This window comes from Neofelis nebulosa, chromosome 4 (assembly GCF_028018385.1).
Source record: "Neofelis nebulosa isolate mNeoNeb1 chromosome 4, mNeoNeb1.pri, whole genome shotgun sequence".
NCBI classification, from domain to species: domain Eukaryota; kingdom Metazoa; phylum Chordata; class Mammalia; order Carnivora; family Felidae; genus Neofelis; species Neofelis nebulosa.
In genome coordinates, this window is record NC_080785.1 from 27646524 (window position 1) to 27786649 (window position 140126).

General features: G+C 36.2%; 1 protein-coding gene and 1 long non-coding RNA gene across 5 annotated transcripts; both read left to right on the forward strand.

Annotated features, from left to right (window-relative positions):
• Positions 1 to 11215: 11215 nt before the first annotated feature.
• Positions 11216 to 94616, forward strand: POT1 (protection of telomeres 1). Of its 3 annotated transcripts, none has more exons than XM_058724424.1 (20): positions 11216 to 11428; positions 12230 to 12414; positions 20499 to 20571; positions 24430 to 24521; positions 34776 to 34889; positions 35659 to 35706; positions 38540 to 38654; positions 52670 to 52800; positions 55972 to 56262; positions 61191 to 61346; positions 66776 to 66945; positions 68072 to 68160; positions 73005 to 73061; positions 75187 to 75343; positions 76696 to 76901; positions 80210 to 80345; positions 85187 to 85275; positions 87136 to 87227; positions 89125 to 89230; positions 91257 to 94616. In XM_058724424.1, the coding sequence occupies exons 2-20, from the start codon at positions 12292 to 12294 to the stop codon at positions 91367 to 91369; spliced, it is 2358 nt and encodes a 785-aa protein (XP_058580407.1). In that variant the 5' UTR covers positions 11216 to 11428; positions 12230 to 12291; the 3' UTR covers positions 91370 to 94616. The 3 variants fall into 3 exon arrangements, with proteins under 3 accessions (XP_058580407.1, XP_058580405.1, XP_058580406.1); XM_058724422.1 differs by lacking the exon at positions 11216 to 11428 and adding an exon at positions 11437 to 11733; XM_058724423.1 differs by lacking the exon at positions 11216 to 11428 and adding an exon at positions 11437 to 11677.
• Positions 94617 to 95249: 633 nt separating this feature from the next.
• Positions 95250 to 112424, forward strand: LOC131509045 (uncharacterized). 2 transcript variants are annotated; one of them, XR_009260276.1, is made up of 4 exons: positions 95250 to 95655; positions 98920 to 99141; positions 107247 to 107388; positions 111066 to 112424. It is a non-coding gene; the product is annotated as an uncharacterized LOC131509045 (long non-coding RNA). The 2 variants fall into 2 exon arrangements; XR_009260275.1 differs by having other exon boundaries at positions 95250 to 99141.
• Positions 112425 to 140126: the final 27702 nt, after the last annotated feature.

Consider the following 140126-nt stretch of genomic DNA (forward strand, 5'->3'; position numbering starts at 1 on the left):
AGGTTTTGGAATATTGTGACTTTTTCTTTTGCTTTGAGACATACCTTTTTTTTTTTTTTGAGACATATTTTGATTTGCCATTTGATTTCTTATTTGGTCCATTGCTTGTGTAGCAACGTGTTGTTTAATATTTACATATTAAATATTTCATATTTATAAGTAATTTTTACACCAAGTGTTTTATACTCATTTAATATTCTACATCTATAATAGGTCCCTTTTTTTCTGATATATTTATAACATCTAGACTTACTTTGAAGATGTTAATTACATTCCTTTTAAAGTCTACTGTTTGTTCTCTAAAATCTTGAGATTAATTTCTTGTCAAATTGGGTTTGATGACTTATGTTAAAACATGTTTTCCTCAAAATGTTGGTGTTTTTTTTCACTGGCTCCTCATATTTTTGTTTGATGATTTGTTTTTGCCTGGCTGTGGATGTACATTCTGACATAAGAGCTGGCCTCAGGAGATCGTGGGAGCAAAGTGCTGGTAGACTATGCCAGAAATTTCTGTCTGATTGTGTCTGGCTTCAATGATGCAGGCGCTCACCCTTGACACTTTGCTCCAAGGGCAAATGTAGCTGATGCCCAGGGAAGGAGAAGACTCTGTCCAGCTATTCCACATTCACTCACCCAAATAATCCCTTCTCTGGGGGCCTCCCCAACTGTTTGAATGTGTTGCTCTGGGCTTGAAGCAACCTTTGGTACCATTTCACATCTGCTGCTCAATCCCCTTCTGTAAGCCTTTTGGGTTGTGGTTTACATGAGCCTCTTTTCTCTGCTTTCTCTATTTAATGGATTCCTCAAATGACAAGACTAATTGATAAAAGATATTCTAGTTTTCCATCACCATTTTAGATTTATTATTTTGTAATATCTTTGGGCACTTAAAGGTGATCTGGGGGCATCTGGGTGGCTCAGTAGGTTAAGTATCCTACTCTTGGTTTTGATTCAGGTCATGATCTCACAGTTTTGTGAGTTCAAGGCCCACATCGAGCTCTGCACTGGCATCACAGAGGCTGCTTGGGGTTGTCTGTCTCTCCTCTCTCTGCCTCTACCCCACTCATACAATCTCTGTTTCTCTCAAAATAAATAAATAAATAAACTTAAAAAAAATTAAGGTGATTTGGCTTGGAGAGAGTTCTTAGGTTTTGTCAGCCGTCTTCATCCAATGTCCTTGTTCAGCACTTCTGTGACTACTGATTTGAACCTGTTTTATTTTTCTGTGGCCTGGATTAAACGTTTCTAAGAAGGTAATGTAGTGTCTGTATAGATTTATCTTTTCTAGGAATCTGGAGGTTTGTTTTAGTGGCATTTTTTTGGAAGGGAATTTGTCCCTGGCAGAATGTTTTTCCATGTCTGTTTAAAGACAAGGCAGCTTATAAAGGCCATAATGGTAGAAGACTGACCTGATTTTACCTTATGTGTAATTCATGGTGCAAAGATCTGACAAATGTTGTTAGATATTTTATTATCTAACAGTCTTAATTGAAAGGGCCTTTTGTAAATTTTTTAAAAATTATTTGTTTTTTAAAACTTAATTTTTTTTTAAATTTTTTAACTTTATTTATTTATTTTTGAGGTGGGGGTGGGGGGAGCTCAAGCAGGAGAGAGACAGAGAGTGAGAGGGAGACACAGCATCGAAAGTAGGCTCCAGGCTCTGAGCTATCAGCACAGAACCCGACACGGGGCTTGAACCCACAAACAGCAAGATCATGATCTGAGCTGAAGTCATATGCTTAACCGACTGAGCCACCCAGGGGCCCTGAAAGGAGCCTTTTTAAACTTTTGATTTAGGTTACTTGGGGGCTTTTGCACATTTAGTGGTGTCCATGTTTTTCATCTCTGTGGTAGTCATCACCACAGAATGCAAATATTAGGGTTCCGACATAGTACAGAAGATGCTATGAAAAATGTGGCTGTTTGCACTCCAACTTAAATGGCTGTTGTTTTTGTTTGTGTTGAGAAGGAAAAACTTTCTTCTACCATTGAAGATTCTTTTGTCTAATCTAAGAATCAAATTGACAAGAGACAGATTAACAGGAGAAAATAAAATTTAATTGTACATATACAGGGAATCCACATAAACATGAGAGACTCTAAAGACGGCAAGGCAAAGAGAAGTATATATATATATATTTTTTTCTAAACTAAGGACAAGGGGGTAAGGGGTCCGGGACTTCAAAGGGAAGGAAAGCAATTCACAGGAAAATAAACAAGAATGATCAAATGTTTGCGGATTTGGTAATCCAATTGTTGCTGGGCCATTCTGAAACAAATGACATACAGAGAAATTTTAATAGATTTTGCTGAATGCCTTTCTGTCTATCATACTCAGCTCATATTATACTGTAGTTATTTATGGTAATAGCTCACTTTCTGGAATATGTCCTCTATCTGAATTCTTTTAGGCAGTTGGGGAGAAGGTGAAAAGTTCATCCTGAGCCTTCTGTTTCTTAAAAATAATCGGCCTAAAATAATCCACACGCCAAAGAGACATATTTTGGGGTGGCAAATTTTGCTCCCACACATTTTCTTGCATTAAAAAATGGGGGATATGGGGCGCCTGGGTGGCGCAGTCGGTTAAGCGTCCGACTTCAGCCAGGTCACGATCTCGCGGTCCGTGAGTTCGAGCCCCGCGTCAGGCTCTGGGCTGATGGCTCGGAGCCTGGAGCCTGTTTCCGATTCTGTGTCTCCCTCTCTCTCTGCCCCTCCCCCGTTCATGCTCTGTCTCTCTCTGTCCCAAAAAAAAAAAAAAAAAAAAAAAAAAAACGTTGAAGAAAAAAAAAAAAATGGGGGATATGCCAAAGATAACTTGGAAAATCATATTAAATCTTGGAGCTATCTGAATATAATCAAACTATGCAATTATAATTAGAATATACTTAAACTATCAATCTACAAATGTGACTCTAGCCGTACTGTGTATTTTACTATTTGGTTCTGAAGAAAGCTAGAAAATTGTAAAGTTTACATAGGCTTATAGAAATTATCCCATGTAAAATTTCTGGGAAGTCTTAGAATTTTAATATTTCATCCTTACATTAATTTTTAAACAGGCTTTCCAGGATTTATAATTGTACTAAAATACTATGATAAATAATTGTATTTACTAAAGGGTCCTATGAAACTGGAATTAGATTAACAACTCATCACAAATCCCAGTTATGTCCTGAAAAGTGTCTTTGTTCCTGTTTTCTCCCAGATTGCTTATTTACCCTCAAAAACAACCAGTTTGAATTAGGTTTGCTTTGCCTTGAGGTACTCACTGTCTGGACTTGTTCTTTTTTATTCAGTAATCCCTAAAGGGTAAATACTTTACCTCCTAATTCATATCCTAAAAATAGTTTTAAAGTAGTCTTCAAAAAGTGGAAGAAAGATTCCTCGAAAGACATGCCATATATTCTCCATGTGTCTTTCCACACCTTCTTGCCATTCTGTTTTGACCTGCTGTCAGGTTCCTGAGAAGGCTGACAGGTACAGACCACATTACGGCTATCCCATATCCTCTGGCTTCTGGATGGCTTCAGCCAATGGTAGCCCTGGCAGTAGATCTTAGGGACTATGGATCTGTGGGGTGGCCTGAAGTCAGCCGCCTTACTACATTCAAGTCCTATCTGTGCTCTAGGCAGCCTCCATTTAGCAGAGAGATTGAGGGGGTTATTTGAATACAAAGGTGAAGAGGTGGTGGGAGGCTAGATTCATTCTTTCTGGGTTGATACATTTTTTAAAAAAAATATTGCATAGAGGAGTGTCATTTTCGAATTATATTATAATTCATTTATTTAATGTTTATTTATCTTGAGAGAGAGAGAGCGAGAGAGCGCGCACGCACAAGTGGGGTAGGGGCAGGGAGAGAGAGGCCCTTCACTGTCAGCACAGACTGCAATAAGGGCTGGATCCCACCAACTATGAGATCATGACCTGAGCCAAAATCAAGAGTCTGATGCTAAACTGACTGAGCCACCCAGGTACCCCTAATTACTTTTTAAAAGACTCACTCTGGGTCCTATGTGGAGCATCAAATGTAAGAGAATAAGAATAGAAGTTTGGAAAGCATCCTGGATCCAGGATGGGTATGTTCTGAAGATAGAGACAACTGGACTTGCTTACAGATTGCTTATGGGCTTTTATAAGAATTAAGTGTATCTTCAAGGCAGCTTGGACTAAAGTGATTAGTTGCATGAAGGTGGTGTAGTTTGTTGAGTTAGGGAAGCACAGTATTAAAGAGGAGCAATTTATTTATTTATAAAATAGAATCGAGTGTTCTTTTTTAGGCTTGGTATGGTTTGAAAGTTGGAAATATCTTCTAGACATCTGAGTGGAGATCTCTAGTATGCAGTTGAAAATATAAGTCTGGAATTCATAGCAAATATGAATTTTGGAAATATGTCTAGCATAGAGGACATATATTGGGAAGTCATGAGCATGTACCTGCTTTGAGTGGGAAGGGAGGGATTCAAAAATAGAATGTCAAGGTGTTGTAGGATGGTGGATGGACAAGAAGTTAAAATCAGAATTCTCAGAGGCTATTTTTTTTTTATTCTCTCATTTAGTATTGGATTTTGCTAAGGGAAGATTTCTAGTGATGTTAGATGTCTTGTATCTATGAATTCAGGTGCTCACCTGATTTGACAGCCAACAACAAAAACCTGAAAACTCAAAATGATTTAAACAGTAAGGAAATTTCCTAGCTCATAGACCTAGGAATTCAGAGAAATGTCAGTTTCAGAGTTAGTTGATTCAAGGGCTTAATACTATCATCAAGTTCGCATAATTAAAAAACAAAATCCGACATTCTGCAGAGTCACCATAGACTGGCTTCATCTTAAATTTGGTTCCTTTTTAGTCATGGAATGGGTGTCAGGGGTCACTGGTCTATGGGTTTCCTCACTTAGTACCAGGAAGAAGGGAGGTTGATATGTCATGTTATCTCTACAGAGAGACCAAAAAAAAAAAAAAAAAAAAAAGCCTCAGCCAGTAGTATCTCTTCATCTCTTTTTGGATTGCATTGGGTCACATGCTCCTTCCTGAATCTGTAACTGTAGCAAAAGAGATAGGATTTTTTAAATGGAGGAATAGGTAATTTAATATAAAGAAAATCATGCAGAAATGGGAGGTGGGGAAGAGGCACTTCTAATATAAGGGAAAATTAGGGAGGAGGTTGATCAAGCTTAGTATCATTAGCACTTGGAAGTATAAAAAGAATAGAATTAGCAGATTACTTGGAGTACATAAAAAACTCTTAATGGTCAGATATAAATGACAAAACAAAAAAGAATATATTCATTTTTATCTTTTTTTTGAAACTCTAATACATTTACAAGACTGTTAAACAAACATGCCTCTAGACCTTGGACCTGTTTACACCATCTTAATATGAAAATAAGTAGGAATGGCAGAGTATTTGTTTTTATCCATCTGTTCTATTTCTTTGGCTGTGCCAGACTCTGACACTGCACTCTGGGTTGAATGTACCCTAATTAAACAGAAGTTTTTCAAATGTGATTATATAGTAATCATTTCTATTCTGCTCTAATTATAGGAAAGATGTCTTGGACTAATTTTTTACTATTGAGAACTAGATAAAAGTAGGGCCAACACAAATGATATTTTATCCTCTAATTAATACAGTAGCTACAACTTTATCATCCTAACAACATATAATCTTTGATGGGCAAGTTGTGGGAAGAAAAGATACCCTGTCACTTAGCCATAAAAAAGTCTCACTGTTATTGTACACAAGTGAAAAATGAATAAAATACCCTCAATGCTCATCAAGGGAACTCTGTGATGTTAACTTTTCCATTTCCTGAAAAAAGGTGTGAATATAATGAATAAATGCAGATTCTATTTAAACTAATAGAAGATCTGACAGAGTTACAAAATGTCTTTCTGTGTTAAAAATGCATTTTGAACCTAAAGCAAATGGTTCTCAATTATTCCAAATAACTGTGATGAGTTTAAAAAATATGCAACTTCCTAATCAATTTTCCATTACTTACAACCTTTCGTTATAAAGGGTTTTCAAAGTGCCTATTTTGGGTCACCCAAAAAAGAAGGGAAAAAAGAGAAAAATATCAGGCTAACAAATAGCTACCTGCTATGGTGCTCTTCAACTTCTAGACCATTGACTTTCCAAAACAAACATCAATGCAATTATTTATCCTAAGATTGCCTAGAAATAAGGTTCTAAATGTGAGTGTTATTGTACGATTTTTCAGGACACACCCTCATGGTATAAAATATGGGGCATGTAGAAAAGAGGTACTCCAAACGCTAGACATAAACCTTTACTTTTACAGTGTTAAGGAGTTGAAAGATCCTCTAATCTATCCTACATGTCTGTTAATTTCCAGCAGGTCTTTTCCTCTTATTTTTCTTCATCTGCCTTTTGTGTATGCTGCCTCAATTATGACTGGATCAATCGGAACATAAACCAAGTTCTTCACTTCCTTACTATGAGCTGGATAACTTTAGTAAAGATTATTTTTTCTTTTCAGAATGGGTGAATGGAGGACAAGACAAGCATCAGAGGGTATACACCTTCTAGTTTTCTTATGGTTCCTCCTCAATTTCTCTCTTCCCCACCTCCACAGAGAAACCTGAAGAATCAACCATATTCTTAGGCAACATGGTTCTTCTCACACATAGACACCTGTGAGTCTCATTTTTTTTTCTATAAGCCAGCTTGTCAGAGAATCTTTTTCTGAATTAATACTCATGTTAATGTTTGTGAATGCAGGTTTTTTTTTTTTTTCATCTCAACATGTATCATTGGTGTAACTCAACAGAAGGCTCTCTTTGTTGAATCAGCCTACCTCAAACTTCTTATATACTATGAGCCACTAAGTGCCACATGGCATGGTCCAAAACAGGAGAATGACCCCTTCCTCTTCATGTGAAAATTTTGGCCCTTCTTGGTCGGTCCGGGCCTTGATTTACACACTCGGATTCCATATTATGCTACGTTGGTGTTTAGTCATTTATTTTCTGTTTTCACTGATTCACTTTTCCCTTAGTATATGGCTTGTCCCTTAGCATTCCTCTCAGACAGGGCTTTTTGCCAAATTTGATTGGGAGGAAAATGGAAGTTATGCATGTAAAATTTCAAAACTTTGGCGCTAAAATACATAAGTTTTGGGGTGATCTCTTCAATAGACAGTGATGTTTTTCTCAGTTTATGGTACTCAATATTATGATTTTAAAAAATCTTTATCTTCTTAATACACCCTGATTACAGACTTCATTTAATTATAAATTAAACTTATAACTTACACATAAATTTGCTATAAATTTGTTTGAATTATCTTGTTTCAAACATAGAACAATATACAAAGCTGATACTTCAAATAGGATTTTATACATTGATCTAAATGTTCAATAGGATTGGACAAGAACACCATTAGGTCACCAGGAAATGAACTCCAACTGATGTAGACTAGCTGGGAAATCTGCTAGGAAATCTCAGAAAACAGTAGCAAGTGATATTGTCATGTTGTAGGGATGCAACATGACAACAATGGCTTGCAGAGAGATAGTAAATCACAATGGGAATGGGTAATAATGCAGCAATTATTGCAAAGAAAATAAATATAAAGTGTTGGGTGATTAGAACATGTAATTCCAAGTCTCAGGTTACAAAGTAAATAGTAAAGAGCATTTTGAAAATGCTAAAGAGGGAAGAAGTATATCAGGGAGACACTTGGCATGTCTGACTCCAAATCGCTTCTATTTCTTTTGCTGCTGTGACCTATGGCTTAGAAACTTCTGCTTAACTCTGCACATAGGCATGTTACAGCTAAGATTTGTAAAAACTGCTTTTTACCCAAAATCTACCTCATCCAAGGAGATAAGGAAATACATACAGAAGTGATTATGCTATGTTTAAGATTTACAGAAATGGCATGAGCAGATTTCTGTATGCAAAGATCAACTGACAAAGGACAAAGAAGTTACACAACCTTTACTTGGATGTCTACAGATGTCAGTCACCTTTTGACTTGAACTTCCTCCTACTTTCCTCTTTTGCTAACATCAAAGATGCTGGAATTTCATGCCAGGGGAGATTATAGTTTGGGACAATACTCCACCATCTCCTCAGTTTGCTGGCTTTCCAAATAAAGTTGCTTTCCTTACCCCAACATCTTGCCTCTTGACTTGCTTCTTGTGTGGTGAAAGAAGGAGCTTGGACTCAGTTACAGAAGTACCAGATATTTGCAGATTAATTCCTTTAATCTCTGCTCAATTACTTATAAACAGCACCGTATCTTTATATTTATGCTTTTATTAATAAAAATTCCCACCCACTTTTAATGCTTATTATTTATTCGTGAGAATCTCATTTTAACTTTTTAAAAATTAAACATTTCACATTGTAGTTTGAAAACTTGACATGACCGCAGCCATTTTGAAATAGAGCTCGAGTGGCCACAGCAGAGAAAGTGTTTATGCTGTCTTTGTTTGAACTGGGCCATAACTTTTGCACTGAGCAAAACAGAAATTGTTCTAAACAATTGCTTGAGAACAGACATCCTGATTACCAACTGATTGTTTGAACTTTCTGAAGATACAATTAGTAGCCAATGTAAAACCTAGAATTACTTGTTAACACCCACTGATAACTTTTTTTCCCTCTTCAACTCATGTAATTGGCTCCCTTTCTTTCCCTCATAAAAATTCTTATAATCCACAAAACTAAAAGTCAACTGACAGAATGGGAGAAGATATTTGCAAATGACATATGGGATAAAGGGTTAGTATAAAAAATCTATAAAGAACTTATCAAACTCAACATCCAAAAAACAAATAATGCAGTGAGGAAATAGGCAAAAGACAAGAACAGATACTTTGCCAAAGAAGACATCCAAATGATTAATAGGCACATGAAAAGCTGCTCAACATCACTCATCATCAGGGAAATACAAATAAAAACCACAGTGATATACCACCTCACACCTGGCAGAATGTCTAAAATGAACAACTCAGGCAACAACAGATGTTGGTGAGGATACGGAGAGAGGGGAACCATTCTGCACTGTTGGTGGGAATACAAACTGGTGCAGCCACTCTGGAAAACAGTATGGAGGTTTTCAAAAAATTAAAAATAGAACTACCCTATGACTCAGCAATTACACTTCTAGGTATTTATCCAAAGAATACAGGAGTGCTGATTCGAAGGGGCACATGCACCCCAATGTTTATAGCAGCACTATTGACAATAGCCAAAGTATGGAAAAAACCCAAATGTCTATCGACTGATGAATGGATAAAAAAGATGTGGTATATATATATATATATGTGTGTGTGTGTGTGTGTGTGTATACAAGGGAATATTACTCGGAATAAAATTCCACATATGAGTAAAATCACATGATATTTGTCTCTCTGACTGACTTATTTTGCTTAGCATAATGGATTGCTTTAACATTTGATCTCAGTGCCTTATCTAGTTGGTCCACTCTTGTGTTTCTCTCACTATCTTAAGTTGTATTGTATACCCATATTTAATGTTCAATTTTCTTCACTTGTAGAACAAACTAATTGCTAATGTGAGGGAAAGCCGTATAGGCTCTGGAGTCATATGTATACCCCAGCTCTACCACTAACTGGGAGATAGTAAAGAAGAAACAAGACTGAAGTTACTTGGATGTGTAGGAAGTGTTTAGGTCCTAGAGAAAGAGAGAGCAACCACAACCAAAAAACCAGTTATAGATATTGTCATCAGGGAAGAATATGGACATTTATAGGCTAACTGGAGGAAGAGAGAAAAACTTTAAAAGATTCAGTTGATACAGGATGAGGTAAACTAAACATGTCAACAAAATGAAAATGTTTAGAAAGATAAAGACTAAAGCATGTAAAGAGTGCCCTTTGGCTTAGCAACAAGGTCTTCAGTGAACTTGGCAAAGGCAGATTCAGTGTAATGGGTGTGGAGGTAGGGCCAAGATGGAGAGGAGGAAGCCAAAGGTGAGGAAAGAGAACACTTTTTTCTGAGCATTTGTTCATTCAACAAATATTCAGCCCCTACAGTGTGCGAAATACTGAATAGGCTCTAAGCATATAATAGTAAACAATTCTCCCTGCCGGTAATAAGCTTAGGCCGTGGAAGAATATGTTTAAATGCCAATGGGAAAGAATAAGACGTTGAAAATATGTTGAGAGAAGATACATAACTGATGGTAGGAGGTGAAACAAAAGCGGCCAGAATCCAGAGCCAAGGTGGAGGCCTTCACTTAGGGAGAAAAAACAGTATTTCTAAGCTGGGTGAGGCTAGGGTACGAACAAGGAGAGGATCTTGGCCTCACTTAGTCTAGTTTTCTACAAATGGACAGCTCAGCTTGCGAGTTCAGACTCCTGTCACCGCGGGTTTATGCATGGTATGTGAATACAGGGGGGTGAGGGGAAGGTGCGCTAACGGAATTCTTCCTCCTAAGAAAATAGTTACTTTAAGCAGCTATTTCCTCCTGCAAATAAGTATCTGCAGCAGATATTTTAGTCCAAATTAGCCTTGGAAATATTTATGTAATTATTACATCAGGTCTGCTTGCACTGAGGTGGTTTCACTTTCATCAAATGATCGGGAAATACAAATCAGAAATTAGCAAAGAGGGGCGCCTGGGTGGCGCAGTCGGTTAAGCGTCCGACTTCAGCCAGGTCACGATCTCGCGGTCGTGGGTTCGAGCCCCGCGTCAGGCTCTGGGCTGATGGCTCGGAGCCTGGAGCCTGTTTCCGATTCTGTGTCTCCCTCTCTCTCTGCCCCTCCCCCGTTCATGCTCTGTCTCTCTGTCCCAAAAATAAATAAAAAACGTTGAAAAAAAATTAAAAAAAAAAAAAAGAAATTAGCAAAGAAATCACATTTAATAATACGTCTTATTAATTATACTCCCAAACCATAGCCCTATAGATCAATGAAGAAGTTAATCCAATCTACCTAAAAATAGCATTACTCACTGATGGAATTATTTCTTTGCAAAACCTGCCTTTGGTTAATTGCTTCTGAGGTAGAAAACCTGCAGTTAAAGGAAGTGCCCAGCCCAAGGGGGCTTCTAATTTCAAATCCCGCCCGGGTTTTGGGAAGACTTTTTATTGGTTGCGGGATTTATGAATCGCGCTGCGGACCGCCCCCGCTTCCCTGGCCGGCGCCTACAGCCCGACCCCAGGCGGAGCTAAAAGGGAACCGGACAATTCCGAAAGGATACTGTGCCAGCCCCCCACGCTACCCCGGGCGCGGCGCCGTCTACTTATTCCGTGAAACTTCCAGAACACTTTATGCCTGGGAACCATCATGCAGCTTGCCCTCCGCAGGCGTAGGAGCAGTAAGCGTAGCCCTGCAGACGGTGTACGCATGCGTGAGACCTGGGCCGTCGGCGTGCGTGTGGCGTCACGCGCGCGCCCTTCTAAACTTCCTTGTTTTTCTCTAGAGTGGGTGAGTGAAATTCTAAGTCGGTTTGCAGCTCGTTGTCTGAGTGCAGGGTGGTTCGGGTTGTGAACGGGTATTCCCAAAGAGGCTGATTTAGTTTAGATCAAAAGGTGGTGTAGTTATTGCAGAAAGACCCTTCATACTTATCTATAGCGTGAGCCTGCTGTGGTTAGTAACTTGCTTGGCATTTTGTGAGCAGCTGACTGGAGTTAATCCAAGTCCCCGCCCTCACGGAACTCAACTGGCTTGGGGAAGGTTGGTGCGCACACATTAAAATTAATATTGACACTGGTGGGTGTCCCAGTCAAGAGGTATGACAAATAAGATTGAACCTAGGAAGCACGATTTAATATCAGTTCAGTAGTTCTTTCGATTATGTATAGGAGCTGGAGAGAGGAGGCAACCGGTATGTTTTGGAGAAATAAGCTTTCGGTGCCCAGTTTGCCTACACAATATTACCATGGCCAAGGGGATTAAAAAACAAAAATTCAATTCCCCTCCCTTTCCCAATAGTTTGTACATTTTAAAGCACAATTTTGGTAAGAGACATTGTTAGTGTGGTTTTCGCAGATCCTAAAACTGGCTTTTAGAGGTAAGTCTTTAAATAGAAAACTAAATAGAAAAGGTTGGAGTCTCAGTGTCCTAGGGGAATGGGTGTATTGATCTTTGTAATAAAATTATAGACTAATCCACCCCATCGCCAACAGTGATTACTAATTTAGAGGAAAGGAAAAGCAAAACTAAGTCAAAGAAGCTTAAAGCAATTTTTGACTGCTTTTTGGATAAAACGTTGGTCTTTGTTTTCAGCCGCAAGCTGTCAAATTCCCTAGTTGAATTTGCTCTGGACAGCATTTTGAAGCAGATCTGATATGCCCCTTGAATTAATAAAAGAAGTGAATGGAGTGCCCGAAGTTGAGCTGCTAAGTGAATTAAACAAAGTAGATTTCAGATCTCTACAGCCAGGTTGTGATTATAGCAAGAAATACATCCAGGTAAGAATTTTCATAACTCAGAATGCTTTTTGTCTTCAAAAAGGGAATGCTAATTTTTATGTTGAGCTTATAATAGTTGTTTTAGAAATGGTTTTGTGTGTGTCATAATGTGACTATTTTGATGCTGTTATTCTTACTTAGCAAACATTTATTGAATTGTTTTGTGATACACTGGAATACATTTTGAGGGTACAGAGATGGGTGAATATGGTCCTTGAACTAAAGGGGACTGGATTTTTGTGGGTTTGGACAGGTAACCTAGTCTCTAATTATAATAAGTTGGTATTAGAACTATGGTATGTGAACATTTAGGAGGGAACTTTTGGTTCTGACAAGTTAGGTCTGGAAACTAGAGCTGGAACTTAAAGGGTGACTGAGACTATACCTTTTATTTTGGGTGTAATAGTCCTAATGTGCATTTTGAAGAATTTAGATGTTACCCTAAAAACTATGGGAGACCCTTAATAGATTTTAAGCAGGACAGGGACATGATTCATGTTGAGTTTAAATTACTCTGCCGTCTGGGTGAAGAATATATCAGAGAGGGCAAGATTAGAGGAAGGATAATTAGTTAAGAGGTAGTTGCCATAATCTAGTTTAGAGTTGATGCTGGTCTGAAGCAGGAACAGAGGAGATGATAGGAAGGAGACAGACAATATCATAATAAAATTATAATAACAAAAATTAACATTGAGCTCTTTCTAGGAGTTAGGTGGTATTTTAAGTGTTTTGCATATATCAATTCATTTAATCATCACAAAACCCTGTGAGTTAGGTCCTGTTATTCTTCATCTGTAAGTGAGGATACTGCATTTCCAAAAGGTTAAGGTTAATGATTGGCCTGACATACAGCTCGTAAGTAGTGGAGTTGGAGTTACAATCTAGACCTGCTTTGGAACTGCCAGAATAAAGAGGTAGAATCAACAGATCTTGGAGAGCAATTAGATGAGAGAGGTCAAGAGTTCAGGAAATTTCCATGTATTTAAGTCCTGTCAGCCTTGGGAAGATAATAGGAGTCACACGTTTAGGAAGAAAGAGGAGTTAGTTCAGTTTTGGATGTCTTCATAGGTTTTTGGAGGTATCCAAGTGGTGATGTCCTATCGGCAAATGGATTTGGGATTCTGGAGCTTAAAGGGTTTCCTTCTCTGGGAGATTTGGTCCAAAGAATAGAATGAGGAGAGTGTTGAAGGATTTCAGGGAAAGAAGGTAGCATGAATAAGAGTCTGAGTTGATCCAGAGGTGTAGGAGAAAAACTAGGAAAGAATGGTGTCTTGGATATTTAGTAAGTTTCAAGGAATGAGTAATATTAGTAACTTTTACATAAATTGCCATATTGTAAGCACTCTTCTAAGTGCTTTACATGTATTCCCACTTTTAATCCTTGAAAGAATCCTATAAATAGATGTTATTATTCCCATTTTATAGTTGGGAAAATGGATACAGTTTAAGTAATTCATTCAAGGTTAGATCCAAGGTTAGCTAGTAAGTGGCTGAGTGTGATTTGAATTTTCATTGTCTTTGCTAGTAACCAAAGCATTATGTTGCTGCTAGATACTCAGTCTAGTCTGAAAAGAATGTTTGATTTAATAACCAAGAAAGTATAGATCATTTGGAAAGACTAGTGTTGCTGGGTTGGCTTTTTAGTGGTTTGAGAATTGAATGTGGGGTGAGAAAGTGACAGCAGGAAATGTCTTTTGAGGAATATGTACTGGTATTTTGATATTTTAATTATGGTAAATCATAGTCCTGAAATGGGAGTGGAAGACTTTAATTTTAGCCAAGTCAATTTTGCAGTTGGTTAACAGTGACTGGCTTTTGCGCCACCTAAAATCAACTTCATAACTAACTACTGCACTAAAGTGAAATAAATTCAATTTTTAAAAATTTATCCGCATTTCCTTTTCTCTTCTGTTCTCCCCTCGTCCCATCCCTCTTCCACCAACACACTTCCAAACTCAAACTCACAGGCTCTGGTCACAAACTTACTCCTATAATAGTTGAGTATTCTAAAAAGGAATGGAGGTCCTGAAGATATGCTGACTGGATTTAAGCACAGATCCACCATTTACTAGCTATGTAATTGGAAGTGATTTTACCTGTTGATATCTTATTTTTTTCATTTGTAAACTAGGAATTATAATAGAACCTACTTCATAGAAATGCATTGAAGATTAAATGTAACTTGCTTACTTAGTAAATTCAAAGCATTTGGTAAATGCTGGTAAAGATAATGATATCATCAACAACATGCCTTCGGGCAAGGAATTTACCTGGTATCGGTTTTCAGTGAAAATAATGTACCATAATCCCATTGACCAGTGACAAAATTATTTTGCAGTTAGTGAAGTTGAAGCTTCAAAGACTCTACTTGAACAAGCCCTTCTAAGCCCATGTTAGGTGTCTTAGAAATGAATTTACATTTTCACATATTTGTAAAATTTACACAAATGGGATGTTTTAACCTAGAGTGGTTAAGATTGGTGTCTCTTTCCATTTTGACTTCCCCTCCATCACATTTTCTGTCTTATCGAGTGGCCTTTGGAGTGGCTGAGAACATTTTTGGAAGGTAGTTAAGGGGAAGTTGACTTATGGAATAATTTTAGTGAGATATATTTGTGTGGTTTGCAGTTACTTCTGCTTATAGGTAGCATATGCCAGCTCTTCTGGTGTAGGAATGTTTTCCAGGAACATTCCAACTCACTGGGTAGTGTAGGAGAAAAGTATGGGGACCAAAGTTGTACCAGGGTATGAATATATACTGTCACACCTAGCATCGGGTGTGTGTAGTTGGTGGACAAAAATAAGTACTGAAACTATGGAATCTGAAGCTACTTTGAGGACAATTGTTACAAATCTTACAGCTTATATAGGAAAGAAACTCAATAGAAATTTTTTTTCAAACTTGACAACAGTCCTAAAAATTTACACGAGGTTACTAATAATGAGTGGTGAAATTAAATACAATTGTTGTAAACTGTCAATAACAAAAATAAAATTTTAATCAACTATGCTATAGGAAAAACGGAATTTCGTTATATTTTATGTAGAAACCATATAGGGCTTAATCACACGAACTGTGAGATCATGACCTGAACTGAAATCAAAAGTCAGATGCTCAACTGACTGAGCCACCCAGAGGTCCCCTATTTTTCAATGTTAGCCCTTTATTACAATAATTCCTTTTAGACATAAGTGAACATGTTAGTATTCAGTAGGGTTAAACCAAGGAAACACCTTTTACTCATTTCTCATGATTATCACATTTTCATGAACAATGCTCATTTTTAAAAGTTAAGTCAAAGTATATAATCTCTTCTTTCATCTGTCAGAATGAATCTCTTATTTTTCATATCTCAGTTTGAATCCTTAACCCTTTTTTAAATTTAAAAATACTTTATAAAAAAGTTTATTCTTGAGAGAGAGAGAGCACTCCTGCGAGCATGGGGGAGGGACAGAGAGAGAGGGAAAGAGAGACTACCAAGCAGGCTCTATGTCAGCACAGAGCCCGACACGGGACTCCATCCCATGACTGAGATTATGAGCTGAGCCAAAATCAAGAGTCCGATGTTAAACCTACTGAGCCACCCAGGCGTCCCACATAACCTTTTTTAGCCTGCAAATATCTCTTACTTATGTTTCTTGAGTTTTATTAAATGCATTTTACTGCTAAATTCACTTTTCAGTATACAGTTCTGCAAGTTTTGACAGATGTATAAAAACATGTAACCACAAACATAATTAAGCTGCATAACAGTCCATCACCCCCCAAAATTTTATAGTCAGGTGCTACTCCCAATTCCAACCCCTGGCAACCACTTTTTACCAATTTTCTGACAGTATACTTTTACCTTTCAAGAATGCCATGTAGATGGAATCCTGCACTAAGTAGCCTTTTGAGGCTGGCTTCTTTCACTTAGCATGATGCATTCAAGATTCTTCCAGGTTGCTGTTTATTAGTACTTTTCCTTTTTATTGGTGACTAGAATTCCATCACAGTCCATTTCTTCGTTCCTTAGTGTAGCAGTATTTGGATTCTTTCCAGTTTTTTATAATAATGAATGAAGCAGCTATAAATGCTCATACAAATTTTTACATAAACGTAGGTATTCATTTCATTTGGGGTAAATGTCAAGTGGTCAAATAGTTCTTAAGCAACAGTGTATAATCCACCTTTTGAGTTGATGTGCAGATTTGGTTGGTCAGGAGACAGGGAGCCAAATAGATCAGGTTCCTACTGTGCACAAAAGCATTTGTATCCCTTTTGAGAGGCACTGACCTTAGGAAAACCCCACTCTTACAATGATGGGATGATACATTTTTAATATCTAATACTAATTGACTTTTATCCTGGAAGCTAGCAGATTTCTGGAGTATAAGCCAGCTATTATTTTTACTCTCAGCAGTGACTGCATCAGTTTTCTATCCCGACCTTCCTCATTCAAGACAGTACAGTGAGGATCAAAAGTCTTCCTGTGTGTATAAAGGGGATTTCTTGTGCTGTAGAAAAGGAACCTTGAAATTATGAATCTGGGTTACCTTCCCCTCCTGAGAGACAGAGAGAAACCTAATCTCCCTAATGTACATACATCGTTTGCAACGTAGAGAAATGCCTCTAGGTTTCAACCACCCCTTATTGAAATGAAATGTAAACAACTGGGGACATAAATCCCCCCTGCAAGTCTCTCATTATACAGTCCTCCTTAAACTTCAAAGCTTAATCTTTAGTTCAGCCTCCATTTTTCTCTGCTCACTTCAGCTGAAGACAGGAACAAATTTTGTATTATCATTCTAATAATGTAATATCGTTGTAATATCGTTCTTACTGTGAATAAAACTGCCTACTTTGTATATAACTGAGGGCCACATAATCAACTGAGGGTGTTTTCTTAAACTTTTGAATATTTTTTATAACTATCCCTAGGAGCAAATCATACTGTTTGTTTTTAGTTAATTTCTGCTTTTCACACGGGAAGCACGATATTAAGGGCATACATGCTACCCTTGGAAACAAAGAGTTTGAAGTTGTTAGGGGTCCTCAAGAAAGGATGTGGATCAATCAGGCAACATAAGTTAACAGGTCCTCTGTGTGGTCTGCCAGCTGGGAAGCCCTAAGGCCCCCAGTTTATTCCTAGTACTTCAGTTTAGTTCTTGTGTTCAGAGAGACTGCTTGAGGGCAGTCACTTAAATCTGGCCTACTTGTCCAGTTCATTTGCCCTGTAAGTTGTGGAATCATTTGAAAGTATCTTCTATTGAGGGTACAGGAGCTGGGCCATGCCCCTCAGGTGGGGATGCAGTTACTTTTCAGAGTTTCCTATAGTTTGTGAGAGCAGCTCCAGGACCTTTCCTTTGTGGTGAGGGGACGGCTTCTGGAATAGTTATGAAAGACAAAGATTAAAATTCCTTCTTTCCCCTTTACCTCCTGATGTTTAAGGAGTTCCTTTTCCAGGTTTGGGGGGCTTCTCCCCAGGTGCTGGACATCTCTCTCTAGTTGCTTGAATTTTTTGCTCTCCATTATTACAGACCTGTGTATCCCATTCCAGAAAGCATAACATCACATTTTTTTTTCAGTCATTCTGGACTCTCACTTAGAGCGTACATCCGGTGGGATCAGGTGCAAGAGTAACAAAAGCATCTGTTTTGAGTTCGGTTTGATTAATTTAACCTGATTGAGGTTCTCTTGATTGCTTTGTGCCTTGACAGTGTTCTTTCCTGTTTTTGTTTTTTTTTGTTTTTTTTAATGTATGCCGAGGTAATTTGTTGTTGTAAACTCTGGCTCTTGTGAAGAGCAGTGGAAACCATATTCAGTAGTTTTTATTCCTGGAAAAGTGCAGGCCTTTCTGCTCAGCCTTTTGTGTGGTGTTGAGTTAATCCAGTTAGAAGTTGAGCGAGGTTTGGGATTTGTTTTTGTTCTGGTTACTTCGGTGCACTACAGGCTTTTAATTCCTTTAGAGTTACTTTGTATGTAGGATGGGGTCTAGTTGGCCAGAGGGGTTTTCTCATTGTCTAGTTTTAGGTCCTTTCTTTGTGCTTAGCCTCAGCTAAAGTTTCTCTCCCAGTTCTTTGCTTCTGTCTCAATAGTGGGTCATGTTGATTTTTACTAGACACTTGTTAGTCTTGCGATGAGTGGATGTTCTCTGTTCCGGTTTAGCCTCAGTCTTGTCGGGCAGTGCCACCTCAGTCTTGTGGGTGAGGTCTCCTTAGTGATTCTGGCCTGTCCTTAGTTGTAGGTCTGGCCCTCAACACCTGTATACCTTTTCCTGCTTATCGCTTGAAGGGGTAGAGAGTGGTTTTTTTTCCTACAGGAGGTTTTCACTGAAGCTCTAGTAAGATACATAAGTTTGTTGCTGTCCTCCCAGCAGTTCAAGGACTTTGTTCTGAGAAAGATGGGGGACATCCAGGCAGGGTTTCCTACTGTAACTCCTACCATCCTTGTATCCCCACCCCCTCTTGGCCTCAACTTTGTCAGGTTTGTGCAGAACAGCTTATAAGCGGGTGAGTTCCCCTTGTGTCTGCAGCTCCCAAAAGCTTCATGTCCTGTCACTACCCACACTTGGCCTTTAGCAACGTATTAAAAATGTTAGACGGGGGCACCTGGGTGGCTCAGTGAGTTACGTGTCTGACTTGGGCCCAGTCATAATCTCGTCGTTTGTGAGTTTGAGCCCCCATATTGGGCTCTCTGCTGTCAGCGCAGAGCCCACTCTGGATCTTCTGTCTCTCTCTCTCTCTCTCTCTCTCTCTCCCTCCCTCCCTCTCTCTCTCTCTGTCTGTCCCTTCCTCCTTTGTGCTCTCCCTAGTTCAAAAATTAATAAACGTTAAAAAAAATATATTAGATGAATTTTCTGACACACATCAGGCAGCTTTACCTCAGGTGAGCAAGTGGTTACCGCCCATCTCTCCCTGAAGATTTTCCCTTTACATTTCTGATAAGTTGGTTGCCTTGTGACCTCAACTCCCTGTTGCCCCTGTCTTATTGGAAGTTTTTCTCTTTTCCTAGATTTCTGATTAGTTGGTTGTCTTTTGACTTCAGTTCTCTGGTGGGTCAAGAAAGATGTTGAAATTTGTACATTGTCCACCTTTTTGTTGTTTTTCCCAGCTTTCTGCCTCCTAAGTGGAACTATTTACTTTTACTTTTGACCAAATCCCGCACAACTGATAGCCTTAATTTAATTTTTTTCGAATTCCTATAAGTAAAATTGGTCTACACACATAGTTTTTTGTTGTTGGTGGTTACATCAAAGTCTAGAATATTGAGATATGTTTTACGTGATCCATTTTAAAAGTCTTTTAAACTTTTATTTCCATATGGAAGTTTTCAAAGAAACCTATAATGTATTTATTGATAGAATCATTAAATTTTACAGCCAGAAGAAATTACAGAAACTACCAGGTTAAATACTTCATTTTGTCTGAGGAACTCTGATGAAGTAACTTTTTTAAGCAGATAGCTGGTTCATTACAGAAAACCGAGGACTAAACTTGATGTGTGCCTTCATCTTTTGCGTCGTCCACACAGACCTTACTTACGAGATGACCATTCTGCACTTTTTAACCCTTCTTTCTTTATTTAAACATTTTTTTTAATGTTTGTTTATTTATTTTGAGAGAGAGAGAGAAAGAGCACCAACAGGGGAGGGGCAGAGACAGAGAGAGAGAGACTGTTGATCTCCTGAACTGTGAGATGATGACCTGAGCCGAGATCAAAAGTTGGACACTTAACTGAGCCACCCAGGTGCCCCTTCTTCAAATTAGTGTTTCTTTCTTTCCAGGAGCAAAATTTTTGTTTTTCTTTAGTAGAGTATAACTTTTTAGGTTAAAATGGAACTGAAGGTGAGCCTCTTCACTTTATCTGTAAAATGAGGTATTGGATAATATTTGACTAACAAGATTGTTTAACAGTTAAATTGTGAACCTAAATAATTAGGTCTTTGGACATTGCTCTAGTAAAATCACTTTCATGTCTTAAATATGGTGACATGAACACAGTACCTTGTTTTTTTGGTTTCTTACCCCCTTTTTCCCTTATTTCTTGCTGTTATAAAAAGCTCTTTTGGCTCTTCTGTATAACTATTTTTTTCTCATTTTAGGGAAAACTCTCAATTATCTCTTCTTTAACTTCTGGTGGAAATAGAACAGCTGTTTTGAAGATTGCATTACAAGGTATACAATATAATACGACCATTTCTGCTTAACCTTTTGCTTGTAATCTGCAAATGGATAACTTCATATATGTACATACTCACATAGGCACAGTAGTGTAAGAAACTATAGGATGAAGTAATTTTTTTCCATTAAATTTTCCCCCACTGTCTATCCTCTCTCCCCTCTCCCATTGCTTCTGTTTCATTTCAGATTTCTTTAATCTCATATCTAGACTCTTAAATAGCTAACTGATGCCTCTACCTTCTAGTTTCACTAGTGTGACCTAAACAGCCTAGCAAACTTAACTTTCTTAAAATACTACTTTCAGCATGTTATTTGTTACCTAGATATAGTTAGGAGATTATTCCTTCTCCCTAGTAACCTTCAAATAATCCTAGTAAGCTAGGAAGAGCTACCATGGAGTATTTGAGGACCAAAATAGATCTCATCTAAAGCCTGAAATTGGTTTGAAGAAGGGTCTGCAGCAGTGAATGGGAAACAGACTTTGAACTACAACATTCCGTAACTACTGAAAACCAGTTACATATGAGATACTGTTTTAGATATATGGGAGATACAGCAGTGAGTGACCAAAACAAAGCCCTGCTTTCATGATGTTTACATTGTAGGGGAATAAATAATTACAAAAGTAGTTAGTATTAAGTAGAAATGTCTGAAGAAAAATAAAGCATGATCAAGTGGTAGGCCTGATGTATCATCCTTTTGATATATTGTTAGTTTGATTTACTAATATTTGGTTAAACAGTTTATGAAGGATGTTGTTCCAACTCTGTCTTTTCTGTGGTGATTTTGACTATGGTATCAGAGTAATGCTGTCCTCCTGAAAGGAGTGTTAAGTGCCTCCTCTTATTTTCTGGATGAGTTTATCTGCTTTTATTTCTTCCTTAAGTATTTGTAGAATTCATCAGTGAAGCCAGCTGTGCCTGGAAATCTCTATGGGAAACTTTTAAACCCTATGTTCAATGTCTTCATTTTTTATGGGGCTTTTTGGGTTATCTTTTTTCCTTAAGTAATGTTGATAGTTTGTTTCTAAAGGAATTTTTCTGTTTCATCTTAGTTGTCAAGTATATTGGCATAAAGTTATTCCTAATATATTTTTGATATACTTTTAATGTTGATATGATCTACTTTTAATGTAGTGATGTTCTGTTTCATTGATTCTCTCTTTCTATCATTTTTTTTCCCCTGATCATTCTGGCTAGAGATTTGTTTTGTTGATCTTTAAAATCAACTTTTCATTGATTCTTCTCTGTTTTTCAGTTTTCTGTAACAGTTTATTCATTTTAATCTGTTAACTCCACTCGGTATACTATTAACCTCTTTTTTTTTTTTAATGTTTTAAAATTTTTTAATTTTAAAAATCATTTTTTTATGTTCGTTTATTTTTGAGGCAGAGCGAGAGATAGAGTACAAGCCAGGGAGGGGCAGACAGAGGGAGACACAGAATCTGAAGGGGACTCCAGGCTTCGAGCTGTCAGCACAGAGCCCGACGCAGGGCTCGAACTCACAAACTGTGAGATCATGACCTGAGCTGAAGTCTGATGCCCAACCAACTGAGCCACTCAGGCGCCCCAATTCTTTTTTTTTTTTTTTTTTTAATGTTTGCTTATTTTTGAGAGAGAGAGAAAGAGCGTGAGTGGAGGAGGGGCAGAGAAAGAGGGAGACACAGAATCCGAAGCAGGCTCCAGGCTCTGAGCTGTCAGCACAGAGCCCAATGTGGGACTCAAACCCTTGATCCGCAAGATCATGACCTGAGCCAAAGTTGGTCATTAACCGACTGAGCCACACAGATGCCCCATATTAACTTCTAATGTTATATTTTTCTACCCTGAAAGTTCGTATTGAGATTTTTTTTGCATCTTCCATTTTCTCTTCATGTTCTTGGCTGATAATTTTTTTTATTGGATGCTGGATGCTTAGAATTTTATATTGTTTAATGTTGGGTTTATTTGCTATCCTTTAAATACTATTTGTCTTGATTTTAGGATATATTTAATTTTCTTAGAATCAGTTTGATTAGCTTTGTTGGGGTGTGTATAGAACAGCCTTTATCTTCAGGCTAATTTGGTCTTATCACTAAGAAAATACCCTTCCGACAACTCTATTCTAGGCTTTGCCTATGAGGATACCATGGTTGGAACCAGAACAGCTCCTAGCTCTATGTGAGTGTCAGAACTGTTCTGCCTACTCCTTTCAAGTGGTTCTTCCGCTTCTTGACCTTCTTGCCTTCATGCCATTGGAGAGATCTGTAGGCACCCATCTTCATATCACCAGGGCACTCTCTGTCTGTGCTGCTCTCTTCCATTTGACACTCTTCTCTGCAAATTCTAGCCACCTTAGTATCCTTGTATCTGAGCTCTTCTGAATTCACTGAGGCTGCTGAGCTTTGTTTGAGTTTGAGCTCCATTTTCTGCTGCCTGGGAACTCTCCAGGAATTAAGCTAGGGGTATTGCCTTATTTTCCTCCTCAAAGAGATTGCTCTATGGGGTACTTGGGGCACTTGGGGCACATGTTCAGTCCCACTTGGGCTCAGGTCACAATCTCACAGTTTGTGGGTTCAAACCCCAAGTCAGCCTCTGCGCTGACAGCTGCTTCAGATTCTGTGTCTCCCTCTCTCTTTACCCCTCCCCTGCTCATGCTCTGTCTGTCTGTCTCTCTCTCTCTCTCTTTTAGAAATATTAAAAAAAGAAAGATCGCTTTCCTACACTTACTGTTGTCTGATACCTGAAAACTGTTGTTTCATATTTTTTTTCTTAGTTTCCTAGTTGTTTTAAGGTGAGAATAAATCCAGTCCTTATTAGTCCATGATGGCCAGAAACAGACCTCTGATAGGTCGTTTCAAATATTAACAAAGCGTGTTATATTTTGATTAGAAGCCACTATGTGTTTGAGAAACATTAGTGTTTCAATTTATGTATATACTTGCTTTGAGGAGTTGAAGAGGTAAGTGAAGGGAGGTAATGTGCAGCCACGTGTTAGTTATTTGACCGCTCGGTGCCACCAGATCTGACAGAGTAGCAGACTCAACAGTTCTGACTCACACAGAGGACTGTCAGTTTGGCAGAGGTCTTTCATGCACTGCATAGATTCAAAAAAATCTGAAATCATGGCAGTTTCTTGGAGTAGTTGAGTACTTACTTGAAAGCTGATATGAATGAGACTTTCCTCAGATGGTGTAACTGAGTCTTAGCATTTGGCCCTACCGCAATGGTTACAGGAGGTGACCTCTGGAGAATGCGGATTGTGCAGATTCTTTTCCAAAGCCTAGAAGACCCAAATGAGGTTACTTGTAGAATATTCATTCCTTATTTCCCGAGTAAATTTCATTTTCAGAGTCACAGATACTTTGGTCTTTACGCACACTCTATTCTTTTACTCTTCCATTTGTGAGTGTGGGAGGAGAAAATCACTTTTCTAGAATAAAACTTAATGTACTGACACTGTGGATTACTAGAAGTTCGGTAAAAGTGAACTGCTTTGGGGATGATATGTTATACAGTATAAAAATTGAGTAATTGTTGTATTTCATTTCCTTTTATTACAAACATGGAAAATAAATAGAAAGTGGTTATTGTGTGCTGTTAATGGGATATTTATAGAAATTTATAAAATATATTCCAGTTGAAACTTGTTATAATTTTGATTTGGGTACCTAATAGCATTCTGTGCATTATTTTTGCAATACTTAAGGTTAACCTAAAAGCGAATGATAAAATTTTTAATTCTTCATAATTGCATTTTGAATTAACTATTGTTTTTAGAATATAGCTGTCATCAATTTTCTTGTGTGTGTAAAACTGCTGTATCTAATTAAGTGTTTTTTTTTTTTTTTTGTATGTGTGTTTCTCTTTGTAGAACAAGAAAATTCAGATTCAGACATCAACACCATCAATGTATTATTTTTTGGAAAATTAGCAAAGGACTGTGCAAAAGTTTTCTATGAAGGGGTAAACCATTTTCATATTACTTTATTGTTCTAGAAGTAGATTGAAAATTATTGATACTATATTCATCCTATAGATCTTTTTTTAAATAGATTCATTATATATTTGTAGTTGTGTAAAAAAATGATATTAAGCAACATCTTTAAAATTGCAACATTCTTAAGAGATTGTAAAATTTATCATTGACATAAAAAGCGACAAATTTTCCTCTCACTTCATCTTAATGTTTAATATTCAATATTCAATATTGAATATAGTCAGTATTCAATGTATATGTACATAATTAAAAATAATTCTTAATAACTAAAAAATAATATAAGCTATAACACTCTGTATTTTTGAGTTACTTTCTAATAATTGTTTCAAAATACATGCCTCCTAAATCCAACAAGATACTACCAAACTGAACCCAACGGCATATTAAAAGGAATTGACGATATGACCAAGTGGGATTTATCCTAAGAGTGCAATTTGATTCATCATACAGCAATCAATCCTTATAATACATCACATTAATAGAACGAAGGGAAAAAACAAATAGTTGTCTTAATTGATACACAAAAGGCATTTGGTAAAATCCTAAACCCTTTTATAATCAAAACACTCAGGAAACACCACGGGATAGAAGGGAAATCCTCAACACAATACAGGGCAATTATGACAAACCCACAGCTAACATCAAACTCCGTGGTAAAGGAATCAAAGCTTCCCCCTAAGATTAGGAACAAAACAAGGTTGCTCATTTTACCACTGCTCTTCCATGTTTTACTGAAAGTTCTTGCCCCAAAACAAAAGGACAACTATTGTGTGTTTCCATTCATATGAATATGTGGAATAGGCAAATTCAGAGTCAGAAAGTAGATTAGCGGTTATCAGGGTCTGGGGATGGGAGGAGGGGATGGGGAGTTATTGCTTAATGGTTAAAGAATTTCTGTTTGGGATGATGAAAAGGTTTTGGAAATAGTGATGATGGTTGCATGCATCGTGATTGTAATTAATGCCACTGAGTTACACACTTAAAAATAGTTAAAATGGCAGAGTGCCTGAGTGGCTCAGTCAGTTAAGCGTCCGACTTTGACTCGTGTCATGATTTCATGGCTTGTAGGTTCAAGCCCCACATCGGGCTCTGTGCTGACAGCTCAGAGCCTGGAGCCTCCTTTGGATTCTGTGTCTCCCTCTTCCTGCCCCTCTCCCGCTCTCTGTCTCTCTGTCAAAACTGAACAAATATTTTTTAAAAAAAGAGTGTTTTAGACCAGGAAGTTGCAAGTACAAACACTCTGAAGTATGAGTGCATGTTCCAGATGCAGTAGGGGGTCAGAGTGTCTAAATCCTAGCAGGTGTGACTGGGGCAAAACACTTAATTCCATTCAGCCTTTTTTATTTTAATCTTTAAAGATTAAAAAAATTCTTAAAAATTTTTTAATTAAAAAAAATCTCAAGTTAAACAATAAAAATTAATTTAAAAAAATCTTTAAACAAATCGTAAGATAGGGATAATAATACCTACCTTTCTGGATTGTTGTTCGGATTAGAGATAAATGTGCCTACTGCTGGGAATAGGTGGGAACTCAGTACTGGCAGCTGTTGTTACGACTCTTTTTATCTTCTCTTACTGAAATTAGGTGCAGCCCCAATGAGGAAGAGCAGGGTGGACAAAGGGCAACTGAGTCTGAGCCCCAGAGTGTGGTTTCCAGTTAATTACTGGATTTTGAGTAACCATTGATAATCTCCAGATATACATTTAATCAAATATGAAATGAGAATGTTGGATTAGCTGTGAATTCTGAATCAGTCCGACATACAGTAGTTTCAGAAACTGGTGATGTATAAATAGTTCTGTGGACTTGAGAAATGGTGCTATTTTGTAAAATCTGTCTTTGGAGTCTAGAATAAAGATCTATGTCAAGGAAACTAAGAAAATCTGCCTTTTTTTTTTTTTTTTCTACAAGCATTTTGGGAATAGATTGCCAAACTCAAGTTTTGTCTTTTTTGCTAAAGCTTCTGTGAAGAGGTGGTAAATCAGTTAATTTCTTCCTAATTTATAATGTGAAAGAAGGGAAGGAGAATCAGCATAGTGGTTTTTCCCTCCTGTGAAAAATTGTTATTACATCACTGGTATATTTTAAAATCTTACTTTTAGAATTTAAGGAAATAAGGTATTTGCTGTGTAATTTATGTACTGAAACTCCTAGTATGTTTCATCAGACTTTCTCTCAGAATGATAGCTAGAGTAATTTGGGGTACAGTTTTAAAAATTTGAGATGTATAGTTCTAATCTAGTTGATGTGGTACAGCAGAGTTCCAGAAGCAAATGTACTTAAAAGTGAAGTGTTACCTGACCGTCTGCTTCAGGTAGTAAGCAGTTGCTCTATACAGCTGTTTTGATAGAGCACTTTTGTGGGTGCCTCCAGTAAAGGCATGTTCTTCTTCTTCTTGCCCATGAAGCCATGACTTTATTTCAGCTTAGGTAAAATAATTAATATTCAGGATGGCAGTTCTAAAAAAATTCAGTGCTTAAGATCTGAAATCATGCCATTTTTTTTTTTTTTTAACGTTTATTTATTTTTGAGACAGAGAGAGACAGAGCATGAACAGGGGAGGGGCAGAGAGAGAGGGAGACACAGAATCTGAAACAGGCTCCAGGCTCTGAGCTGTCAGCACAGAGCCCGACGCGGGGCTTGAACTCACGGACCGCGAGATCATGACCTGAGCCGAAGTCGGCCGTTTAACCGACTGAGCCACCCAGGCGCCCCAAATCATGCCATTTTTTAAGGGAGATATTCTTCAGAAATGATGAGGTGAAAGAGAAAGAATATGGATGAAAGCGAGAATATTAAGTAGGTGTTTAACAAGGGAAGTTTCACTTATTTGGGGGAAAAAAAAACCTTACATATCCTTTTTCCTCTGAACTAGAAAATGGTATGTTACAGTACTTTGTTAGATGGGGAAAAATGAAACAATATCAGTTTGGTGACTAATTTGCATGTGAAACTAAGCTTTAACAGATAATTTCTCTGGCTCTTCATCCTTGCAAAAACAAAACAAAAACAAACAAATGCTGTTAACAGCTTCCTCATTTTTTATGCTACTAGGTATGCATAGGCAAGTTTTGCTCTAATACATTGAATTAGTAATATTTAGTGTTTGTGGATTATAGGGGATGTGAAATACATATGAAATGTAGTTTTATGCTCTTAATTCAGATGAACTCTTTCCATCTGCAAAGAGGTATACTTTTTTTTTTTTTTTAATTTTTTTTTTTTCAACATTTTTAATTTATTTTTGGGACAGAGAGAGACAGAGCATGAACGGGGGAGGGGCAGAGAGAGAGGGAGACACAGAATCGGAAACAGGCTCCAGGCTCCGAGCCATCAGCCCAGAGCCTGACGCGGGGCTCGAACTCACGGACCGCGAGATCGTGACCTGGCTGAAGTCGGACGCTTAACCGACTGCGCCACCCAGGCGCCCCCAAAGAGGTATACTTTTAACAGAGAGATTTTGGAGATTTCACACACCAGGGCCCAGGAAATGATAGTCAGCTTCCTTTCAACTTGCTCAGATCATTAAAGTTGCCTTTCCTTTCTTCTCTCCTGATATTTTTTAATAAGTAAGACATTAAATTATCTGTTTTAAATTCCTGCTGCAGAGAAAAGACAATTTTAATGCATGATCAGGAGGGAGGCTCTATTATCTTTTTTAAAGAGTCAACTAGCTATAAAATTAAAGCCTACTTAATTTTTGTGAAAGGACCATTAGTTTGTAGATGAAGATGAGTATTCTAAGATGCAGAGATTTCCAGTGAGCCCCCAGCAGTGTATAGATCATCAGAAGATGTTTTTGAATCAACTAAATGTGTATGTAAATGTACATGTGCCCCCCCCCCACCCCCCAGAAGGCCATTTATAACTCATTCTGAGAGATCCATGAACCCACAGCCATTAAGAACTGCTTTTTAAGGGCAGAATTTCATATGATTCTATTATGGTATATAGTTGTGTTAATATTGAATTCTAATAGTAGTTAAGTGATCACATTATACAGAAATGATAATGATTTGATATTAGAAATGAGTATCTTGTAAAAATCCTGTATTATTTTTAGAAGAATTTGTGAAAGTTAAGTGCTAATATGAATACATTGTTTTACATTCTTAAATTCTTGGGGCGCCTGGGTGGCTCAGTCGGTTGAACGTCCGACTTCGGCTCAGGTCATGATCTCGCGGTCCGTGAGTTCGAGCCCCGCGTCGGGCTCTGTGCTGACAGCTCAGAGCCTGGAGCCTGTTTCAGATTCTGTGTCTCCCTCTCTCTGACCCTCCCCCATTCATGCTCTGTCTCTCTCTGTCTCAAAAATAAATAAACATTTAAAAACAATTCTTAGAAACATTTTTAAAAAACAATACAAAAGTGTATCTTTGAGGGAAATGTTCTAGGTAGAGTTTGTATGAGAAAAGTGTGTGTTATATTTTTTATGTATACATTTAAAAAATTATTTCACTTAAGTGTATGGATCTCTCTATCTTATACTTCCTCTTTACTCCAAGGGTGTTTCTGTGACTGCGTGTGTGTGCACATGCATGTATGTGTTTTTTTTAAAGGGGTGGTTTAGAACTTTTAAAGAGGTTTTCTGGCTAGCATAGTTGGTTGCTTTGAAGTACAATGATATAAAGAAATTGTAAATATTGATTTCTAGTGATTTAAGAAAAATGAACTTCGGTGTCATCTGTTTTTTATTTTACATAGTTCAATAGCCAATGATAATGGCTATACTTAGGAGACTGTTAGCTAGATTTTGCTTAAGAAGTACGTAATAGAAAACATTGTTTCTTTTTCAGACATTTGTGATAGCCAGCTTCTACTGTTTAACTAGTGTTTTTTTTTTTCCTAATCCTTTTATTTAGGATATTAAATTTGTATGGAATTTTATGGATTGTATGGATTAAATTTGTATGGAATTTATGGTGCTTCTATATATGTTTATCATTTGAACTTTTAATAACCCTCTGTGGTAAGGGTCATCATAGTTTTAAGAAGATAACCACTGTGAAGCTAAGATTTGTTACAGGACTTGTAGTAGTAAGTGGAGACATGACTCTATCTCCACGACTGTATTCTTTTCTTGCCTCAGGAAGATCATGTGGACTTGGGTTAAATCTTGTAAATATTTGGTTTAGAAGATTGTGTTTTTCTTGTCTGGTCATGGTTTTATTTATTTTTATTTTTTTTTTTAATGTTTATTTATTTTTGAGACAGAGAGAGACAGAGCATGAACAGGGGAGGGGCAGAGAGAGAGGGAGACACAGAATCTGAAACGGGCTCCAGGCTCTGAGCTGTCAGCACAGAGCCTGATGCGGGGCTCGAACTCACGGACCGTGAGATCATGACCTGAGCTGAAGTCGGACGCTTAACCGACTGCCACCCAGGCGCCCCATGGTCATGGGTTTAAAAAACATTCAAGTGCTATGGAAGGGTATAACCGGGAAAGCCAAAGCTGCCCCTTTCCCGGTGCGTAGTTCCTTTGTTAGATAAAACCACCGCTGTGCTGCTTCTCCTTTCATCTTTCCAGCTGTCCTGTATGTGTATAGTTATGTGTATACTTCTGTATGTGTGTATCTGTGTGTGCACACAGATGAGCTCATATATGCACATTTTTCATCAAATGACAATATTATTCATGTTTCGTGAGTTGCTTTATTTTACAACATATCTTAGACATCTTTAGAGAAGAAGGGTTTTAAAAATAAATACATGGTATTAAATATTAGAGGTCTATATTTTATATTTTATTTTATTCTATTCTATTCTATTCTATTTTATTATTTTATTTTCATTTAACTTTGAGAGAGAGTGAGAGCACGAGCAGGAGAGTGGCAGAGAGAGAGAGAGAGAGAGAGGGAGAAGAGAATCCTAAGCAGGCTCTATGTTGTCACCACGGAGCCCGACACAGTGCTCAATCCCACCAACCATAAGATCATGCATGACCTAAGCTGAAATCAAGAGTTGGTCGCTCAACCGACTGAACCACCCAGATGCCTGGATCTGTTTATATTTTAAAGACATTTTCATCTTTCTTCTTTAAGTTTTTTAAATTAAATTCCTATTTGGGAACAAAAGAATTCTAATATAATGGATTAGCAGAACATGGGCAGTGCATCTACAAAACATGCACAATGTATGAGATATTAGTATTTTAACTAACTGGCATATGAAAGGTGTTTTCTGCAGTTGAAATATATTTTAAACAGGTATTCATTAAAATAGAATAGAACTACACTAGCTAATTAGTACTTGTCAGATAACAGAGGATGTTAATGATAAGTCAGAGTTTCTCCTTTTTAAAGTACAATGGTGAGAAGCCTGAGGTCACAGTTTACTTTAAAATCTTTCTGGGTTTAAATTCATGAATGCTGATCATTTGGGAGGTCTAATCAGGCTATTTATTTTAGAGTTTGTAGTATTAAGGTTAAAAATTGTTGAAAATCAAAAGTAAAACTTTTTGCATAAAAGAATGGATTTTCTAATTCAATTCTTAAGCCTTTCTCATTTGTCACTTGCTTATTCCCTTAAGGTTAGCTCCATATTTGATTACAACAAAAATCCTAAAACATTAAAATGAATTTTAACAAAACTATAATCCTTGCTTTGCTAAACTAATGATACATTTTGTAGGAATACACATACAGTAACTGAACATCTCTCCATTTGAGGCATTTTTTTTGAGTTTTAGCTTTCCTTTAAAGTGAGATTTAACATTTAATATATGCATATAAGATATGAGGAAAGACTTTCAAAGTATTTTTAAAGTTAAAAAAAATTTTGTCACAAAACCATCAGAATTATAGATGTTTATCAGTACATTGTTTATCCATTCCTGTGAGATTTAGTTCTGCAAGATGTAGAATAGTGAGGAGATCGGGATTCTTGTCTTAATCTACAACTAGTTAGCTGGATGTGACCTTAGACTTATCCTGTCTGGTCCTTATTTTCTTATCTGAAAAATGAACATGTTTGAGTATATGATCTCTAAAGTCCTGTTTTCAGTTGTGAGATGCTAAGATTCTATGCAGTAAGTTTTGTAGTACTTGCACAGTTTATTTAATGAGGGTTTTATATATATATCTCCCTCCCCCACCACATATTTGATTATTCATTTAGTTGTCCAAACACTTGAGTATTTTTGGTCTTCTGTACCGGATGTCAGAAACATCTTAACTGAATAAGAGGGTTATGGACCTTGCATCGTGGGACAGTGCTCAGTGGAGTAGAGGGACTTAAACAACTGTTATGTGATTATTTTATCCAGATATGATACTTCTTGATGTTAAAAAACACCTGTGCTGATTTCATTTGATTTTTCTGTGAAACTGGTTTGCAGTAGATGTATTCTTATTGGCTAAACGCAAAAGGAAATTGTTTAATAACAAAGGCTCACTCCTTTTAAGGCACTGTGAGAGAGTAGGTTACACACAAAAGGGAAATGACCCACTTGTTGATATCTGAGTATCCTGAGTAGGTTAAAAGATTTCAGGTATACCAAATGTGTTTTTATTTTTAGCGTGTTCCTGCACAGATACTGATAAAGCCTTACCACTTTAAGTCATATGGTATTCTTCTCAGGCTGGCTGCCTCCTAATACTTTTTTTAGCAGATGGAGATAAATACCTGCTTTGTATATCAGTATACACTCTTAGCACTGAACTGTGTAATTCCTATTCTTGTTTGAATGGCTTCAGTATGCTCTTTTCAGAAGCTTAGAAATTAGAACAATGCATATTAAATCTCATTTTCAGCTCAATCTAATGAATGTTTATACAAACTAATACTGCCTATTATATGTTTATCTTTTTTATCCTCTGTGCATTTGAATTAATTTAAAAGCTATTATGATTTGTAATTCATGGGAACTGGATTCTAAGAACTGTTCATTTTTTTCCCCTCTTTTGTTTAGATTTGTACTTCAATTTTACCAGTATTAATTAATTTATTTAACATATACTCTTGAACACTCGCTATGAACAGAAGCTCCTTCAGTCGCTTGTATGGGATATGTAGGTAGATAAGACATTCTTAGTCCCAGGGATCTTACAGACTTCTAAGAGCATTACAAACATTAAGAAATCTTTGTAAATAACACACAAGTGAAAAAAAAAATTAAAATACTGCCTAAGTTGAGTTCAGAAGAAGGGAGAATTTTTTTTTCTCAGACAATCTAGGATAGACCACATAAGAAAAGAAGCATTTACAGTCCAGGCTTTAAAAGATAGATAGGATCAGCCATATGCAAAAGAGAACAATGCTATTTATTATTAGTGGGGGCTCAGGATAAGCAAAGAATGTATGTGAAAAAGCAGTAGGCATATAAGAGAATCTGATTTGTGTAGTATTGTATAGACGTATCTGGAAATAAAACAGGCCACGTTGGTGGGGATGAGATCTCTGAGGGCCTTTAGCAGTTTGTGTGTGTGTATATACATAGATTCAAATATAAGTTCATCTTTATAAATCTAGTAAATAAACACATTGTTTTTCTTTCCTTAAAGAATTTTGGTTGTTATTCTATGTTGATTTTGTACTAGAAGAAAAGTTTTCTTGTAACCTTTTACTGAATTGTATTGCTAATGTTAAAGTAGAATTACTTTTGAAAAATTTTTTCTTATGAATGCTAATGTCCTGCTTTTAATGATATATTCTATTTAAAATGTTTTCGTTATTAAATATTCATTATTCTTAACAAGTTTATACATAAAAATAGAAAAATATTCATCCGTAGCACTAACACTTGTATTTAGTAGATTTCTTTTCATATAATATTTAAGATATTTTCAAGTAAAATAGCAAAGGACATGAGATAGGTTAGTTTTTGTGCTTTTAAGAGAATTTAGAACTGATAAATCAATGATTCCCTACTTCTGTGTATCTTCCTGTGTTAGTTTGATTAAACAACTTTAAATCTTAGACTAAAGTCGTAAGTTTTCATTTAAATCAGAATATATTGGTCTGAAGTAAGTTGAAAGCATTGCATATTTTTCAGTTTATAAAAGTAATTTATTCCAGAAGCATTCTTACTGCTTATTTTATTTCCCATTAAAACTGCCTAAAAACATGGTAAAAACATAAAGAATATTCAGTGAGGATAATTTTCTCCCATTTAACTATGAAGAGTTGTGTTTATTTAGCATTACCAACACAGACAATTATGTTTGCAGTCTCATGTAAAGAATGGAAAAAATGCAGAAATTTTCAGACTTAAAATATCTGAATAGAGCTAGAGATCTTAGAAAGGCAATATAAGGTCCATACTTTGATTCAATTTGTTCATGGAGGGCCTACTTTGGGCCAAGCTCTATAAATACAGAGCAGAATAACACATGACCCCTGTCTTCAAGGTGTTCACAGGCTTGTTTAATAGGTCTAAGTAGAGAATCCTGGGATTGACACGGGACCCTTTCTCGTATGTACAAAGCAAAAGTCAATAATGCAGAAGGCTTCCATTTGGTGGAAATTAAGATTATTGAAGGAAGCTGCCTGAAGCCCACGAGTTTTTATGTATCTTCAGATTTTGGTGTTAAAATTAGAAGAGTAGAATAATATATATAATGCATAAATATAAAACATGTTGAGTGTATATGTTCCAGTATTTAGAAAATAAGGCGGTTTAAAGAATGAGAGAGGCAGGAATAAATGGGAATTGGCTTCTTATTACTATTATAAACCTAAGTAGAAAGAAAATATTTTTTTCATATTAGTATATAAATGAAAATTTCTTATTTATTTTCATATTCTGGATTTGTACGTACATACGTTAGCTTTTTGACAGCGTGGAGTTTTTACACTAATGAAATGTCTTTCTCAATGTAGTCTCTCAACTCTGATATTTAGTTTCATTTAAATTTCATTCTTATTACTCTTGGATCATCTCTTGTCTCTTCATTATTTGTGCAAACTTATACAAATTGAGGTAAGCATTGATTTTTGAACTCTCACTAAATAGCAATTTTCAAGTGATTTAGTTGGTGTTTTCCTGGTCCATGAATTAGGACATTGCACTAGTCTATGGCTACATTGTTGATGCCCTTTCAGAGGAAATGATAGTCTCAATCTTATATTCAGAAAACATTAAACATATGTAGGCTAACCTATAAAAAGTTTTCCATTTTATAGAAATCATTCCTGTTTTTAAATAATAATAAAAATAAAAATTTATATGACATTCAGAATTACAGATACTTTGATGATTTAAAACCATTTTTTTTCTATGTAGGACACCATTGCAGTGGCAGGATTTTCTGTCTTGTCAGCATCTTCATCTACAGGCAGAGACGGTAAACATTGCTTATTTTTGAAAGCATTTGAGGACTTCAGATCAACTGTTTATGTAAGTGTGTAATTTTTAGTCTAATCATATCATGAGTTCAGGTGATGGAATAGGAGTAGTATTTCTATAAATCTGTAGATAAACAATTTAGTCTGCGTTTTTTTAATTAAATATTTTAAGTTTAAAAAATAGAAATTCTTTTATTGGCTTTATGTTTAGAATCACTCCAGGTAGAAAAGAAAGATCCTTTAAAGTTAATTATTTATTAATGGAATTTTTAAAACTTCATAGGTACTCTAGACCTGATATTATTCTTTGCAATTATACCATCAGACTCTTGATGGTGTACTTGATTTTGCTTTAAATTTATCAAGTGCTCCTTTTTAGGTAAAACTGATTTCCATTTATCTTACTCTTTATGAAGATGCCCATTCTCTACCTCCTGCTTCACCCCTCCCCCCACAGCCTCTATTGTGTGTGCACACACACAGAGACTACCTATTTGGTCAAGGGTGTCAGAGAAGTAGAGTTGGGCCAAGCCATGTGCCTGCAGGCTACTGTCTGCATGTTTTCTCTAGTGTCCAGAAGGGCCTTTTATAGCCTGGGGGGGGGGTGGGGGGGGTCCTGTGATATTTCAAATTGATAAATTACTCTTAAGCTAAGCTTAGACAACTTTACATGTGTCAGTCTTAATTTGTAAGACATAATTTTATGCTATTCTAATGAATTTGAATATTATACAGTTAAGTGTGTAGCTTTATTGCAATTAAAGGTCTGCAATCACATTGGAGGTTATTTGTATACAAGTAAATCCTCTTTCTGTTTTCAGGTTTATGTTAAATCCGTAAGAGATTTTTCTACAGAATCAATGTCTTTGGTAAGATGACATGCAGTTTAATATAGAGTATGCACACACCTCCCACTCAAACACACATAAAAATGCACACATGTATATGCATACATATATGTATTTTTTTTTTTTTAATTTTTTTTAACGTTTATTTATTTTTGAGACAGAGAGAGACAGAGCATGAACGGGGGAGGGTCAGAGAGAGGGAGACACAGAATCTGAAACAGGCTCCAGGCTCTGAGCTGTCAGCACAGAGCCCGACGCGGGGCTCGAACTCACGGACCGTGAGATCATGACCTGAGCCGAAGTCGGATGCTTAACCGACTGAGCCACCCAGGCGCCCCCATATATGTATTTTTTTGATCCACTTTACAGTCTGATTTTAAAATACTACCAATACAGTGGGAAAACATAATCTCTACATTTTTGATATCTAATAATGTTAAATTTGAGTTATGTATTTACCTGGTAATTAATACCTGGTTGTTCTATTGTCTGGAATATCTACTGATATTTTGTATAAGCTACATATACAAGAAAATTAAAATGGAAAAGAAGTTTTATTGTGTGAAGATAATGGGATAAATACTCCCTACCCCCCCGCACCCCGAGAGAGATTGAGAGAGAGAGAGAGAATTTATCTTAGCACAGAGCCCAACGTAGGGCTTGATCCCATGACCTGAGCAGAAACCGAGTTGGATGCTCAACTGATTGGGCCACCCAGGTGCCCCCATCCATCCATCTATCCATCCATTTATTTATTTATTTATTGTATATTTTTTATTAGATTAGTACTACTTTCAAACCTCAGGCAAATTCTTTTGTTTCATCATCAGCTATATTCATAAGCAGATTATCAGGTGCCAAGTTGCGATTTGACAAATAATTTAAATTTTTTTTATTTAAAAATTTTTTTCTTTAACGTTTATTTATTTTTGAGAGAGGTAGAGCACAAGCAGGGGAGGAGCAGAGAGAGGAGGAGACACAGAATCCAAAGCAGGCTCCAGGCTCTGAGCTTTCAGCACAGAGCCTGACACGGGGCTCAGACCCACAAACCATGAGATCCTGACCTAAGCCGAAGTCAGACACTTAACGGCCTGAGCCACCCAGGGGTCCCTAATTTTAAGGATTTTATTATACTTGTGATACATTTTTTATTTTTATTTTTTTAGTATTTTATAAAATGTTGTTATAGCTGTAGAAAAGTTCCCATTTTTATATGTGAGGTACATGTAGCTGAGTGAGACTGGATAAAAGGTAATATATTGATGAAGTTTAATGTAAAGTTTACCTTCTCCCTGTGTTCTTAAACCTTTTGTTTCTAATGGACAGAGTCCAGGGACTTTGTTTTAGTTAACAATGATTATGGGGTATAGATTTTATATTCTGAATAATACTATATGGTAGAATAATTTAAATTTGTTATTTAGGGAAACGGTAACCAATTAAAGGGTCGATATAGTTTTTTAAAAGCATGAATTAGCCCCAGGTATTAGTATTTGTGAAAATTGTTTTAGATTGCTTAGCTTCAAATATTTGATACATCCATGAGCCTGTATATAAGGAAGAAGTAAACAAAAGAGCCTCTGAAATTGGCAAAAATGCTTTTTCAGAGAGCCCAGGTATTCTGAACTCTTCGAATATAACTTAGATGCTGTATACAATATACTGGCTTCTTTACATGGAAAGTCAAATTATAATCAAGAAGTTGTTTGTTGTCCATGAATTAACAAGCACATTACAGGGATGGCCGGAATGGTTGATGTCATTGAGCTGTGCTGGCCTACCCCATTCATCTATACGTTAGGGAGATAACTTTTGAAGATAATATCTTGGGTCTAGTTATTTTGTCAGCTGAGCACATATCTTCTCTTTTCTGTCCCATATGCTGATCATTATTTTTCTTTCATCATTGATGGGCTACACCTTTTTCTATATCAAGGTTTGATGAGATTTCTAAGCGCTGCCTTTTCTTGTGTTTGAACTGAGATATCAGTTTCCTTGAAAAAGTCAATTAACATGTTTTGATTTGATTTTTAAAAGTTTAACTCAGTAGTGTTTTAGATAACCTTATTTCCAGTTGTGGATAGGATGGATGGGTGATGGGACTAGATGTCTGACTGCTTTTAAGGATTATTTTACTAATACGCAGACATGTCCTTATAAATCAGTTTCCCTTTTCTTTCTAAACTTCTGTGCAATTATTAAAGAAAACTTTTGTTTCTATTATTACCATTAAAAAATTTTTTTTAAGTTTATTTATTTTGAGAGAGACAGAGACAGTGTGAGTGGAGGAGGGGCAGAGAGATAGGGAGAGAAAGAATCCCTGGCAGGCTCCATGCTGCTAGCACAGAGCCGGATGGGCTTGAACTCACAAAACCGTGAGATCATGACCTGAGCCCAAACCAAGAGTCGTATGCTTAACTGACTGAGCCACCCAGGTGACTGAGCCACCCCATTAAAAATTACCATTTTTGATGTCTTTATACCATTTATAATGAAAAGTTGGCTTTATTTAGGCCTAAGTAAAATCTTTATAGTGTATAGGAAAAGAAAAAAATACATATCATAAGTTTTGTTATTACTTAAGATTAAAATCCAGAACCCAAATCTCTTAAACTGCATTTCTTAGAATTGTATACAAATTGCATTATTTATAATCAAAGTTCTTTCTAAGAAAAACTGGGTGGTTTATATAGTAACGTTTATAAGCTGTGTATTTCCTTTTTTTTCAGACTATAGACTCTTTTTAGACACTTAAAAGGAAAAAAAAATGCAATTAGATGGATTTGTTAATTTAAAATTTTAATCAAAACATCATTCTAAACACCATATATATTTACTGTCTTCTCTTTCTTAGGTTCCAACAACACATTATATATATACACCCCTGAATCAACTTAAGGGTGGTACAATCGTCAATGTCTATGGTGTTGTCAAGTTCTTTAAGCCTCCATATCTAAGCAAAGGAACTGGTAGGTATTAAAATTAGCGAAGATTTTAATGGACTGGAACTACTTTATTGGTTTCAGAAACATAGCTCCTTCAGTACCCTAAGTCTTAGAAGCTCAGTTCTGATTTATAATTGCCACACAACATGGATGCATATGTTTTGGCTTGGCTGTTTTATAAAATAAGTATGGTCTTAAGATTCCGAAGACTAAGTTAAGAAAAGGATGCTAAGGGGCGCCTGACTGGCTCAGTTAGAAGAGCATGTGGCTCTTGATCTTGGGGTTGTGAGTTTGAGCCCCATGTGGGGTATGGAGATTACTTAAATAAATAAAACTTAAAAAAAAAAAAAGATGCTAACCTGCAACATGACAGCATATGAAAGTATAAAATAAGCTAGGAAAGGTAACTATATAAACAAATATAGAATATTTTAATACTGTACCCCTGGTATATAAATCACTTCTAATTCTGGTTATAGAATTTAAAAAAGACAAAAGTATAAAAAAATAACTACCTGTAAACACTTTAATGAATACACAATATAAAAAGATACAAATTACAGCATAAAGTGTATGTGAGGAGGAGTAGAAGTATAGTTTTTGTATGTGGTATTATCAGCTTAAGATAGGTTGTTATAACTGTAAGATGTTTTATGTAAACTCCATGGTCACCACAAAGAAAATACCTGCAAAAGGAAATGAGAGAGGAATCAGAGTATGTCACTACACACAAAAAAATCAATGAAATACAAAGGAGGACAAAAGTGCTACAAGACAGAGAACAGTTACCAAAATGGCAGTAATAAGACCTTTGCGATCAATAATTACTTTAAATGTAAAAAAAAAAATTAAACACCCCAAAGACATAGTACTTTGGTGGTTTTTGAAGATAATTGAGGAATAAGCTAATTAATTCTGTATAGTAATACAAGCTTTTAAACAGAATTACATAGAAAAGAATAAAAAAACATGGATTTCAGTTTTCTGAGAGTTAATATGGCAAACACACCATTACACCTTTACCTTGGTGTTTAATTCAGTTTGACTAAATTTAACAGTCATTAATCCATTTAATCTGAAACAACATTTGTAAAAGGCATCATTATTTATGTATCATTCAGAAAGCTCTGCCAGTTGAGTTATGCTTCACTGTCCATTGTAAGATGTAGCCATATTTTAAAGATGTTAAAAATGCAAAATGGTGTTGTTGATGAAATCCTGTCTTTATCTGCTTCATGCCCGCCCCTGTGGCTCTGCTTAGAGACACAAAGATGTTCTCGTTGAGTTCATATTTACAAACTATTTTATTAAATTACACATATGTACATTTTATTATCGTGGAGTGAACTTGAAGTGTACTCTTTTGTGGGGAGATGGGAGAAACATCTTATTCTCATGTGGTCAGAGTATTTTGTTAACGTAGACTGTGAAGACTTTGTGTGGAAACGACTGTGTGAAGACTGTTAAATCTAGAGAAGTTTGAAATCAGTGGTACGTAAGTCTGAAGAGGGATGTTTTATTGGAAACTGATGATGGGGCACCTGGGTGGCTCAGTCGGTTAAGCGTCCGACTTCACCTCAGGCCGTGATCTCATGGTTCATGGGTTCGAGCCCCGCATCAGGCTCTGTGCTGACAGCTCAGAGCCTGGAGCCTGCTTTGGATTCTGTGTCTCTCTGCCCCTCCCCTGCTCGCGTTCGTTCTTTCCCTCTCTCTCTCAAAAATAAATAAACATTAAAAAAAAAAAAGAAAACTGATGATTTCTGTTTTAGCAGAAAGGGAAATATTAAACATTAAGGTTGGAGCGAGAAGTTATTAAGTATTTATTTCTTAAATATTTTCATTTGACTTTACTTTCTCCCAAAGTCTGTGTTCCCCGCGCCATCATACTGTTCAACATAGACTTGCATACTTCCACCTTGGTGATTTCTTCTCATCTTCAGGTTTTGTTCCCCCCTGAATCTTAATATATGCCCATTCTGGGAATTCACTTACAAAGGTGCGATGACTATGATCCTCTTCCAATTGCGGGTGTTTTCTGGTGGCCTCTAATTAGCCTGCTGAATTCAGGAATAAGCTATATTACTGCAAATAAAGGTCCACCTGACTTGGTAGAAGGTATAATTTTAAAACTTTTTGCACTTGATATGTTGCTAATTCTTGTCATTGAAAGTTTTTGCTAATCAGCAAATATGTTCTAAAATAGCAAATGATAATGTAGAACAAAATGATAGCTGTTTTTATAACATTGATGACTATTAATTTTAAGTTGTTACTAGACAGCATAATCATGTTTTCTTCTGACAGTGTTGTTAAATCATATGTATATAATGAAAGCCTTGGGGAGCTATAATATTTATTATATATTCATATGTATTTTATATCTCTATCAGATATGTTTAGTGGGATCCAGTCCCTAAATAAAAAAGTCATGAGTAGTAATAAGCCATCTATTATTACAATGATAATATGTTTCTCTGTTTCTTCTGAGATACTAAATTAAAATGAATCTCATCAATTTTATCACAACATATTGAAACTAAAGTATATTTTAAAGTATATTGATAATGTCTTTACTACTAGCAAGATGGTAAAGTTTTAAATGATCTTATATAACTTTAGTTACACTTTTTATTTCTGTTGATAGAACTCATCCTTCAACATACTGCAAGAAAGGGAGTCAGACGAAATAGCACTTTTTGTGTTGAGGAAAAGATCAACTTCATTAGTATTACCACTGAGATGTCCCTGAACAATCCACAGCTGCGCCTTTTTTATATTATGTAGAGCAACTTTATTTTGCAAATATGGGGCTGCAATCTTAAATACTACATCCAGATGTACATAACTAGTTCTGTGGAGGAAAATTACCTATATGTAACTCAAATTTAGGTAAATGGAAAGAAGTTTATTCTGTTATATATCGTTTGCTAGAGTTTTCGTTAAAATTTCTTTTAAAAATGTTAAATTTAGTGCCATACAGGCCATTTGATGCACTCTAGCGTTTGTACTTCTTGACTTAAAACTTCCTCTCCATAGTAATAATGATTACATACGACCTATAGCATGCAGCTGTCTTCTTTTTGGTAGCAAACACTTCATTTCCCAAGCTTTATATTCAGTCTTGAACAAGTTGTAGCTTTTTATTCTTGCTGAAGTCTGTCAGTCCTGTTGCTAAAAGGACAATAGATACTTACATTCTTCTTCAATTATGATAACATTCATCATGAAAACTGAGAATTTCTGAAAGATTATGGAAACAATGTATATTAAAAGATCTTTGTATCATCGGAATTGATTTTAATAATGACTCATCAGAGGTATGTAATATGTCCTCATTTGTGTAGGCAGACAAGGTCATTGCTGCCTTCTTAGGAATTTGAAATTTTATAGCAGTTATCTTTGAAAGCCTCACATTTCCTTTTGCTTTAGAGAGCTGGCTAGACAGGTATGTACGTTTTTTTGCCTTAAACAGATAACATTGATTATATTTTTTTAGGTAACACCAATGAAGAAGTTTAATTTTAGCTTTGTCTCAGATTTTAAGAAATAGCATACAGCTATTTTTAAGCGTGGGGCACATTTACTCTGTTCTCATTGTCTGTTCTTGCTAAATATTATAAATGTACGCAGGCCATAAAACACTTCCAGGCTTAATAGTATGGGACTCATGCTTGCTTGTTATTGATAACATAATGTCTGCTTGCTCTGTGAGCAAATGGGAGAAATAAAGGGAACCCTGTTTGTGCTTACTTTTCTAGTATTTGAGTCCAGAGGAAGGGAGAGGATAACCAAAATACTTACATCATGTTTTTGCTGTCCACCTCTCCTTTTTTGTCTTTTTCTTTTTCAAATTTTGGGACCCAGCAGCTCTCCGCCTTTTTGTGCCACATAATGTGGCACATTGCCTGTGGCTCCCTAGCCTATTACTTCAAGAATGCTTTATGTCCCTAACTTATTTGTTTTTCATACCGTGCCTCCCATTAAAATCCTCCATTTTTGGAAAGCAGTTTGATTAACCTCAAACAGCTTTAGATGTTACAGTGTTTCCAGAAGCAGACCTTTCGTTTGCTGTTCATTATCTTATGAAAGGATACCTGTTTTAGCCAATAACTGAGTATAGAATCCGATTTCTTAGAGGAGTATCCAAACATTGCACTTCTGAGAGCCCCTAACTATTTTGCTTCTTTTACTTCTTGCGATAGAGTGCTAGGACATAGGGCCCTGGGAGTTTCTCTTTTCCTGTAAAACATCCCAGCTAATGCTAGAATGCTAGTCGTGGCTGGGTAAAAATATTTTCACTTATAGGAATGAATGACTCGCCATGTATACATTTATATCAAGTAGCATTATCGTTTGAATGTTTTTGTTTCGTGGGAGTGTTAATTGTTGCAGGTTAAATGATTACGTAGTGTCTTTTAATTTTTTTAAAGCGTTAAACTCCTTCATATTTTACATTAAAATGGTTAAAAATAATTTAATTATTGAATAATTAATAACTCATTGGTGTTAACATAATATCCAGAACACTGCTGATTCATCAAAGAGAGATTAAAGCATGTAGTACAATTTAAAATTACATGTATGTTGAATTATATTTTTTATTTTTTTACTTTTTTTAATGTTTATTTTGAGAGAGAGAGAGAGAGAGGGCACGTGCAAGCAGGGGAGGGGGAGAGAGTGAGGGACAAAGAGAATCTCAAGCAGGCTCTGCGCGGGGCTCAAACTCATGAACTGTGAGATCATGATCTGAGCCGAAATCAAGAGTTGGATGCTCAACTGATTGAGCCACCCAGGCACCCCTCCCCTTTTGTTTTTAAATTTATAATGCATCTTTGGAAGTTTTAACCCTTTTGCTGTCCTGCACCCTTATGCAAACGAAGACAGCTATAGAGCTTGTCCTACAAAAATGCACATGCATGCCTGAAGACTTAAACATGCCATGTGGAAGTTCACGCCCCCATTCTTTGAACCCCAGATTGCAAACTGCTTATCTGTGTTACGTTCATGTGTTATTTGAATATTCAGCTGGTATCAAGACCACAGCATACGTTTTTGGTTTAATGTATGGCTTTTAAAATAAATAGCTTTTTGGTTCACTCATCTGTTCCCTTACTCAGTAAACATTAAGTACTTTCTATATGCTGTGTATCATATTAGACATGGAAAATTCAAACATATGTAAGTCATTGTTTCTACCCTTAAGGAATGTTTAAGACAGATAATAATTACAGTACAATGATTATAATTATTTATGATTTCACTTTGTTTTTAGTCTTTCCTTAATTTATGAAATTCCACTTTTATTCATCCACTTTATTGTTGGAGGTGTAAGATAGAATCTTCATTGTAAAACACACCATGCTTTTGAGTTTATATGTTAAAGTTGAATAATGGATTTACCTATTATAAAGAATGGAGGTTGTGGATTGGGCAGGCGTGGGGTTTTCCATTTCCTAAGAACTAAAAAATAACATCAAGTTGAGTGAGGTAAGACTCTTCTCAAGTGTTTGGCTATCCGACTTTCGGGATCAGGAAGGCATCTAGGGCATGGTTAGTCATCACTTAACCTCTTTAACGATTTGGAAAGGTGAGCTACACCTCTCTTCAAAACCATTTCCAGCTGTTTTGTCCATGCCAGTAAGAAGTAGGTTTCCACTCGGACAATGAAGGTGGAGAAAGAGGTCACTGAACCTTTGTATTGCCTGCTAGCTTATATTCAGGAATGACTATGATGAAGCTTGAGGCTTCTATCTGGCTTTCTATATATATCCTAGAACTGACTCTGTCTTTTATGACCTTTTCCTCAAATTATTAGCCTGCTTATTTAGAGAATTATCCTTATGTTTCATTAGTTTATGATTTGAATTGCTTTAATTGATCATAAAAATCAGTACTGTTTCTTCATTCTTTCTTAAAACTTAAGTTACATTCTTTTATTCATTCAATTAAAAAATTTCTTTGCCAGCCCTGTGTAGCCTTGTACTGGACTTGGTTGTTGTCCATAGTGATAAAATGAGAGAGTCTCAGAGAGTTTTTCCTGAGGGAGATGAGGAAGACCTGAATTGAATCAATTCGCTAAGGCACAGTTGTATGCTGTAACTAAAGAAACAAACAAAATGCTTTGGGAGCAAGAATGGAGAGATTAATGCCAACAGGGGAAAGGCTACTAAGAGATACGGCATTTAAGCTGAACTTTTGAGGATAAATTGGATTTTGATAGATGAGGAAGAAGAGGCCAGCATTGCAGGTGTTGGAATAGCAATAAAAGTTGTCAGACTTTTATAATGAAAATGTGAACTTTCAATTTCAAAATCTAACTGCTGAAGAAGTTAAATAATAATTTTAAGTGATGGAACATCTGCAGTATGTTGGTGCATAATTTTATGCTCTTGTAGCAGTCTTTTTCAGGGATCATTATTAAAGACTTATAATACTTCTGTTTTATACACTTTGTTTATATTCTACGTCAAAATTTAAAAAGTATTTTTTGTATTTAACTTTCTGTATGTGGTAAAACTGATTGTTTTATTATGTATGTAATGAGCAACTTTATTTTTATGATAAAACTATAATACAGTTGGCGGTAGGTTTTTGAAAGATTATGTATTCAGAATTATTACAAATAAAATGTTTTAAGTGGCCATCAGTGGAATGCTTTGCTACATTACTTATCAGGTCAAGTGGATTCTAGTAATATTTAAGTCACAAATATTACTTTCAAGTTATAAATTGCTTTGATTTCTATCTGCATTTTTAAGATCTTTTTCAGTGTACTACTTTTCTTCCACTTTACCCTCATTGATTAAGATAATCAAAATATATTTTCGTTTTCAGTTTGGTTGTCTTTTGTCAGCAATTTCTGGAAGCTTCTCTTATATTAGTGGTATTAATCTCTTTTTTGTCCTAAGTGTTAGATGCTTTTTCCAGCTTTTTAGTTCTGGTGCTGATAGTTTTCAAAACACAAATGTTTAACATACTTTTGGAGTCATGATTTTGTTTGGAAAGGCTTATTCATTGTAAGATTCGAAAAATATTAGTCTGTATTTTCTTAAAATTCTTTAGTTTTTTTTTTATTAAAGTTTATTTTGAGAGAGAGAGAGAGAGCATGTGCACAAGCAGGAGAGGGGCAGAGAGAGAGAGAGTCAGTGAGTCAGTCCCAAGCAGGCTCTGCGCTGAGAACATGGAGCCCAACATGGGGCTTGATTCCCCGAACAGTGACCTGAGCTAAAATCAAGATTCGTGGACGCTCAACCAACTGAGCCACCCAGCCCCTTAAAATTCTTTAATATTTTTAAAAACAGATATTGCATATATTACCCGGAATTTTGTTTTGTATGTAGTGTGTAATGGTCTGACTTTTTCCTGGTAACTTTCATGTTGTTTCAAAATCATGTATTAAATAATGTGATGTGTGAGTCACATATAATATGTGTACTTGTATATAGAGGTCTGAGGAGCAACGCCTAACAGAACTCCAGGTAAATTTTCTTCTCCCAATATGTGACTCTGTGATGGTTCTCCTTAATTAAGAGGAGGCCTGTTCAGCTGTCCAATTTTTAATCATTAGGCAGAGTATTTGCTACAATCTCCACGTGAACTTTTTGGAGATGTTTGGGTTGGTAAGATTCCTTATCTCCATTCTAATTTTTCATATAATAATACAGTCTTCTTGTTGATCTTAGTTTTTGGTTTCTTCATTTATCATTTTAGTATTTTTTAAGACTTGCAGGAGTATGTTGCTTACCTCTACAATATTCATACTAATATGCTTTCTTTCTGTGTACTACCTTTCTGGACACTTCATATAGATAGACTCATACAACATCTGGTCTTTGCTTCTGGCTTCTTTCACTTAACATAATGATTTTGAAGTTCATTCATGCTGTAGCATGTATCAAAATGTATAGTCAGTCGTAGCATGTATTTTTATTGCTGAATATTAATACACTTTGATAGTTATTTTAAAAATTATTATTGTTGTGCCTTTCTTATTTTAAATACAAATGCTGTGAAGATAGAGGCCATTGCTAGTCTTAGTATAAATCCTTACACCTAGGTATACCATCTACTGTGGTTTCTCAGTATGTGGGGTAAAATGTAAAACTCCTCCAGATGTAATTCCAGAATGACACTTAGGAACTCACAGAATATCAGCTTACATACCTACCTACCTAATTCGTATTTAATCTGTATGTGTACTCATACAAGCATGTATATCTCTAACATAATGTTTATGCTTTCTTTCCTGTCTTTCCTTATCTTTACCAATATGATTAAAACATGAGGGAAAATTAATGTAACTTCACACCAGCATAATTAAGGGAGTGCTATTATATTTTGTATAGTAAAACAGATAAACTTGTAAAACAAGTAAGATTGTAGCATATAATATTGTGTTGATTTAGCGATTTGCCTTTTATAATTTTTAGTTGGGTTTTCGGTAATAAACTTTTATAGAAATAGAAACTTACTGAAATACTGATTGGTTTATAAATAGTACTGTAATTGGTAAAAGGAGATGAAATAACTTTCATGGAGGAATTTTTTTTGTGGATTGTATAATTTATGCATGTATGCTTCTTTGATTAAACTACCAGCTTCCTCTTATTCTAAAACTTCAAGGCAGTTTACACTTAATCATATTGATGAAATTAGGTGAGTTACTCAGCATTGCAGAATATAGGACCTAGTTTATCATTTGTTATCTTCTCCAGATTTATATCAGGTTACGTGAAGTTAAAGTAAATACTTAGTCAACGGTTTACGTATGAAGTCTTGCTAAAGCATTAAAGTCAAGACTTTCTCAAAGGTTTAAATATATATTTTATTATTTTAAAACATTTTAAGGAATTTATATTTATCTTTATATTAGCACCTAAATGTACTATGTAGGTAAGGTAAGAATACTGATTTATTAAAGTTCTTTCTACTCTTCCTATCTTTCCTGCTGGTGTTAGCTATCAAGAAAACAATTATCTTTTGGCTTTGTAGCTTTATTATTAAAATATGAAGTTGTAAGTTGTAATTTCACAAGTTATTTTTCCTTCATTTGAGAATGAGCCAAAAATGAGGCATGGGGAAAATAAGTACTTTAAATATACAATCATTTTTGATGGATTATTTGGTAAGACACTTTGAAGCAGGAAAATAAAACATTTAGCAGTTTGCCTCGTTAGTATTTGTTAAAATGGGTAGCTTGGTTTCCAGTCATGTCATAAATCAAGTGCTATTTGAAAGAACCTTTTGAAAGCTATTTAATATTTCATTTAGATTGTTGTTTTTATTGCAATTGAGAGAAAATTATTGGACAGATTTTTTTTTTAATGTCTTTTGTTTTCTTGAATGTGAATTTTTGTTTTCTTTCTTTGTTAATAACATTTTATTAAAGGGGTGTGCTTGGGTGGCTCGGTTGGTTAACTGTCCAGCTCTGGATTTCAGCTCAGGTCATTGTCTCAAGGTCCTGGATTGAGCCCCACATTGGGCTCTGTGTTGGGTGTGGAGCCTGTTTAAGATTTTCTCTCTCTCTCCCATTGCCCCTCCCCTGCACGTGCATGGGTGTGTATGCTCTCTCTCAAAAAATAAGAAAAAATAAAATATGAACACATGGTGGGTCTGTTTGGCTTAAACTTGCTAAAAGTCACAGATGATACTTTAAAAAGAAAATATATAAGCCAAGAGAAAGAGTAAGGGGGACATCTGGGTGGCTCAGTCGGTTAAGTGTCCGACTTTTGATCTCACCATTCGTGAGCTTCTTTGAGATTGAGCCCCGCATCCGGCTCAGCACTGGCAACACGGAGCCTGCTTGGGATTCTCTCCATGTCTCTCTCTCTTTTTCTGTCTCTCTCTCTCTCTCTGTCTCTCCCCTGTTTGCTCTCTCTCTCGCTCTCTCTCAAAATAAACAAACTTGGAAAAGAGAAGAGTAAGGAACAGGCACTTAGCATATGATAGCTCAGATATGTGGTGCCCAGTGTGCTCCGTTTAAGGAGATGCCACTTTCATCCACATGGAACCACTTACATGAAAACATGCAGGTGTGGAGATTTCAGGCCCCCCACTCAAGTCCTGATGCAGCTGGGGAGCACTCTTCTGCATAAATCTGTACCAGCACGTGGCCCCATTTCATTTATGGACTCCGAACTCTGAGCATACACCGACACACCTGGCAGACACACACCTGTTGCGATGCTCTTTGGGCATCCCCTGAGGTTTTCTCTCTCCGCCTCCATTCCCACCCCAGCTCTAAACCTGACACCCTCACCACCCTCGCTCTGAACCTGATTCCTAGGGAGCCTGGGAGGAAAGGCCTGGAGAAGGAACGTGTACATTGCAAGTGCCATATCTGTTCCTCTTCGGGTTTATGCGAAAAGACTGGAATGCAGATGCACGTGTAGGTGCAGTGAAGCCTGCTTCTCTCTTGGGCTCAGTAAAAGTCCTCTGGAAAGCTCTTCAGGTTGTGTAGTATTTCTTAGAAAAAGGGAGGCTTTTTTCTAATTTGCAGGAAGGCACTGCAAAAGCTAGACCCTATAGATGATGGGCCTATGCAGTGTTTCTCAGAGTGTCACCTGGAGTCCTTTGTAGCCCACCAAGTCATTTTTTAGAAAGCTGACATTTTCTTAGGAAAAGTAAAACAATGAGACAGGTTCCAATATTTTGAGGTTTAGATTAAGCCTTTTTTAAATTAATATTTTGGTTTTTTCATTTATTCCTCAATATTGTGTATGTGCTGCAAGGCTGGTACTATGTCAGTTCATCTTAGCTAACGTTTAAATTCAGCTATTATTACTTACGCCCGCTAAATGTGCAGTTTTGTTTTTGCTTTGTAGCCCCAGTTTACATGTGGCTCATTTTGAAGCATTTAAAGCAAGAAGAATGTTGTAGGATTACTACAACTTAAAATCACATTATGAATATAAGTAGTAAATAGTTCTCCAATACAAATATGATGTGTGAGATTGCTCATTGTATTACATATGAATCTGCAATGTGTGATTTTGCAGAAGCTGTCAAGAAAAATGTAAAAAAAAAAAAAAAAAGTCAAGTTTGATGGTGCATACCTGAATCGGATTTTGATGGACTTGTAATTTCTTTGCCCTATGTTTTGTCTGTCATGGAATTTTATGAAATTTAAAACCTTCGGAGCATTTGTGTTGTATTCTAAGTACATTCGTTGTTGGCAGTGAGATCTAAAGTGCTCCTGTCTTTGTGTTTAGCTTTTGATTCATCTAATCATGGTGAAGGGACTGGCTCTGTCAATTTCCTTCCCGGTGACTATTGGCAAAAATTTCTCAGTAAGTGGGGGAGGGTCAGAGAGAGAGGGAGACACTGAGTCTGAAATAGGCTCCAGGCTCTGAGCTGTCAGCACAGAGCCCCATGTGGGGCTCAAACTCACAAACAGTGAGATCAGACCTGAAAAGAGGTCGGACACTTAACTGTTCAGTTCTTAATTCTTAACAGCATTTATATAAAGAAGAAGAAACTCCAGTTAGTGTCTCTGAACTTTGTCTCCTTGAAAGGTGTTACAATACTTGAGCAGTGCAATGCATTGGGGATGCTTCATTTCACTCTTGTGTCTGTCTTCTAAGCAGGGCCCTCATTTTTTCCATTTAAAAAATCAATTTAGTATTTTATAGCATAGGTAGGAATAATGAACTAATTACTAGAGTAATGAAATAGCAAAATATTTCAACATATAGAAATATAGCTAAGGTCTCCTAATACATCTTAGATTTATAAAAGGGTACAATAAGGCCATATGATAATTGCAAACAAGAATGTTTATATTCTATTAAAAATAAGTAAAATTGGTCTTTGATTTTTTTGTAAGACTGCTAAGAAAAAAAAAAACAAACCGTGAAACAACACTCCTCATGAGTAGAGGTACTAAGAAAGGAAATTCTGAATATAAATTTGGGCCCAGTGGATCCTGCTGGTGTATCAAGAAATGAAGATGTAATAATTTTTGCTGTTTGAAGATGCTTATCAAGGTTTTGATTTTATTTATTTTTAAAATGTTTATTTTGAGAGAGAGAGAGAGAGAGAGTATGAACAGTGGAGGGGCAGAGAGAGAGAGAGAGGGCGGAGAGAGAGTCCCAAGCAGGCTCTGAGCTGTGAGGCCCAGAGCCCAAGGCCAGGCTGCATCTCAGGAACTGTGAGGCCATAATCTGAGCCAAAATCAAGAGTGGGACACTTAACAACCAGCCAGCACTCCTGATTTTAAGTTTTCTTTTTTTTTTTAATGTTTTCTGAATTATTTCCCCCTCTTCACAGAATCAGGTTTCTTTTTCTCCCTCCTTCCTTAACTCTCTCTTCCCCGTCTCCTCCCTTTCCCCTCCCATTTCTATTCTCTGCCCCTCCCTTCTTTCTCTCCCTCTGCCTCCCTTGGCCCATTAGTCTGTCCTTCCCTTCTTCCTGTCTGCCTTCCTACCTTCCTACCTTCCTTCTTTCCTTCCTTCCTTCCTTCCTTCCTTCCTTCCTTCCTTCCTTCCTTCCTTTTTATTTTTGCCAGATATTTATTTTACCATAATTGTTTCCTGGCTTTACATTTTAAAATGTAGGTATGGCTTGTTTTAGGTTATAAACATTCATCTTGTTTGCTTTGTGTATAAGTACTTTGTTTTTATACAGTTTTGATTACTACAGCTTTGTAGTCTATCTTGAAATCTGAGATTGTGATGCAGTCTTAGATTGTTCTTTTTCAAGATTGCTTTTCTAATTGATCTCCTCCTTGAATGGGAAATCTGATAGAGACAAATAGTACTTGCATAGGGCATGTTGGTTGACAGTGTCATTCTAGGGTGGGTGAAAAGAGGGCTGCCCATCAGGCTGCAGGCCCCCTAAAGTGATAACATGGAAGGATTTATTCTGGGTGATAACACCCAGATTGGAAGACTTAGCACCCTCTGGTTAATCAGTGAAAAATGTCCTTGGAAAGCAGCCTGTGTTCCTGGAAGTGCTAGGTTTAAATACAGTGCCTCCCTACCTGAAATCATTTTCCTGGGCAATAGAGGTCAGGACAAGTGGTTACTGAAACAGTTCTGTATGTAAACTTTTAATTAACCTTGATTTGACTCTACTTTTCACTCCCACCCTTAATCCCCGTGGCTTCTATCTTTATTCCAGCCACTTTATACTATCTTCTGGATTTCAGCCTCCCTGTTTATTTTATCCCTAACCATTTGTTTTCCCATCTTCCTGTAACATGTTGCTACCTTCTCCCCTGCTCTGTCACTCCTTCTCTTTTCTCTTCCTTCACGGTCTGGGTTTATTCTTTTCTATCCCAGTACTGTAATTACTAGGGTACTGGGAAGAGCTAAAGTCGACACATTTCCTCAGTGTGCAACTTTCTGAAACATGCATATCTCAGAGTAGCATCTATTACAGTTTTTACTACCACCAGTATTTGAAGTTTTCATTTTCATAGCAACCCAAGTATTATTAGTGGTTTCTTTGTTTTTTGTTTTTTGTTTTTTGCCAGTTTCTTGTTCTAACGTGTAATCTTCTGTAAGGAACTGACAAATCTTCATTTTTTTCTTTTGAGTTTGTTTTTGTTACTATAATTTTCTAGGAGTTGTTTGTTCACTTGAATTACATAGTCACTGTGAAATTCTGGGTTTTATACTCAGTTTTCATAGGATTTTCATGCAGAATATTGATTTTCCATCACATTTACTTCAAATACCTTCTAGTCTTTTGTTTTCACCCTAACTTTTATTATTTTATAAATTATGTTATTTGAATGTTTCATGATTTCTAAACTTTGAAATAATATAAAAGTCCTGCCCCTCCAGATAATTTATATTAATTAGGATTTTTATTTTTGTTTTACTAAATTTTCTAAAATTTTTGTGGAATACTGTTGCAAAATAATTTGGCAGTGCATTTTGAAAGCCAAGAAAATGTCCCTATGTTTTGATCCTGTTCTCAGAAGGCTTAATTAAAAGGAGGGATAAAAATTTGTTTGGTGTTTTGAATTCACCCATATTCTTATTTTGTCAAATTCTTTGAAATACCAAAAGGTAAAATATTTTTATGTTTTCCAGATTATTGCTCAGTTGTAACAATTGTGGACCAGACAAATGTAAAGTTAACTTGCCTGCTCTTCAGTGGAAGTTACGAAGCCCTACCAATAATTTATAAAAATGGAGATATTGTTCGCTTTCACAGGCTGAAGGTAAAATTCATACTGTCCAAACTCATATGTATTTGAAGAGGGCTCTGTATTTTTCATTAGTACTAGTTAGCACTAATTATGTGGTTGCTGTGGTGGAACATGGCATCAGCCATTTCAAGAGATAAGAAGAAATGTAAATAATACTAGACTTCAAATAATGAATATTAAGAAATCTCATTTGGACAAACTGTGTGCCTTCTTTCCACAGAAATGTGTTAGTTGCCATGATTAAGACTAGTTGCATTTCCTCTTCTCACTTCTAAAGATAGATTGATGGTTTAAAGGTTTTCCAGGTAGAGTTGGGTTTAAAGAAAAAAAAAGCCCTAGGCCGCTGGGGTTTTGTTTTGTTTTACTTTTTTATTAAAAACTTACACAAAGATTGGGAGATTGTGTTAATTCAAGTACAGTGAAAGCATTGAGATGTGAGTATAAAATCAAAGTAAGTTGATCTTTATGAAAAATTTATTAAAACATGAACATATTTCAGTTCTTACAAAATTATGCTAAGCAGTTAAACAAGTAAAGGTAAAAAAAACCCACCTTTATTATGAAAGTACAGCTATTAAATACTATCTGATTTTTTAAAAAATTCAGTACTGTAATATTTTCAGTCCGTAGGTTTTAAGTAGTTTTGTCCTTTCATCTTTTCCTCTTGTTACATGAAGATTTCCATGCAACTCTTTCATTATCTTGATTGTCTTTTTTCTTCTCATGCTTCAGTTATTCTGTGTCCCTCATGGTCAGTGAGATGCTCATGAAGTGGGCACAATATTCTGGGTGTGTTCTATTCTTAGTTATGGTAAGAATTAGCTATCTTGATCTCTTAAGGCCCTTCTCCTGAGAATAGAAGAGTAGTAGAGAATATTTTTGTAATATTAAAAGAGAAATAGAAATATTATCATCATAGTGTTATCATTTCTCACATACTGTTGTTTCCTATAGTATTTGTATTCTGAGAGTGCACTCTTCCCTCCTAATGTTTTTGGTTGTTATTCTTGCTGTTGTTTAACTGAAGTAGACGTACGTCTCTCAGTTCACAATGTAAGTATAGTCTGTAACTAGCACTCGGAAACTTCCTTCATACCCCATCCAGAAATACTCTCATAACTTCAAACAACATACATTAGTTTCATCTCTGTTTGCTCTTTATATAAAGAGAATAGACTTCAGGTTTTGTTTTGTTTTCAATGTCTGGCTTATGCCCGTGTGATTCAACCATGTTACTGCGTATAATTTTACTTTGTTCACTTTCATCGGTAAGAGGTATTCTGTCGTGTGAATGCATCAGAATGTATATATTTTGTGGAACGTTTAATTAGTTTTCAGTTTGAGGATATTATGCTGCCGTAAACAGTCTAATATCTTTTAGTGAGTATATATATTAATATTTTTATTAATGAAAATTTACTAGATAAGCTAAATAGATTAGATATATCATATTTACTTAAAGATTGTGGAACAATATCAAATGGTGAAACCTGTCATTTGAGATGCACAAGAAAACAGTGTGAATGGGAAAAAATATATTTATAGAAATAAATAGAAAGGACTAGAATTTTTCCAAATTTGATGGAAAACATTGACTTACAGCTGTTAGAAATTTGGTGCACTCCATGCTGGCACCTCAGAGAAAAAGCACATCTAAACAAGTCACTGTGAAATCATTGAAAAAGATTTAAAAAATCTTGAAATGAGCTGGCAGAGAAATAACACATTCCACATAAGAAACAATACCAGCCATCTTTGATTTCTTACCTGAAATGATGGTGCCCGAAGAACAAAGCAATGATAAAAGTGGTGATAGAAAATGTATTCACCTGGAATTTTGTATCCAAAGAAAATATTTTTCAAAAATGTGAGAATCCCCAGCCAGTGTATCTTCAGTACAAGTAAACGCTAAAGGATGGTTATTCAGGACAGAAAAGCATGCTACCAGCCAGAAACTTTTGATGATTAGGAAATGACCAAAACTAAAAAAAGAAAATGGTGAAAGATAATGTTTTGTATTTCTTCCCAAAATTTCACTAAAAGATAAATGGCTATTAAAAAAATAATAATAACATTGGAAGATGGAGTTTATAAAATAGTAGAAAAATATGAATAATAGCACAAAGGATAGTTAAAAGGAATTATACCACTGAAAAGTTATTATCTTCAGATAATACTTTCAATAATACTTTCAGTAGAAAGTGTAAAACAGGATATGGGCAAGTGGAAATGTGACCTGGAAACTAGTCATTATGTAGTAGAACAATACTGATTCCAAATAGACTTTGCGGTAAAGATTCATTCATAACTCAGAGGAAGTAAACAGAACACTAATAAGGTCAAAATAAGATGGGAAAAGAACAGTAGAAGAACAAAAGTTTTAAAGAGCAAAAAGGAGGGGGGATACAAAAGGAAAACAAGACAGTAGACTTAAATATAACCGTATCAGTAATTTTATGTAAATGGACTAAACATTCCTTTTGCAAGGAAGAAAAAAATAGACCAAATAAAAAAGCAAGAACAAACACCACTCCCCACACCAACAGGCAAGTTGCAAAACTGTAGAAAAGATATACCAAGCAAACAATAAACATAAGGAAAATGAAATCACTATATTAATATCAGACAGAATATTACAGATTAAAAGGGGGGGGGGGCATTTCATAAAGACAAAACGATTGCTTTATGAAGAAGATGTAAGCATCATAAATGCATATGCATGTAATAGCAGAGCCTCAGAACCTGAAAGCCAAAGTCTTTGTCACTGTCTTGCCTCTCAGTCAGACTGATGAAACCTTAGCCTCTTGCGTTTTGTTCACTTTGAAGTCCTGTATTTTAAGTGTTCTAGTTTTCCTCGTAACATTCATAAGTAATGGTCACTATCCTTTTTCCTTTTGTAAATTATACCTTAATAAGAAAAGTAACAATTGTGAAAGTGCAAGCTTGATAGGATCAAGGGGTTGACCACCTAGACCTTTAAAAAATAGAAATAAATGTTACACAGTGGACCTTGATATAGCCTGGTTGATTTTATAATTTCATATGGTAATTAAATGAAATATATTAATTGCTTATATTCTTTATTAACTGTGCTGGCAAGATTTTATAATCCCTCAAGTGTCTTACTTTTCGGGTTCTGCATCAGTAAGCTATTCTGTTTTCTACTTTGCCCGACTTTCTTAGATCCAAGTATATAAAAAGGAGACTCAAGGTATCACCAGCTCTGGCTTTGCCTCTTTGACATTTGAGGGAACTTTGGGAGCTCCTATCATACCCCGTACTTCAAGCAAGTATTTTAACTTCACCGCGGAGGACCACAGAATGGTAGAAGCTTTACGTGTTTGGGCATCTACTCATATTTCACCTTCTTCAACATTAGTAAAATTGTGTGATGTTCAGCCCCTGCAGTATTTTGACCTGACTTGTCAGCTCTTGGGCAAAGCCGAAGTGGATGGAGCATCATTTCTTCTAAAGGTAGGTATTTTAAATACTTGAAATTATAAGTTAGCACCACCTACATATCTATAAAGAGCTTATAGCTCAGCATTCTGAAGGAATAAGTATGCCCACTATTGTATTATATTAAGAACTTTAAATCTAACTTACCATTTTTGATGAGCATAGATATTCATGCAGCTCTACTCTTGAACTTCTCTTTTTTTATGCATCCAGAGAAAAATAGTATTGTCAATAGTTTAAATATAGGTTATGGTTTATTTATATATTTCTTATTTTAATATTAATAAAATATGGAGTTGTTTTCTACTGTTATATTTCAGTTACAATTTTATGTATGCATATTTCTGCTTCCCTGTCAAGGTAACCTTGCTTCTCATTTATTTTCTTGGTTCATTGATGTTGGCTTCTCTTCCCATGTCATTTCACTGCCTGCCTCATGGGTAAATCACAGATGGTTTTGAAGTGTTTATTTTTGTTCTTGTTATGTTTTGTTTTTAAATCAGAAGGATTTTAAAAAGTAAAGTAAGACCTATCGAATCTTTCTTTACACCTACCCCAATTTACTCATGAATAGCTTCTGAAAAAGACAGTTGTCCAATATTAACCTCACCTACCCACCCTAGTCAGAATGCGTTTAAACAAACACTGCTTCAGCTCCGTGCCTATGGTTATTTCTTTAGCTTCTGACTCTATGAAACAACAGGACAAGAAACTGTACCGTGGCACTTGGACAAGTATTGGGTTTAGCTTTATTATCATTTATACCTTGCCCTTATTAAGGAGTTGGTGAAGATAAAAGTTATTGAATGAAATATGAAGTTTTTAAAGTTGAAAATAGCATACATATATACATGTGAAATACTTTGAGAAAAGTAATTACATGCTGTAAAAAAGGTAGGTAAGTCAAGTATGACATCTGAAGTTAAAGCAAAGTAAAATCATCCAAAGTTAGAAGAAATCATAGGTCAGCCAGTCATACTGATCACACTTTGGATGCCCAAAGTGACATCCTTAACAGTTGAACATTTGATAGGCACTGAATACTTCCAATGGCATATAATATGCTGTGCAGAATATACTCCATCTTTTCACTGCTGTGTAGAAAATTCTTAAATTCTGGGATAAAATCTGCCACCTTTTAGCTGACATGGCAGAATGTACGTTCATTCTAAAGCAACAAAACATATGCCTGCATTCCATTTTTATAGATAGCCTTTTCAGATAAGTGAAAACAGCTTTTATGTAGATGTTATTTTAAAACACAGCATTCGGAAGTGAATGTAAGACTTTCTTGAAGACAATTTAAATCTCAGAAGTCTGTGTATATTCTTTGACTCAACAATTTTATTTTTGTAAATTTATTTTTGTAAATTTTCTAAATTTACTTCGTAAATGTGGAAAAATGAATTTAAGAGAATATTCTTACGTTGCAGTAACAAAAATTAGAAAACTCATACTAACAATGGAGAATTAATTGTGTGAAGTGTTTCCATATTATGGAATACTCTGTTACAATAAAATGACATTGTAGATGTATAGTTACTAAGATAGATATTTATAATATTCTATTTAGAGATTAATGCAGTTTTATATACTAAAATGTATTATATGCATAGTAAAAATATATTAGGAAGAATATATAGCAATATTTTACTCATTACCTCTGGAAAATTGAATTTTGAGTGATTTGTTTTTCTGAGATTGATTTTCCTATCACACAGCAGAAATAACTTTTTAAATTATGTTTTAAGCACAAAAGGAGCCAGACATTATTCCAAGTGAGTTGTGGAAAGCATGGAATGCAACAACATAATTATTTTCAGTAACACTGGTCTCATATCCAGTCTGAACATGGATATGATACCAATATTGATTCCTTTATTAGTAACTATGATACTAGTTCATTTTAATCATACCAGTAGACATGTTACACCAATAATGTATTAAAACAGTAATACACTGCAATCCATGGTTTATTTTAGAAATCAGAAATTTAAGGAATTAATTTTAGGATAACTTTAGGAAAATTACATTCCTCTTGGTGAATGTTCAATAGATTTGTGAAAATGTTTAGCAAATTATGTCAAATGTTTAGAATTAGAAGTATGCCTCCCTAACTTGATAAAAAATTTCTCTTGTAATCAAACAAAATATTTAGTGTTCAAAATTTGGAGTCAGTAATGCCAGGAACAAGACAAAAATACCCACTATTTTCTGTTACCTAATATTTTTCAGGAAATCTTAAGAAATTCACTAAGAAAAAAAAATGAGAGCTATAACTCTTTAAAATTTTTTTTTATGTTTATTTTTGACAGAGAGAGAGAGAGAGAGAGAGAGCGAGAGCGCATGAGCGGGGGAGGGGCAGAGGGAGAGGGAGACACAGAATCTGAAACAGGCTCCAGGCTCTGAGCTGTCAGCACAGAGCCCGACGTGGGGCTCGAACTCACAGACCGTGAGATCATGACCTGAGCCGAAGTCGGACGCTCAACCGACTGAGCCACCCAGGCACCCCAGAGCTAGAACTCTTTTAAAAGAAAGAAAAAGAGAAGGTCATTAGTCACAAGATGTAAAACCCAAACAATGAACTGAAAGGCTATTTGGATTAATAAAATTATTCAATGAGATAACTGGTTTAAATATTAGTAAAATGTAGCTTTGGTACCTATCAGTAATAAATAGAACATATACGTGAACGAAAGTTCTTTCAAAGTCACATCAACTGTGAAACAAGCCAATACATGAAAGAAATCCCTGATATTCTGTGAAGAAAACTACAAAACTTCATTGAGCATATTCAAATATTTTTTTATTCTTTCTTAAAGAATAAAATGCCATTTTAATTAAAACCAATTTTTCTAAATTGACTGTAATTCTAAAATTTATTAGAAACATTAAATGGTCAAGAATAAAACAAGAAAAGCTTGATTAAAAAAACCTCAGATATCTGATATTAAAGCATATTATGAAATTATAGTAATTGAAATTATAGTGCAATTAGTTAATCAAAAGATTAGGAACCTCTTACACTGTACATACAAGACATACATGATAATAACATAACATTTCAAATTGATGAAGACAGATTGCTAAATGGTGATTGTTATCTATTTAGAAAAGAATCAGATCTGTACATAAGATACAAATTCCTAACAGATTAAGTTTTGATACAAAATTACAAAAGTTCCAGAAAACATTAAAAAAAAAAAAAAAAGACTTCTAGGTGATTAGAACTGAAGCATAAAAACAATGTAGCTACACTCTACTCTCTCAGCCCCTCCCCCAAAAGGCTGGGAGATTCATCTGTAAAGCTATTTAAAAGTCACAAAAACAGTATGAAAGAACACATTCCAGGTGGAGAAAAAAGTTCGTGACATACACTGTACCTGCTCCCAGGGTGTGTATCCTGGTTCTTTGAATAATTTAGGGAACGGTGAGTGACCCAAACTCAGTGATTGTTTATTTGAAACTTGGAATAGTCACCAACGTTATTCAGTACTTCCTCTGTAAGCTCACGCTGGCAGACAGCTGAAATGAGTGTATTCTGTTCAGAGAGCCTGCTTCTCTTGTCCAGCCAAATTTCTCACATGCAGAGGCATTCTTATCTCGTGCCAGATGTCTTTTGTCATACCCTTTTATAACAAAGCACAGCCATTTCTTCAAAGCCTAGCACAACGCAGGCTAGCTCACACCCTAAGGGTAGGGGAGCACATACTCCTCCTGTGCCCATGTTCCCATGCTCATCTTAATGTGGCATACGTAGCAGTCCAAGATGTCCTTTCCTTTTCCAGCACGATTTTCATTCATTTGTGTTCATAACCTCTAACTTAAACAGAACATTCCTATCTGTACTTTTATTTTTTTTTTAAGTTTTTTTTTTTTTTTTAATGTTTATTTTTGAGACAGAGAGAGACTGAGCATGAATGGGGGAGGGGCAGAGAGAGAGGGAGACACAGAATCGGAAGCAGGCTCCAGGCTCTGAGCCGTCAGCCCAGAGCCCGACGCGGGGCTCTAACTCACAGACCGCGAGATCGTGACCTGAGCTGAAGTCAGAGGCTTAACCGACTGAGCCACCCAGGCGCCCCCCCTATCTGTACTTTTATTTTTTTTTTTTTTTTTTTTTTTTTTTTTAATTTTTTTTTTCAACGTTTTTTATTTATTTTTGGGACAGAGAGAGACAGAGCATGAACGGGGGAGGGCCAGAGAGAGAGGGAGACACAGAATCGGAAACAGGCTCCAGGCTCCGAGCCATCAGCCCAGAGCCCGACGCGGGGCTCGAACTCATGGACCTCGAGATCGTGACCTGGCTGAAGTCGGACGCTTAACCGACTGCGCCACCCAGGCGCCCCCCTATCTGTACTTTTAAAAGCCTCTTCCAAATGAAAACAAAGTGAAAAAATAAGCAAAGGTTAGAATACATTCCTAAAAGAGATTTATACTTAAGAAAATGAGCAGATGTAGTCATAAAGGTGTATTTTAAATTATTTAAAATAGCAAATCACCAGTACAGGGATCAGTTTAATAAATTTTTGTATATCCACAGCATAAAATGAAAGAAGCAATTGACGATCATATTTTAGAAAAATATTTATATTAGCTGATAAATTGCTCGACAGTAAGCTAAGAAATGCAAAGCAGAATATAATGCCAGTTAAAAACAGAAAAAGACACATAAATACACAGAAGAAAAACAGATAAAGAAATTCAGCAATGTGTTAGCACTTTTTTTCCAGGTAGTGTGAATTTTTTTCTTTATAGTTTCTACATGACCTATATCTATGTAGTCCTTTTACAACCAGAATATACACCATTTTTAAAGTTTAGCAGATATTTGGGGGAATACATTTAATACTTGTAAGTTATATTACCGGAAAATAATGTTCTTTTTAAAGTCTCCACTGTTGCTCAGAAAGATCATTAAAGTTTGCTTTACCCTGTTATGGCAGGTATGGGATGGCACCAGGACCCCATTCCCATCTTGGAGAGTCTTGATAGAAGACCTTGCACTTGAAGGAGATTTAAGTCACATCCATCAGCTACAGAATCTAACAATAGACATTTTAGTCTATGATAATCATGTTCAAGTGGCAAAATTTCTGAAGGTGATGTTGAGTAGCAAATGTTTTCTATTTTGTGTTTTTATAAATGTGGGGGTAAATCACATTTATAGATGATATTTGAGGTCTAGAAATTAACTCCAAATTTATTTTTCTTTAATTTTTATTTGTAAAATGTATTTAAAATAAGTTATTAGAAAAAGGAAAATATTAGAACATTTCATTAAATTATAATGGCTTGAATAACTTTTAAAAATTAAAGAACATTTCCTGGATATTTTAAGACTGTACACAACTTTACCATAAAAGTAGTAAGGAAAAATGTTCTGGTATATGGTTGTATAAAATGTTTGTAAACTTAAACATTTAAGCTTTATAAATTGGGTTTTGAAAATTTAGCCTACAACTTTCTACTCATTAGTTTAAGAAATTGTTGATCCACCTCTAATATATGTCATAAATTGTGTGTGTTTATACTGTACAGTTTATTAGAATTTGCTCACTGCTTTTGAGTTACTGGTTTTTTTAGGTAAAAGCTCACTGTTGAGATGTGGCACTTCTTGATTATTAATATTTTAGGGAATATTTTTCTTCATTGTATTGTGTCTTTTATTTGGAAGTATCTTTTCTAGCAACATATGGCATCATTATAACAACAGTGATAATAGCAACATTTGTTAAACACTTCAGATGTATTTAGCACTATCCTGTGTAGTCAGTATTGTCACCATTCCCGTTTTACATATGAGAAAACTGAGGAGTCAGCTGTTAAGCCCAAGATTTCGCGGCTACTTGTATGTGAATCTGTAGTGTTTGGTTTCCAGAGCCAGTCCTTTTAAGCAGTATAAAGAAATGATTTTCTTTATTGCAAATAGCTTCGATCCTACCTTTAGGGAGTTATACAGCCTGCTTATAGAAAGTTATATGGCCTACTTATAGGAAGAAAACAGTAAAAGTGAATTGCAGCTGTTTTCGATCTGAATTTTATGCCCAGTCTCCCTTTGTAAATAAATGTTCTTGGAGAAGGAAATAGTTCCTCTAACACTGCGTTACAAATAAGCCCCCCCAACTCATCGATAAATGAGGCTAAAGTCTGGGTCCAGGAGGGGTGATAACTGAACTTGCTTGTCCTTTATATGTATGTATGTATGTGTGTGTGTGTGTGTGTGTGTGTGTGTGTGTGTACACGTTTTCATACCTAACATCAGAGAAAATTGACTGTTGAAAATACATTTTTGATGCTTCTCCCTGATTTTGTCTACACTGATTATTTCAAAAATACACATAATGATAGAGTCAATTCAAAGTCTTATTTTTTTTTAATTATTTTTTTTTTTTTTTTTTTTTTTTTTTTAGCGTTTATTGATTTTTGAGACATAGAGAGACAGAGCATGAACAGGGGAGGGTCAGAGAGAGAGGGAGACACAGAATCTGAAACAGGCTCCAGGCTCTGAGCTGTCAGCACAGAGCCCGATGTGGGACTCGAACCCACGAACCTTGAGATCATGACCTGAGCCGAAGTCGGATGCCCAACCGACTGAGCCACCCAGGCGCCCCTCAAAGTCTTTTTAAAATACAGATAGAGTTCTGTTTTGAATGAAAAAAGATTTGCATTTTTTTTTTAGATTCCGCTTTCACAATTTAATTTCCTCTCTTTCCCTATGCTGCATTTATAAGTTTTCCTATTCCCTCTCACCTGTCCAAGACTTGAATAACACCTAACACAGTGCTTTTCTTACAGTAAAGCTGAAGTAAATAGTACCTGCTAGTGAATGAACAAATCAATGAGAGCTGTGAATTTTTTTCAGGTCCCTTTTTGTTTACCTTATCTTACCCACTAGAGGGTGCTCTGAGCGCACATTGCTAAGAAAATATAAGGCACTTAATCTTTTTCTAAAGATAACATAGTATTACATTATTTATCTGCACTGTAATAGAAAAATGGAAGGGATTTTCTCTGTATAAGTAAGGCAACTGTAAGCTTTTAGTTAATGTATATTGACATCACATTTTATTTATACTAAGGAAACCTCTATACCATTTCATATTAACTTAAGAAATTCCCAGTCAGATGACATTAATACAAATGAATTCTTATCAACGCTTGAAGACAACTGTTTGAAATTGCATTTTTATACTGAAATACATGGAACACATGTATTTTTGTTGCATAGGAACAGGAAAAAAATATGTTTTTAATAAAGAGAAGACAGTGAAGGCAATCTAAGTATAATATAATTGGCTTTTATATGCAGTACATTTTACAGTTGAAATCGCCCTTGACATTCTTCCTAAATTTTGCTTTTTGAGTGTTACATATTCACACATGCACAAACCCACCTATATGCGGGCACACACACATGTGCACAAGCACACACACATCGCAAACTTTTTGTCTAGAAATTAAAGCAGTGTATTTCTAATCCCCAGTCTTATCCTGACACAATTTAAACATAATTATAAAAAATATATAGTCATAATTATGTTTTGGCCTTCAGTGACCCAAGACCTGTATAGTTTGGTTATTTTCAGACATATACAAGTAATTAAAACTATTAAAGGGAACTTCTCGATAGTTTATAGGGAAGATTTAAATTATTTCTAAAGGGATAGTGATTTCTTAATAGCTACATTTGCTTTGCTTTTTTATTTTGCTAGCGGGGAGGGACAGAGGGATAGAGGAAAGTCTTCAGCAGACCCCTTGCTCAGCATGGAGCCCAACACAGGGTTTGATCTCACGACCAACCATGAATGAGATCATGACCTGAGCTGAAATCAGGAGTTGTAGGCTTAACTGACTGAGCCACCCAGGCACCCCTGCTTTGCTTCCTTTTTGATATTCATTGAAAGGGATATTTATCACAATTTGTGACAGTATATTTTTATAATTTTTGGTTATGACTCCCTCACTTGTAATTTTAGAATCTTATCACATTACTGACAAGACTAAGCAATGTGTGTCTATTATAGTACAGCATCTGGCACATTTCATGGTATATTTAGTCAGCTTAAAAAAAATACAATGCTGCCTCCAGAAGGAATTTGTGGAAATAACAATTTGTCATCTTGATAGCCTAGTTATATAAATAAATTCTTTCGTGGTCTTTAAATATTGTTTTATTATGAAATACAGTAGTGGAAAAGATAGTGTAATAAATACCCATGTGCCTACCATTCAAACTTAGTATTTTTAAATGTTTTGCCACACTAATTTCAGGTGCTTTTAATTTTTAGGACATAAATCTCTACATGTTGAGTCTTCTTTGTACGTCTGCTCATTCTCATGTTTTGCTCCTTAGTATCTTTCTATTTATCCTAACATGTAGGTATATACACCCGGGTTTATTATGCTTTTATTTTAATAATGTACTTTTCTCTGAAAAATGCATAAGGTATATATATTATTCTGTAATTTACTTTTTTCTTTTATATTTTTAAGATATATCCATGTTCATACAAGTGTCTGCGTTAATACCAGAGAGTCTTAATTATTACAGCTTTATTTTTAAATGATTCTACAGATCAAGCAAACCTTCCCCGCCCCCGCCCCCACCCCCCACTCCCGCAGTTTAGTCTTCAAACTTGACTTGCTGTTCACGTCTGTATGCATTTTCAGATCAGCTTTTCAAATTTCATGTAAGACACTGGAGATTTTGATTGAAATTATACTGATTTTAAAAATTAATTTGGGGGGGAAATTACTATCTTTATAGTGTTAAAGCTTGTTATTTATGAATATGATATCTTTCTCCATGTTTAGGCCTTTAAAAGCATTTTTTTTTAATTTACATGGAGCATTTTATTTAGAGGGAGGTGGTTTTTAATTTGTTTTTTTTGTTTGTTTGTTTGTTTTGTTTTTTCCTTACGTGACCTCTTCCCCCAACATGGGGCTAGAACTCAGGACTCCAAGATTAAGAGTTACGTGCTCTACTGACTGGGCCAGCCAGGTCCCTGCATGTTTTAGGCCTTCCCTAAGTGCTTTTTTTATATGTGTACTAGTGTACTACCTACTTTGAAAAGGAATCACAGAATAATAAACATCCAGAAAAAGTGAGATAAAAGTAAATAGAAATGTTTTGGTTTTTTTTTTCTTCTAGTATCTCACTTTAGAGACCATGAGGAAAACTAGTTTTGTCTTCTTTTCTTTTGGAGTTTTCTTTCTCTGACTCTTTTTACCCTGCTCCTCTGCCATGTTGTAGATGTATGTCAGTGGAAGAAGTCAGAGAAAAAAAGACCTAAATGTCCTGTCTCCTTCTCACAAAAACATGACTGGGTTGGAAAAAGGTTATGTAGCTTCTTCCTTTGAGTAGGTGTCAATTTCTTTTATAAACATTCTGCATCTGTCATTTTAAGTCTTCTCCTTAAACAAATACTCTATAGTTAAAGACATTTTTAAGACTAAATAAAACATCTAAAATTGTAGAACATTTAGTTAAAAATTATAATTGGTTTAGTTTTGTATTTGAACTCACAGAAGGTATTTCACATGGTGACAAGAGTTCTTATTACAAAAGTTTTCTTTCCATAAAACTTGTGCAATAGGGGGATATTTTTGCTATTTCCATAGAACTTGTGGAATAGGGGGATATTTTTGCTATTATAGTGCATTAAAAAATATTTTCTAGTATTCTCATAATGAGAGTATTTTAGCAACTGTATTTAATGAAATCTTACCTTCAAGTAGCTAAAGCAAGTTAAGAAACCTTAAACAGGCTTCCAAATCAAATAGAGGGCTTGGGTTTGATTTAGGTTATAGGTTTCTTTTTTTTTTTTTTTTTTTTTTTTTTTTTTTTTTTTTTTTAAGATTTTTAACGTTTTATTTATTTTTGAGTCAGGGAGAGACAGAGCATGAACGGGGGAGGGTCAGAGAGAGAGGGAGACACAGAATCTGAAACAGGCTTCAGGCTCTTGAGCTGTCAGCACAGAGCCCGATGCGGGGCTCGAACCCACAGACCGCGAGATCATGACCTGAGCCGAAGTCGGCCGCTTAACCGACTGAGCCACCCAGGCGCCCCAAGGTTATGGGTTTCTTAACTAGTGTGTTTTATCACTGCTAAGATTCAGTTTTATTTCACACTTCAGTATCTCTGAAATGTCTTTCATTGGAAAAAACATACAGATAGATAGATACGTAATATGCATATGTACATACACTTATATACTACATATACACATCTACATAAATACATGGGTCTACGTATGTGTATGTATATACATATATACGTGCCTAAATATACACAAACACGTATATGTATATACACATGTGCGTGCACACATAAAAACACATTTTGGTTTTGATACAGTGCCCTTGAGACTGATATTCAGTACACATCAGTATCGCATACCAGTATCCTTTCTGATAGGTCAGCACTTTTGACTGTTGGTCTGTGCCCCATATTTGTTGTTAAGTATTTTATGTATCGGAAATTGTTCGATTTTTCTCATTTTTTAAATCCTAAATAATCTATTTTTAGGTTGGAAGCTTTCTTAGAATTTATAGCCTCCATACCAAACTTCAATCAGTGAATTTGGAGAACCAAGCAACATTGTTAGCTCTAGAGTTTCATCTCCATGGGGGTACCAGTTATGGCCGGGGAATCAGAGTCTTGCCAGAAAGTAACTCTGATGTGGATCAACTGAAAAAGTAAGCAAATGATACACCTATTTAGAAGTTGTAAATAAGGTATTAATTAAGCTGATTTCCAAGATACTGTTGTTCTGTGCTGGGGTGGGTGGATTTGCTAAGTTCTTTGTAATCAGTCCTCATAGGCTACTGTGCCATTATCCATTTGTCTAAATAGGTGAACCAAATGAAACCAAACTCAAGTGATTGCAGGTTCAAATAGCTAAACAGTAGCAGAGCTAGGGGTGTAATGTCAGGTTTCCAACAGTTCTTGTGCACTTATGTCTACTCTGTGTGCTTATTCTCTTCTTCCACCATGGGTCACATTCCCCACGTAACACCAACAAACAGTTGAAACTGGAGCTGAGCTCAAGTTTGGAAAACTTGATACATATCTAGAATTCCAAACGTACTTAATCCTGCCATGAAAAAATAATTATCTTTCTAAAGTGCCTAGGACCGATCAAATAGGTAACAGAAATGTTTTAGAGTATATTTTAAAAACTTTGAAATGTGCCCAGAAAGTGAATAATGCCTTAGGTCCTGCTACATATGCAGTTCCCTTCTTTGTCAAGTGTTTCTGGTGCTCACTGTGTACAGAAACTTTTTGACCAGGATTCTAGAGGAATAAAAAATAAATCTTCTGCATGTCTTCAAAGAGCTCTAGTAAATGACCTGTTCAGTAAGTTCAAATGAAATAATATTTTTATGTTTTAATATATTGAAATAGTATGACTTGTAAAGCCAATTAAATTAGCTATTTTAATAATCTTCTATCAGTTGTACCTCTTTATTTCTCATATTTCCATATATAGAGCATAGTATTTTACTTTTTGAATCCGGAGTAAGATTGTTCTGACAGAATGCCATCCAATAAATTCCTGGTTTACTTTTGTTTCCTGTATTTCATCATCCTACTGTTTCACTCATATCTTCGTAGAATCAGGTTTTTTAAATTTGGGGGATCTTAGAACTCCCAGATACTCTGAAGAAAGCTGTAGACTTTCTACTGAAGAAGGTATACTACACACATACGTAATTTTTATACAATTTCAGTGATTTCTTATATTCTAAGGATAGAACGGAACTGATCATATTGACTTTGTTTTATGCAATTTGATTTGAAATTATATTCTTTCAATTATAGGGTTTTAGAATCTGCAGATTTGACAGCCGGTCAGTGTTTTGATGGTATATGTCAGTCAGAACATGAGGACAGCTTTCGGTCTCTTTCAAGTAAGGACAGTTTTTAATGTTAACAGTTTAGTCTGTGCTAAGTAAAATGGCTTTATCAATCAATATTCTCTTTTTTTGAATATCTTCCCATCTCTGCCTCTTTCTCTTTTTTGTTAAATCCATATTCATTGTAAAGGAATAGGCTAAATCTTTATCTGTGTCCTATGCAAAGTAAACATTATTCTTCCCTTATTGTGTAATTGCATTTTCAAATTGGGATGGTAAGGATTACTTGATTTGTGATATATGTAGTATTTATATGTATATATTTATATGTGTATGTATATATATTCATTAAGATTTTGTATTTCCTAGGCAACCATTTTGCTTGTCAGTTTCTAATATGAACAGTGATTGTTTTTGCTCTTTTATTTCAAAGAGCTCAATTATTTTTTGATCATATATATTTCAGATCATACATATTTCATATACACACACACACACACACACACATATATTTACAATCTATTTTATGAGTATTTTTTCTCTACCAGTAATAACAAGCATTAAAATTAACATGTATTGCTTGGTGTAGGAACTTACTAATAAGTGCCGACATGCATTAATCCTAACAGTATTCCTTTGAGGTTGAAATTGTTTTGTCCCTTTTACACAAAGGAAACAGGCTTTGAGTGACAGGGGTCGTGTAAGTCACCCAGGGTTACTTAGGTATTAACTAAAGGCAAAGTCAGTCAGATTCAACTGCAGATTATTTGATTTTTTTGTACTTTTTTTTTTTTTTAAGTTGAGAGAGAGAGAGAGAGTGTGAGCAGGGGAGGGTAGGGAGAGAGACAGAGACAGAGACAGAGACAGAGACAGGGAGGGAGAGAATCTTCATCAGGCTCCATGCTCAGCACAGAGCTTGATGCAGGGCTCGATCCCACAACTCTGGGATCATGACCTGACCTGAAATCAAGAATTGACATTCGGGGCGCCTGGGTGGCGCAGTCGGTTAAGCGTCCGACTTCAGCCAGGTCACGATCTCGCGGTCCGTGAGTTCGAGCCCCGCGTCAGGCTCTGGGCTGATGGCTCGGAGCCTGGAGCCTGCTTCCGATTCTGTGTCTCCCTCTCTCTCTGCCCCTCCCCCGTTCATGCTCTGTCTCTCTCTGTCCCAAAAATAAATAAAAAACGTTGAAAAAAAAAAAAATTAAAAAAAAAAAAAGAATTGACATTCAACTGACTGAGCCACCCACGTGCCCCTGATTTTTTGGACATATTTTAAATTTATTTCTTTATTCTCTCTGCCTTAAAACTCTCCACATTTCCTAGCACCTGGCCAGATCCGTGATTAGTTAAACTACAATTAGGAGGGCAATTTACTTCAACTGACAGTCATTTGGAAACAGCATAATTTGTAATTACACTTTTTGAAATTTCTTTTCTCATTTTTCAGAGATTTTAAAATTATTTTTAGGGGCGCCTGGGTGGCTCGTCGGTTAAGCGTCCGGCTTCGGCTCAGGTCATGATCTCACGGTCCGTGAGTTCGAGCCCCGCGTCAGGCTCTGTGCTGACAGCTCAGAGCCTGGAGCCTGTTTCAGATTCTGTGTCTCCCTCTCTCTCTGCTCCTCTCCTGTTCATGCTCTGTCTCTCTCTGTCTCAAAAATAAATAAACGTTAAAAAAAAAAAAATTAAAAAAAATAAAATAAAATAAATAAAATAAAATTATTTTTAAACTATAAAGTTAATAATACATGTCATGATACCAAGTGACACAGCTTCCTCATGCCTTTATGCCCACTACTGAGGTAATGTTAACAGTTTAGTGTGGTTTCTTCAACACTTTCATGTTTATAGAAATATATATGCCTGTACATGAACAGATATGACTTTCCCCTCTGTTTAAAATATTTTAAAAAATGGGACATACTACATAGTTGCTTTGTCAGTGTATCATAGATCTCTTCCTGGGCTAATCCATCTTAAACTCATTTTATTTTATTTTATTTAAAAAAAATTTTTTTTAACATTTATTTATTTTTGAGACAGAGAGAGACAGAGCACGAACGGGGGAGGGTCAGAGATAGGGAGACACAGAGTCCGAAACAGGCTCCAGGCTCCGAGCTGTCAGCACAGAGCCCGACGCGGGGCTTGAACTCACGGACTGTGAGATCGTGACCTGAGCCGAAGTCGGCCGCTCAACCAACTGAGCCACCCAGGCGCCCCAAATCTTAAACTCATTTTAATAGTTGCATAATGTTTTGTAATGTGAGTCTAACATTATAAATGTAGCTATTTTCCATTTGATACACCTTCAGGTTTCCAGTTTTTTGCTCTTACAAATAATGCTTTAATAGCTATCCTTGAACAATTATAAATTCCTGCTTTTCTTTCTCTAAAATAAACTCCTAAAAGAGGAGTTGACAGATCAAAGGATAAGCACATCTTTTATTTTAATAGATGCTGTCAGATTATATGACAAAATGCCATAGAATTCATATGCAAATAACAGTGTAGCAAATATAAAGTGATGTCTTACTTAGTTTCCTTGAGTACTTGGGAAATAGAAAATATTATATATTTTATCAGCCCTTTTTACTTCCTCTTCTTTGAATTGTCTGCTCTTACCTTTTACCTGATTTTCCATTGGGTTTTTAACATTATTTTAAGCAGTTTGAGGGAGACCATATATATATTTTACACAGTTTCTCTGATTTTCTTCTTATTCGACTGTTTTTAAGGTTTTTACAATTGTTTTCACTTCATGCAGAATGGCTAATACTAGGCGATCAGATTCATTGAAATTCTACTTAGCCAGCTTATGATGTCCAGTCAGGTTCTCTTGTCATGAATTCTTATGCCATTTATTAGTGATGTTGAGGAAGAAGGACTATTAATGCATGTTTGTGTATGATGCCACATAAAAAAAATTATAAAAACATACTATAAAATTGTTTTTAAGTTTATTTATTTTGAGAGAGAGTGTGGGGGGAGGGACGGAGGGAGAGGGAGAGAGAGAGTATCCTAAGTAGGCTCCACACTGTCAGTACAGAACTCAATATCAGGCTCGATCTCATGAACTGTGAGATCATGACCAAGAGTCAGATGCTTAACCACTGAGCCACCCAGGTGCTGCCCAAACATACTATGATATGCAATAGAATGTAAGCCAAAGTAATTCCAAAATATGGATACTTTTTTAGTCTCAAATTCATTTTAGAAAGCACTATTAAAACTTACTGCTATGTTCACTTCCTTTGCTTTCTTGTTTTTTAAATTTTTTTTTCATGTTTATTTATTTTTAAGAGAGAGACAGAGCCAAGCAGGGGAGGGACAGAGAGAGATGGAGACACAGAATTGAAAGCAGGCTCCAGGCTCTGAGCTGTCAGCACAGAGCCTGATGTGGGGCATGAACCCTTGAACAGTGAGATCATGACCTGAGCCAAAGTCAGACACTTAACCGACTGAGCCACCCAGGCTCCCCTCCTTTGCTTTCTTGTTAAAGTAAAATCCTATTTTATGGTGTTCATCAAGCCATCATCTTATTAAATTTAATAACTTTATTGTCTTATCCACTTCTCCATTTATTTCTTTCACAATGTGTTTTTCTAAAATAATAAAAATTTTCAAACATGCAGAAAAATTGGAACAGTTGTACAGTGAACACTCATATACCTGCTCTCTGGATTCTCTTTGTTCTGTCATATATTTCTCTCTCACTCTCTCCTAATCAACCCATCTGATAATTTGATCCATGTCAAAGTAAGTTGCAGAAATAAATATGCCTCCTCAAAACTTCAGAATAACATCATTAACTAGAATTCAGTATTTGTTGATGAACCTTTTTGATTTTTGATGTAAAGTTAAACGCAGTGGACAACTGAAGTGTACCATTCCACAAGTTCTGGCTAATACATAAACCTGTGTAACTTAAACCCCTTTAAAAATGTAAAATATCACCCTTGTTGCAGGAAGTTCCCTCATGTTCCTTCCCATTCAGTCCATCCCCAGAAGTTCTGATTTTTTTCCACCATAGATTGTCTATAACTTCAAATAAATGGAATAATATATTCTCTCTTATGTACTGTTTTTGAAATTCATCTGTATTGCCTGTATCGCTAATTCCCTTGTAATACCCAGTAGTACCCTATGAGGTAGACATTGTTTTTAATATGAATTTCCAGTCTTTGCACCATTAGTTTTTTTGTTTTGTTTTGTTTTGTTTTGTTTTGTTTTTTGTTTTTTTCTATGAGATGGCTTGGGTGTCTTTGTCAAAAATCAAGTGAGTGTAAATGTGGATTTATTTCTGGGTTTTCCAGTCAGAAATACTTCATAGTATGGTATGAAGTAAACTTTTTTCTCCTAAAACTAATTTCCAGTTTTTGTAGCACCAGGGTTGTGCTTTCCCTTTGGGTTGTTTCCTGCTTTATCAGAAATCAAAGTGACCATGTAAGTGCAGGTTTATTTCTAGGCTTTCTATGTTATTCTCTTGATATGCTTGTCAGTTTTTATGCCAATATCATATTGCCTTGATTACTGTAGCTTTATAATAAGTCTTTAAGTCAGGTAGCATAAGTCTGCCAGTTTTATTCTTTTTCAGAATTATATTTTATATTCTGGATTCTTTGCATTTCTACTTAAGTGATAGAGTCTCTTATCTTTTACTGTAATAAAGCCTCTGCAATTTTGATTAGGATTATATTGACTCTGCAGATCAGTTTGGGTAGAATTGATGTCTTAACAAACAGTTTTGAGCCTTCTAGTCCATGAACATGGCATGTTTTACTATTGTTTAGATTTTCTTCAATTCTTATCAACAATGTTATATAGTTTTCAGTTCCATATGGAATTTTTCATGGATCTTAAAACTGTATAATTCTTCCTTTTTCTTTCCTTTTTCTTTCTAGGCTCTGGATCAGTATCACTGTATGAGGTAGAAAGATGCCAGCAACTATCAGCTACAAGTAAGACTATGTTTCATTTTTGAAATAAGGGTGTAATAGTGTGCATGATAAAGTCTGTCCTTACATTTATCAACTAATTTGTTCCTATCTATTATTGAGAGCAGATATCCATGAGGGCGAAAATATGCACATATTTATCTTTCATTTCTGTACCTCATCCTAACTGGCATAAAATGGAACTCAGAAAGATACATGTTTTTACATTGAACATATATTTTAAGTCCTACAGGTATGAGGTTTGTAAAACATATTCTATTTAACAGTGCAGTGGGGCTTATTTCATTTTGAGAATGTGATAAAATATATGACATAATTTTTATCTATTCACACTATGAATTTAGCGATGTGCCCATAAAGGCAGTATACCCCAAAACTTTAGTGTTAGCAATGATAGTAAATCTGTCAGATGCCCTCTTTCTGTTAGTTCAGCTAAGATGAAAAAAATTAAGAAAAAAAATTTTTAAGCACGAGTCTATTAAATAAAGCTCTATAATATACTATTATAATAATATGAGTTTCTCATTGGAGAAAGAACATATAACTGTGAAATGAGGGAAAGCCAGAAGAAAGAAACTTGTGGTGTTGTATTGGAATAGGAAGGGTCAGTATGGACTCATGATTTTATAAATAAATGTAGAAATAGATGCAGATGTCTGTGTGTGTGTGTGTGTGTGTGCATATATATACATGTATGTATATATGTATACATTTATACATGTGCAGGTGCGTGTGTGGAAGTATAAGTATGAACACATTTGCATGTATATCCTATCTCTGTCCAGTTAAAGGGCTTCAAAATAATGGCAACCCAATAGCAATGGATGTACCTCATGCACAGATCTTGGTTTATAAATGATATTCCCCCTTAAAAAGAATCAGGGCTGCTTGGAGAGATAGTAGACTCCAGGATTGGGACAGGAGAATTACAAGATGAATCCAGAACATCTTGTTGTGCCAGAAGGTAAAGAAGTTCTCAGTTAATTATGGAGCATGTCAAATCTGATACAATTTGAGCATCAAAATAAAAAATACTAGTGATGGAGTAAAACCGAACAGTAGTAGGGATCCATTAGTCCGTGTGGATAGTAAATAAAAGAACAAATGAATGAATGAATAAATATGTGCGATTGAGTGGAGAGCTCCTAGTTACAATAGAATGACAGCTAACGAATGTAAAAGGAATGATGAAGTTAGGAAAAAAAATCATTTTGCAACCATGATAGTAATAACTGACTTAGTTGTAAATCACCAGTGGGTCCTAAACTAGCAGGATCCTAAATGTTTACTGAGGAGTGAGATACTTCTATTTCCCCAAGTACTTTCTTATTAGTTATAAAGGGGGAAATAATAAATTTATAGTGGAGAAGAAACCTGTTGAACACCACTATAACCAAGTGGAGAAGAAACCTGTTGAACGCCACTATAACCAAGTGAGCCAAGTTAACATCCCCAGGAATGAAAACGCTGGTGACTTGTATGCCTCTTGTTCCGATGCAGAGAGGGACGCCTGTATCACTTGCAGTATACTAGACTGCCAAAAGGGCATAATCTGTATCTGACCATGAGCAGAACCAGACACACCCAAGTCAATGGCCTCTGCTCAAATATATCAGTGTCATAAAAGACCAAGAAAGGCTGAGGGACCATTCTACATTAAAGGAGTCCAAAGAGACAGGAAAAATAAATGCAATGCATGGTTCAAGACTGGATTCTGGACCCAGAAATAAAGATCTAAGGGAGAACATTACAGGGACAGTTGGAAAAATTTGAATAATGTCTGTTGATTCAGTGATAATGTTACATATTCTGAAGTTGAAAATTGCACTGTAATATGCCAATCTTCAGAATCTTCTGAAATACACACTGAAGTATTTAGGGATAAAAGAGCATGATATCTGGAAATTATTCATAAATGATTCATGTATATATATGAATATGTAAGGAGATATATATGGAGAGGGAGCTACCAGGTGGAGATGATGACAAATGTGGCAAAATATTAACAAGGTTGGCAATAGAACTTAAATAATTCAGTTTTATTGTATCTGGTTCAAGGGAATTCGTATTATGAATATTCTTATTATTCTTGTAAGTTATTCTGACTTAATCTAAAAATTATTTTTAGTACTTACAGATCATCACTATTTGGAGAAAACCCCACTATGTGCTATTTTGAAACAAAAAGCTCCTCAACAGTATCGTATTCGAGCAAAATTAAGGTCATATAAGCCCAGAAGTCTCCTTCAGTCTGTTAAACTTCATTGTCCTAAATGTCATGCACTGTAAGTATTTTCTGTAATAAAACAGAAGTTTTTATTTCATAATTTTGTGAATATACATTTTCATATATACCAATCAGTTTAAGTCCTGGCCGTGTGTAAATTGTGACTTTGTATGTTATATTTTGAAACAGTGGTAACATTTTTAAGAGAAAATACTAAATTCTTAGTAAATCCTTCTGACATTTCTTAGTAGTAATAAATAAAAGTGGGTGCTGTTTTCAGATCTAAATTCAGTTTAGTAGCTTTAATACATGAATGAATACATATAGTTATATAAAATAAATTTATATTAGAATGATTATGTACTTACTCAAGACATTCTGAATTTATTTTTAATCTCTTTTTTCTTTTTTATGCAATTTGACTGTCTTCCCTTTAAATATATAATGTGTAAATATAGTACATTTCCTTTATATTTGTGTGTGTGCATGTGTGTATATATATTATAAAATTATATAATTACGTAGTCCATTATATTTGTGTATATAAATATAATTTGTGTATGTACATTAATATATGTAAATTTTCTCCTCCACAATCTAAGTATAATACTATTTGTAGACAGTTTTGATCATCAAACTTTAAATAAAATGGGGACCATCTTCTACCCATTTGAGCTTAAAATGATGGTCGGAATTAAAATATAAATACAGATTTTATATAATTGTTGAAGAATTATTAAATTACAGTTTGTTAAATTCTGTAAAGTCATATAGCTTTGCCAAACAAAACTACCGTCTATGAGCATTTTTTTAGACAAATAAGAGAATCACGTCAAAAAGGTAAAGTGGTGTTACCTGAAGTTACACAGCTGGTTGGGGACAGAACCAAGGCAAGGACATAGACATTTTGGTTCCAGATCGTGCCATTTCCATTGTATACATACTTTACCACGTGACTTTTTAAAATTATTAGTCTAGGTTAAAAGGAATTGAAAGGGGTATTGGTTTGTAAAGTGGGTGCCCTGTGAAAGAGATTACTTAGGTGGTAAGTGGATATTTAACAAGAAGCTGTATCTTTTTCTCCCATGGAGAAGTTTAACATTCCTTACAGAGGAGAATGAATTGGTGTTAGAAATAGTTATAGGATCCTTGGTATCACAAAACCAGATAAGGAAATTGCTAGCAGTTAATATAGTTATGATATGGATCTACTTAGTTGTGAAGTATCATCAAATCTTTTTCTGTGAATAAGAGTCACTTAACCTGCAAAGTGAATTATGTCCACATTTTAAAATAAGTAGCTGGTGCATCAGCATGTAAACAAATTTGTCTTAATTGGATAATTTGTTAAATTTGAATTTCCAAGCTTATACCAATTGTTTTGTATTATATCATTGTCAATGATTTTAGGCAAGAAGTTCCACATGAGGGTGATTTGGATATAATTTTACAAGAGGGTGCAACTAAAATCCCAGATACTAAACTACAAAATACATCATTATATGATTCTAAAATGTGGACCACTAAAGATCAAGGAGAACGAAAAGTAGCTGTTCATTTTGTAAAAAATAATGGTATTCTCCCACTTTCAAGTGACTGTCTGATTTTGATAGAAGGTAATGTATTTAAGTTACTGTTTTATTAGAATATAGCTTTTGCTTGTGTCTTTCTCTGATTAATGATTGTTAAATATATTTTAGGGGCAACCTAGGACATACAAAGTCAAAATATTATTAAATTACATAAAATAGAGTATATTATATATAACAAATAGATTTAAATATATATATATATATATATATATATACACACATATAAACTAATCTGAATTACATTTAGAAATCATATATTGAACTCAAGTGTTTGCATTTGTCTATCTTGTTGAATTTGGATAGAATCTTAATCAGATTCAAGCTCATTGTCGAGCAGTGTTTCATCAGGAGGCTGCTTGTTATGTACAGTTATTGTTACCTTGGCCTCTGGATGTCACTGTTGTTCCATAAAAAAAAAAAAAAAAAAAAAAAAACCTGAAAGTCATCTATTGATATTTACGTCAAGGAAGGGACCCTGGAAACAAGTAAAGATAACTTGACAGGTTTTAAAAGGAAGAAACTGAGTCATATATATTTTTGCATTTCCTTTCCACTTTTCACTAATTTTAATATCTAATATATATATATATATATATATATATGTATATATATATATATATATATATACACACACACACAAACACATATAAACTTATTTTTCCCCATGCCAAATTTAAAGTTTCATAATTTTCCTTGAGACTTTTCTTCCTCAGTAATATTCTATGATAGAAGGAAAACATCATCTTTAATTTGCAGAGAAATCTTTAGTTTTATTTTATAAATGAATTAATCTTTATTATAGTGGATTATGATCATTTTGTTAGTGACATTTTTCTATTTATAAAAGTAATATGTACCTGTTTTAGAAAATACATATATATAAATACATATGAATATGACCATTGGTATCCTTTCATGAACATCTCTTATTTTAATACACTTACAACATACCAGAAATGATTTTAATTTCTATGTATTAATTAACCATGACAATATTCTTATTCATTTGGTCTTATTGTAAGCTCTTTTTTATACATGAGAAAACTGAATCATAGAGAAGTTGTGGATCTTCCCCACTACAGGTAGTAAGTGGAACTGAATTGTTTCTGGTTTTTTGACATATTAACTCTATGATGAAGTTTCTTCTCCCTGAATGAAATGTAATTGGGAGTTGGGGGGGGGGGGGTGGGTGCACAAAGAATTAAGTAAATGTTGCCCAGTTACTTTCCAGTAAAGCTGTCGTAGTATTCATATACTTTAGTAGCATATGAGATTATCTGTTCCCCCATCTTCATCATCATATACTAGCCCTTTAAAAAATGTGTCCACTTTGATGAGTGAAATGTAGTATCATCTTAGTCCATTAGCAATACTGGAATCTCTACCAGTAAGTAGATATAAAAACAAAGCACACAGACACATGCACACACACAAAAATGGAGTAAGACTATTCGTATGCCCTAAAAATAAAATAAAGCTTTGAAACTATCAGTTTCTATAAGTATTGTCCTTGTAGGGCCATCTAGGAGGATATCCAGTACACCTTAGTGTTCTCCTGTGAACTGCCTCCCAGAGAATTCTGTGTTAAAGCCAAGTTGACCTTGAGGGTCCAAAAGAAGCTTGAATGAAGAAGTACCTTTAGCTCCTGATCCTGTCACTCATCCCACAAACTTTCAGTCTCACCTCCTGCCATTCCTCAATTTCCATTACACCCTCCAGCCATATTGAACCGGAGGCAATTCCTAAACCCAGGGTATTTCTCTGTACCTCTTTGCCATTCTGTTGGTATTCTCCTGAGAATTTCTTCTCTAATGTTCATAAGTAACTTAATAATTCCCTTTACTCAACAATTCATGTGAAATATTTAATGAACACCTACACCTACCAAGCACTCTTGATTCTCAAGGCAGATTTGAGTGGTTTTTATTGCATAGTGTATGAACTTTCAGTAGATCACTTTCCTTCCTGTATTGTATTTGTATTATATCTGTTTATAGACTTGTTTGCTTACTAGACTGTAACTAGGATCCATGTTCATTTTAATCTTTGTATCTTTAGCTCCTAGGGTAGGACACTAGGCATGCAGCTGGCTCTCAGTAAATATTTATTGAACAAATAAATATATCCAGAGTAATAACACTGACTTACAGAACTTTTTAACGAAACTCAAATGTGAAAATATATCTGAAAGCACTTTAAAATATAAAAGGGTTTCATGAAAATGCAAGCTATTTTTATTTTATCATATTTCTGAGTATTATAACCCTACCCAGGGGCAAGGACCTAACTGCAGTGCGACACGGCAGAACTGTGGCTTCCAGCTTCGCAATGCTGTGGAAAGAGGAATGGGAGCTGGGCAACTTAGAACACCACAAAACTGGTTCTTACCAAGGTTTATCTGCTTATTCTGAATAAACACTCCCTGGATTGTTGCAAGCCTTTGGTTAATTTCTAGAGTTCCAAAAAAAGTCAAATTTGACAGTTTTTGCCAGTGTTCTTCCTTGTATGGAGCAGTGTATTTTTGGACGTCCTTATTCTGCTGTGCTGGGAGTGCTTTCCCCTCACAATTGAATTTAACGTTACAAATATTAGGAAATACACAAAAGTATTCTTATAAATCATATTCTCTTTCCCTAGGAAGGAGGAATGCTCAGTCTAGGTGAAAAATACACCAGGAAAGGAACCAGTAGGTTTGAGTTATTCTAGATAATCCTGCCTTCTAGTAGTATTGCACCCCTGGGCTTACTCTTTCTTCTCAGCTAGTGATGGCTTTCATGGCCACTGTGTCATACAATTAGAAATGTAATGATTTTTTAGGAAAAATGAACAAACACTTTACATGAATTGTAATTACACAAACTTTTCGCAGCTATATATAAATTTAATGTTGACCTGGAAGTTTAAAAGACTTATTTCAAACTCAAGACTTAATTTACCTAGACATTATTAGTATATAGCAAATTTAATAATGAGAATCCTGTTATATTTTGGCTCTCAATTTTATTTTCTTTTGAATACTTAAACCAAAGTGTTATAGCATAAAAGAGCAGTTTGTATAAATTTAGGAAGATGGTTAAAGTTTCACAAGTCTTCTATTTTGCTCAAGTCTCAGCATTTCTGTGTAGTGGTTTCTTTAATCAGTGCAGGATACTAAGTTTACAAATTATTATTTTTGTATAATAAATGTATTAATCATCTAAATTCTTCATTGTATTTTTCTTTCAGTCCTTTTAGTCTTTTACTATACCTCATGTGTTCCTTTAAATACACACTCAATTTTGCCTTCATTATATTTGTACTACTTGAAGGATTTATTTATTCTGTGTTCATAGGAGGAACACTCGGTGAAATCTACAAACTCGCAAATAAGTTTCATAGTGTAATTCCTGTGAGATCTGGCTATGAAGACCTGGAAGTCCTTGATCTTTCAGTACCATTCCTTATACAAGGAAAAGTACATCACTATGGGTATGCTTTCAGATCTGGGAATTTTGAGAATTAATAACTGCTTAGGAGTAATTGTTATTATTTTATCCTACTAGTTGCTATATATTCAGTGGATACTTATTGAATACCAATTTATATGTACAAGATTCTAGATTTTTCTGGTATGTATTTTATTCTTCTGATAGCATATATATCGAATACCAACAATGTGCTAAGTATAAGGCTAGCCCAGAGGTTAATATTCATTTGCTTTCTTTCACAAAGATTTAGATGCTAATACAGAGAAAGGTTTAGAGCTGTATCCTAGTAAAAGTTAAGTGATTGAATTCCAAAATTTCTGTGCCACGAAGTTACAGATTAGTTGCCACTGAGGAACTGGAAGATATCAGGATATATTGGGAGCTAGAAGTAGACATGCATTTCAAGAAACTTACAGTCTCTTGAGATCTTGTACCTTTTTAACTTTATGGTTTCTTTTGTTTTACGAATTTGTAAAATATTAATACAATCAAATTATTAAAATGCTTATGAAACCTTAAAGGTTTTTCTTACTTTAGGTTTTAGTTATTTTGCTCAGATTTCTGGACCTGATTCTTTGTAAACAGAATTTTAAACTAATGCTTTAGTTTATTTAACAGTTATACATCTTTTATCTTTTTTTTTATTTCTTGAATCTATTTTATTAATGAATTTTTTATAGTTTCATTTCTTATGTAAATTTACATTTATTGACATAAAATTGTTCATAGTACTTTTGATGATTTTTAAATTTCTACTTTGGGGGCGCCTGGGTGGCGCAGTCGGTTAAGCGTCCGACTTCAGCCAGGTCACGATCTCGCGGTCCGTGAGTTCGAGCCCCGCGTCAGGCTCTGGGCTGATGGCTCGGAGCCTGGAGCCTGTTTCCGATTCTGTGTCTCCCTCTCTCTCTGCCCCTCCCCCGTTCATGCTCTGTCTCTCTCTGTCCCAAAAATAAATAAAAAACATTAAAAAAAAAAAAAATTTAAAAAAAAATTTCTAGGGGCGCCTGGGTGGCGCAGTCGGTTAAGCGTCCGACTTCAGCCAGGTCACGATCTCGCGGTCCGTGAGTTCGAGCCCCGCGTCAGGCTCTGGGCTGATGGCTCGGAGCCTGGAGCCTGTTTCCGATTCTGTGTCTCCCTCTCTCTCTGCCCCTCCCCCGTTCATGCTCTGTCTCTCTCTGTCCCAAAAATAAATAAAAAACGTTGAAAAAAAAAAAAAAAAAAATTTCTACTTTGTTCCTGAATCCACTTAATATTATTTGCACCTATTTTCCTTGACTTTTTTTTGCCAAAATAACTAGCTTTTGTTTTGTTGATACTCTCTGTTGTTTTATTGTTCTTATCTTTAGTTTCTGCATTTACTTTTTCTAGATTTCTTCGGGGTTTTTTTGTTGTTGTTTTTTTAAGTTTATTTATTTATTTTGAGAGAGAGAGAGAGAGAGCAAGTATGCATGAGCAGGGGAGGGGCAGAGTTAGAGGGAGAGAAAGAATCTCAAGCAGTCTCCCCATTGTCAGCGCAGAGCCTGACAGAGGGCTCAAACCCACAAACCATGAGATCATTACCTGAACTAAAATCAAGAGTCGGATGCTCAATGGACTGAGCCACCCAGGTGCCCCTAGGTTCCCTTGGTTTTTCTTTTTCAAATGTTTTTAATTGAATGCATACCTCACTTAATTCATTAATTTTAGTATATTTTTTAATATTTATATTTAAGTCCATAATTTTTCCCCTGAGAAAATAGCCATAGCTTTAACCCAGGATTTGATATGTAGTAGGTTTTTGGTTTTTGGTTTTCTTTTGTCACTTCTAAATGTTTTCTAATTTCTCATTGTGATATCTTCTTAGACCCATGAATTACTTAGCTGTGTGTTTTAAAAATTTCACGCACACAATTTAGGTGCTACATTTGTTTGTATTTTAGTTAGATTACTTTTTAACCAAATTGCTTGATACATTTCATAATGATCTTTGAGATTCATTTACCTTTGCTGTATCCTAGAATATGTTTGTTCAGATTTTGTATATATTGCCTATATTTTAAAAAGAACGTGTATTCTTTAATAGTTGTGTTTAGTCTTTAAAAGTGTTTACTTGTGTCCATTAGACAAGCTTGTTAATCATATTCAAAACTTCTTTTTCCTTTGTAACTTTGTTTAATCACTTCTTAGAGACTGTGCTTAATGTCCTATGTGGTTGTAGGTTTGTGATTTTTAATTCAGTCAGTGTTTGCTTTCTACATTTTGAGGTTCTTTTGCTGGTTTGCTTTCATGTTTCTTTGTGTTCTATTTTAGGAAGTCTCATAAATAAATAGGACTAGATTTTAGTTGTTTTTTAGTAGATAAGTTTAAAATATGTTCATTACTGATATATTTAGGTTTTATTTCTACATCTTATTTTGTTTTCCACTTACATTATTACTTCTTCTGTCTCCCTCCCCTTTTTTGGTTATTATTTAGCTTATTTTTTTCCTCTAATCTTCTATTGGACTCATTTATAAAAATGTTCTTAATTTTCCCCTCTTTTGTCTTTTATTGCTTTGGAAATAATAAATCTCTACTTAATTTTTGCTTGTTACCCTTAAATTCTAATTTATATACTTAATTTTTAGTTTACATACTTGTTTTATCGATGTCTAAAGTTAATATCCTAGTCTTTAAGGAAGTAATATTTCTTCATTCTATTGCCTTTTTTTCCCCCATAATTTTATTTAAATTCTAGTTAATTAACATGTAGTATAATACGGGTTTCAGGAGTAGAATTTAGTGGTTCATCATTTGCGTATAGCATCCAGCGCTCATCATAGTAAGTACCTTGCTTAATACCCTTCACCCATTTAGCCCATTGCCTATCCACGTCCCCTCATCAACCCTCAGATTGTTCTCTGTCATTAAGAGTCTTTTATGGTTTGCTTCCATCTCTTTTTTTTCCCATCCCATATGTTCATCTGTTTTGTTTCCTAAATTCCACACGTCAGTGAGATCATATGGTATTTGTCTTTCTCTGACTTATTCACCTAGCATTACTTCTGTAGCTCCATCCATGTCATTGCAGATGGAAAGATTTCATTCTTTTTTATGGCTGAGTGTAATATTTCACTGTGTAATATGTACCACATCTTCTGTATCCATTCATCAGTTAATGGATGTTTGGGCTCTTTTCGTGGTTTCACTGTTGATAATGCTGCTATAAACATTGGGGTACATATGCCCCTTCAAATTGGTATTTTTGTATCCTTTGGGTAAATACCTACTAGTTTAATTGCTGGTCTTGGGTACTTGTATTTTTAGCTTTTTGAGGAAACTCCATACTATTTTCCAGAGTGGCTCCACCAGTTTCCATTCCCTCCAACAGTACAAGAGGGTTTCCCTTCTCTGCATCCTCGCCAACACCTGATGTTTCCAGTGTTGTTAATTTTAGCCATTCTGACAGGTGTGAAATGGTATCTCATCATGGTTTTGATTTGTATTGCCCTGATGATGAGTGATTTTGAGCATCTTTCCATGGATCCTGTTAGCCAACTGGATGCCTTCTTTGCAAAAGTGTCTATTCATGTCTTCTGCCCATTTCTTCACTGGATTATTTGTTTTTTAGGGTGTTGAATTTGTTAAGTTCTTTATAGATTTTGAACACTAACCCTTTATCAGGTATGTCTTCTGATATTCAATAATCAGAAGACTCAAATATCTTCCCCTATTCCATAGGCTACCTTTTAGTTTTGTTGATTGTTTCCTGTACTGTGTAGAAGCTTTTTATCTTGATGAAGTCCCAGTAGTTCATTTTTGCTTTTGTTTCCCTTGCCTCTGATGATGTGTCTAGTAAGAAGTTGCTACGGCCAAGGCCAAAGAGGTTGCTGCCTGTGTTCTTCTCTAGGATTTTGATGGTTTCCTATCTCACATTTAGGTCTTTCATCCATTTTTTAATTTATTTTTGGGTATAGTGTAAGAAAGTGGTCCAGTTTCATTCTTCTGCATGTTGCTATCCAGTTTTCCCAACACTGTTTTTAAAGAGACTGTCTTTTCTCCATGCTTTTTTCTCTTAAAGAATAAATTTCTATGTATTTGAAGGCTAGAAGGGGAAAATATTTAATATAGGTACCCTCTACTTTTCTGCAGATTACAAATGAAAAGGAGTCTACGTAAATCTTTTGAACATTGATTTCTTTTTATATTTTTACTCAAGTATATTTTCTTAGTAGCATCTCCTAATCTTATGATAATATATAATAAAAAATAATTACTTATATTTAAAGTATGTTTGTATGTAAATAAAGCAAAATAACCTATACTAAATCATGTGCATTCTTAGTATGTTGTGTAGTTTCCGATTGACTTACATCATGAAGGATAAGTATAGTATTGGCATTATAAACTATGAACCTCTAAATACATGCTTACTGAATATATTATCCAAAGTCTTGCTACTACTGACTTCTTTAATGAGAATAATTTTCTGGTATTGGTTATATTTATTTAATACCTTAGCTGTTATCAAAGAGCCATAAAATGAAAGAGTCCTTAGAGATAATCTCTTTAATTTTTTTCATTTTACCAAATTAAGAAATCAGCCAAATTAATTAACAATCTAGATCTGGACCCTTTCTCTTATTCTCAACTTAGTGTTGTTTATTCTGAACCATACTATCTTTGTGATTGTTTCAAATGTAAAAATCTTGTTTGTTTATAATTCTGTTTGTATTATGTGTGTTATAATGTGGAAGGTGCAATACTATTTAATAATTAACTTTTTAAACTGTACATTTTGAACAGCAAAGGTAAGTTATAATTAAATGAGTTATAATAATTATTTTTAAATCTGTATGGTTTTTTTTCTGTCATTAATTTCAGATGTAAACAGTGTTCTACTTTGAGACCAATACAAAATCTAAATTCTCTGGTTGATAAAACACCTTGGATTCCTTCTTCTGTGGCAGAAGGTTAGCTAAATTTCTGTGTTCTACAACTGCAACTGTCTTTGTGTAAGGTGATCTCACTGATTATATTTCAGTGTTTGTGGATATAGTAAAACCAGACAAAGACTGAGCTAACGTTTAACTTTACTTAAGCAAAACTGTTCACGGTGATTATAATAAGAGCATAACATAGTTTAAACGTATTTGAAAACTTGCTTTCAGGCATCTGCCAGTATCTTTAATCATTGCTCACATTTTAATGTTCAGTAATTTGTTTTAGTGTTAATCATTAATCACAAATACAGATTCTGAAAAATTCCTCCAGTTTATAGTATCTTAGGATTCAAAACAATTTTAGAGACAGCTGTTACACTCTCCACCCAATATATATCTTTAGTTGGAATGACAAGAAGCTTTTTATATCCTGTTCTTAACTGTGATCATCCAGCCTTGGCTTAAAACTCTTTCAGTGATAGGGGACTCATTACATTGCAAAGCAAACATATCCCCTTAATTTTTAAGTAGTTCTTAGCAGTGAAGCAAAATCTACCTACTTAAATTTTAACATGGCCCACGTTCTACCTACTAGAGTTAGAGTATAGGTCTTGTAGAAGATTAACAGCTTCATGCATTTGAAGATAATCTGTCATGCCTTCATTGAGTCTTTATTTCTCCAAGTAGGCACCCTTACTTCATTTGGTATTCACCACATTCCTTACTATTCTCTTTCTCTTCCTTAGTAAACATTTCACTTTACCAATGCTCTTCTCAAAGTTTGCCCTTAAAAGCTGCAAATAGGGCTACAAATATTGGCCAGTTCAGAATATAAAGAAAACCTTTATTTCTCTAAAATTAGACACTTTGCTTCTACTAGCCTGAAAATTTTATTGTATATATATTTATTTGTATACTTGGTTTTGTTTTCTTTCTTTTGTAATCCAGCTCTGTTAGTACTTCTATTTCCTGTTTTGTTTGTGGTCCAGTCACGTGAGCCCCTTGTGATCCCATTTGGTCTCCTCATCCCATTCTAAAATGCAATTCTTCGTTTGTGTGGTCCCTCAGAGTAGGTTCTACATTCGCCCTTCTTGGTTTTAGCTCAGTTTTAACCTATCAAGACCTTTAGAATCCTAAAAATCAGTTCCTTTGTATTAACCACTTTTTGTCATGTCTGTGTGTTCTAATTCATTTCTCTGTATGCTGCTTTAGTCTTCTATTTGCCCCATAGTTAATCCTTTTAAATATGGATTCCACAAACAAAAGACAGTATTTCATTTTTTAAACATATAAATGTCTCCCATTTCCAAACACAAAGTAACATTTTAACCCATGGATTTTTGTATAATTTAGTATCTCTTCAATTTCTTTTTCCTCATCTTACCAAATTATTAAATCCCGTATTCTGACATTTTTGGCCATTCAACCAGATGAGATCTCTTAAGACATACGTGATCCTTGTGTTTATAATATAAAGGGGAGAAACATTTTACAAAATCATAAATAGTGAGCCACATGCTATTCTTTTTAGAACATTCTGGTATTTTAACTTTGTCTTTCATGTGGCTAACGTGGTGAACTGTAGTTCATGAATTCGTTTTTGTGTTTTCTATCAAGTTATCAACTCACTGTAAAGATACCTTATATTAATATTTAATCAAAAATGTAGAATTGCTCATGAGTCATTGTCACTACATAGGTATGGTTTAATATTCCAAAGTGAACCTGCTAAATGAGCTTAATATATTGTTACTAGAGAACAAAAGGCGTATTTTTTTTAATCTCAAATTATTTTAGTAAACAAAATTAACATCATAAAACAATTTTTATCTTACTTTGATCATAAAGAATAGAAGATTCATATGGTTTGATCTTTTCTTCCTTCACTAGTGCTGGGTATTGTACCCCTTCAACATGTGTTTGTGATGACATTTATTCTTGATGATGGAACAGGGGTACTGGAAGCTTATCTCATGGATTCTGTAAGTAACAGAGGGAGTGTAGATATTTTTCACTAACAATATGTTTTTGATTTTAATATGTTTATTCATACCAACTTTATTACTGAGAGGATTTAAGGCAACTTAGAAGAACAAATAAAATGCAAGCACATAAATCTTGAATTGTCTGTATATTTATCCTGTTCCGATCTGACTCTGTAAATTTAATATCCAAATAATGAAAAATCAAAGAATAGGAATTTGAGGAGAGAGTCTTCAGAAGTTTTACTCCAGGAGCCAAAGGCAGAGGTATGGCTGCACCTTCTGGACATTGTCTAAGCAGCATTTTACCAGGTTTTTGGAGTCTCCACATTTCCATAGTAGAGGGAATGAAGTTACTTTGGAGGAGAGATGGTTATAGCATACGAAGCTGGAGAGCTATCCACAAACCTCTCTCATTTCTAACAACAGTTCTAAGTTTGGGAGTTCTCAGGACCACCTTAGTTTTGATACTCCCCTAGAAAGACTCATGGAACTTACTGGAAGTTATTCTGCTATTATTGTTTGTTACACCTAAAGAATACAAATTAAAATCATCCAAGGGAAGAGGTACGTAGGGCAGAGTCCAAGAAGTTCCAGACATGGGGCTTCCAGTTGCCCTTTGCTGTGGAGTAGCAGCCAGCGTTACCAGCCTAGCAGTGAAGTGAAACAGGACACAAGCGGTACTGCCAGCCAGGGAAGCCTTGTGATTCCACAAGCCAAGTCTTGGTGGCTAGAGTTTTTATTGGGGCTCCATCATGTAGTCATGGTAGAGACATGTAGACAGCCCATAGGCTCATCTGGTTTCAGTCCTTCCAGAGATCGAGCTAATACCACATGCCCCAAACTTTGTGCCCTAAATCACGCTGATAGACTTAGCTAGTAGGACAAAGACATTCCTAACAGGCCTGATATTCCAAGGGCTTAGAGGTGATTTCCAGGAGCCAAGGGCAAAGACCAGATTTCTTTTCACAGTAAGGTCAAATTGGTTTACTACACACGTTGGGAAACAATCTGGGGTAGGTTTGAGAGAATGTTTTCTCTTGCCAAAACAGTTCATTGGTCCATTTATTGAATAAATATTTAATGAGCACCTGCTATGTGCCAGATACTGTTGTATGTGATGGGGATTTAGCAGCGAACAAAAGCAAACAAGATCCCTTTCTTCTTTTAAGAAAGTATAACTTATAATCTGATCGAGGAGAGAAAAATTAAATATACACTATACGTTATACTCTTTTATTTATTTATTTTTTCAACGTTTTTAATTTATTTTTGGGACAGAGAGAGACAGAGCATGAACGGGGGAGGGGCAGAGAGAGAGGGAGACACAGAATCGGAAACAGGCTCCAGGCTCCGAGCCATCAGCCCAGAGCCCGACGCGGGGCTCGAACTCATGGACTGCGAGATCGTGACCTGGCTGAAGTCGGACGCTTAACCGACTGCGCCACCCAGGCGCCCCACGTTATACTCTTTTAAATTTAACACTAGATTTTTTTTCCTGTACACAAAGAATGATAAGCCTCACTCTTTTCTAATTACTATTCTTACTTTCATTTATATATATATACATATATACATACACATATATGTATAAATATATTTATATATGTATAAATATATATTTATATATGTGTATGTATATATGTGTGTATATATGTATGTGTGTGTATATATATATATATATATATATATATATATATCTCAATGCTGTTTTTAGATTAAAGTAGTAAACCAGATTTTAGAGTTTAGAACTCTAGTTTATGAAGTCTACAATCTTCACAGAGTGAAATAGTCTAAATTATTTTAATTAGATGATATTGAAATGCTTTTATATTAATTATGGCTTTTAAAAAAGATTAATATAGTTTCCTATTTTCTCCTGTAATTTTTTTTTAAGGACAAATTCTTCCAGATCCCAGCGTCAGAAATCCTCATCAATGATGACCTGCAGCAAAGTATGGAAATGATCATGGGCATGTTTTGTCCTTCAGGAACAAAAATTGGTAGGCACTAATATTTTAACAATCTCATTCATTCTTTTTCTTGAAATAATACCTACCTAGCACATATCGAATCTGTAGACATAGAGGTTGGAAAAACTTTAAAATCTGAATACTGTTACAAAGTACTAAGTAAATTATTGTCTGATTTGTCTTTTCATGAAGACATTGGCAGGGAGAAGATAGGTAAGAATCATAATTCCTGAAATGAAAAGATTTAGAAAATATTTTTGAAATATAACAAAAGGAGACAGTTTTGCTTGATCATAAGCACATTTGATACGATGTTTACGTATACAAGCATTTTCATTGAAATTATACCAACAAAGATGAAATTTTGAGAAGAAACATTTTTCTGTAACAGACTACATACAGCCAGTGTAATTCATTCATGAATTTTCTTTCTCTCTCTCTCTTTTTCAAATGTTTATTTACTGAGGGAGAGAGAGAACATGAGTGGAGGAGAGGCAGAGAGAGGAGAGAAAGAATCCCAAGTGGGCTCCAAGCTGTCAGTGCAGAGGCTGACGTGGGGCTCTATCCCACGAACCGTGAGATCATGACCTGAGCCGAAATCAAGAGTCAGACCTCAACTTACTGAGTCACCCAGGTGCCCCTCATTCATAAATGTTCTATTAATATTAACTAGTTTCAGATTTTATGCGTTTTTATTTTACTAATTATTTTTATTTACTTTAGTTGTTCTCTGGATAACATTTGATTAATCAACCAGATCTTCAGGTCAAATTGTATTGATTCCATCTACTGCCACTGAGTTTTCCTTTTGTGGTCATTATTTCTGTTTACATTGAAGTTTGCAAATCCCTCTCATAGTTAGTTAGTTTGACACTATTAACAATTTTTCATCAGTAACAAATTTTACCAGCTGCAGATTTAGCTGCTGTCAGTTTACCTTTTAGAGGTTATTATTTTTTTTTTTTTTTAAGTTTATTTTGAGAGAAAGAAAGAGCATAAGCAGGGAAGAGGCAGAGAGAGAGGGAGAGAGAATCCCAAGCAGGGTCTGCACCGTTGGCACAGAGCCCGATGCGGGGCTCCAACTCACAAACCGCAAGATCATGACCTCATGACCTGAGCCAAAAACCAAAAGTCGAACACTTAACCCAGTGAGCCACCCAGGTGCCCCTATAGGTTATTTTTAATCAGACTTTATTTTCCCCTGGTCAGTCTTTGCATTTTATAACAGTTCCAGAAAGATAGCTTTTTATACATCTTAACAAGGTTTAATTTACACACTTTTTATTTGGTGTCAGTTTTAATTTTTAGTTTCAATTCTTTTGGATAGATTTCTGGAAATAAAACTGCCATATCAAAAAGGATGGGTTTGGTAGGCTTTTGATACATGCTGCCAGATTGCTTTTCAAGAATATTTTTACCTATTTATAGTTCTTCCAGCAGTAGAGTGCCTATCTTGCTCGACTCTTGCCAAGATTGACTATATTAAGTATCTTTCAAAGTTGAACTTGAAGAAGCGCTAAGAAACTTTTCTAGAAGTTTTAAATAGATTTACTGTGGTCATAATCAGAGCTTGGGAATAGCATCTGCATTGTCTGGACTAAGTGCTTGGAAATTGATGGGGAGTTTCAGCTAGACAGGTGTTAAGGGCCTGAGCTGATGTGAACTTGGGGTTCACTTTCTATGCAGTCAACCAAGAAAAAAAGAAAAAAAAAACACCTGGGGAGGTCAGTAAGCAATCAGCAGAAATAAAGAATAAAGAAATAAAGAATGGGAATGAGATGGCTGCTACCTTTGCGATCAGACATTTGGGAAACTTCACATTTAATTATTGTGTCCTGTGGGGGAAAAGATTAGTTAGGATTGTTACACAATAATAACATGAACCCAGTGTGTATTTGGAAGCGTAGATAATAATATATTTGGTAAGTGTATTTTATTTACTTCTCCAGCTAAATTAAATATGTTAATTTTTCTAGCTAATCATTATGCTCAGCTACCTATTTTAGAGATATTTGTTTAGTTTTAATGCATAAATAACATTTTTTCTCATCTGTAGATGCATACCCATGGTTGGAGTGCCTCATCAAGTCGTATAATGTCACAAGCGGAACAGAGCAGCAGATTTGCTATCAGATTTTTGACACCACAGTTGCGGAAGATCTAATCTAATATTGTCATTTAGCTTAGCACATGTAAAATACTATAATTTTAGAAAACATCATTTTCTGTGAGATTATTATAAAGATTTAGCTGTATAGTTTATTTTCTACTTTAACCACAATTTAAAATTCTTTTGGCAAATAGACATTGTGTTATCAAATGCCTACTTGTGGGTAAGTTAAAAATGGTCCCGTTGCTCAAAATTTCCAGTATGATGGCTGCTAGGGATATAAAGGAAGAAGTGGAAGAAATAAGGACTGTGTTTTCATTTACCCCTTGCAGCCCTTTCAGAGAAGCTGTTTTGTTATCCTGCTCTAAGTTTGTTTTTTCCATATGTCAGCCACTGATTTCTCTGCCAGCCATCATCCTAGGCCTTCCTTCCTTCCTGCCCTGATTTTTGTATCAGCAGTGTTAATGATTTTAGCACAGGTATGGGGTTAGAAAATGTCCTTGCATTAAATTACTCAGCTTTTACTGAGTGCGAGGGGTGTAGCAGCTGAGTCGTTTTGTTTTGTTTTGTACAAAGGGATCTGCTTAAACAAGCACTCTTGTTGAGAAGTGCTCTTCTGAGTGAGCTACAGCATACTTAAAGGAATGATTTACTTTAAGTGTACGTGGCAGAATTGCTTTCTTTCGGTACTATTGACCAATTTAGGATAAATCCATTTCTTAAGACCTGAATTATGTTCTTTTGATTGCTCGTTTCTCTACATGAAGTTATTGCATTCCACCTCGATCTAATAAAGCAGTCAGATTTATAATGTTAGTGACTTATATTACCATTTTTTAATAGTCTTATGTAATGTGTACTTATATTTCAGGTTGAACACAAAATGAGATATTAACTCAGTATCATAGTCCACTTTTTACCTGACAGTGTTTGTGAAGTTCAAAATCATGAATATTCAGTTTTATACAAATACTTCCATGTATTTGTATGTATGTATAGATTTATGTATATTATTTGGTAAAGACTAAGACATACAGATCTGCCTAGTTCAGTATCAGTGAAGAATAAATTAACGCACATATTTCAGCTGTTTTCTTTGTTTGCCCTGTGTTGAGTTGAGACATGACTGGAGGCAAAGAAAGCAGGAATGTCACTATAATAGATATTTAGGACCGTCTATACACTAGGTACTGTACAAAGCATTCAACATATATTTGAGTTTCATAAAAACCCATTTGCCTAATAAAACTGATTTCCTGATAAAACTTGATTGAGAAGCTGACTTCACTAAGTTCACACAATATGCTAGTCAGTACTCTCATTCAGGTAATCTGTGTTCAGAGGCTGTTCTGCTAACCACTCTAGGATTCTGGGGCAAAAGCTAGCATGGGTTTTCTACAACTGCGTCCTCTCTTAAATATTTGAAATGACGTTGGAAGCAGATTATGAGAGGAGTCAGTGTTACATTTTCTTACCCTATCAAAAAGCTTTTAACATTTTATTGGCAAAAAGGGTCAAATACCTGATTTCCTGTGTTTATAATAACTCTAAATTATTTTTTTAATGTTTATTTATTATGAGAGAGAGAGAGCGAGCAAGCAGGGGAGGGGCAGAGAGAGAGGGAGTCAGAGAATCCCAAACAGGCTCCACGCTGACAGTGCCTCATGCCCAGCCCAAAGCCCAACGTGGAGCTTGAACTTACAGGCTGTGAGGTCATGACCTGAGCTGAAATCAAGAGTTGGATGCTTAATCGACTGAGCCACCCAAGTGCCCCAATAACTCCCAAGTTCTAGTTCCTGAGTAAATTAGCCCATCCCCCAACCTAACGACCCATCTCCCATCACTGAATTACCAGCTTTTTGGAGATGGTGAAAGAAGCTGATGCTGCTTTTTGGGGGGATATAATCACTTGGTTCAAAACATCTTCAGGGAAATGTTTTAAGAACCGTATAGATGAGTAGATTTCAGTACCAATGGTATACTGAGGATACAAAGGTGAGAGAGCCAGTTTCTCTACAGGAAATGCCCAGAAGAGGAGAGGTCAGAAGGTAGGGCAGGTCACAGTGCTCGCTCCAAGTTATCAAAGTCAGATGCCTCATATGAGTCTTTACAGTGATAGGTCACTTCTCTCTTTTCTGTTTTTAAATAGCCCCCCACGTTGTCATCATTTGTTTTCTTTTTTAACTTTTTAGCTTTGAACAAACAAGAAGAGTTCTGTCAACACCTAGTGTTTGTCCAGCTGTGATGCATGCGCCATACCTGAATCAGGAATCCAGAATGCTAGGAGGATTCTATTTCTGGAGCAACAAGTAGACAGTAGTTCATTGTGCCCTGATTTGAGCCATGTCCTCTTTATTGTCCATGTGAATCCTGGTACCTTTCCGGTCAGACTCAGAATTACATAAATTTAAGAAAATGGTTTGTGTACAGCCTCTTTGCTCAATTTCCAGTCCCTGCAGCATCCATTAGATACTACCAGACTGTCTCTTATAGCCCCTGCACTGTTTCGTGGGAGGAAGAGAAGGCGTAGCCTAGACAGTCTGAGGCAGTTGATTATACAGTAATGAGAGGTGTACTGCTCACACGCTCTTTCCTCTGTCCCTACCCTCCATTTTACTGCTTTCTTTGGGGGAACTCTACAGGCCGAGATGCAATGCATCATTCCCCCTCTTTTTTTTTTTTTTTTTTTTGAAACCCCTGGTCATGTTGCACTTCGGGAGTTGTTTCTGAATGAATATAGAAAGACTAGTGTTGAAATAGGAGCTGAAGACCCCTCTGTCTCCCTGAGAAAGCCGTCTCCACGCACTAGGGCACCGGCTGCCCAGGTTTTGAGTCCATCTATGTCCCGTGCTGCCACTTTTGCAGGTCACAGGGATGGACCAGAATCCTTCACCGGCTGTGCTGTTTGGTTTCCAAAGTTAAAGCATGAGTTTGTCACGACTTGTGACTCTCATTCCAGCCAATTCTCTTCTACACTTTCTGGAAGCTTTCCTTGGGATCTGGTGAAATAGCTAGATTCTTATTGTTTTCACTGTTTTAAATTTTGACCATGTGTTTCATCAAGTTTTGTTTTTATCCAGAATTTTGTAAAATGAAACCAGTATGCATTTGTAAATATTGAAGCAACAAAGTATATGAAGTTGGACTAATTCTGACTCTTAACTAGTACCCCAAAGCAAACTACTTTTAACTATGTGGTGTATGCTTTTCCAGACTGTTTTCCCTAAGAATGTGTAAATATGTGTATACATACGTTTTAAAAATAACATCATGTTATAAATATATTTCTGCAACTTGCTTTTGTCACTTTTATAGAGTTTGTTTTTTTATGTCAATACACATAGGAGAAACTTGTTTTTAATTACTCAGCATAAGTAACTTTTTAGTGGGAATTCTCTGATTATTTGACCTATTTTTGTCGTGGTTTTGGGTCTGTTTATGTGTTTCTATTATTGTGACAGTTTTGGAATTTTATATTTTTATTGTTACCTATTTTGTTGACTTTGTTGCCTTATACTTATTAATAATAATATTTTGTTATTTTAGTCTGTATTTTTGTTTTTTGGGGTTTTTTGGTGTTATTTTCCTTTTAAATAAATCTGAAGCCCCTGGGACCTGGTTTCACTGTATCCACTGGCGGTTGGTTCTTAGGTGATCAGAATTTTGAAGTCCTGCCCAACTTCTAGTACAGATTAGGACTCTGCCATGACAGAATTGTCTTGAAATATGCTTTAAAAGACTCATTGTAATATATATATATATATATATATATATATATATATGTGTGTGTATATATATATGTGTGTGTATATATATACATATATATACACATATATATACATATGTATATATGTGTGTGTATATGTACATATATGTGTATATATGTATGTGTGTATATGTATATATGTGTATATATACACATATATGTATATATGTATATATACATGTATATATATGTATATATACACACACACATATATATACATGTATATATGTTTACGTATACATAATATATATGTTTGTTTATGTATGTGTATATATACACATGTATGTTAATGTAAGAAAGGAGAATGCCTCCTGTAATGCTTTTCATTATGAGAAAGGTGCTATGATGGCTATGATGAGTCACCCTAAAGTTGTAAAGCATCATTTTAGAGGAAATAAAGATCTCTCTTCCTGTGCTTGCCCTTCAGGATCTCTGGATGGTGTCAAAGCCTTCTACCCACTTCCGGAAAAAGAACTAGTCAGCTAGTAAAATCTGGGCCTAGTGATATTCCTTCTCTTCCCTCTGATACTTGGAAATAGTATCAGAACTCACTAAATAGGAAGTCACCAGTGTGTTCAGGTATGTGAGATCGTATCTTGCCTTGGCAGCCAGGAAGTGAATTAGTAGCACCATGTATTATTTTTCTCTGCAGAAAGTGATTTAAGCTGTTACGAAATTTGAGATCATGTAAGGTTTCGAAGTGATGGTCATCTTACATGGAGATAAATGTCCTTCCATTTAGGACTGCTTTTGATGGGTTGAGAAGTGTTAGGTATCAATTACAGTGATAAGGATAATGCATTAATGTATATGGGAGCTCTCCCTCAGATGCTCCAACCGATGAAACGTGGATAGTTCAGAGACTCCTCTGCTATTTTTGGACTGTAGCAACATCTTAATGTCTATTTTTTCCCCTTGAAATCTAGGCCATAAAGGCACATTGGTACAGTGTGTGCATATGTGTGTGTGAGCACACGTGCTGCTTTTATTCTCTACTTTGAATTCACTTTGCAGGGTACTAGGTTAGAATTTTCCTAACAACCTAGTCCACAACTACCAAAGAAAGACATTTTCAGCTTGAGTGAAAAGTTTCTTTTATTTCATCTGTTCACAACATTCTGAAGATTTGGAGCGTGTATTTGTTAAATACCTTATTATCTGTTAATATATTCCATCAAATATTGTTAACAGTTTCTAAACAAGTACCCTTTTATATACAACCTTAAATCTATGGTATATCCTTTTTTTTTTTTTTTTTTCTTTTCTATACCTTCAGAATGATTGTTCCCTTCTTTGAAATATGAACTCCCAGGGGCGCCTGGGGGTGCTCACTCAGTTAGGCTTCCAACTCTTGATCTCAGCTCAGGTCTTGATTTCAGGGTCATGGGTTCGGGTCCCACATTGGGCTCTGGGCTGGGAAGGAGGCCTACTTAAAAAAAAAAAAAAAAAAGACATAGGAACTCCCAGATAAAAGCCAATTTGTTTTTACATATGACTCTCTTCCTCAGCAGATTTTTTGTCCTCTATTAGAGGGCAAAGTCCTTTTAGAATGTAAAACTTGTATCAAGTTTAGCTACCTCTTAAATGACTTTCTGTCGCAGACTTCCGTAACAGTAATTAGAAAAGACAACACATTTGAAAATCAAAAGTATTCATTTGTGAGTCACATGAAAACATAGCTTGCAGTGGATAGGCATGGTGGTGGCTTTTATTTGGTTGGTTAAGAATCCTATGTGTTCATTCCCATTAGATGAGGTTCAGGAGCAATAAACTTAATACTTAAATTTTGGAATCATTGGCAAGTATTTCTGCACAATGATCAAAGCTTGAATGGAGGTTAAGCAAAAGAATACCGAGTACAAAATAGGTATGTATTTAAAAGTCAGCTGATACATTTATATTCATTTATTATTCATATGGTGTCTGTCTCCATAAAGGATTTCACGTGGTTTACAATAAAAGACAGACATGAGACACAATCTTTAGAAATAGGGCAAGAGGACAAGAGCTAAATAGAGGAGTAGCTATTAACTCATTACCTCTAACATATGGAATAGTTATAAAACCTAAGCTATGGGTTTTGAACAAAACTCATACATGAAAATGCAACAGATTTCATGGCTCTTATTCACAAAGTTATTATCTTATTAGGAGATACAAGCCTTTTATTTATCTCAATATTAAGAGTAACAAGGTGGATTTTTATACTAGGCACACTAAACAACGTCTTTTTGTAGTGACGGTTATTTTAAAATGCAGAAATTTGTTCCCAAATGGTAGGATGTAAACTCTGCAGGTGGAAGAAATAGAGCAAGGGAATTTTCCACTGGCTGTCCACTTTTTGGCTCTTCCTTGAGGCACTTTCTTGTTTTGTTTTTGTTACTAATGATGAATGTGAAATGTTTGCAGTATCTCCACATGCTCAAGAATTATTAGAAGCATTAATTACTACAGGACAGACTTGTATTTTTCTGGTATTAAATCAGTTCTCTTCTGATATAAATATCATTGAGAACATTAGCTTTTCTTACCTTTTCCTATTGTTGTTACAGGTAATGAAAGAATTGTCTTGTTTTTAGTGTTTCATGTCCGGAAGAATACGGGTTTTAATGAATCACAGGCGTTTGGAAGATGTGTACTCCCATATTTCACCCTCAGTGCTTCATGGGAAGTGTTGCTTAAGTCCTAAGTAAAACAAGCTTTACACCGGTGTCCCACTAACTGGGAATTTGCTAGGAGGGTATTTTACCTATACCAAATTTCCTAAGCTCTAAATTCCCAAACGTTAGATCTAGTCATCCTTGATCCCTCTCTTTCCTTCATGGCCCACATCCAGTCCATTTGAAAAATCATCAGGATGCACTCTTTAAAGTATCTCCAGATTTTGCCTACTCACCACTTCCTCTACTACCATGCTGGCCATGCTACCATCTTCCCTTGCCTGGACTACAGCCTTACTTTCCCAATTGGTCTTCCTGCTCCTACAGCTTCCCCACAAACTATATCTATCCTCTCTACATAGCTAGGCTGACCCGTTAAAATGTAAGGCAGATAATGTCATTTTCCAGTGTTTTCTAATGTCACGCAGAGTTGAGATTACCGTGGCCTTCACCATGTGATCCATTTCCTTTCTACCTCCCTGACATGACCTTTCTCCTCTCCTGTCCAAACACTGGTCTCCTTGTTTTTTCAACATACCAGTAAACTTCCCCTTCACAGGGGAAGTTTGTACTTTCTGTTGTCACTTGAGTCTGGACATTATTGAGCTATTCCAGGTTCCGTGATTCACTCTCTCACATCCTTTGTACCAATGTGACCTAATTCAGAAAGTCTACCCCTGACCATGTAAAAGACCATTCGATTCCATCATGCCCCCCTCCAACTGACTTTTCTCCATTGTACTTACATAACATACATTTATTCACTTGTACTCTGTTTCCCTTCCCTAGCAGCATATGAGCTCCTTGGGGAAGGTGTTAGATTTGTTCCCTGATGTTTGCCCAGTGCCTAGAAGTTCCTTTTTTATAAACAGATGCTCAAGAAATATTTCTAGAATGAATAAAGTGATCATCTCATATTTGAGAGCCCAACTTAAAATCTGAGACTACTAGAATGTATTAGCACGTAAGGTGATTTTAGAGCAGTGGTTACCAGGGACTCAGAAATTTGTGCTTAAAAATAAAACCAAGATAATTTTGATATAGATCGAACGAAGATTTTATGAGGCTGAGGCTTAATAATTTGCATTTTTAACAGTCTCCACAGGTGATTCCTTTGCAGGTATAAGATTTAGTACCATTATTATAGAAATTAGAGTATGGGATCTATATCTGCTTGCTTCAGACATTGTATTACCTGCCTGATCCTGAAAGCATTTGAGCTGAAGTACCTTGATATGGAATCTGTACCAGTCAGTGCTTCTTAACCTTGGCTTCATATCGTAATCATCTGGGGAAAGAGCTCTCAAGGCATCAGATCCTTGGATGTCCCCCCTCAGCTGTTGTTTAAGACTGCATGGATTCAATCTCCGGCTGCACTTCTCACTGGCTTTTTGACCTTAGGCAGGTTGGTTATCTTCTCTTGGAAACTGTGAGTGGTAATAGTGCTCCCTTCAGAAGATCATGGAGGGGCCCCCCGTAAATGAATTCAAATTATATATGTAAAACACTTAGAATCTGGCACTTAGGAAACCCTCATAAAGGATTAGATAGTATTACTAAGTTTTGGTGGCAAAAACCGATCATCTTTATTGCTCTTCTCTTACAAAGAAGACTTGAGATTTATTCTATTCTACTTTGCTGATTCCTTAACTTCCAAGCAAACCCAGCTGCAGTGGTGACAAAGGGAAACAGCTACATCCTCGGGTCATTTCAGGCCCAACCTAGTGAAGCTGCTACCTATACGGGAACGGAATGGAGTGAATGGCAGTGGACCAACTGACCAAAGAATCCTCTCCTGAGATGGTCATTTTGGATAGTTTTATTTTTTCAAATCCCATTTTCTCAAATATCTCATTCTTACTGGGAGAAATAAGAGAAATAAAATAAATTCAAGAGAAATATCCATCATTATGTACCAGTAGGGCTGATACTTATTTTAAAATAGGGGCTAGCTTGACTGAGTAACAGGGGAGGAATCTGAAAATAACACAGTGTGCAAGCGCTAGAAAAGAATGAAAATATTCTTGTTCCGTTGAAAAAACACAGCTCTGAAACAATGGTAGAGATGGAAGAAAATGTCATGGGGAAATTTCACGGGGAGATTATTGGGCAGTATAGTCTGTTTATAAAAGTCTCTTCGGTTTCTTTGAGTCAGTTAAAACTAAAATACAAGTAAAGCTATGGATTTCCCAGTGTTTTTGTCACTCAGAAGTGGTTATATTTAGTGCCATTGGCTAGCTATTCGTTGTCTTTCGGAAAGTCATCAGGAAAGTTTTTAGTTAATATTTGGTAAGATCTAATTTTGGAATGGGCTTCTATGACTCTATGTACCTGTCTCTTCTTGTAACAGAAAGTTAAACAAAGAATAATGATGCAATACACTACAAATGTTGAGTCCCTATGGTTTTAGTTAAATCTAAATGCAAATCAAAATGCATTTTTTATGCCAGGATATTTGGTGAGCTACTTTAATGCTTATTTTATGGTTCCACAGACCATAACTGACACCTATTTGAAAGCACTCGATTTCCAGTATTGAATGTGCAAAATTGCTTTCTACCCTAAGATCACAAAAAGGGCATGTGACGCATACCATAATTTATCTGCCTCAGAAAATAAGATTTGGTTCTTATAAAGAGGACACATGTTAGGTACTTAAAATTTACTGAAACCTGGCTTGCCTGTATTCCTTAGGCTTGATGATACAACATTTGGTTATCCTAAGGTAGTAAGACAAATCTTTCAGATAAGACTACACCCGCAGGATCACGGCAGAGGAGGTCAAACCACATGGCATTATCCAGTTTCTTCCCTTTAATTATAAAGGAAGCCAACTCTGCAAACATTCAGGACCTGATATGTACCTCTGGGTCTGATTTAATACAACTAGTGCTAATCACTGAATTCATCTAATCCTAAGCAAAAGTAAGGAATCAGCCCAGATTTCTCATGGGTGATTGTACAATTTTTAAAGCTTTTTGTAATGTTGAAAATAGTTTAAGAACCTTACGTTCTACCTATTACTTTTCTAATGCCCTCCAATAGTTCACATATTCAGACTGTAAACCAGTCAACCAGATGATGCTTAAAATCATTTCTTTCCTCTTCCAAAGTGAGAATTTCTCTTTGGCATCTGAAAGATCTTTCTTGGAAAACTTTAAGTCATCCACAGTCATTTCAGTATTTTAAGGAAGAGGCAAATCAATTACTTAGCTCCTCCTTCATCTGAATGGAGTTGTTTCTATTGTTTTTGTTTTGTTTTTACTCTTGATTTTAATCTGTAGTGGGTGGGTCAAACACTAGTGTTCTGGCAAACCAAAATGTAATCATTAATATTGTTTAGGTTCCCTGGCAGTTCATTTAGGAAGTAGGTGATATTTTAAATGGAAAATTACAGACTTAAAGAAATAATAGTGTACATTCGAATGACCCTTTACAATTTACAGTGCACTTACACAGAGGCCAGATTGGTGGTATTGATCTGCTCCAGATTCTCCTGTGTACCTCCTCCAACCTTGGAGCAATGATTAATTTGATTTTCTCCGTTTGTAGAAAGAATTTGCAAATACAATTCTAGGTGTGTGGAATGTGGTTTGAGTTAAGTGGATAAAGCGATGAATATGATATTACAATGTTTATTTAGAGTCTACCTCTTCTAGTTTAGAGGATTATGAGGAAACCTTCAAACGGTCCTTCCTCCAATGAAAATAATAAAAACTATTGTGCTCATGTGTTCCCATCTTTGTATTAGAAATTTTTTCTGAAGATATATTAAAAAAGAAAAAAATAGCCTCTTATAGTGTTAGGAGTTGAACTTTTTCTGTAAGGTTATTTAGTGGCACAAAGTTAAAACTTTAAAAAAATTGTCCTCTATATGCCAGTTTTTCCTCTTTTATGATCTGCAAAAAATTGAGAATGACTGTAATGCCCAAAAAAAGATGTTTAAAAAAAAAATGGAAACAACTGTAATGTCCCCAGAATGCTGATTAGATAAATTACCTATCACCTTAAAAAAAAAAAAAAAAAAAAAAAGAGTATAATGCAAACTTCAAAGATCATGTTTTGGAATACTTAGAAAATTCTTCTATTTATTGTTGCATGAAAAAAGTATATCAACAGTTTGACCCCAGTTCAGTCTGTGTGTCTATGTATTTATTCAATGATCAAATTTCACTGAGCATTTACCTTGTTCAGAGCTCTGTGATGAGAACTGGGATACCAGCAGTAAATAAGACCGTCCCTTCCCTCAAAATCATACGCATGCCAAATAGTACAGGCAGAACCAGTCAGAGTGCTAACAGTTTGGGATTTTGGTGTCTATTTCCTTTTTTAAACCTAACTTGACTTCTCCGAATCCTAGCAGGATCATGTATCAACTCATATTCAGACTACAGCATAAACATGTTTTTGTAACTTTATTCACTTCATGCATATTCAAGGAAGACCCTAGCAGAATAAAAGTTATTTTCTTAAGCAGTTGAAGAAAAGCAATCTCAGTGTAGCATAGCATTTATGATAGTCTCCACCACAATGTTGCTACTCTCTAAGATAAAGAGCGAAACTAATGCAAAGAGCACTCTGGTGTCTGGTATTTGCATTTTTCGACTAAGAGAGGCATTATTTTAAAACCTAGTCAAATGTTTCTAGGGAGAATTGATAGAAAAATAGAAGAACTCTAGAATATTACTAATGCTTTGGCTATCCAGAATTTGTGTAAAATCGCTAATTTAGTATCTATTCAATAAGTCAAATACTGTGCATGGTCTGTCACTTTTAATTATGCTAAAAATCCCAAATAGTTTAATTATCAATTCATAATTTTCCTTAGAAAAACTCTTGATTCCACTGGGCTTCTCAATGTATTGCATAATTCAAGGAAACAATTGACGGTTTTAAGTTAACATTATGTAAAATAAGTCACATATTTTTCATAAGCTTAACATTAAGCAGAATTTATTATTTCTTATGTCCTTAGTGATGAGAAGGTTAATTTTGTTAGGACTTTATGGATGAATAGAAGTTCAAGTTAATATTAAAAGATTTGACAGGAACTTTTGCTGCCTTTTTAGTTGTGAACTCGATTAAATTTTGCTCCCACCTTAAAAAAATCATCAAAATCACGCTACAGAGATAATCAAAATCAACACTTACATTTGTGACTTTAGATCTTAGAAGTCTTCACTTACTGCTTAAATGGCAGTAGGCCATTTAAGCCTTCCTCACAAAATTATGATAATTGATATATGTCATTGCCTTCACGTTAGCAGTTTTGGATTTGATAGGCAGAAAACAATCCATTTGATAGACCTTTTCTGCAATACTCAAATTTTTGTTTCACTGATTCTGATCAGATGTATGTGGTTTGTATACTTTGGATTTGTTTATTCCTCCATATGAAATCTATTTGAAATTGCTTTCCAAAAGGAAAAGAGGATGGATTTGGGGCTTATGAATGCTAAACAGAAACTTATTACACATGTAACAGAGATGTGCTTTCGACTTCAAGCTTTAAAATACTGACTTTGTATCAGTATACATATCAGTATACATCAGATGCATAACATTTGAGTCGTGAGTATGATGGAGAATGTCAGAATACTAATCAGTTTTGCTGTATAGCCACTATCCATATATCTCTTTAGAGAGCAACTCCTTTTGATCCCAAATAAATCTGAGTAAAGGTATCCTAAGTTCAATGAGATTAGTCTGGCATTAAACCCAAACCAAATTGTCCATGCTCTTGCCCTGCCTTACCCTGATAAAGCAAATAGTCTAAAACAAGAGCAACAAAAAGAAAGAAAATTATCAATTGGAAAGTCATTATTCATCTAAAATTTGAAAACCAGACATGAATTCAGATAAGTTTAGGAACGTTTGATTCCATAGTTTTAGTCTCAAAAGTGAATTTTACTGAGTAGTTTATGTGGTCTCTTTTGTCCTTTCATTTAACACATATGCATGAATATCTGCTGTGTCAGAATAATAACTCATCATCCACTATGATTATCAAGAACAAATTGAGCAACTCTCTTTGAGATTCCAAAGAAGAATGGAAATCTCTACTAGGCCCAGAATGTTCTTATAACTGAGAAAAGTCAGCTGGACTGAAATGTCTTATTGGTTCTGGCATTAACTTAGTGTGCGATCTACCATAAATGACTCTGCTTCCTTGGGCTGCATTTTTTTTTCCAGGTTCAGAGATTTGTCATCTTTTGAAGCACTATTAACTACCTGTCTTCTGTAGTGAGCTTTTGTAAGAATTAAAGAAGATGCTCCTGTGAAGCTTCTCAGGGTATTTATTTGTCGTAAAATCAGTGCAAACCACTTTCGTTAAGGTCAGCAGAAAACTCTTCTCAAGGTTTTAGAAACCTTCCCTTTCAGATCTCACATGCAAATATATTTTGGCCTTTAAATTTCCTCCACAAATTAAAATAACAAAGGTTATTTGCAACTTTGTCCTAAATGCCAGATTTTGGGCTTCTGTAGTAGTAGGACAAAATAGCAAAATAAATACTTTATGGATGTGTACCTTCATGTAAGAAAAAATGTGTTGTGGTTGATTTTATTTCAAATAGGCAGAGACAGAGATAGTCTAATTTAGATTGATGGTTGTCATCCTTTTTTAAAGTCCAGACATAACTTTGTGTAAATGTAAGGTGTACGATGTATGTTGATACACCTACATATTACAAAATAATTACTTCCATAGCATTAGTTAACACCTTCATCACATCAAATAAGTCCTCCTCATATGTTTCTCACCACACATCACAATTGATGAGACCTCTCTCCATGCTCTTAATGTATTTACTTGAAACTCGGGTTCTCTCTAGTATGTCATTCTCTTCTTTCATGACCTTTTCTTAGAAATGAGAGATTATTTGATTGAAATGAATCAGATTAGGATTTCCAGGGAAGATGGTGGAGTAGGAAGATCCCAAGCTCATCCCGTGGATGCAACTAAAAACACCCATATTCGTGTAAATAACTCAGAAGATGACCAGAAGACTGGCAGAACAAACCCTCCACAGCTAAGTGTAGAGAAGAGGCCACGTCAAAGTGGGTGGGAAGGGCAGACATGTGGTCGGGAGCCAAACGGACCTGTCAATGGGAGAGAGGGATGCCGCGTGTGCATACAGCGGGGAGGATAAGATCCTCAAACCAGGCACCACAGGCACAGGGAAGACGAACCTCCATGACATTTGGCTTTGAAAAGCAGAAGGGCCTAACAATCCATGGAGCTTAACATGTGAACTTTAAAAATGAATAGGCTCTTCCCTGGGGGAGCAGTGAGGAAACTGAGTCCCTGCCCATAAAGACAGAGCACAACAGCCCCTCAGAGATACAGCATAGAAGCAGTAGTTTGAAAAACGCCCGGGCTATACTGGAGGGACATTTGTTTCCTAATCTTGGAGCATGTGCTGGAGGAGCAGGGAACTTTGGAAGACTTCAGGAACAAAGAAGTTGGTGGGCGCTATTCCCCTCCCCACCCCCCACCCCCCCCACCCCCCACCCCCCGCCTACTTCCCAGCCTGAACACACAGACGCCTGCAGGAAGCAGCTCAGTGCCACCACACCACCTAGCTTGCTAACAGTGTGCCCGTCCCCATTCTGTGCTGTGGACGTGCTCCCTCCAAACCAGCACCTGGTGGGAGCTCTCCCCTCACACAGCAAACCAGCAAGGACCTTGTGCACCATGAGCCCCACCCCCATGGGCTCCTGGGCACTCACCTCTCCAACCCTGGAGTTTTCTAAAGCGGCTCCAAGTCCCCTCCACAACAGACCCGTGCAGACTTTAACACCGTGTACCCTCATGTTCTCCAGTAGTCCTCCCTCCAATACACCATTGGGTGGAGCCCATCCAAAGTGGTGTCACAAGTCTGGCAGCATGCAAGCAGCCCTGATGGCGGCCAGCACAGCTTCAAAGTGACTCCTGCCCTGTGGAAAGGGGAAGATAACCACACATACCAGTCTGACTGAGGCCTCAGTGGCGGGCTGGAGCCAGACATCTGGTCTGACTGCAGGCCCCTCACACCAAAGAAGATTTCTCAAGGGGACAACACAGGAAAAGTGCCCTGAAGGACCCTGAAGTCCAGTGCAACTGCATCTCTGGCAAATGCCTGGTGTGACTAAACTCAAGCCCAAGGTGGCCCCAGACTGGCCCATTAACACAGGGACAGAAATGCCCCCAACAGGCAAAGCCATCGCAAATGACAGTACCAAAGGCAAATGCGTCTCAGCCACAATAGCAGGGTACACACAACACACGTAGGAGACACCCTTGAAGTGCCAAGTTCTAATTAATAGGAGACATTGCTCTTCAGGACACTACAGGCCTCTTCTTCACAAGGCTGCTAGTTTCAAGACCAGGAAACCTAGCCGACTTTGCTAACAGAAACACAGAGAGTTAGACAAAATGAGACAACGGAATATGTCTCAAATGAAAGAACAGGACAAAATCACAGCAAACATCTAAATGAAACAGATGACCAATATGCCTGATAAAGAATTTAAAGCAATGGTCATGAAGATATGCACTGGGCTCGACAGAAGAGTAGAGGACTTCAGTGAGACCCTCAACAAAACAGGAAACAAAAAAGAACCAGAGATGAAAAAATAAGTGAAATTAAAAATAGACTACATGGAGGAAATAGACTGAAGGAAGCAGAAGAATCAATGAGCGACCTGGAGGACAGAGCAATGGAGAGCAATCCGGCTGAACAGGAGAGAGACAAATAATAGTAATAAACGAAAATAGACTTAGGGAACCCGGTGACATCATCAAGCATAATATTCCCATTATAGGGTTCCCAGAAACAAACTTCATAGATACAAAAAAGAGGTTGGTGTTTGTCAGAGGCTGGGGTGGGGAGGAGGTATGGGGGTGGAGGAGCAGTGAAGGTGAAAGCCACTGCTAAGTGTTTTGGTTTTTTTTCACTGTTGCCTTTATGGGGAGAATTGGTTGATGGACCCAATACCCATCTACTAGCCCCTTCTCTCCACTACATTGGAGCTAGTGATGACCATGTGATACATTTCTGAGTCATAGATATAAGTAAGAGTTTACTATTTTAGGGGTTTGCTTTCCTGATAAGAGAGAAGCTGAGCTGGCACCCCACTCTAATTTTATGCCTTTTGCTCCTTCCTGCTTTTTCCTGTTTTCTAATGGAGAGGTGATACCCAAAGATACAGCATCACTCTAGAATCATGAGGCAATAACTATGAGTACAGAGACCTCCACACTGAAGATTGTCGAGTACAACATCAAAAAAGAGCCTGTGTCCCCGATAGCATCTTTGGGAAGCTGAACTAATATCCCACCTCTGGACTTACTGTTCCGTATGAAAAATGGATTCCCATTTGCTTGAACTTTTATTTTTGTTTTTGTTTTTGCTATTTGCAGCTGCGTTCATTCCTAATCAATTTACAATTTTAAATCATTTATCTGCCATTGAGTACCTGTGTGCCAGGCACTGTGCTAAGTGTTTTATATATATCAATTAATTTCAGCCACATGACAGCCATGAAGAAAGTGACACTTCGCTACAGATAACATGCCGGCATATGGGCGGATGGATCCCTGTGTGACTGGAATGGATTTATCAACTGAAGGAACCAGAGCACCAAAGTGTTAAGCGACTTTGCGTAGCTAGTAAGTGGCAGTACTAGAATTCAAACAATGTCAGTCATATTACCAAATTTCATGACTTTATAATTTCCTTGACTTAAACTCATTTTTGCTTAAATTTGATTTATGGCAATGCTGAGGTTCTTTTCAAATGCATTTGTCTTTATCATGAATGTTGCCCACTTTTCTATCAGGGCATTCCTATTATTAGAAATGGGTCTGAACCTCTTCCATTCTTTCCTATTTGTCATTTGTCATTTTCGGTTTGCTCAGGGGTTTTATTTGTCATGCAAAATAATTTTATTGTGAAGTTACATTCATTAATCTCTTTTATACTTTCTGGTTATTATATGTAGAAATTTCTTAGACCTCTAAGAAAACCATATTTGTAATTTTATTCAAATACTTTTATAGTCTAATTCTTTGATTTTATATCTTTGATCTACCAAGATATTATTTTGGTGTAAGACATGGGGTAAAATTGCAATTTTCCCAGTTTTCTAGAATGCCACATCTATCATGTGTAAAAACTGAACAAAAACAAAGAAAAAATCCTGCATATTTTGTCTATAACTGAAGTTTCTGTTCCTTTCTATCAATCTCTTATGATAAAGGATATCTCCTTCATAACTGGGGTCAACATCATAAATATCATAACTAATAGAGAATTATGTGAAACCTTTTTGTTTTATTTAAAAAAGTACAAGAATGTGAAACAATTCTATACCTTCTTAAGATTCTGGAAGTTATGGCCAATGTATGAAGTTATGAAGCAGACCCAGTAGTATAAACACAGAGAAGGAAAACAAAATATAAATATATGCAAAACATTCTATGATATTAGAAAATCCAAGCATTAACTGGAAATTTATTAGAACAAATCAAAACAACTGAGTAAATTGGCAGAACAAAATTTAATGACCCTCAAATCATAAGTTTTCTTAAATATCGTTGAGGCTAGATAATGTTTCAAGATTATGATTTATGTTTCTTCTTTATCTACCCCCTGACCATCCACAATTTAAGTAAATCTGAGTTCTGCATTTCATTTCCTCAGGGGAGCATTGACTGAACAGGAAGCAAAGACTTTTTTGTCCAAAGACTTTTGCATAATACTTAGGAGAACTTGGAGGGTTTATGGGGAGGGTAAAGGGGATGTAAAGCCAGAGTGCCTTGAGGTGTATGTTATCAAGATACTGGAGGTCTATCCATAGAAAGTTATAATCCATCTCCTTTCTCCTTTTTTATGCATTCTGCATTGCAGGTTAGGATTGTGGTCTTTTTATTATTATTATTTTAGAGAGAGAGCACGGATATGCAAGGGGAGGGAGGGGGCAGTGGGGGAGAGAGAGAGGGAGGGAGGGAGGGAGGGAGGAGAGAGAGAGAGAGAGAGAGAGAGAGAGAGAGAGAGAGAGAGAGAGAGAGAATCTTAAGCAAGCTCTATGTTCAGCATGGAGCCTGACAAGGGTCCCGAAACCACGACTCTGGGATCATGACCTGAGCCAAAATCAAAAGTTGAACTCTTAACCGACTGAGCCATCCGGGCGCCCCCCAGGGCACCTGGGTAGCTCAGTCAGTTGAGCCTCCAACTTTTGATTTTGGCTCAGGTCATGATCTCAGGGTTGTGGGATCCAGCCCTGTGTAAGGCTCTGTGCAGAGTCTGGAGCCTGCATAAGATTCTCTCTCTCTCCCTCTGCTCCTCTCCCCCCGCCCCCCCCCCCACTCTTGCTAAAATTAAAAGCATACATACATACATACATACATACATACATACATACATATGACACCTACTCCTGAGGGTGGAGGGAAGCAGGACTTCATGATGCTGTCTTGAGGCTGATGTGTGCCATGAGGGCCAGGGTGTTCTGAGTTCTTTGCCTCCTTTTAAACTTCTGCCCTTTTCATGCACTGGTTTTAAAGACCTAAGAGAGGCTCTTAAAATAAGGCTGTGTGATTTTTCTATGCAATACATTCTGATCTGTTTCTAAAACAGTTCTTTTTAAAAAATTTTTTTTTAGTGTTTATTTATTTTTGAGAGAGAGACAGAGACAGAGCATGAGCAGGGGAGGGGCAGAGAGAGAGGGAGACACAGAATCCGAAGCAGGCTCCAGGCTCTGAGCTGTCAGCACGGAGCCCGACACGGGTCTTGAACTCACAGACTGTGAGATCATGACCTGAGCCGAAGTCGGAGCTCAACCGACTGAGCCACCCAGGCACCCCTGTTTCTAAAACAGTTCTTAATGTGACTACTTAAACATTTAAGTCTTGTGGGACCACCAAAAAATCCCCAAATAAATGGGAATAGATTTTTTTTAATGTGTTAGACTATCTACAAATTTATTTTTATTATTACAAATTTAAAAATAAAAACTTGTGCTTCCTGTAGTTAAAGTTCAGTTAATGGCACATTTGCTAAAAATATGGATAAGAAAGAATTAGGTCTTCTTGTCTTCATCTCTCATCAGTAAGCCTGAGTGGGTCTATGAGACTATCCATTTTTTCCCTTCCCATTTATAACCTCAAGTTTGGGATTTTGGTTAACTTGAAAGTTATTAAAAGCTCTTACATAGTTTTACTGCAATTCTGGACTGCCTGCAATGTTCCTTGTAGCAATTTTAGGCAAACAATATGTATCTACCAGGCCATGTGAATTCATTTATTGAATCATGTGTAGTAATACATCTTTTAGCATCTACTATGTAGCAGGCATTGTGTGATTGACTTTACAAAGGAAATGTTAAGAATTTACAATCTCATAATCCACTTAGGCAAACAACATAGCTTTTTAGGAAAAGATGGCCATAATAATGGTTCTAGGCTCCTCCAAACTGGGGCTTATGCAGTTGTTTAAGGTGTAGCTATCCTTTCACTGATTCATATGGTTACCCGGGAAGATTCTTTGCATTTAATTATCTGTAAACCAATCTGTAAACCATGTAAACATGTAAGAACTATATTCAAACTTAAGAATCAGACAAACCTCAAGAAACGCGTCCTGTTTATTGCAATTTTAATCTCTTAATGATTAGGATAATTCACTTGACCATGAATCTAAAATGTATGTTTGAGCTCTTTGATTCCATAGATCATCTTCCTGTTTTTGATTTAGATGTATTTCATCTACTACATACAATACTGGTGGTCTTATAGTTTCTTTCTTATATATATCTGGTTAAAGAATTTAGTGTTAGCAGAGCATGATGACTTTAAGCAACATTTTAGTCAGAACGTCTTAAAAATGTTATCACCGCTTTTTAGTGTGTGTGTCTACATGGGTTTTTACTGATCTATTTTAAAAAGAAAAATTTTTAAGAAAAATAAAAAGACAGTGTTATTGTACTCCACTAGCAGAGTGCTATTGTTTAGGGACCAAGTGAGAAAAAGAAACCATTCTCAGTATTTAAAATAAAGAATTTAGTGTAGGAAATGGATGGAATGGGTGATGGAAATTGCTGAGAAGCTATCCAGAGCCAAAGAGGCTATCCAAACATTGGCAAAATCAAAGCTCCCGCCATTTGCAGACTGAGGGACAAAGGAGCAAGAGGTATGATGGTAGCCCGTGGCCATGGGTTACTGTATGAAGCGTGAAGCTAGAGGGCTTCTCTGACAGGAGCTGGAATCTTGAAAGTGAGGGTAGCTACTGCAAAGGCAGAAAAAGCAGTTCCTTGACTTTTCCCTTCCTCCTGCCCTTGAATCTGCAGATGGTCCTGGAGCCTGGGAAAAACAGATCGCAGAGGTCAGCCTCCCTGGATACAAAGCAGAAGGGGGTACAAGAACAGGCATGACCGGAGCAGGCACAGAGGGCATGCAATTCAAGTGGTTTCCAAAAGTGGGGGTGGATTCGCACTGGGCAGCGCACGCTGTTTCTCCTGTGAGTCCCTTACCCTCACTGTTCTCATCCTGTGGGACAGCAAAAGGGAGGCGTGCAGCAATGATGTCAGAGCCCCTTGGAGCTTAAATCAATGACACTTATCTCACTGATAATACTGCGTCCTGTCAAACAAACCAAGCCACATAGAAAGTGACTTATTTTCCATAGCTTCTTTTTGGAAAAAAACGTACATTGCCTCTTCACCATGTACCTTAGCAACAGCCACAGAGAATACTTTCGGACTATGGTAGTACAAAAGAATTCCCTAATTAAGAAATGTATTTATTCAAAAAAAAGTGTTTATTTATTCTCTTAGTTTTTTAATTTATAGTTTTATTTATGTGTGGCACATGGAACAATTGAACTAAAATGAAAATACAGAAAACAGTTAAATGATGCTGAGTTTGGAACTTGAAAGTTGGATATCAATCAAAGGGAAAAAAAGCCAGTAAACTACATTAGTTGCACTGCTATGCAAAAATAATTAAATCAACCTCAAGGAAACCATGCTATGACATGTACAAAAACTACATTAATAGCAATGGCATAGGACAGTCTGCTGTTCAGGAAAAGATTCAGTATAGACATCAATTACATGCAAGATGCTTCATGACTTGACAGCAAATATTTTCTGCCTGTTTTCCTGCTACTTTCTCATATATATCCCCTACATCATTTTGCAGTACCTTAGGTTTTGAATCAAGCAGCATTCTTTAATATAGAGGTAATGCCTTTAAGTTTCTAAAGAATGTTCAAGTATTTTAGAAGGGAAAAGGAACATTTTTCAATACAAGATGACATGGTGTATAAGTGTGTATTAGAATATGTTAACCAACTGATCAAGAAATATTTATAGGGAGCCAACATATCCAAAGCCTTTGTGAAAGGCACTGGACAATATAAATAGGTGTAAGACTATAGATGTTTATTGGGGAAGCTTACAGCCTATTTGTGGAGCAAGGTATGGGACTGACAAGTAGTGCAAAGAAAGTACTGTAGAAATTCCTGTGTCAGATAAAACCAGATCTGATCACACTTCTTAGGCTTAGAAACTGTTAGTCAATAGGATTTGAGTTCAGCCTCCTTAAAAAGACATACAAGGGACTTCATCAGTGGTTACAAATATTTTCTCCATCTTTGCCAGTTACCTTTACCACCTCACATTTACCCTTCTCTGCACTAGGTTTCTCTGTATCTATTGTATCTAAATGCAATCTAAATGCAGCAAGCGGAGCACACTTTCAGTGGGCGTTAGCATGATGTGCCTGCCCTCTGCAGGTCGTGTCCACTCCTGTCATCTTTTTTTTTTTTTAAACCAAAAAAATTTTTTTAATGTTTATTTATTTTTGAGAGAGAGAGAGAGAGAGACAAAGCATGAGCAGGGATGGGGTGGGGGGCGGGAACAGAGAGAGGGAGACAGAATCTGGAGCAGGCTCCAGGCTCTCAGCCCTAAGCTGGTCTCAGACCCGTGAACCACATGATCACATCCTGAGCCAAAGTCGGATGCTTAACCGACTGAGCCACCCAGGCACCCCTTCTCCTGTTGTCTTTTGGCGTATGATCACTCATCTTTCAAAGGTTATTTCAAATGTCATCTCCTTTCTGTCATTTCCCATGACCAAATCTCCATGAAGGAGATAGCTTTAATAGGCCTGTCTCCTGTAATACTTAGTTCGTGCTACTTAGTATACTGAATTGTGGTGATTGATGATGAGTCTGTATCTCCCACTAGATTCTTTTAAGGATGGAACCTACCTGGATGGTCCCTCCCTATGTTTTAATCCCTGGTCATTATCACAGTGGTAGTGCATAATAAATGCTTATTTCATATTTGCCTAGCTGAATGGAATTGTGAAGGAGAACACTGTGGGCAGGGGAGTAAGAGGGGAATCCTCAGAGTGATAATCCTAGAGGAAGGGAAAGAACTGAGTCCCCAGAGTGATGGAGTGAGGGCAGACATGGAGTACATGTGAGCCAGTGAGAATCATGGGGAGTAAGGACTTTAGAATATTAGATAATTAAGAGGTGAATTGAACTGGGGATCTTTACGTTGTCTCCTTGCAAATGTAGAGTAACAAGATAATGTTATGGATAGTTTTATAGTATTTCAAATAATCAGCATGATACAGTTTGTACTTGTTATAAATACTTGTAATAAGGTGTTTTTAAGTTGTAACATTAGATTACAAAATGGCTTTTAACCATTTTGATTTAAATGCTACCCTGTGCCTTTCTTATTATATGCATTTTTTATTTTATTGTAAAGGTTTTGATGATTTCTTTTTTCAGTAATGTGCATAAACATTTGAAGGGAGAAGAGGAATAGGTATACCTCTTTATTCTGTTTTAATTTTTTTATGGAACTTATCACTAGAAGACATTACTTTCTATTTCTATATATATTTTTCTGCCTCCCTACTTCACTAGAATTTCAGCTCTCAGAAATGGGGGAATTTATCTATTTTGTTCGCTGTTGCATTGTCAGGAAGAGTCAGGAAGAGTCATCAGCATTTAAGATGTGCTCAGCAAATAAATGTTTATTTAATAAATGAAGCAAAGAGAAGTTTTATTTAAAAACCAACCAGCCAACTGACCAAACAGATATTCTGGTTCTGATAATGGTGGAGTAGGTTGTATTTGATTGATGTTCCCCACACCCCACCTAATGTAACAATTATAAAATCTTTTTTTTCCAGCTTTTTGAGATATAATTGACATACAATATTGTATGAGTTTAAGGTGTACAACACAATGATTTGACATATATATAGATAGATATAGGTAGATATAGATATAGTGAAATTATATTAACATCCATCACCTCACATAGTTACAAATTACAAAATCTTAGAGAAAAATAATGAAGCCACTAGAGAATGAGCAAAAGCAGAATTTGACCTTTGACGTAAGGGTACGGTACTTGTCCTTCTTTCCCACTACTTGGCATAGTACAGGGTAGCAGGAACTCAGCAGACAGCTGAGTGTCCAGGGACAGGATTTAGGGCTGCCTAAGTGTCTGAGAATTTCTCCACAGGAAGGAAAGGGTTACAAAGGAGGGAACACCACATTATAAAGATAAACTTTGCTTGGAACTGTGTAAGTGTGAGGGGAGAATCCAAGATCAGTGGAAAGCAGAAGTTTAAAAGGCTCAGTAGAGGTAGAGATGTTAGCTGCTGCCCACCACAGGGAAGACAAACATTTGGAACGAGTCATGTGGCAAATTAAAGGGCTTAAAAATACCTTGTTGTTGTTGTTGTTTTTTATTTAATTTTTAAATTTTTTTAATGTTTATTGATTTTTGAGAGAGAGAGAGACAGAGACAGAGTGCAAGTAGGGGAGGGGCAGAGAGAGAGAGGGAGACACAGAATCCAAAGCAGGCTCCAGGCTCTGAGCTGTCAGCACAGAGCCCGACGCGGGGCTCGAACCCACGGACCGCGAGATCATGACCTGAGCTGAGTCGGACGCTTAATCAACTGAGCCACCCAGGTGCCCCACCTTAGGGTTTTTATTGACACATCGTACTTTCAGACTAAAAACTGTATTGCGGGATTAGCCCTATGGGATTTCCCTGAGATATAACAAATCTAAAATTATGCCTGCTTTAACAATATATAAAAGCAAACATTCACAAGTTCAAGGTGAGCAACCAATAATGTAACTGCTAGAGGAAAAAAGTAGCACTCAGAGAACAACACAGAATCCAGTTTCTCACCAGTGTACCATCCATCATGTTCAGAGTATTACGAGCATCACTAAATATGCGAAATAAAATTATGACACTAGATCAAGAGGAAAGCAATAGAAATAGACCAACTGACCCAGAGATGGAAAAGATGCTGGAATCATTTTAATAATTTTAATTTATTTAAATTAATTTAAAAGCACCTTTGAAGTTGCTTTTATAAATATGTTCAAGGGCTGAAAGAAAAGATGGTCATATTGCGTGAACATGTGGAGAATCTCCCCAGAGAAATGTTGACCATAAAACAGAATGTAACGTAAACTTGAGAGCTGAAAATGAAAATATCTGAAATAAAAATATCACATGATGGATTTAACAGTACATTAAAGATGGTGGAAGATCAATTAAAAATTATCCAGTTTAAAGAACGAAGAGAAAACAAGATTAAAGACAAGGAACAGACATTAAGAGATATGTGGGATAATATCAAGTTGTCTAATGTATGCATATGTGAAGTCCCAGCTGCCAAGAGAGAAAATGGGAGAGAATGAATTCAAAACATAATACCTGAGGTATGAAAACATACCTCAGATTTCAAAATCTTAGTAGAATTAATACATAGAAAACCCTAAGTGTACACATCATAAACTAATGATAACAAAAAATAAAGAGAAAATCTTGAAAGTTGTCAGAAGTATGTGTGTGTGTTAGAATATTAGTATATACAGGGAAACAATGATTCAAAGATGAATTGAGATGATTGAAATCTCAACAGAAGACAATGCAACAAAATGTTTAAAGTGCCAAAAGGGGATCCTTTCAACTCAGAATTCTTTCTTCAGAAGAAATCTCTCTAAAAAATAAAGGCAAAGATTTTTCAAATAGATAAAAGCTGATAATTTCCTACCAGAAGACATACACTACAAGAAATGCTACGGGCTTTTCTTCAGGTTGAAGAAAAATAATGACTGGCAAACTCAGATCTCCAGGAAGGAATGCAGGAAGAAAGATGATTATGTACATACATGTGAAACAGTTATCTTTTTCTTCCCCCCTTAACTTCTTCTTATTAAAAGACCACTGCCTTTTAATGCTAATATGATAAGCTTGTATGTTATTTAATTATTTAATTATTTAATGGAAATACTATAAGCTTGTGGTTTACAATGTATGTGGGTTTGAAATATATGTCAACAATGACAGAAAATGGGGGTAAATGGGATCATGCTGTATTTAGGCTCTCATATTTTAAGTCAAGTGGAAAAACATTAACTCTAGATGATAAAGATGTGCGTGGTAATTATACATAAACTACTTAAATCAACACAGAGGTGGGGCTAAAAGCCCAAAAGATTTAAAATAGAATGATAAATAATAGTTAACCCAAAGGAGGGCAAGAAAGAGATCTGTGCATTTCACTGGATGTAAAATTTAACTTTAATAAGGCGTAAGAAAAATACAAAAAATGAACAAAAATAGATCTTGTGGATCAGAATTAGGGAGTGGGGTTCAGGAATTTGTATAACCCCCACTCCCCCTGAATATGATGGTCACTTGGTTTGAAACTACTGATGTAGATTGACTTCACCAACCTTCCTGTGCTTATGAAAGGACAAGGCCTCTCTCGGGCCATTCTCTCCACGCAGACACATCACTCCGTTGGAAGATGGAGCATGAGGAACCTCAGACTTTGTCAGCTGGAAGAAGCTGGATGTGGCCTGATGGTCTGCGAGAACTATGTTATCAAAATGACAGCAGTTACCACAGCCTTGGAGAGCTTAACAGCTTGCTATTTTCTCTTTTATTCTTCCGTACCGCTTGCTAACTTTTATCTTCCCTCAATTTGTCTGCCTTTTATAGGCATTTGATGGGGAGAGAATTATCATAATCTGACACTTCCATTTTTACAGGAAAAAGAGACTTGTAAGGGAATATCAGTGCTCTCTGTCAACTCACACATTTACGGCCCGAGCAGGTTTGGCATTGAGGTTTTAAGGAGACAAGTCTGTGGCACTTACTAGACTTCTATAAAACCAAAGCTGTGTGAAAGATGGAGAATCTGTCAGAAATGCTGGAGAGTCCGACGAGACGTGTGCAGTACATTATCAAGCAGGTCATGAGAGATTTGATATAAGCCTCTTTCTCATGCCCTAGATGTCACCTTCTGTCATGCTGATGCAAAAATGTAAAAGAAGTCTCTTCAGGAAATATGCTGATTTGAACTCATGAGAATGATTTATAGTGGTAATATGCATGAGCTGAGCATGGAGATTACATGTGCAAACCTCAATGTGGATTTTTTTTTAAAGTGTAGAATTCTTGGAATATAAATGCTTATTTAATGTAATATAAAGTAAAGGCAATTTTAATCATTTTGGCTACTGATTTTTTTTTTTTTTCCAGTAGCCTTCAAGGATGGCAGATAAGGTTCCATATTTCCCGGTACATAATCTCATAGGAATCTTCTAGTTTCTTAATTTAATACCCTGATTTATTGTTATGTCTACTTAATGTCTCTATTTCTGACTCTCTGAGTTGTCTTTTTTTTTCACTCACTTAATATTTATTCAGTAGCTAATATATTCCAGACTGTGCCAGGCCATGGGGATACTATCCCAATCCTTATCTCTCTAATCTAATGAGAGGCGCCACAATTAGAGTTATGAGATATTGTGTTAAGCTCTATGATAAGGAAGTACAAGCACACAGGAAAGGGCATGTAATTCAGACTCGGGAGATCAGGGAACGCTTCCTGAGAGATGGGAGATCTCTGAGAGATCTCTAAGGTGAGACTTAAAGAATGATTAGCATTTGGGAAGTGATGGAAGAAGAACATAATGTACAGAAGAATGTTGCAAGAAGAGATTCTAGCATATGCAAAAGCCTATAGGTGGGAGAAGGCATGGCAAATTCAGTAAACCCAAAATAACTCTGTCTACCTGAAATATGGAGTGAGGCAGAAGCAACTACAAGTTGTTGCAGTGTTTTAAAAAGGGGAATGACATGGTCAGATTTGTGTTGTAGAAAGATCACTCTGGCTGCAGTGTAGAGAATGGGCTGGGAGGGGGGTACGTTTGGAAGCACTAGGGTCAGGAAGACTTATGTGGATATTGTTAGTTAATCTGTGTGCAAGGTAATGGTGACTTGAAATGGGATGTTGACTGTGGGATAGAGAGAGGAGTGTAGATTTCTGAAATATTGAAGTGGTAGAATTGCAAGACTTGCTATATTAAAAAAAAAAAGGGTCATTGGAATCTAAACTGTTATAAAAAATGTGAGTATCAAAAAGGAGTTCATAGAAGTGGTTTCAAGAGCACTGAGGTCACTGTGAAGTAAAACTTCATGTTTAATGAAAGTCACAGATTGAGAAAGCTGGAAGAAACTTTGTGCACAGAGTGGGACTTTCCAGTCAAGATCCCGGAGGTGGAGGAATGTCACGTGATGATAAAGCCCAGGATGTGCGATAGGGGGGAGCTTGTGACTGAAGTTAAGTGGAGGTGAAGGTCATGGGGGACAGAGAGCCAAGGAGGCAGTAGGTGTAGCAGTGGAAGAGATCTTCACATTTCTTTTGAATTTTATTTTATTTTAAAAAATTTTTTAATGTTTATTTATTTTTGACACAGAGAGAGACAGAGCATGAGCAGGGGAGGGGCAGAGAGAGAGGGAGACACAGAATCCGAAGCAGGCTCCAGGCTCTGAGCTGTCAGCACAGAGCCTGACGTGGGGCTCGAACCCACAGACTGTGAGATCATGACCTGAGCCAAAGTTGGATGCTCAACTGACTGAGCCACCCAGGCACCCCATATTTCTTTTGAATTTTAAAACGAAAATTGAGGTTGACATAAAAACCATGAGTCAGACACTAAAGGCTTCGGTGAATGCGAGGGAGTTACCCGGAAGTCAGTAGATGACAGAAGTAAGGAGTCGAGGTTAGTATAGACTGAATGACATTATAGTAAGCAAGCCTGTCTATATAACTCAGAAGAAACAGAAAAAAATTTCCTTCAGTGACATTCTTCTCTAGCTTGCCAAGTCTCCCAGATGGAAGCTGGTGAGTGCAGTGTTGCTTTTATAGCCTAGTTACATCTTTGACATCACTACCTCATTTAGCCTCTGCTGATTCACCGTTATAGGATCCCCTTGAATCCTAATCCTCCAGGAGTCCTACTTTAGTGGTTTCCCTTATTCTAACATGTATAGATCCTTGGAAGTGTGTGTGTGTGTGTGTGTGTGTGTGTGTGTGTGTGTGTGTGTGTGTGTGTGTTGGGGGGGGCTTAGGGGCAAGGATAATGGTCATTCTGCCTGTGCAGTTTTTGTGCTCCAATTTTAGCTCGTAGAAATGATGATTCTTTGGGAAGATAAGAAAATGAATCCATGACAAGAGGTCAGCTGAGTATACAGATGTAGTCAGGAGTATATGGACGATTGCATAAGCACAATGTAGTCAGGATGGGCATAGACAAGCACTAAAGATTGAAAACATGAGAAGTCAGAGAATCACGAAGAGCAGCACTGAGAGGAGAGATGTTTAGTCTCTACCCTGTTTTAGATAGACCACTGTGCTTGAGGTTCTGGATTCTGAGGACTTCACTGGAGCCAGAACGAAATCATAGGTTTGCAGGAGTTCATCTTTCTGTTAACAGGGGCATGGGAGAAACAAAAGTGAGATGGAGGGGCAAATCGTATTTATAGAAACAATTATGAAGGCCTTTCATGCCCAAAGTAAATGCTATAAAACAGGGGAGGCCTTTTACATGTCTCCAAACAATGAGATCACTGAAAGCAAAAATTGTGGCTTATTATCTTTACTTTGCCTTTAGGGGTCCCTGCAACTTTATTATAAGATTTGAAGTATGAATTTACAATTTTCTGCTGGGGATTCATTGAACAATTCATTTGCTTTATAGTTATATTATTTAGTTTCTTTAATATTTGCTTTCTCAATTTCTTAAAGTTTTCTTTCTTTAATTAAAATCAGGAGTGCTTTAAATGAAAATTTCCACTCAGACTTTCTTCAGACCACAAAAGTGGTGATAATTTGGGCTAGAAGCTCAGGTGAAAGCTTGCTAATGGTTATAAATTGTCAGAGGAGACATTACCTTCTTTGTTGTACTCTTCTAAAGAGAGGATTTAGTCCTTATTCATCTTTACTTTGAGAGTTTGGTATACTGGGGTCCATGCTGTGTTTAGGCTGTAGCTTTCACCTCCTGTCTCCTTCCACCCAGTCCTGCGATGGGGTTGTTAGAAACCACTGATAATAAAGCTAATTTTGTCACTTACCTCCAGTGTTCTCACTTTCACTTCAGATTTTGACTCTAGTCCTCAATTTTGTGCCAGATTGGGTAGGCACTGAAAAAGATTTTTTGATGTTATATCTAGCATTTTTGTTGTCTCAGTAGGAGGACCATTCAAGGTATAGAACTCAAAAGCCTTTGAGTTCACTGTCAAGCAGGAGGAAGCCAAATACTGAAAGAGACAGGATGTGAGAACTTCCTCAGAGTGGATAGTAAAAGTTCCTGGGAGTAATGGCAGCTAGAGTCATGCAGGATAAAGCGGGAATCTAGTCTGATGAGCACAGAGGTAGGTTCAAGAGCTGAAACAGGGATGGTAAAGAGAAGGCTGGCTTGTGTTAAGGAAACATGCTATGTGCCATCCAGGAAGAGTGCATTTATATCAAAATGGAAAAAAAACATTGCTTCCCATCAGCAGTTTAGCAGGGTGGTCTGCTCTAGAACATATCAATTGAATGCACATTATATGGTCAAATAAAGTATCCCTCTTTTATTGAAAATCAGGGGGGAAATGCCAAGCGTAATGAATATGAAAGCAAATGATAAATCTTGCCTCTGAATTCAATGTTTATTCCTTGGAAAGAAAATAGAACTATAAAAGCAAAAGAAACTAGAGTGGACATTAAACTTGTCATGGGAGGTAAAGGTAAAATGATAGCATTACTTCATCTTCGGGGAGAAGGAAGAGGATGAAGTGGGTGGTGGAGGTCAGGAAGGAGAAAATTGGGAATGTGGACGATAAGGCTTGAGGACAGAAGTGGAAGGAAACATGATGAGCAGGAAGAAAGCAAGAGGATAAATGCAGATAATGTAAAATGGAAGGAAGACTAGGAGCAAAATGCAATGAATGTGCTTGAAAAACTGAGAGACTGAAAGAATTAAAAAACAAAGAAACAGACCCAAGAAATAGATAAAGACGAGGAATAGAAAATTTAAAAAGGAAAAGAGTTCAAAGGAGAGAAGAGATGAAAATCCTGAGAAAGGAAAGGAAGTGCAATCAGTCAGTGTTTGTCCATGCCTCTTGGATTAGTTGTGGGAATGTTTAGGCATGGCTCCAAAAAACATGGTCTCCAGTCTTTGGAGGAACTTACAGATTGTCCATTTACAGGGAGCTTAAATGTTTCTTCCTTAGTAATACAGAACAAAACGAATAGGAAAAGAGGTGTAAGCAGCCCATGGACAGTGAAACAAACCATAAATAATACTTGCTCAGAATTCTTTAGTTTTTATAGGATTTGACTTCCTTTATAACTCTTTAAAATGGGGTTTTAAAACTTATTTAAATAACATGTAATTTGAGTAAATATCTAAAGGAAAAAAAAGTACTTGTCCTGTTCTTCTATAAACTCTGCCAACAGGTGTTGTAGGACCCACTGCGTTTAGATTCCTATACAGACAGTCTCTGTGAGAGTTCAGTGGAATTTGTGACACACAATTACAAAGCAGACAAAAACATTAGATCTATTTATTTGTAGGCAGATAAAACATTTACAATCTGATTCTTGCTTTGCTACAGTGTACTTAAAAGTACTTTGAGATATACACTAGATTTGCAAATATGGAAAGAAAAGAAAAGAGGAAAGAAAAGGAAGGAAGGAAAGAGAAAGAAAGAGAGAAAGAAAGAAAGAAAGTGAAAGAAAGAAAGAAAAAGAAAGAAAAGGGAAGGGAGAAAACACCTCACAATTGCTTGGAGGATTTCCCACATACATTTGTTAGTTTTGAAAGACTTAATTTTTTTTTAAGTTTTATTTATTTATTTTGAGAGACAGAACAAGTAGGGGAGGGGCAGAGAGAAGGAGAGAGAGAGAATCCCAAGCAGGCTCCGCATTGTCAGCCTGAAGCCCGATGTGGGGCTCGATCCCATGAACTGTGAGCTCATGATCTGAGCCAAAACCAAGAGCCAGATGTTTAACTGAATGAGCCACCCAAGCACCCCTGAAAGACTTAAGTTTTATTAAAAATGCATGAAGACAGTCTCAAGAGTGTCTTAGATTTAAGATGGCAACATTACCATGTATCTAAATCTCTCTATGTAGATTGCCATTGAATTGAACAGTGTATTATTTAACCAAAAAAAAAAAACCAAAAAAACACAATAATAATAATTAAAAAAGTAAAGAAACCCTTCACTAGAGCAGTTAAATATAGAATAGTGATGGCCACACTCCAGAAACAGATTTTTCTCCATGTAGAGCAAGGAGGAAAATGAAGGGCAAATGGAAACTGCCACCTCATAGCCAAGTGTCCCTGGGAATACGTGGAGAACATGTCAAAGAAAGTCTGGATGTTCACCAACTGGGGAGCCTGTGACAGAGTCACAAAGAGTATGCTGCATCCTCCATATTTAATGTGTCCTGGTTTATTGCGCACACAAAAATGGTGGCCTACCATAGTTGATTTCTGGTTGCCAATCAAAACAAAATTTAAAAAGCTAGTATCTTCAAAGGAGAAGAGTGCCCCTCTTTATTGCCTTCAGTCTGTTGTATCTCTTAGCTAGCTGGTCAAGTAAATGTACAGCCTAAATTAATCCCTTTTCTCTTCCTCTGCACCCAGAAGGTTCAGGCAGGGATCTGTACCAAGGTCCGATGGACCTCATTTCAACTACAGACTTTCCTTTAAAAGGTAGAGTAAATGGAAACAAAATAGGTCATTATTAGACTCACAAAAACACATTCCAGTTCACAAGAAAAGTACAAACATTTTCTGTAAAAAGAATGCAGCCGGAAATTTTAGAAAAATTTTCCCATTTCTTTCAATAAGTATGTGTAATTGCTAAAACTAGAGTCATATGCAGAATGTTTCCAATGTAGCAAGGAAGCAATAGCCATTTGAATAGACGATTCAGAATCGTCTCAGACATCTCCATTTATCAACTCCCTCCCTCCTTAGACTTAAACATGTGGCAGCATTTGGGATCAAAGGATGTGGGTTCAAGTCTTGACTTTTTAAATTCTATCAGCTGAATGTTCTCCGAAATGTTGTTTGGTACCTTCACCTGTAAAAATAAGGAAAAAATATTCTACGGTATTTTACACTTGATGCAGTTAATACGAAAATTAAATGGAGTGAAACATATAAAAAATGCCTGTCCTGTGGAGGATTCTAAACACATCTTAGCTCCTCTTTCTTTGTCTCACCTTTTCCATTCTCCTTTCCTTGTTTCCATCACCCCTTTCCAATTAGTGGTTCATGTTTCTCCTCCACTTCATAATGAGATTTCTATAACAGACATTTTACGTTTGTCAGCTTTTACTTTTTTACGCCCATCCCACTCTCTTCCTTTCTGTCTTATTATCTCATGGAAGCCCTAACATTTGTTAAGTTAATCTCTACCCAGATCCATTTCTCTTCTTTCCAGTTATCCTCTTTTGACTTCTTGTTGTCTCTCACACCAAAAGCGAGTATTTCTCCTTCTTGCAGTCTTTCCTAGGCATCGTAGGTGCTATTGTGGATCCTCAACTCCAGTTCCACACTGAATTCATTGACCAGTACCGTACCCAGGAAATGGCAAAGGATTGTGGGAGAAAGCAGTTATTAGTCAATGGTTTAGTCTGAAATCTACAGTGTAGTGGTTAAGTACAGGAAGTCTAAAACCAGACCTTGATTGAAAACACAGTTCCACTACTTCCTGGCAGTGTGAGCTTGGTCAAGATATTTGACTCCCTCGGCCTCAGTTTGCTTAGATTTCCTGGAATTCCTGAGGTTTAAAGGGGGTAATAAATGTAATGTAATTAGCACAATGGCCGGTACATAATAGTAGCACATAAGAGTACATAATAAATGGCCGGTAACATTTGTGGAACACTCCGTAAGTGTTAATTCATACTAATTTGAGGATCTTCCAAATGAGTGATGAGAATTAAGTAAAGCACAGATGAGTGACATTATAGAAAATTACTTTAATTACTTTTGTGTTTATCTTCTAATCTCATACTTTTTCATAACAACTCCTTCCTAACAGAAGTTGAACTTTCATGGTTAATATTCAGAAACTGTAATACATTTTCAAATATTTATGAACAGAGAAAAAGAATTTGATCTCAGAATGGTTACTTAAATACACTCATTTTAATTCTGAAGACATGTCTGAAAACTCTATTTACTGGAATGAATATTATAATAACACATTGTGATGGAGGTGCCAGGTAAGGTTCTGAGAACAAGAGCGTTTTCCTCTGGCATTTTGAGTATTTATATTTTATATTTCATCTGTTACTAACAAGTGAAAAACTACCTGGTATTAATTAAAACTCTCTTGACCTTCAGTATGTCTACAGGTAAGACAGTTCTTTCTGTGGTTTGTGTCATTTTCATTACAGGGCTAAAGCATTAAACTTTAATATCTGGTATTCATACATCTGTCAAAATTCATTTTAACTCATGCATAAACATGTCATTTGCATGTTGATTAACTGCCACAATTTCCTCCGTAACAATCTCACATTGGAAGTGCGCATAAATCACAATGGAGCAGATTCCTATTAATTCCAAAACTTCATATGAAATAATTGTTGTTTTTCTGGAGAAAATCTGTCGTCAATGTGCAAATTATACATTTTGTTTATACATGTGATCTATAGTTGATGTTGTAATTAGACATTTGTTTATACATGAAACTTGGATTTCCAAATGAAAGACTATAAATATAAAAAAGATTTAGCCAAGCTAAAGTGCAAACTTTGTGTGATCAAATTAACTAGTTTGGCTGCAGGAGGCAGTTGATGAAGCCACCCTGGCGATTGCCCGCAGCGGCATTACCTTCTAGAGGCAGGCGAGGGAGCTCTTCCCCACAGTATCCTGGTCTAGTGGTCCCGGAGAGAACCGGGCGTGAGAAGCCAGCCCAGTCAGAGGAAACACCCCACAAGTTTGAGCAGCATCATGGCAGTGCTGTGTTTGGAGACCTTGAGAAACATAATTATGTCCATCACAAAAACGGGAGGCCATTTTTGGATTCTATTCATATTTGGATTCCAAATGTTTTAGGAGGAATAGGGAAGTTACGTGTCTACTCAGAGCTAAAAATGGAGGGCTTTGAACTCAGGAGGTTCATTCAAGTTCATTCCCAGCCTACAATCTGAAGTGTGCTGGAGTCAAGCTATACTATGTGGGTGGGGGCTTTGTGATACAGACAGTGGATTTTGACTTTGGATTCTGGATCGCTTTTTTCACATATCCTTTAAGCATTCTGAAATACAAAGAAGTTTGTGATCTTTGGAGGGCTGAAATTTTGAACTGCCTGTGCACTCTTTAAAGAATGGTTTTAGCTATATATTTTGGGAGCTCAACAAACTCCTCCTGCATTCTTTTTATTCTGCTTTAATTTGCACTGTGCTTGTCACGAGCCTCATTGCTTTACTTAAAGCATCATGATAGCATGGAAATGCTTATTTTTGTTAACAATGAGAGGGAGTATTGCATAGTCCCCATCCTTAAGACTGAGTATCTGCTGATAACATCTAGGCCTACTTTTAAAGGAGGGTTGATATTAAATTGTGATGGGGTGAATTAAAAAGCTCACATTAAATTTGTTCTCAGAAATAAATGGAAACATCATCTGTAAGCTTAAGTTATCATGTTGAAATGATGAGATCCTTCAATAGGTTTCTAACATTCAGAAAATAGTCAAGGGGGTTATGTATGTTTTCAAGGAAAAGTTAGGAAAATGGCACCCAAATGGCATTTTATGGGCAAATTGACATATAGCTGTTCTTCAATGAAAATCTTTGGCCAGGGAGGCAGTTTGGGCCGTAGCAGAAGCAGCAGGAGAGTGAAGACACCTGCTCCTGGGTCTACCACTAATTAGCTGTATCAATGCGATGTGTATTTTCTGCTCTGAGTCTCAGGCGACAGAGATGTCAACTGTGCAGAATGGGGCATAGTCAGCTAAGGAGTTAAAATTATTCACCCTTATATGGTATTAGAAAAAAACGAAAGTATATATTATATATGTGTATATATCTATACATACAGCTATAAAGAAATAAGACCTATATGTTAGATACAGGTAGATACTAATACACACAAACATGGCCTGATAAGGCAATATGGAAATAAGAATATGAAATATGAAAATAAGAATATGGAAATAAGTAAAATGTACAAAAGCTGGAGACAAATAGTTTGTGGGTAATAATTCTCTTCTGTTTTTTTCATGGCACAGTTGCTTCCAAGTTTCTTGAGTTAAAAGGAAACAAAATGTAAAATATTTCTATCCTGTAGAAATAAGTTTTGTTTCACTTCCAAGTTGAATGGACTACTTTGACTTAATTACTTAATTCAAAAAGGTTTTCAGAAATTAATACAAATATTTTGCTAAGCAATCTCATTCTTCACTGTACCCTCAGGTCCTGGAACAAGTGCCTGGGGTTATCAGAGATGCTGAAGAAGTATTTGATGAATGTATAAGTAAATGGAAAAAAAATATAGGATATGACCCCACCTTAATGGTCTGTACACCATTAAAGGCTGTATATGTTGAGACATTTATATCCTTAAACTGTTATGTTAATGCTGCCTGTATTAGCTAAGGTTCTCTAGAGAAGCAGAGAAAGAGAGAGATTTATTGATGAATTGGTTCACACAATTATAAAGGTCGGGAAGTTCAAATTTTGCAGGGTGGGCTGCCAAACTGGAGACCCAGAGAAGAGCCAAAGTTACAGTTGAAGTCTGGAAGCAGTCTGCTGGCGGAATTCCTTCTTCACTTGATCTGAGCCAAAAGGCCGATAAGCGATGCGGAATTCCTTCTTGTGTGGGGAAGGTCAGTCTTTTGTTCTATTCAGGCCTTTAACTGATTGGATGAGGCCCACCCACAGTATGGAGGTGCTTTGCTGAAGGTCCACCAATTTAAATGTAAATCTCATCTAAAAACACCCTCACAGAAACAGTACTTAGAATATATCCCCCAAATCACCAAACTAATCTTTTCACCTTAGTTAAGTAATGAAATCAGTCAGCTCAAAAGGCATTTTGAAAGTTTACAATTTTATTATTTACATGTCTACTACACGTGTGGCCCTTTGCTTCATACTGGCCTTACGTAGGTGAATGAAATAGACTTCCCATATTCACAGAACTTACCGTTTGATGGTAAGATAAACATATTTGTAATATCACATTATGATTTTCATGTGCAACGTGAAAAAAAAGTGCAACCTAAATTTTCTCTCTTTAGTGTCACAATTACACACTTACGACACCGACTTCTTGTTCTTTGTGCAATGCTCACCCCATCACTGTGGCCTCAGCTTTCCTGCCTTTTCTAACAGTTGCATCCACAAAGGCCACACTTGTGTTGATCGGGACCTCGGCACTATTGCTTGTTAATTCGGATGAGTTACCGTAATGCTCAGAGCCTCCCCGTCTTCATTTCTAAAGTAAGTGAAATAATTTCCACAATGTCACAATGGGATGGTAATGTGATCGACAGAAAGCTAGAAGGTTTTAGTGGCAGTTGGTTAGGAACTTTACAGAGATAGCAAGAACAGAGAGCAGTTACATACAATAGGGGTTGACACGGGTTTTAGAGGTGCAGGTATGGCTTCTCGTATTCCCCCCGGAGGCCTGTGGTATCCTGCAGCTTTGGATGACGCTGCCCGCATGGAATAAGGACCCTACCAAGCAGGAGAAGCTTCCCTTGCCATTTTCAAGCGTTCTTTATACGCTGCTGTTGGTATCAACCAGGCTGTTGTAGAGACTCTGGCTGCGTGCCTGCCTCCTCACTAGGTGCAAATAACTAGTGCAAAATAAAATTAGCACCTTCCTGAGCGTTTATATGGAGGTGGAATGAAGTGAGGCTCTGTTACCCACGATCAGGCTTCAGCAGGCCTGGGCTTCAAGCTCTGTGAGGGCCTTTCCTGCAAACAACTAGCTCACAAAGATCCAACATGGAAATGTTTAAAGCACCTGGCATATAACAGGCGCTCAACCATTTAAAAACTGGAATTCCGTGACATATACGATGCGCATAATTCTGTAGGTGTATTACTGTATTATTAAATTGAGTTGAAAAGACAATATTCTGGGATCTGGGTTCTCTTTGTTGCTAACGTCAACCATCACAGCAAGTTATTATATTAGGACGAACGTATTATTCTGTATATTATCATTGAGTGTACTGTGCTCACACTGTATTCAGATTTTTCATATTCCTAACCTCTTGTGCATTTGCTATATTTTAAATTCTCTAAAAGAGGAACACCGTTCACCTTTGAATGTCACCAGATATTTTATTCATTATTTTGCTCGGGAACAGCAGTGTATATGCTTAAAGGTGATTATTCAAACATTTAATTGGTTTTAGGATGAGTTTTTTTCTTGATTCTCTTCATCTTAAGAATAGCAAATTGTACTACTTTTGAACACAAATTATACATTTAAAAGACGCATTTGGTTGTGTTATGTTACAAGTGAACAACATGCAAAACTTGTGATTGTGTTTTATGTCTACTGACTTAATATTCTCTTTATATATGATGCTATATTTGTGTTTTTCCACAATCTAGATATAAACCACTTTCTATTCAACTCCAGTTGCTCTTACCATAGGAGAAACTGTTAGCAAGGACAGTTGTCTGTTGGTAAAACTCACAAGTGATCAAATAGAGTACAAAAGGAAACGTGACTTTGCCACTCAAATAGCCTGACACCCCCCCCCCCCTCCAGCAGACACACACACGAACGTTCGCACGCACACCACTGAGCACTCCATTGACTTTATAGATCTTTCACGATGCAAGTAAGCCCTTTATCATGCCATGCCTTGATGCTTCATGGCTTGGCCCCTTTGTCTTGAGCCCCGTCTCCAGCCACAGCACCTTGGCACGCTCTGCTTTAGCCACAGTGACCTCCTTTTAGTCTCTCAACTGATCACGTGCCTTAGGACATCGATGTTTCTTCTGCCTGGAGTATCTTTCCCTTCCCTTGTTGAGTAGTTACCTTCTAAGAGTCCTTCAAAACTTCTTTATAGAAGCCATCTTAGACCCTCTGAATTGCTTAAAAGACTCCAGTCATAGATCCTAAGCATCACATAGCTGTCCTTTGTCAAATTTGTCTCTACTAAAATTTCACATTTACTTGTGTGAACTCTTAATTGCTATGCCTGCCTCTCCATCTCTGTTAAGCTATGGGCTCTGTGAGGGAGTATTTGTCAGTGTCTGCTCACCATAACAATCCCCCAGTGCCCAGCCCTGTGCCTTGGAGTTGCTGAAGCTTGATAAGACTCTTTGTAGAAAGAGTGAAAAATGAGTATGAGTACAGCATGAAAGCATATAATGTTGGCCAAGTTTCAAGCCCACATATTTGTGCGATTGAATATCAGAAGACATAATAGATGGTTTAATTTATGTGTTTGGAATTTAAAATCAAAAGATTTCAATGAAGGAAGTGTTATTTATTTCTGCCCTTGCTTTTGATTCCTTAGGGCACCTGCTAATTTGTCAAATGCCTTTGATGAAACTGTTTGCATTTGGTTTAATTTGTATTTGTTTTCTTGTCATCCTCAGGGAGCAGAATGTCTGTCTGACTCACCCTGACAGATCAGCTATGGCAGGTCTGCTGTTATAGAAAATTCTCCACCCCAAAGGCTCTCCTGCAGGGAAGCCTCATGAGCAAATGCTGTCATTAGCAACCGTGCGTTGCTGAAGACACACAGTGAGAAAATATGTCAGGCATTGTTTTGATGCATAGGTTTAAGTAGAAAAGTATAAAGATTTTCAGGATATTGAATACAGATTAAAGCAATAACAACCTTTAACCCGAATCTTGAGAGTTTCCCTTTTCATTTTTATTTTTTGATTTTTCTTCCCCATCTCTTGAGAATTCATGCATTTGTCCTTGTATTTTTCAGGAGAAAGTACTTTCATCAGAGAATGTTTTAGCTATATGATTGGATTTCCCTTCACTTTTTACATAGTCTGTTTCATACTTTTTGGTAAGATCTCTTTTTTCTTTTTTTAAAATGTACCTACAACCATATCGCACTGTCTTGTGCGTAACAGATAACCAATGAGTGTTTGTTGAGTTAATATTCTGCCCTCACAAACCATTCTGGGAAATAGTAATTTTTTTCATTTAATTTGGTGAAGGTGTAATGTTTATTTTTTAATTTTCGAAACTGTGCACTAGTGGGATAATACCCGGCTCTGCATGGGACAAAAAAGTTGGATGAATGAATTCCTGATTTGACCAAGAATGAAGTCTCTTAAAAAATAGCAGTAATTTTGGGTGCCTGGGTGTCTCAGTCAGTTAAACGTCTGACTCTTTGTTTCAGCTTAGGTTATGATCTCACAGTTTGTGGTTTCAAGCCCCTCATTGGGCTCTATGTGGAGACTGCTTCAGATTCTCTTTCTCTCCCTCTCTCTTTGCCCCTCCCCTGCTCACATGCTCGCTCTCTCTCTCTCTCTCTCTCTCTCTCAAAATAAATAAATAAACTTAAAAAATAGTACTAATTAGAATAATAGTCAGGATTAAAAGCAGATTATTAATGGGTACTTTGAGATAATTGTCTTACAGCTGTTTTCTTTCTGGTTGTTATAGTTCAGGAGGCATCTATGCTTTGCTGGTAATTAAAGAAGGATTTGAAAAGGGAGGATGGGTTTGAGATTCATTTGTAAGTCTAGTAGGAAAGGAGTCACAGAAATATTATTTATCCTACTATATCTAGAGAAATAGTTGTAATAGGAATTTTCTTATCTGATTCAAGTAGATCCTATAGTTGGTTACATCACTGAAGAACAGTCAGTGTGAGGAATCATCAGAAAGTGATTCATGCATGCCTTAAATATTTTAATCTTTATAAAACATAAATCTGTTGTTTATTTAAATCTATTTCTGAATATCCTTCATTTGTCTTTCTAACTATAGATTGCTTTTCTGTGTGCCTTTATCCTCAGTGGAAATATGGCTACCAACAACACCTGTCTGAAGATCTACCTAAACGGGAGCAACTCCCCATACCTTCTCCCTGTTTCTTTCGTAGTTGGAAAAGTTCCAGACATGGGATTAATTGGCTCAACTTTGGGTAATTTGACAGAGCAAGTACTAGGACAATAAACTGGGTGGGCATACTTCCCAGAAGAGTGTGTGTGTGGTTGGTGGTAAGACAAAACAAGGGGTCCTTGCAAAAATTTCAGTATCTTCATTGATATTCAGCAACTAAAATAAATCAGTTAAATAACAGTTACCAGCTATGGATGTATGTGAAAGTACACTCTAATTTTACATGCATTACCTTTTCCATCATTACAGCAACTTTTCTAGTCAATGCAGTGAAGACCCATGACTTTTCCCATTCAGAACCCCTTCTCTATTGGGAAATGCCCCCACGATTTTTCCGTGAATTCACTTAGCCATTCTACATATAGCACACACATAGTTCCTGGCATAGAGGAGGTAAGCAATAAGTGTTATCGAATAAATAAAAGATTAATATGGATTTAAACATTGCTAGAATCAGAATAAGTAGATCTCTAAGTCAAATGTCATCTAAGTATTGCCCTAATTGAGCATCCGTCAAAAAGTAAAATTGACAGTAAACTTTTTTCCTTAAGAACACAAATTCTCATCCATTATTCCTAGAAACCTTGAACTGCTTGGTGTTCTCTATACTTCAGCCTTTTTTCTGTTCTCCCTATTTTTGCTGGACTCAATCCCTCTGCTTGCACCATGGACTCTTCCTCCTCCCACTTCAATAACTAACCCCTACCCTTCTGCCCTTGTACCATCCACCTCCTTCAGGAAGCCTCTCTGAACCACTGGCTGGTGGTTCTTTCTCTTCACTCTCAAAGAACTTGGGTTGTAGTTCAATTTCTGTTCTGCACTGCGTGATATAGGGGAAATTACCTCACCCATTTTGGTTTCAGTTATTTCTAAAACAAAGGAGGTTGTACTAGATGAATGGTGTTTAGTTTCTTTTTAGCAGCCAAATCCTCTTATTTTATAAGTAAAATTCTTTCATGGAGTTCAATATACACATTAATGGAAGTCATGTCAGAGGGTGCAAGTATCGTGTTTTCTCTAATGATCTAAAAAGCATCTTGAAATCATGGAAACTACTCCACTCTACACTGCCTAAAAGAGGCCACCCTTGTGGACACCTTGTAATCCCAGGGGCACCTCGCTTAGAAGGTAGAGCACTACAAGGGACTTCAATCATATTACATTATGTCCTCTCTGTCATACGAGAGGAGATAATCAGCTTCTTTGTTTTCTGATAGTTGAAATGAAAGCCTTCCCTTCTCCAAAAGGTAGATGCTCAGGAAAGGATATTGAGTTCATGAAGGGATGAGCATAAAACCAGTCCTAAAAAAGCACTCTGTGGACCAGCTGGGGCCTTGGAAATGGCTGTATATGGTAGCCTGAAAATGCAAACACTAAAGAACTAATCTCAAGTACAAATTTAATTGCCTTAGCCAAATCTTAACATTTTGTTAATTTAACCACTCAAAAATTTTCTGTTATCAGATCAGTTTGTTGTAGTGATAATACTCACTCGCACCCTCTCAATATATCAAGTTAAAAATCACATAAAGGAGGTCTTCTAGGGGTTGTCTGGCTGTCTCAGTAGGTAGAGCATGCAACTCTAAATCTTTGGGGTGGGGTTGTGAGTTCAAGACCATCTTGGGTATAGAGATTACTTAAAAAATCACATCTTTAAAGGAGATCTTCTAAAAAGGGGAACACAAACCAGAAAAAATTATACTCAAAAGGTTTATTGTTTCCCTTTTGTTGACCAATCTTTAGGGTAGAGTTTTATGACTCTCACTCGCAAAGCAAACCTTGTTTTAGAACCGTTTATATTTCAGCTGCTAATCAAGAAAATAATTGTGAAAAGTGCCAAGACTCAAGGCTTAGATGTGTTCATTGAATTGATGTCTTTGCTGGAGCTAAAATTTAAAAGGTTGCTGAGAGACAGCCAGCTCAGTGATGTATTCTCTCTTAAAATCCTTCTAACTATCTCAGCTCTTCACTTTTCATATAGAAATGCATGATCTTCCTTATTGGCTTAGTACAGAAAAATTGCATTCTGGTCAAATTTACTATTATTTTTAAGTTTTAAACAAAGATAATGCTTCTCTAGCATTAAAAGCTTGGCTTGACTTGCTTTTATGCTTGAGTACTATTCAGTACCAATGTTACACAAAAACTGATTTAAAGAGTGATGTTTGGTCAGAGATGGGGCAACAGTAGAACAGGATGATTTGTTTTGGAGAGTCTTAGAAGGAATCTTATTGATACAATATACAACAACATGGATCCAAACATTAGAAGAAGAAGTATAATGTGTCTTTTATAATACTACATTTTCTTTGGATAACTGTTGAAAAGTTCTGCTTACTGTGATTATTTACAGGAATAGAACTAAAGTAATAAGATTGCTAGGGAAGACATGTTATTTGAGAAGTTATGAGGGACTAAAGCCTGAGGTACTCTGGTTTCCTGGGATATCATTATTGGCTCAGTGCCAACTAAATATCATTGCTTCTCAACGAATTTTCATAAAATGGTGGGGCTGCATTTGATAAAGAATTACCTTGATGAAGAGACGTGAAAGGTTAGAATGTTTGGTTATATAATCTTCAATTTTATCCTTTTCTGCATTCAAGTTTCTTTCCAATTAACAACAACAAAAAAGATTTAGTTATGCAATATAGTGTAGTGGTCTAAACATAATTTATGCAGCCCAACAGCTACATAATTTTTTTCTGGCATAAGTAAAGGACCATTTTAATTATTGTTTCATTTAAAATACTTTACATACTTTAATATTGACATTTTATTTTTAAGATAGACATAATCATATTAGTGTTTTATCCCAAACAGAACATTTTTTCCATTAATTCTAATTAATTCTAATTAATTCTAATATGTGGCAAAGGAGGGGGTAGAGTAGGTAGTCAAGGAAGCTACCAAACTAACATTTAGTAATTTAGGGATAGAGTTCGCAATCACAAACTGTAAAAAAAAAAAAAAAAAAAAAAGACATATTTTGAATCTCAGAAGATAATAAACTATTGTTTGCATGTTATAATTTCTTTTAGAGAAGTGGTCCATTTGAATTCTCTGAAGCCGAAAGGAAAGAAATATTATTTGAGAAGTAAATTGGGTGCTGAGTAAAACTTCCTCTGTTCAGTCATGTATCTTAAAAGTTGAAATAGTCATTTCTCTGATTTTGTAATGTGTCCTAACTTCACACCAGACATTAAACAAAGTGTAATAGATTGTACAGAAATGCCAAGACATGTAATAATTTACATGTTCTGTTTTGTATATTAAAAAAATCAATATTATATATTATAAACCCTGTGGGATGCTGACACAGAAAAATCCATGTTCAAATCAGTTCTTGTGCAGATAAATGACCCCTGATGTAAATCAGACAATGATTAGGCAACATATTTTCTGATCTATATATGTATAGTAGAAACTACAGAAATAGATAAGTTGTGACTATTCCTATTTTAAAAATTATGGTTACAGATGAGATAAGCTTTGGGAAAAGATTCAAAGACATTTGTTTCTTCTTTTTTTGCAGTGAATGCTTTCTAAATTTAACCTATTACTTCAGACTTTCCTTTATCAACCATGATCTCCTTCACAGCTTGTGTATTCCTGTTGTCATTTAAATTTTGCTAATAGCAACAAATAGTTGAATACTAAAAGGAACAAAGACAGATATTGTACATTTTATGAAGTGTTTTCATATTTGCCTAATCATCATAATGACTTGAGTGGGCACAGCTGAGAACAGGTGTGAATATCATTGTTGTACAGATAAGAAAATTGTTGCCAAGAAGATAAATGATTTACATTGTCCCAGGCTCCAACAGCGTGGCTGGAGCTCTCCGTAGTTTTATTCGTGGCCACAATAAGCCTTTACTTAAGGAGCCAGAGCATGGTAGCCATCCTAATAGAAAGGCACTGTTGTTCAGGCAGGTTAAGGAGGTATCATCTCAGACCAGCAAAGGCAGCCAGGACTTCCCTAAGCAACTCCCCAAGCTGAATACCTTAGTTCTGCAGCTTACCACTCTGAGAATGCTGCCCACCTGAGGGCAAGCATGTGTCAGTTACAGTGGGTTTCTGGGAAGGGTGCAAAGAGATTTTTTCCTATTGAGTTTGGCTTTCTTTCTGGGTAGAGGTGAAAATTAGTGACACATTATTGTGATCTAGAGTAAAAAGGATATAAAAATATCTTACCCTTATTAACCCAAGCTTCAAACTAATGAGATAAGAGGGGAGGCAATACCTCTGGTTTTATTTTGGCAACTATTTTTTCTTGTTCTGGAATTAACCCAGATTACCCCCTCTTGAATTGTTTTTTTTTTTTTTTTTAACAAAATACGAAATGCGACAAAGTAGAAGCTCTCTCTCATCCCATTCCCGTCCCTCTAGCCCCAGAGGTAACTAATATTCTGAAGCTGATATGTATTTTTTCCTCCATATATTTTATACTTTTGTGATATATCATGTGTGGTTTACCATAGTGTTTTCTGTTTTTTTTAAGAGTTACACAAATGACAGCATAGTATAGTTGACATTGAATCTTGCTTTTTTCCCCTGACATTTATATTTCTCAGATTCAGCCTTGTTGATATGTGTAAGTCTGGTTTGTCCTTTTCATGAATATACTACAATTAATTTTTCCATTCCTATATTGATTGACATTTGCAATGTTTCCATTCTTTTTATTAAAAATAAGTATAAAGGTTTCCTTATGCCCACATTCAAGAGCTCCTCTAGGGTTTATTCTTAAGGGTAGTGTTTCATGTTCAGAAGGTATAAACATCGTCAACTTTTTTTTTTTAGTTAAAAAAAATTTTTTAATGTTTATTTTTGAAGGAGAGAGACAGAGCATGAGCAGAGGAGAGGCAGAGAAAGAGGGAGACACAGAATCTGAAGCGGGCTCTAGGCTCTGAGTTGTTAGCACAGAGCCCCATGTGGGGCTTGAACCCACAAGCCATGAGACCATGACGTGAGCCAAAGTCGGATGCCTAACCAAATGAGCCATCCAAGTGCCCCCTTTTTAATTTTTTTAAATGTTTATTTATTTTTGAGAGAGAGAAAGAGAGACAGAATCTGAAGCAGGCTCCAGGCTTTGAGCTGGATGTACAGAGCCTGACGCGGGGCTTGAACTCACGGACCCTGAGATCATGACCTGAACCGAAGTTAGATGCTCTATCAACTGAGCCCCCCAGGCGACCCGTCATCAACTTTTTTAAGGTATTGACAAAATACTGTCTTCCAAGAGCAGGTTATGACAGCTCCCATTTCTTCCTACCGTGTCAAACAGTTGGATATTGACATTCTCTATAATAGTCTAATAGAGGTAAAATGGCATCCCATTGTTATTATAATTTGCAGTTCTCTAATTATTAGATTGACCGTAGTTCCACATTGTTTTTAAAAAGGTTTTTGATGATTATTTATTATTATTGAGAGACAGAGCATAAGCAGGGGAGGGGCAGAGAGAGAGGGAGACACAGCATCTGAAGCAGGCTCCCGGCTGTCATCACAGAGCCTGACACAGGGCTAGAACTCACAAACCGCAGGACCATGACCTGAGCCGAAGTCTGACACTTAACCAACTGAGCCACCCAGGCACGCCTATAGTTCCACATTGTTAATGGTCATTTGAGTTTCTAACTTTGTGAAATTCCTGATCTCATCCTTTGTCCATCTTTTTAAAATTAATATTTTTTGCTTCTCTTTATAGGTGTTTTTTGTAGATGTTGGAGGCCAGTCCGTTTGCCCTGTTGCAGGACAAAAAGTAAGTTCCGAAGATCTCTGTGGAACGTGGATTATTTGAGAGAAAATGATAAAATGGTAGTAAATAACCTCAAGACTACAGCATGCATGAGTGTTCCCATATTTGATCCTCTTCATCGTAGAGCAAAATTTTAATAAGTTGTCCCAAACAGGGATACTGCTAGGGGGACCACCTTGGGAAGCCCTCTCAGTTTTACCAAAGTGCATGCAAATTAATAGAAATTGTATCACTTTGTTATGATGATTTGTGTAATAATAATTCAGCTTTGAGTGAGTTTGCTGGGTGATTACTTTGTATTTCAGGTGGGCAGTTGTAAACCTGTACAGTAGCATGTTTTGTGTCTTTAAAAGACCCACTGGAGCTAGACTTTTCTCTCACTGATAGGCAGCACTAGATCTTACTATTCTTTTTGTACCACAGTTGGCTTCAAACCTGTAGCTTGATTTTAACTTTGCTGTTGGTTTCCTTGTTGGTTCAGAAATGTAAAACTTGAAGATAATCATATTTATCGTTATTATTTTTTACACTTTTTCTTCTTCAATCATATGAAATCTTTCCTACTCTTACGTCATAATATTTTCCTATATTTTCTTCTCAAAGTTTTAAATACTTGGTTTTCATATTAAAATCTTTAATCTGAAATATATTTTATATATAGCATTAAAAAAAGAAATATAACTCTATTTTTTCCCTCTATGGATTGTCAATTTTTTTCAGTACCATTTATTGCCCAGTCCAACCATTCCAACTATTTGTTTTTTTTTTTTTTAAGTTTATTGATTTTTGACAGAGAGAGAGAGAGAGCATGAGTGGGGGAGGGTCAGAGAGAGGGAGACACAGAATCTGAAGCAGGCTCCAGGCTCTGAGCTGTCAGCACAGAGCCTGATGCAGGCAGGGCTCGAACTCATGAACCTTGAGATCATGACCTGAGCTGAAGTCAGACACTCAACCGACTGAGCCACCCAGGCCCATTCCAACTATTTGTAATGGCAGTTCTCTTGCTATGTCAAATTCTAACGTAAGTTTATGCATGCTTACCTCTTTTCTGTTCTGTTTCATTGATCTATTTGGCACACCCTGCACCAGTATCATGCTCTTTTTGTTACTGTAGCTATATAAGCCTTGATACCTTAATTCACTTTAAATTTTGTATGTAGGCTTATCTAATCTACAAATAACACCAACTGTACTTCTTTACTGCAACTATTTCTTTTTCTTGTCTTATTGCATTGGTAAGTATTTTCAGTATAGTGCTGATTATAGAAGAGATGATCCTGTCTTGTTTCATTTTAAAGGGAATGTGTCTGTTATTTTGACATTAATGTTTGCTGTATTTTTAAATTAACATTTGTTATATTAAAGTGTTTTTTTTTCTAAAGGAGTTTGCTAACAGTTTTAATAATCAATGATGATGGCATTTAACCAAATGCTTCTTCTGCATCTGTTGAGATAAATATATCTTTGTCCTTATTTTCATAAATTGCTTAATTTCATAAATTATAAAAAAAATATTCTGTTAGGCTATCCTGATATTTCTGGGATAAACCCTATTATAAGCCATATTTAAAAATAAAACAGGTAGTGTTGAAGGTTCGTCAAGGTTTTATTTGGGATTATTGGATTTATGTTAGTAAGTATTCAAAAATCACCTTTTATATTAAAAAGGCTTTCACTGCCCATCTTTTTAACATATTTCCCTGACCCATTACTCTACTTCCTTACTCTCCATTCTTTTCTCTCTAGCACTTATCATCATCTGATGTATTGTATATTTATTTGTTTATTATCTGTCTCCCCCAAGAGAATATAAATTCAGAGGGAGCAGACCTTTATTTTGTTCACTGCTCTTCCCTAAATAATGTGAGCAGAATATTTGTTTATTGGATTCATGCACTTGAGAGAATTATTATATGTAAATGAATTAATGTATAAATGAGTGCTATTAACCCCTTTTTTTCCTTTTTCTGCCATTTTCCAATTTGATATTAAGGTTATTCTGGCTTCACAAAATGGGTAGCTATCAAACATTTCATATAAAGCATAATTACTCCTTAGGATTTGATAATGTCTAGTGCTTTCTGATAAGTAGAACGTGATGAATGATTTCATTTCTTTAATGTTAAGGTTCTACTTAGGTTTCTAAAATAATTCTTCTTGAGCTATTTTTGGTAGTTAATATTTTCCAATAAAATTGTTGCTGTCTACATTTTCAGGTTAATTGGTATGTTAGTTTATTATTACTGCTGCAACAAATTACTACAAATTTAGTGGCCTAAAACAACACAAATTCATTATCTTATAGTTCTGGAAGTCAGAAGTGTAAAATGAGCAAGCGGGGACTTTTCCAGCTTCTAGAGATTGCTTGACTCATTGCACCCCTCTGAGCCTTCCAGTTCCCTCTTGTAAGGACCTTTGTGATTTCAGTGGACCCACCTGGATGATAATTCCTCCTATCTCAAGATCTTTAACTGTATCACATCTATAAAGTCCCTTTTGCCAGATTTTCACAGGTATTGGGAATTAGGATGTGGACATCTTTTGGAGGGCCATTGTTCTATACCTGTCACAATTGGCACCATATTTTTCATTGTATTTTCTCTTCTTTCTAGATGTTGCCTTTTTTTTTTTTATTTCAAAATGTGTTTTTTTTTTCTTCGTCTGTCACTTTCTCTCTTAATTAGTTTGCCCATTTTATGTTATATTTGTCTGTCTTACCAACTATACCCTGAACAGCTTTAGCAGGGTTCCTGCTAAAGGTTGGAAAGGCATGGTCAGCCATGCCAAGTTAATTTTCGCCCACCTGTCATTTCCCACTAGTTCATCAAACGAAACTACTTTCTTTGTACTCTGGGCATTCTAAGTAACCCCTGTTAGCATGCTTCCTAACTCGGTGTTAAAGGTAACGATGCATCCTGGATATTTTCACTGTATGTCCCATTCCCGCAACTGCTCCTTCTCTGCGAACGAAACCTCTGAGCTTCCTTTCTCTCGAGTCTCAGCCCCTGGGAATACCGAACGAGGTGAGCGGGCTGCTCACCTTACTACTCCTTCGGGGCGGAGGCCTGGGCATGCGCACAGCGGATGGGAAGAGAAAGCACGGGTCTCGCCCCTGCTCCTCCCCACCCGGCTCTGGGACCTGTCAAGCTGGTTCCGACA

Excerpts from the sequence above, each read along its gene's own strand:
- POT1 (XM_058724424.1), top strand. The coding sequence starts at position 12,292 with ATGCCCCTTGAATTAATAAAAGAAGTGAATGGAGTGCCCGAAGTTGAG. Across the intron at positions 34,890-35,658 it reads ACTTCAGATCAACTGTTTAT|GTTTATGTTAAATCCGTAAG; the intron begins GTAAGTGTGTAA and ends TTCTGTTTTCAG. Across the intron at positions 76,902-80,209 it reads CTGTCTGATTTTGATAGAAG|GAGGAACACTCGGTGAAATC; the intron begins GTAATGTATTTA and ends CTGTGTTCATAG.